The following is a 140142-nucleotide window of genomic DNA, read 5'->3' as shown; positions in this document are numbered from 1 at the left end:
GTTTCCTGCATGAACCAACGACGTTGTTTTCGACTGAGGTTTAATGTTAGCATAATATTCCACGCATCCGTCAAGGGCAAAACGATTATAGATGCAGAAGACGTTTCCAGAACGCACACATTGAACCTTGCCCAAGCCTAAGTGCTGTTTGTTTTCCTGGTGTCATACGCTTTGTTTTTATTCAGTTTTACTCACTAATACAGTTGCTTATATGACGATAGACTGAATAGCTTTATAATATCTTTTCAGATTAGGAAAGAGGGGCTATTTTTAGATTCCAAATAGTGTGCTTTGGCGCTTCTCCTGTACGTTAATGTGTTTTACACGGTTTTTAAAAATATTGTTGATGCGACATGGTAACATTGAGTGGATACTTTACGTACATTATTTTACGGCGAATACGACAAATCTTATCCAGGATTCCTCGTAAATTCAAAGCAACATATGAGTTTTGAGGTTTCATTATTTTGCCTCTTTTTGGCATTTTTGATGTGGGAAAGACTAAACAAACCAGTACAATTATCTCGCACCTAATAAATTGCTAGAAATGCAAAATCTTTCACAGAAGTTATATCTATCAACTGGGAATATAACAGATGTATGAGAAAATTCGAGAAATTGTTGATGTTTCTTTGATGGGACGGATTCTTGAATATTTCATGTTTTTTTCTGTTACACATTTTTTCCAAATTTGATTAAATTTTAAGGAGGAAATTAACAATATTTTTGCATTAAAGTTTTTAGATATTTCAAGGATTGTCTAAAACGCATTCAAATCACTTGTCAGTTCAACCATTAAATATCAAATTTATCTTACGGGGCATGAAGAGTTATAATACTCAAGTAAACTCAAACACTTTTTATGCGAAGGATAAAATAAAAAAGTCGCGATAGTTTAAAAATTCAAAAAACGCACAACGCACAATATATATATATATATATATATATATATATATATATATATATATATATATATATATATATATATATATATATATATATATATATATATATATATATATATATATATATATATATATATATATATATATATATATATATATATATATATATATATATATATATATATATATATATATATATATATATATATATATATATATATATATATATATATATATATATATATATATATATATATATATATATATATATATATATATATATATATATATATATATATATATATATATATATATATATATATATATATATATATATATATATATATATATATATATATATATACCTAGGGAAATAACAAACAAAACATATTACGGCTATACCAGAGCTAAGAGAAGAGAGAAGACAATCACGTAGCTAACCTCAATATTGGGTAGTTTATGTCCTTTCTGGTTTCGTTATATGAAAGGGTCCATATTTTGAACATCTTGAGGCAATATATACATGAAACTAGAGCTTCTTTACGACGACACATAGATGTCCGTACCATCAAATATCCTCATCCCAGTAAATTACAACCGGGAGATTCGGAATATGTTCTCATTTATGATGGAATTCCAACCGAAGGTAACAATCCCAACCCAACCCATTATTATCTCGCTCTTACATATGCTAGGTCCATTAGTTTGACACATATTGCCCCGGGTACATACATGTCAAAGTAATGGGATACAATATGCTAGAACGAGACCCCATGTTTCAGTTCGTGAATACATGGAAACAGTAGCGCTTTGCTCCCTCTAGTAGTTATAATCTCTTTCGTGGAAACCAACAAGTAAAATATATGGTCGCAAACAGTTTTTGTTAGATTTTATTTGAAAATTTTCAAGTAAGTATCTGAATAAACTTCTATAAACTGTCTGCATCAAATGTGTATCCATTTTACAACTACAATGTTATAGTTTCTTCTAAAATCTCAACTTTTAATATATTTCCCATACATTTAAAAGAAGTTTAGGCTAGAACAAAATTTCTTCAAAAACCTGTGTAAACTTTCAAATTGATAAACGTTGGAAATCCGTGTTTCACTATTGCCATCTGCGCAACTGTTTGCTATACGTGTTTGACAGCTGCACTCTAACTGCATTGCATCGATCATTGCGCCATCTACAAACGTTTGCCAAACGTGTTTCAGACGTCTGATTTATTCGGAATCTCAGTAGCGGGTATTTACACACGATTCAAATCGAGCCTAAACGTCTGTTATCTGTGGTATTACCTAATTGAACCAGCTTCTGATTGGTCGTTTTTCCAGTCAAGAGTGTTCATTAAATTTACAAACGTGATGAAAAAAAGTGCTGCTGAATCTATTCTGGCTACTTTTAACACATTTTAACATTTCATGCATATTGAATAAAAGTCCTTCTTGACGATATAGTCACAGAGAACAGACATCCATGATCGAACAAATATATTAATAAAACGTGTGTAAACATTTGAATTAATATACGATAAAACACTAGCGCTGCCAAACCAACTTATCCCAACTATCCGCCAGATCTATTCCGGAACCGGTGAGAAAACCTGAGTGGATTCAGTATGGAATCTTTCTCAAAGAAAACAACGGATTCCGACTCAGTCGGTTTATGCATTTCAGCTGGAATTCATACTGTATCCACTCAGAAGTCCGAACCGGTTCCGGACTGGTTTGACTGGGTAGAGGTATAACCGCTGTCAATTCAGTCGAACTCAGCCACTAAAAAACATATCCCAACTACCTTCGAAACCGTTAGGGATTTTTACACAAGTTGAATGATGAAGATGAACGTCTGTTCTCTGTGATATAGCTACGTGTATTGGAGCGATCGGGCATCAAAATAAAATTTTATTGTTAAATGCAGTTAGTATTGTGAATTCTTAGTTGAGGTGCGATTATTTAGGTACAATTATTTTCAGCAGTTGTTGTCTCTTCTCGAGTTACGCAAAAAACGCCAAACATCTAAAAGTGAAAATCAAAACTGCACTACAACAGGGACACAATGACGAGCGAGGCAGAGAGAAGACGTTTCTTTCTACTTTTATGAATAGTGAATTCTCCATGATTATATCTTTCAAAGTTACTTAGGTACCTTACTTACCAATCTGTCTGAGGCTGTATTGTCTTTTGCTGTATCAAGAAGCCGTCACCAGTTCATTCGGTCCATGGATCACAGTAATCACTTCCCATACAAAAGTCGAACAAAACCTGAAAAATGGCTCGACTTTGTAAAGTTTTTCACATTCAGGTAATTTTGTGGCGCTGAATTGATATTTGATGTCAATTTTTTAATGTTTTACCTTAAATTAAACTTCCTTAAGTTAGGGTTACCAACCGTCCTTATTTTAAAGGACATGTCCTTAATTTTGACGAGTTTGGGACGTGTCCTTTATTTTACCTCAAAGGTCCTTAATTTTAGTCTCAAATCCAAACATATTTCAAAATTATTCGACCGAGCGCGCTGGCGTTGTTAACACGTATATTTCATGGTCCAGAAGAAAAAATCATCAGTTTGCTTTATGACGCCGTATCAGCTGCAGCATGATTGCAATTGTCCGTAAACCGCAGATCGCTCGTTGGTTAGCTAGAGCCTTCAATATTTGGGATGTGTCACCTGAGAGACTACATCAAATACATGAAGTTACAAATAGAAGTACCGCTTGTCCGTTTGAATCATTCGTCGCTCGTCTTCCAAACGAACAACCTAATGTCTCTAACGTCCGGACGGTACAATAAGCGGATGAACACTGTTAACCGTGTTCGAATTTGTTCTCGGTTATTTGCTGTGTGCAAAGCGATTTGAAACGAACTTGTATAGATATGCTATGGCATGGTTCGAGTTGTGTACACTCGATGATTTGTAAAATGGGTTGGTAGGGTGGGTTTGGCCTTTTTTACAATGGAGAATGCAGGTATCCGATTACATATTTCTGTAAGAATTTCCAAAGCACGGGCGCACTTAACTGGGTTCGTGCTTTCTTAAAGGCGCGGGTTAGTTGGAATTTTTTTTTTGGGTAATGTTTTTTTGGGCATATTCAACAGCGTTTGGATTTATTATTTCAAAGTTTTCTTTCGAACTTTGAAGCTGTTTGTTGCTTCATTTGAAACACATTTAGAACTATGTTTAAATAAAGAGTATTCAACACACTCCTTTCAGGTTAGATCTATTGGGAAAAATAATTTCGAGTCATCTAATGATCGAAGGGCATGTTCAAGAGTGGCTCAGTTCTAGATTTTTTATAGAAAATAATATTTCTATTGAAATAGGTACAGTTCATGCAAATAGCGTCCTGGAGAAAATGTTTATTGATTTAAAGAGCTTGCATATTTAAGAACACTAAATGCGATGGTTTTTTTCGAATTTGTTAAATAACTGAGATTATTTACCAAATTTGAAAAAAAAATCATTCCAATCAACTTGAAGTTTCTCTGACACTGCCCACTGATCTTTTTGTTCTCGTCTTATATCAAGACGAAACTCTTCCCACTGTAACACGTGTATTTTACGAACAAATCGCAGTTAGAACTTTCCAAATATGACCACTGCCACAGAATTAATAAATTGTCAGAATACTAAGTGCATACTTTACCATTTGATTTATTGTGTCCTTAATTTGCTCTAGGCCAATTTGCAACCAGATTATCTATTTAAACCTTTTCAAAACTCTAAAAGAAGAATATCAGCCGATTTATTAGATCATAACGATTCAAATCATACAAAATAGCTGCTGGAAAAACTATCGGTTTCGCTAAATGGTGCTTTTGAAAATGTTTTGTGTGCAAGAAATGTATCTCCGCATGGCGCAAATTATCTCGTTTACGCGGCAACAGAAGGAGACTGTCAATTCTCGTGGAATACGTGTAAATGTCTCTGTTTATGGGTCCGCCCTTCGTTCACAACTACATGCCAGTTTTCTAATATTGGTAAAGTCTGAATCTGAAGATAGTTTCTTACGTCATATTTAAAATATTGTGAAGAGGCTGCGTAGAACAAATATTTTCCTCGTTTCCGTTCCCGCATTTTTGGATGAACCTTAAAAATAAGTTTAGATTAACAAGATAAAATGCTTTATTTTCATAACATTTGTAAATTTGACACCAGTGTCAAAAATTACTATGTACAGTAAAACAAATTGTTAATTTTGATTTCAAACCAACTAACACTACTAGACTATTTAAAATCAATTTGATACGGTCTTTTTCTGTTAAATACACTCAGTGATGTACACGGCTGACCGTTATTTTCGTCGTCGTTATTAACTTGCATCGACATGGTTCCGGATTTACTGTCATCGCACATTTGATCCAATTTTAGCTTTTTCTCATGATTCTTCTCATTTCCTGAGTCGTCGTAACCGGAATCGTTTTCGTTTAACCAGGGAAGTAGGCGCATATCCTCGATGGATATGCGTTGATTAGCCGGTCGTAAAATTTTGACTATAAGATCTCTACAGTCATCACTGACACACCGATCCTTGGGAAATTTTGGCCCAGCTGTCACTTGCTACAATATGTTAGAAATAATTAATGAATTTTTGGCAATTGTCTAGATTAGCGACTTGTCACAAAAGGTCATGTTATCAAAATTCGATTTTTATGAAACATATTTTGGGCTAAAAAACAAATCTGTAAGCAGAAACTCATTATTTTGAATGAGTATCGAAAGACAGGTCAACCGCCGTTGGAAGCAAACACGTTTTTACGCTAACGAATCTACTTCATTTAGCCCAGTTGTTTTGTTAAAAGAATCGAATTTTTTAAAACCTTCTTCACTAAGTCGCCAAACCAAACAATTACCCTTTTCTCATCAGTTACCTTAATAAGAGCGTTTACGTTATTCTCATTAGAAAATGGTAGCCGACCAATTACCATGGTATAGAGTACGATCCCAACAGCCCAAATGTCCGACAGTTGTGGTTGGTATGGAAGAGATTTGAGAATTTCGGGACTAGCATATGCATGACTGCCGCAAAAGGTTTTCGACAGAACTGGTTTAAATTTACCTCCCGCAACTACCGGCAGCATATCTCCCCGGGCAAATCCAAAATCAATCAATTTCAATGTAAAGCTTTCGTCAAAAACAATATTTTCGCATTTGATGTCTCGGTGGACCACTCCCATCTTGTGAATGTACTCAACAGCATTGATTAATTGGTTGAAAAACAATTTGGCTCGAACCTCAGGAAGACACTTTTCCTTGCGAATAAGCTGCAGTAGCGACCCATTTTCGGCGCATTGCATTACGATATAAAACCTAGAACTCAAAATTATTTCACTATGCTTATTTGAATATCACAACCCTTATTTCTTGTCCAAAATTTTAGACAATACCAACCTCATTGTAGTTTCAATACACTCGTAAAATCGGATCAAATTCACGTGCTTTAGTCCTCGCACCAAGTCTATTTCCCGGGGTAAAAACTTGGTCAGTACATCCTTGGTGGCTTTTTGTTTTGAAACTATTTTGATGGCGACTGATCGGTTATGTGTTTTAGAAAAGGCTTTCTATATTGATGAAAGTGAACCAAATAATGTAATGTACTTCAAAGAACTTGACCTACAAACACTCCATTCGATAACTAACCTTGACGACAGAAAATGCTCCAGTTCCAATGGTTTCCTTGACATAGTAGCCATTGCTCTCCAATACGGATTCTCGTCGTTTCAGATGGTCTTCTTCGCTAGGTCGTCTTTCCGACAAGGCGGACTGCAACTCCTTTTGGGTTACTTCGGTCTTGGAACCCATAATATCGTACAAAACTAGCACCGAAAATTTGGGAAAATAATTCCGAAATAAGTACCTATTTATATGATGGATCCGTGTTAGATTTTTATTCAATTTTCGACATTTTTCTTGTTTGACCGAAAACCGTCAACTCGGGCAGTGATGCCTACTGAGATTCGAATCTGATCACTACACGCTCATTGAAAATATCTCAAAAGTGAGTGACCAGCCACTCAATTCAATAAAAAGTTGAAGCAACGACGTTGAAGTTTTCCTCACTTACTCAGTTTTGAGTTCGGATAAAAATGTCAATTTTAAGTACTATTTACGCAAAGACAAAATACGAAATTTAACCGCTCTGTATTTTAAATAATAGTAATAAACGCATTAAGCTGTATATAAAACTCCACTTACCTACATCTCTAGTCGTTAAAACGATGCTTATAAATTTATTCCGAGGTCCTTTCTCCACTTTCCTGCAAATAGGATCTCGTGCTACTGGTTCTGCAAAATAATAAAGTATGTTATTTTAAAAAACGAACCACACTTGTGAAAACTTACCTTTTAGTTTTTCGAATGTCTCCTCGTCGATTCTTTTGCTGTTGAATCAACATTTGAATCTATTTTCAATTTTTTGTTTGCGGGCTTTACTACTTCGTGCGCCAGTAAGTTTTTTTTCACTCAAATAGTTGATAAGGGTTCTCGCTTGTATACAAGTATACTTTGTTTGTCTAGTGCACTTCATTTAGCCAACGAATTGGAAAATTGTGGAATCGTGTGTACACTCAAAATTACCCATACGTTGGTGCTACATGAAACATGACATAAGTTCAAGAAAGTGCCTTCACATTTCAATTTATTTGACAAAGGTAACAATCATCGGACTAACTTCTGTGCAAACCGGGACATCAGTCTCGATCAGTCGTTTACCCTACACATAAGTTATGTGTAATTTTTTTAGATCTTGTGTCTACCTAGCGGCCCAGTCAGCTGTTAGCTACTGACGAGGAGAATCCGAAACACAAAAAAAATATGACTTGAGTTAGGTTATATGCACCTATACATAAATACAACGGATTACCAATTTAGATTCTGCAATTATTGTCTATCTCGAGATAATATAGCATTTCGTCGAGTTATTGCTATATGGGAAACCCCCGAGTGCGATCGAAACAAAAACAAACGTCAAAGAGTTTTCTCACTCGCACTGATGCATATTAGATGGGCGCCTAATTCAACGCACGGCCCGGTTGCGCATGGCTGAAAAGTCGCAATGTGGATTTAAGAAAAGATTCGCAATAGAAATCGGAAAAGGGTGCAGACGCTGCACCAACTATACAAATATGGTGATTTAGGACGGCTGATAATGAAAAACAGCACGAGGAAGAATACACGACACTGTGAACAAAGGAATCCCGAGGGCTTTCAAACCGCTAACAGAAACACAAACTATCGCCTTTTTATGACTAAACACCCCCTTAAATGAAAAATTATCTCAAAAACTCAACTTAGGGGTTAGGTATTTTAACATAGAATATGTATGCAAAGTTTGAAAGAAATCGGTTAAGTAGTTTTTGAATGGCAGGTAACACCGCAAATCATGTTTTTTCAGAGACTTCGTACAAAAAGCTTTGTCATCAAGTCGTTTGTCGATATTTTTGCATAGAAAAATTACAGCATGTTATTGAAATGATACACTATAATGTACAAAAGTTTTGATAACTTTGCTTCACGCAAAGTTCTAAAGAGTGTTTTTTTTCAGGCTGAAGCCTAATTACCCCCCCCCCCCCAACCTTAAGGTACATTCTAATGTAATAGTGTTTTTCGTTAAATGGATTCAAATTTAGTTTTCCCAGTTATTTACGGTGGTCATCAGTGGGAAGTTGATACCTTACATCGGATATATGAATAAAGTAGATCAATTTTAGCTTTTACTCATGTGTTTATTTCAGCAGTGTTTATCGTATGGGGTTTTGCGTGAGATAACAAATTTCATGTGAAGATGTATAATGGATATACTCGGTAAAACTGTCTTGCTAATAAATTACGCTTTCCAAATTACATTGTATTCTTTTTGAGCTGTTTATAGTTGGTAGTAAATTATTGTTGGTTATCTTGTTTCTATCTAAGTAGTCCAGCCTGCAGAGCTTTTATTATAAAATGTTGTATCCTGTACCTTCCTAAAACTGGGAACATCGATAGCAACACGTTAGGTGTTTGTAAATCTATAAGCTATAGTTATATATATATCTAAATATAATATTTCATGGGGTTAATTGCTAACAAGGATATGCGGCTTGCTAAATAATAGCGATATATTATTAGATAATAAATAAGCGCCAATCTATATTTACATTTTTAACATATTATACAAATAGCGCAAATATACACAAGAGTTAAGCAGTGTCCCATAGGAATGGGTAATAAATTATTAATACCGGACGAGTCTTGTGCCAGTTTTATGTTTATACCGTACATACCTGATGTCTAACTAATTGAGAATCTTTCGTTACATAGTATTTTTTAAGGTTTGTTAAGAGAGAAATGAGCGATAGAGAGAGTAGGAGCGTAAGAAAACTAAGTGCGAATAGTTTTAACAACAATGAAGTGATTTAGGTTATCCTAGTTATCGTTATGGATCCGCTTTTATAATATTGAGGGATATTAATTGTCAAATTGGCATGTCTTCCTTTGTGGGGGAGTCGCAGAATGTTGACAACTTTACCTGAAATATTTTGTTGTTACTAATGGGGTTATTTTATCATTGAACTATGCCTCACTTACCAAGCACGTTTAACCTATCAAAGTGCCTATGTTTGAAGTTGATGATCTGTCTTAAATTGGTGTTTTCATTCCATCTCTTTGCAATTTCTGCCGAGTTGATTTGTACCAATTCGGGTGTATCAGAGTGTGGATCAAGCTGTAAAATGATATAGGTTGTAATAATAAGGAATTACCAACGTCGTTTAAGGTACAAATTACCGGATAGTAGTGTACGTCCAGCGGTTCCTCACAGCAAGACTTGATGGTTTCGATCAGCTTTTTGATGTTGCAATCACGCTTCGACATGTACAGCAAATACATCGGTATGCTCATTTTGCTCGTATCGACATTATACTGCTCGGAGAAATATAACCGAAGAACGTCTAGATTCGGCGCTACACCAATGCGAGTCTGAACAATGAATGTTCAATTTGAACGATTTGAATCACAGTAAAACAGATAAAAAAATGATGTTCCTATGGCATTCAGTCACGAATTCATAAAAAAAAATCTACAAACTTACCAGAGCCTCAATGATCGTCAGTTCCCCGCAGTTAAGTGTGTAGATAGTTATCGTGTTTTCAGCGTATATCTACAAAAGACACAATACATTATTTCAAGCAAGGCTCATCAGAACAGGACATAAAAAAAACAAACAACCTCTTGCATAAAATCAATCGCCATGTCCTGATCCCTTCGTTCCGAATCCAGATCGACGTACATATCTTCCATGCTCCGAGACAGACCCACACTGGGTGGAGTGGCCTTCAATTCGTTGATCTTGTTCAAAGCCTGCAGTACAATTTGCTCCGCTCGAATGTTCATAAGATCCGTCTCGGAATTGCTCGCATTGAGAGATTGGCTTAAATCATTGAGATACTCTCCCATCGTCATTCCTTGGCTCTGGTTGCGCGAATGACACGATCGACAAACTCTTTGGACACTCAGATCCTGTTTGGTTTCCATTAAAAATTGTTTTTCCGTGCAATCTAGACAACATCCATTGTCTCTATCACCGTCAGTAGAAAATCGCTGCCGTTCGTAGTACGGATAACTGAAACGATAGTCGAATTCACTTCTACTGCTTGCATCGGTACAAAGTTTCAAATCAAGCTTCAAGTTCTTAGAGTTTCCTTTCATCGAAGACCGACTTGGTCCCGGCAGTTCGTTATCCCGCAATTCCAAGGATGATTGTTGCGAATAGGCAAAAGGCTTTTTGGGAATCGCACCGGTTTTCTTCGTCTCGACTGGAACGTTCACGTCCAAGACAGCAGCGCCGCTTGCTTCATCAGGTGGTTCTTTCTGTTTGTTAGGGGAAGCATCATTTTCATAGTTTGAGCATTTTGCTGAACTTTTCTCATTGTCTTGAAGGGTGAGTCGTTCAACAGTGCGGGCAGGATGGAAGGAATTGACGTCAATATCTTGATGTTCTAGCAGATTTTCCAACTCCGAGCTGGGTTCGGGGTCGAAGTCCATTTCTAAAAAGTCAGTCTCATCATCCGCTGGTTGATCACGATATTCTAGCAACGCAGGAACATGGTCATCACCCCTGTACGCATAGATGCAATCGTCCGATGCGGATTCATTCTCATCATCAGAATAAATGTTATTTGGTAACAAAATAATTTCCTCGATCAGACCATTTTCGCTGATGTAGGAAAGATTACCGAGCGAATTGTTGTCGGAAAAATCCCCATCCAAATCACCTTCGTCGGAGTCAACAGCCGCCCTGGCAGCTAATTCATCACAGGGATACGATTCGTTCAACGTTGCACTGTCAGATTTCCCGTTTAAACGGTTCTCTACAGTTTCCACTTCGAGGCTGTTTGTGGCAACAGCGGGAATGGCACTAAAATCTACAAAAAGAATAACATGTTTTAGAAATCAACCCGGAACTTACAAACATTCTCGATGTCAGTAGTATTCGGAAAGCAGCAAAAATAAACAAAGCTCACCGGCTCCACTGTTCGTTCGGTCACTATTGGTTCGCTCACCATAGTCATGCGCAACCTGCGCTCCGTTTACTTGGGGCATTAGATTTTCCTGTTCGGCAACATTGTTATTGTTGTTGAACTGGTTCTGATACTTGTTAGCGGTAGCTTTCGGGATGGCACCTTTGCTAGCATCCCCTGGCGTCTTCGTGTTTTTCTGGTAGCAATAGTTTTCGTTCTCATTGTTGTCCATCATAGCGAACATACTACCGTCAAACGGGAGTTTCCCTTTCCGATCGTTTTCACTGCATCCGCAAAAGACGTCCGTGATGTAATACGGAGCGATTATTCTCAATCATAAACAACCCTCATACTACATTTGGATTACTCTGTCATATTTTATGGTGTTGGTTCCTGTATAATGAATTGCACGGCAATAGCGTGCGGTAAAAGCCACATGAAGCAATTTTTTTCCAACTCAGAAGCAGGTGGCGAGCTTCCTACTGCCCAACACAATGTAAAATGGAGCGTTTAGCAAGCACCTAACAGAAGACACATTCCTTTCCTTATCCACGTACCACTAAAGAAATGGTTAAAAATATGATATTTTGCGTAAAAATTACATTACGTTCGTTCTTCATGTAAATTTGCTAAAATTTGTTTGCGTTTTTGTTGTTTAGCTGTCAAATGAAGATGTTCTGTGTGAAAGGGCTCACTTCAAACATTTCGATACCAAAACTAGTCGGTATTCTTTCGATATATTTTTGCGCCGGTAAAGTAGGCGTCTAATTTAATTTGACAGTTTTTCTCAATTGTCTTTTCTTAAAAGTTGTGCAATGGAAACTGCAGTTCAAACTAAACCAAACAAATTCGTTTACATCTTGTGTACAGTACTCAGTGTTATCATAAGTATATATTTATACACTTGTTTCCAGTGCAGTCAAAATACGCAGAATATTCTTGATATTCAAAGGAACCTAGGCGCACTAACTGTAAATATTGGTTTATTTCTGTCAAAATTTCCACGTTCATCATAGCACTGAGAACAAACATACAAGTAATGTTTTCAACTTGTGCAAGGGTGCTTACAGAGTGGCGGCGAGAAGCTGAGCTGGCGCTGGAACTGACATTAGAATGCGAGATGCGAGAAACCTGCTTGCTGCAAACCAAATGGGTGATGTCAGAGTGAAAGCCGAGCGGATCGGCGCCGACTGCCCGCTTTCACTCTGACAGGCTCCATTCAATATGCTGCAAGCAGGTTTCTCGCATCTCGCACTCTAATGTCAGTACCAGCCCCAGCTCAGCTTCTCGCCGCCACTCTGTAAGCACCCTAAGGCCGCTTACAGAGTGGCCGCGAGAAGCTGAGCTGGGGCTGAAACTGACATTAGGATGCGAGAAACCTGCTTGCTGCAAACTAAAGGGATAATGTCAGCGTGAAAGCCGAGCGGATCTGCGCTGACTGCCTGCTTTTACTCTGACATGCTCTATTTGATATGCTGCAAGCAGGTTTCTCGCATCTAGCGCTCTAATGTCAGTACCAGCCCCAGCTCAGCTTATCGCCGTCACTCTGTAAGCACCCTAAGAAATTAAACTGTCGCTTTGAAATGACAACAGCAAGTAGCAACTTGCCACTGGTCGGCGCTTCGGATAAAACGGTGACTCACGCATGCGAACCTGCATGCGATGGCGATTTGCAACGTATTTTCATTTAAATGTTTACACAGGTTTTTCGGGAAAAATTCAATATTAATTCCTCAAAAGGGCGAAAGTGTTTTTTTTGTAAACAAACTTGTTTCGCTCATTAGTCTGCTGCAGAGTGGAATTTCATGAAAAATATGCGTTAATGTAAATTTTTACTCTTTGCAAAAGTAATTTCAATTGTTTTCTGCTTCGAAATTATAGTAAATTAAGAGAAACCATCAAAATAAAAGTTTGTTTACAAATCTTATTCGCCCTTTTGGAAATTTAATATCGAATTGTTCTAGCTTACATGTCTGTTCTATATAATCATAGCGTATTGACAAAACTGCTCCAATTTGTCAAACCATTTGAATTCTACAGCATCAACAGTTTCAAGATACCCTTACACCGGCAATTTAGTGATCAATAATTGATTTATTGTTAATTGGCGATTCTACGTTGAAACCGCTCGCAGATAGCGCTGGAAGGAAAGTGTTGCTGATTTTATTCTGTTCTGTCATAGTGCATATATTTTCTGTAAACATTGGTAAAAAATGACTTTTAAACACCAAATTACCGATCAATTTGTTGATAATTGTTTATGAAAATGAAGGAAAACCATCATTTTATAAGATGATGAGTAAACATCTTGCGAAAAGAGTGTAAAACATAGTGGTTTCTAACATTATTCGCAGAGCTATATGCGCGCTGTTTCGAAATGTAATTTGTTGAGCACCGTAGCCGCCGCAACAGCATTTCCCGTTCGTCCTAAGTTAAGCTAAACCTTCATGAGATGGTGTAAATTCATGAAACTCTCCAGATCAGGCGAGGAAAGAATATATCCGGCTAATAGGAAAGTGTCAGCTTTGTATTATGCACAGCCGATCCTTCTCTCCGATAGTCTTCACTGAATCTCCTACGTAGTTCAAAATATGAAGGAGTTTGACATTGGTACTGATTGGGTCTCGGTTTCGAGTTGGAACTTTATTTATGGAACGATTTTTTATAACCACAATAATACCCCGATTACATTTCAAAGAAATGTATGAGTGAAATAGTTGCAAATGGCTGTAATTTCAGAATAATTGCAAATAAAACTAAATTTCTTACTCGTTTCATTCATATTTTGGCAGTGGTAAGCTTTTTCCGAGAAGATAATGAAGATTTTGTTGTAAGCTACGACTCACTTACGGGTGAAAAAGCAAACTGTATCACTTTGCCAGTTCATGAGCTGAATCATAGGTGTCGCATGACTAATTTTGGTTTTGCCGCAAATCGCCAATAGCATGCCCAACAAACAATTTAGCTGGATAATGGCTTAAACAGTTCTTGTTCAGCTTATTCTCTCTGATCAAAGGCTTGCTCAGCTTTTGTCGTTTGTTGGGTGTTCAGCAGCGTTTTATTTTATATTGGAGTTTAAAAGTAGAACTGGAACTGAAACAATCACTCCCCCAGCAGAGTGTTTTTTTGACAATTTCGAAGTTTTGTTTTAAAATTTAAAACTGTTATGCGACGCTGTTCTATTTGTTGCTGATTTTAAAACACTTTTAGAAGTGTGTTTCAAATATATAGAGAGTATTCAGCACATACACTTAGACCCAATAGATTGGGGAACAATAAATTCAGTAACAATGAAAACATGGCGAGACATGAATTTTAATCTAACTAGAACACCGCTAAAATTGCTGAGGGCAGCAAGTTTTAGTTTTGAAAATTTATGTATATGTAAAAATCAAATAGGATTGACGTAGGGAAGAAGTCTTGTCAATATTTTTATTGACAGTGTTGTTGGCTCATGTAGTGTCCGCTTAAGACTAAGGACAGATCACTTGTTATGCATTTTTAAAAATCAACAAAACTAAATGCACGGGCATTTTTTTTGCATTCCTTTAGCAGTACATTCAATTTTTTTGAAATTCTTTTAAAACTTGTTAGCATGTAGTCTAAAAACTGTTCAATATTGGAACTAGCAGCACGTTTTGATGAAAAATAATTACTCGATTTAGTGAGTAAAAGATCAGTTTTCGACACATCGATGTGCAAGCGTATACACCAAAATGCAATAGTAACTGTCCCATCACAGAGAACAGACTTTCATCTTTAAACAAATGAGAATAAAATATTTGAATGCATACCAAAACACAATACCACGAGTGATTTTTTAGTATTCCTAACATGTGCACAAAGCGATATTTTAAGTGCAAATAATTGGTTAATCCAGCATTGGTTAATAATACCAAGCAAGAAATGCACCTCGCAAATTTTGTTGCACCTTGTGGCAACAAAATTTGTTTAGGCGAAACACTTTGATTGAATTAAAATTTAAATGCCTTATCGAAATATTGTAAGTTGTTCTTTCTAAATTTAGAAACATGTGGTTCAGTCGTACGGTATTGCAACGAGAGAAAATGCAGAGAGTTTGCCAACGCTAACCCAACTTTCCAATCGGGACTTCCGAGAGCAGATGATTTTTGAGATCCAGGAAGCCCGTAAAACCATCGAAACGCTTTCGAATCGGGTTGATTATTTGGAAAAAATCAGTTCCGATAAATACGGACGGGCAGATTATGCTGCCGCTATTTGGGGTGGGAAGGTAATTAGCGTACATTCGAACCAGGAAGGATGGTTCACTTTTCTTGAGCGTGCTCTGAAAATCGGAAGGAATAAATTAGCAAATAGCAACTGCTGCATTAATGAAGTATTATTACCCAATTATAAGAATGACAAACATTTGTTTCATTGCCATTTAAATTTCAGAACGAATGTGCCGGGAATTGTCGTGCTTTGTTAGGTTCCTCCGGTTATATCATTATGAAATTAATAGAGCCGGTTTTCCTAGAAGCTGTTACAGTAGAACATCCTCCCAGAAACATACTACCAAATTTGTCAACTAGAAGCGCAATTGGACTTTTTTCTGTTTGGGTATATTTAAATGGTTATTTTCATTATAGGCGGCCCTTACACGTTCAATACTTTGTCAATACTCTCTAGTATTGACAAAAATATTGAACGTGTAAGAGCCGCATAAGGTTAGTTATCCTCTAGCGAGAGATGCGCGGAGACGCCGCGAAATTGTCAAATTCTTGAGCCAGCATATCACTCTCCAGAGGAAAACTACATTAGTTATAAAGGTAAGGCGGGTAGCCTAGAACAAAAATTCAATAGTCCACTGCTAGCCTGTATGAGAATCCACTATACAAGAATAACTTACAAAACTGGAAATTTGTGGTATCATATAATAACGGTTTCTTTTTCTTTTCAGGGTCTCGCGTCAGCTGTCATCGACAGTAGCAATTTTTTATATGGCAATTTCTCATTCGATCCACAAATAGATTTCGTTCAACTGTTTAATTTTACCTTGAAATCATCAAAGTCACACCAATTCGTCAGAATTAATGTTGAATCAAATCATGGAGCTGATTATACATGTTTACACAGGTAACAGGAAAAGTTTTTACGTTACCATTTTTTAAAACAAAAAACGAAATTTTGTTCTAACATGTATATCGCACATTTCTAAACCAAATTCGACTATTTCGAAAGCGTACACATGCTGCATGTTAAAGGAGAATGTTCATGTAGAATGGCCTTCGATCTAGGGGCAGATCGCTTGTGATGCATTTTTAAAAATCAGCTAAATTAAATGCATTTCTTTCCATCAAAATAGAAATTCGTAATGTATTTTGCGTTGCATGTAAGACGTCAAAGCCATACAAAAAATTAGCCCTACATTCAACAAAACGTCGAACAAAGTGAATCAGCGTAGGACGTTTGTTAAACAAACTTTTCTGCGAGGGAGTGCAAAGTTGATGCAAAAATGGAAATTAAATGCATTTTTCCTAATTTTATGCAAATTTGTTGTACATTTCCAGAGTGATCTGCCCCTAGCCTTCGATGCACTCAATAAATTGACGTATTCACGGATCGATGGAATTCCCATCAAACACCTTTTGAATGCACATCGTCAATCCAAAATTTCCTCCGTTACACTTTAAATACTTTTGTCAATACTCTCCAGTGCTGACAAAACTATTGAACGTTTAAGGCCCTTACACGTTTAATATTTTCGCCATTACCAGAGTATGGACAAAAATATTGATGGTACAATGGAAAAAACTTTGATGGACGATGTGCATTTAAATGCGACCGACGTATTGATAGAACTTTCATCAATTCGTCGAGAGTGTGCATTCATGTATTGATAAGACTTTCATCAATCCGTCAATATATTAAACGTGGCCCGCTACAGATAACAAAAAGTAAAAGTAAAAGGTTTCCTTCGAATTTTCCGCTCTTATTTGCAAAAAACGTAACATTGCAAATCTCAAACTCAACTGCCTATTTCTGCTATTGTAAAAACATTTTGTAGTTTTTTGCATTTTAAGACATATCTAAACCCATGAGACTAGTACAGCTTTATAAGTTGCCTCATCAGATTTACCATAGTTTGAAAATGTAACTTGGGATTGCAAGCTGGCAGCTGATTGCAAAAGTACCAGATCATGCTGTGTGGGTGCTTTCCCGGTTAACAATGAGGCGAATGAATATATTTGCGTTTGCTTGGAATTCATTTTTTTGTTTTAAAATCAGAAACGAATAGTTGAGGTTTAAAAACAATATAAGTGTACTCGTAAGGACACAAGCTATCAATGCCAACCAAATCTTTCTGAATTAAAAATCCCTATTTACCGAAACCTACATTCAGATTCAACGCCGAGATCATGCTATACCACCTATACCTATTAGAGTGGGACATGGCTATATGAAAAAAATAAAATTTTGCTCCGAGTAACTTTTTGGATTCCATTTAGCTCCTAGAACAACTCTGCAAATTTTTAGCTCGATCGGTGAAACTATATTTTTGCGCCCACGGTTTAAAGTTTACCTGGGATTTCGTATGGGAAAATTGTCTTTTGCAAATTAATTCTTCCAAGAGTCGCACGTTATCTCCTAAAAATAAACAGATGTCTGATTTTTATAGGAAATTTGTCAAGGAAACAAAGTCTAGAAGACTGCAAAACGATCTGATACTTGTGGAAAAAGTTATTAAGCAAAAACCGATTGAGGCCCTGAAGATTGATGAAAATTTTCACTTTTCATAGCATCACTGCTTTTGACGATCCAATTATATACAAAAATTTAAACTTTTTCTTATTATGTACAAAAGAAGCTTCAATTTATCCTTCAAAACCTTGCGAAGTGGCCAAATAGTATAGATAAACGATTTAGATACGTTAAGAGAGGATTAAAACAAAATTGCGTATAATTGGACAACCAACAGCAGTGATGCTAGAAAAAATGAATATTTTATCAATCGTCAGAACATCAACCGGTTTCTGCTTAATAACTTTTTTCTCAAACATCAGATCGTTTCGTGGTTTTCGAGACTTTTTTTCTTTGTTAAATTTCCTATACAAGCCACATAACGATTTATTTTTAGGAAGTAATGGGCGACTCCTGGAGGAATTATTTTGTAAAAGTTAACTTTCCCATACAAAATCTCATGTAAACTTTAAACAGTGGGCGCAAAAATATAGTTTCACCGATCGAGCTAAGAATTTGCACAGTTGTTCTAGGACCCAAATGGTACCTAAAAGGTTGCTCGGAGCTGGAATCTAATTTTTGTCCCACCCTAATACCTATACCCCGTGGCGTTGCTGTTACTGTCTCCAGATTCTGGACAGAGTTGATGATATGCAGTCTTCGCTTTCAGATTATTCGATGTAAACTTTTTTTTGACATTGAAAATGTCTTACTGCACTATCTGGGGCAGGGTGTCATTCTAAAACCTAAAATCAAACGATATCACGGATTTGCGTCACTATTTTGAACGCTAATAACTTTGTTATTTATGAACGGATTTCCGTCTGGGTATCAATTCTGAATTAACTGAAATTATGTTTTATTGCTATAGTGTTTTTGTATTTCAATAGTACACTAATGAAAAACAAGCAAAAATGAACAGATCTCGAAAACTTGAAAACTCCCATACATCAGTCAATCTATCCCCGGCAGAGCCGTTAATAGGGAGCAGCTTAGTGATTCAAACGAACACGAAAAGTTATAAATAAATGTGCCGCGTGTCTGTTTGGATCAGTTGTTGCTTTTTGCCAGACAAATAACATCGTACCTATAGCGTCTCGTACGACAGATTTGAGCACCCAGAACACTACGCTTCTATGAATGACATCATCTTCGACTATTTAAAGAATATCATTCCTCGACCGACTTCATTCTCCCGTTGAACGTCGGGCCGTAAAGAACAGCAGTAGCAATCAATGCGCTACTTAAAGTACATTTCCAGGCTGAAATTGGTGAAAACCTGTGATTTATTAAAAATAATCTTTCGGAAACATAATCCAAAATTCTGCAATGTTTCAGAAAATTGGAGGATGTGGCAATACTGCCAACTAGCGAAAGCCGTACCAAAAAGAATCCTCAAATATTTTTTCGTTATTCTGCATGAAGGCAGTCCTTTCATCAACAATGCGAAAGTGATAAAAGCCGATGTCACGTTTCAAACTATCAGTATTTCAAATTATCTGTTGAAGGGGAGGGTTGTTTGTTTCTTTCCAATTTTAATTATTTATCCGATGTAAGTAGCGCGCGGCTGGAAGAGACGGCAAACCGTAGTTGCGGCTGACTGATTGTTCCATTTCGCATGTTATTTTTGTAAATTAAAAGCCCTTTTCAGGGCTATAACCAACAATGAAGAACAAATTTGAAAAATTCCTGACAATCACAATGATAACCTAATTCCGCCGTTTATATTAGTTATTTGTTGCTTGCGCGTACATTGACAATCTGAAATTTACAACAATCTGTGATTTGTTTAAAATTATCCTTCCGAAACAATACAAAAATGTACAGCTATTTAAAAGTATATTGCCATGCTGAAATTGGCGAAAACAAAATCCAAAAGTCTGCAATATTATAGAAATCGGAGGATGTGAAAAATCTGCAAATATTTTTTCGTTATTCTGCATGAAGGCAGTCCTTCCATCATCAGTGCAAAAGTGATAAAAGCCGATGTCACGTTTTAAGCTATCAGTATTTCATATTAGATGCTGAAGGGAAAGGTTGTTTCTTTTTATTTCGAAATATTTATCTGATGTAAGTAGCGTGCTGCGACTTTTTTTTGCAACTGACGAATTGTTCCATTCTGCGTTTTATTTTCGTTAAACAAAAGCCCTTAGTTAATTTAGTACTTTTCATTCCATAGCACGCGTGTTTGTGGATCCCACAAACAGTCCTTTTTAGAATTCCACCAACGGACTCCAAATATAGAACATTTTAGAGTTAATGTTAATTAATAAGGTATTTAAAGGTAGATGCTAGGGGCAGATCACTCTAAGAATGTATAACAAATTTGCATCAAATTGAAAAAAAATGCATTTAATTTCCATTTTTTCATCAGCTTTGCACTGCCTCGCAAAAAAGTTTGTTTAACAAACATCCTACGCTGATACACTTTGTTCGACGTTTTGTTAAATGTAGGGCTAGTTTTTCTGTAGGGTTTTGACGTCTTACACGCAACGCAAACAACATTGCACGCAACGCAAAAACATTGCACGCAACGCAAAATACATTATGAATTTCTATTTTGATGGAAATAAATGCATTTAATTTCGCTGATTTTTAAAAATGCATCACAAGTGATCTGCCCCTAGGGTAGATGCAAGTTTTTGTTTGAGAGCATCATTAATTTATGTTCCCATTTCGGGATTTGAATAAAACTTTTTTTAAACTTGAATTGGTCACACTACAGGTTATCGATTTTAATTTAAAAATTCAACAATTATCTCTAGTGAAGAATAGCATGCCTGTATGTAGTTCTGAAACAGTCGATGGCATTAAGGGGTTTTAATTTGGCCACGGATGATATTGCTTGCTCATAAAACTGGCTACATTTTTAATGTCATCGTGGTCGTGTCTTGTACACAACCCTTCAATTTTTTTGATTATAGAGGTTTTAACCTTAGGGTCATTCGCCTTTTTTCGTGTTAGAGAAATCTCTTTTGGAAAAATTTCTAGCCCTATGTGCCGTGTAGGGAATTGAACCCAGCTGAGCTGCGACAAGGCAATCGATTTACCAACTACGCTATGCCCGTCCCCGATTTGATGTAAACGAACACTTTTATCGCACCTTAAGCGATCAATACACCTGTGTAGCAGTCCAATTTGATGTGCAATATTGAAATTTGACTATATTTTCATTCACAGATTTAGAGTTCACGGCACCTCAACGAATCAACCAAAACACTAGTTTCAGAAGCATGTTTTACCCACTATTTTCCTACAGTGTCATTTTTACAAATTATCGTCGGTAATGAAGTTCTTCCTTTTATGAAGCAAGTGAAACACAACTGTTGACACGAATAGTGGAGAAGCTGTCAAACATGCATAAAAACTTTATGTGGTTTTCGTTTGAAGCGAAACTGAGTCAGTTCCTAACCCCAACTGCTGTCAAAATGTATGAACTGACAGCAGTTGGGGTTAGAACCTGACTCAGTTTCAGGTTCAAGCGAAATCGCCATTAGTAATGATTGAAGGGAAGTAAGAGATGCAGTGAAGAAATGGTCGCCAGTTTAGTGTATTTTGGTTGTTTGAGAATAATATTTGCACTGTACTGAAGTTATACGAGAGTTTTAATGTGAATACGACGCGCTGCATACGGAAAAATTATGGTGAACACGATGGAAAACTCGTACGCCACAATGTCCAACATTTCGCAGCACAGCGAAAACTTTCCAATGCCAGGTAAGACTCGGACAAAAGTAGGAATTTTTCATTGCCCTTCCCATCCTTGCTTGAATTAGCTTATAATAATACTTAACTATAGTTGCGAAAATGGCTTGAATTTAAAGAATTAGTTATGTGTTACTAAGCCTATATAAAATTACTAGAAAAAAATTACGTTTACTTCTAACAATTACATGCATAATAAGTTTTGATACTATGTTAGTTTTTTCAGTATGTAGGATTTCCTTAGAGCCAAATTAATTCATCACAGGTCCGATTTCATGTTGTTGATAAAACCTTAAAATCAACTTCAATAGCGAATGTTGTGTTTTGTTTTGTTCAATACTGTCCCATGCATCGGGCATTCCATTTTTGGGAGCTTCATAGGACTGCCCAAAATAGAATATTATATTCCGTCATAGCAAGATACAGTTAAGTTATGCATACAAAGCAACAACACCGGACCTCTGAATGGAAGAAGCATCAAAAGCAAAATAAAAAGGTTTCTAATGAACAATGTACCCAAATAACATTACGCGGTTGCAATTTGACTTCTCCTTCTACGTTTGCGTTTAGTGGAACGGAAGAAACACCCGCGCACTGTGTTTAAAATTAGTTGTTCCTTCAACTGGCGTTCGATGCACATCCCATAGTCAGGAATATTGTAGATCATATCGGAGCAGATGTTTTGTACGATTCTATTTTAATTTCAACAGTTCACTGGAACAGGCAGTTTACTTAAAAAAATCGTCTATGCTTTGGTTGAATTGACTAATATTTTTCTTAATTTCAGAGCTCACACCAGATCAACAAAAACTACTAATAGAGCTTAGGCGGAAAAAACAAGAGATATTACTGGAAATACAGGTACGTTTTTTTTGCTCTGTCAATTCTTTCTGGAGCCATTTGGTGAATCAGTTTGGTTTAAGAAATTAAATCATTGTATAAGTTTGTTTAGAAATTTTGAAAGAACGATCAGGGAAGTATGGTTTTTCTTATTTGGTGTTTCGGATTCTCCTCGTCAGTAACTAGCACCAACTGGGTGTCTTGTTGGACGATGTATCCAAACTAGTACCCAAATTAGCACTACAGTAATGTTTCGATTATATCACGGTATTTTAGCGTGATATATTTGAAGCGTGATAAATTCAAAGCGAAACAAAAAATTACATTCAAGCATTAATCGATGTATTTCTATAAACAAATAGTAATATAAAGGTAAAGTTAGCCAAAAAGAATAAATTATAGTAGGGTAATGAGCCTATTTTTGCCATTTTTCTATTGTCACACTACCCATTTGAAGCCGTTGGTTAGAGCAGCGTCTGCCATCTTTGTTCAACGCATTGGGTCAAACGGTATGGCATCAGCGGATAATTTTTCCCCACCCAGCTTCATTTTACGTATCCCGTAAAGTTTCTTGAAATTGTTGACTCACCCAAAACTCAAGGCTCATTACCCTATACGTAAATAAGCAAACCAATTGTAAAAAATCCTAAAAGTGACAGGACACAACATGTGGCTTAATTGAATCAAAGCGTAATGTGCCTTGTCTGTTTTTCAAAAAGCGTTATATAATCGAGACAAAACCGTGATATAAACGATTGCTCTGTCGGTGATGCAGTGCGATGTCCCATTTTAAGCGTTTCAAAATTGTGATAACTTTGCTTCGGTCGTTATAAGAAGTATTTCATGGTTTGGCAGACTTTGCAAACCAACCTTTTATGCTCTGTCAATCACCGAATAGTCTGACACTGAGGACCCACGGTACGGAAGGGTTTGGCTTGTTCTAACTATCCTGTCATATGTTTGTTAGGCTCGTACTGTACACATAAAACAGCCATATTAAACTAAGCTAGCGAGTAAAATGTTTTAAGCAAACGTTTGTAAGTGACGTTCGTCGGATGCTATTCGCTGTTCGTGGGACGAAGGACCTACCTGTGAATTGTCAAACTAACGTCTCATGAAGGGCTAATACAGATTGATTTCCCAAAGTTTGGACGCAACAATCGTTAGAATCGGTTGTCGCATTCGAAATAAATTTCGTTAAGAAACCGATCTGAATTCAAATAAAACTCTTGGTGATTTATGTAAGGCCCGTTGCATAAGAATTGTTGAAAGGCTTCTGACTTTTAAGAGTTCCATGAGACCACAGCAATTAGATAGTATTTTCGCAGCCTTAGGACCATCAGTACGTATCGCAGGAGGGCTCGGAAATCCATTAGCAATGTCACTGTCTCCAGCCTTGGACTGACAGGAAACATAAACTGGAGACTGACAGGAAAAATAAACTGGAGAGTGTGCGTGGATACCCACAGCGACCATGGAGCAATGCGGTACAACGCTGGGGAGAGGGCACAGTTTGAATCACGTGACAGCCAGATCAACAAGCGGAAGTATAAAACGGCGACCTTTGACGAGAACGTGTTCGTCGAAGATCTTAGCCCAGGTGTAAACGAGTTGACGGCATCATTAACAAGGGCGTGCAAGGCGACCATACCGAGGAATGGGAAATCTAGAAACGGTCGCCGCTCATCATCATCATACTGGAGAAGAAGTCAGAGAACTCGCAATAATACCGAAAGAGAAGAACAAAAATTGAGGTTTAGTGCTGCAAGAACCATTCTCAAAAAGCAAAAAAGCTAAGCTAGAAAACCTGCCTTGAGGTGCTTCACGACAACGTGAACCCTTGGGACGACACCTACAGAGTTGCCATGGTGAGGGTGAAAGACCCAGTTGAAGGTCATCATCGAATAGCCGCTTCCATCATACAGTGAGGAGAATGATTATGAAGAAAAGGCTAGAATAACCAACGACGAGCTGGTTGAAAAACATGAAAGTGTAGAAGGCCCCAGAAGCAGACGGAATCCCAAACCTGATTCTGAAAATAGCGATACAAGAGAATCCGGATATGTTCAGGATTGTGCTGCAGAAATGCATCGATGAAGATAGCTATCAAGAAGAATTGGATGCGGGAGAAACAGCCGGTAATAGCCCATAAAATAGAGGTGGTGTAGATTAGCAACGAAAAGGCATTGCAACAGGTGAAATCATGTTATAACTTATTACCCAAGTAACAATTGAAGTTTCATGAGCGGCTATAAAACCATTATAAAACCCTTATTGTTACTAGGGTATTGACTCGACAATGGTGGTGTTTAGCAATGGGGTGTGATAATCGAATTTTAGTAGTCACGTCATATATGCTTGTGAGCGACTTCAGCTTTGGTCAGATTAATGCAGATTAATTAAGCGATAAGCAGTAGCAAAAGGAGACTCCTGGCGAGCATATCAACCTCAACTCTCCTCTAGCAATAGAAACGAGAAGAAACAAGTCGTACTGTGTAGCTAGCGCCCACCAGACCATATCGTTGAAAGCAGTTTGCGTCATTGCCAGAATGATTTCCATTGTATTCCTACTGGAGGAGGATCAGAAGCGTTGTATGCACAGACACCAGAAGAGTCCGATGAATAACGCAGATTGATACCATAAGTAAGTGGTAAGACCAATGGGACTACGCGGCGAATGGTAGATGGACACACCGATTGATCCCGAGCATGTCTACTTGAATGAACAGGAAGCACGGAGTAGTCAACTTCCATCTGATGCTATTTCTGTCTGAGTGGTGGAGTGAAATAACAGGTTATTGCCCTGTGGAGTAGGTTGGATCCACCGCCAAGGATTGGCTCAAGTAGTTCGCGTTGATGCTCCGGAAGCGGATCGACAAGGCGCTAGTGTATCGGACGCCATGCTCTACCCAGAATCGCCAGACCAACCTCGGCACCCTACCGGAAAGCCAGTAAACAGGCTAGTTTCACCACCAAGGACTAGATCGAGTAGATCGCATGATGCACCAGGGGCGGGCCATTGAGACGCCAGCGAACCGAAAACTGCGTTCCATTCGGAATTGGGGTCCGGAAATAGGAGATAAATAGATCATTGAGGCAGTAGCTGAATGATTCACAGGAATGGGAACCAAATGGCTCACGAAAGTTCACCGCTTGGATGATACGAATAGATGTTCGGAGTTAACTGCGGAAAATTGATGAACAACAGAAAGGTGCGAAAAAAAACATGATGAGCCTTTTCCGACCGGCCGAGTCAAGAACGAACGAGTTTTTGAGTGCTATTTAGGTAGGTTATGATCTTTTGTAGGAACTTTCATCCTAGCGACTGTGGTGGCGAAGCGCAAGACACCGCAGTGTGCTCCCCGGCGTTATCTCTTCTGCTTTACCCTCCTTCTCATATTAGTTGTATAGAAGAGCAATTTCGCTTGGATAATCTTCCAATTTTAGACTGGCTGCATTGGTAACCTTTGCGGTTGGCCAGAGACACAAATTTCTAAACCTAACGAAATCCGCAAAGGACATCACACTCTCCAATTATATATGGATGGCAAAGAATAGTGATGATTCTTTGCCAAAACATAGCTTCAGTTAAAAACTTGAAGGGTTACAGAAGGAATGAAAGAGTATACTTGGCCTATTAAGTATTAAAAAGCGATGAAAGTGTTCCAAAATGTTATCGACCAATCGCTTTAAATCAAAATTCTGCCTAATTTCAGCGCAACTTTACGACTAGGTCGGTAAAAATCTCTGGGTAAAACTCTGTTCATATAATTTTTTCTCAGCTTTGACTATGGTCTACGCCCGGGGACAACTTGACAGCTCCCATATATTGAACTCATAAGCAAATTTTGTGGTGATTTGGTGATGTCATGGCGGCTGAAATGGAGCAAAATTTGAAAAAGGTGCATCCCATTTATTATTTGCATATCTGTAAAAAATGAATAATTTAAGCATTTCTATCATCAAATTTATTTCGCTGTTAAAATTAGAAACTGTCCTCATTCTACCATACCTAAACAGAAACAAAGATTCCATTTTGAATTTTAAAAATCAAAAATAAAATAAATCGCTTTTCGGGAATACAAGAAGATTACTTTCAAAATCAAGCCACTTCCAATTATATTTGATTTTTCCGAAAATCTTCCGGATCGAATCAACATGGGGGGAAGGGGAGGAGTTGCTTCTCTAATCTTCCGGTCATCACATCGCATGCTTTGGTATTCTTAGTATGTATAACAAACATGAAGATGTGACACAAGGCGCCAAGAGCGCGCTAAAATCCTGTCAATCCTATTTTTCGTTCGATTGTCTGCTCTAAATATATCACCAGGGGACCATTCATAAATGATGTTGGATATTGACAATAGGTGAAGAGCTTCACGTAACGAGATAAAAACTAAAAATAAATTTTAGACGTATTAGCGGATCAGGGATAAAAAAAGTACAACATTGTTTATGAATGGCCCCCAAACAAGGAATATTCCATAACGAATATCACGTAACATCGGTGACAGAGCATTGGGATCAAGGCAAAGTCCCCCTGGGTCGTGCAAAACTGAGAAGCAACATCAATTTAGGCACAGATAGCAGACGTCCATTTATTTTCATTTTGTTTTGTTTCGTCTTTTGATTTGTTTCTCCTGCTATGATGTGTGCGGATCGAGCGTGACGGCCAAGGAAACGGAAAGCCAGTAGCCCAAACAGATCAGGAACAGGAGGGAGGACTACGAACAAGGGAACGGACAACAGAGGAGAAATCGTTGATTTATTTATTTTAACTACGATACTAATCACAATTATTTTGCTTTTCTTGTTTCGTTTCAGCAAACCAAAATCTGTACGAACTAGCACATACGAACAGTTAGGCTTTGTAGGTTCTCATCTTGACAGAGTCTAGATGGGCGGATGAACGTCTGCCAGGGGGTGGGCTGAGAAATGACAATGACACTGTACGAGATGGCGCTGGGCCTGTGGCCTTCGACTGGCATGGTCCATTCTCATTGATTCGGAAGTCTTCTTGGCTGGTTGGTAGATATGTGCTTCTACTTGCAAGTTGATCAATTCGCTTGGGTGGGGGACATGTTGATCCTACTAGTTGTCGACTCTTTTGATCGTGAGTATGAGGCTAGTTCAGGAAAGGAGTTCAGGACTGGCACCTAAGAGATAGTTAATTATTCAGGACATGTTCTTATGATTATTAAACTCGATCAAGCACACCGGCTCTCAGAAATGATCGGCAACCCGTTCGGGTCGGTGTGGTCTGTTCGAGTCGAACCAGGCGGACATTCGTTTCGAGCAAACTTTATGTGGATAAATATTGCTTACGCCTTTATTGGCAGAGATTCTTTTTAACGAAATCCTAAAATACCTTCACTGGTAGAGCTACTCAGGATAATAATAATAGAAAAATTAAGGGTTTGCCTGGTCCATAATGTAATGAATATGTATATTGACTAGAACAGGGATAATCGAGTTATGTTATAAGATAGAGAAGAAACAGCACAGTTGTAGGAAAAGTATTCGCGAGTAAGGACTAATAATACTGCTAGTATGTTTACCGTTTCAATTAATAGTCGATTGATCCGCTTCGGACCTAGGAGACAAAAAGGGGATTAGGAAGAGACAGAATCGGATTCAATGCGAAATTTGCCAATATGACGTTGACCTCAAGGCGATGGTAGGATGATTTTCCATAGGATGACAGACTAGATGACACGACGTTACACGCTCTAAACTTGCGCCAAATAGTTTGTATGTATGTATGAATGTAAGCCCGTATGTATGCCTGTATGCATGGATGTGTATAGGACCAATGTATCCCTGAACAACATGGAAGGACACCTCTGAGCCGCCAAAGCACTCATGGGAAGCCGGGTGCGCGGTTGTAGGTGTGACCATAAAGCACTGCACACACTGTCAGGTGCAACGGATAGACGATAGGTGTACAGTTAATGCACATAGGTTGCAGAAATAGGTTGTTGAGACAGCCCGATTGCACACTGATAAATAACAATAACAAATAACAATCTTCCGGATCGAATCAACATCTTCCCAGGCATGAAATCACCGGTAGATGCCTTTCCGTTAGGTTTCTATCAGACTGAAGCCGAGTAAAATGCCAGAATAATTCTGAATGGATCCGTACCAAAACCATCGCAATATCATCCGGAAAGAATTATTGCAAAAGTCGAACAAAACTCTGACAGGAGTCAAACAAAATTGTACATTCCCGGCAGCATTCTTGCTGAAACCGAGCACTACCGTTTTGCTGCCAGTATTCCGATAAAAGCGCACACATTCTATTCAAAACCAATTTTGCTAAATGTGTAGAAATTCCTACATATGGTCACGGCTTCTGTCTGTCACATTACATTTTAACGCATATTTCATAAGATAAATCAGCCAAAACGATAAAATCAGATTCTATTCCAACTGCACATTATTAAGGTCACTAAACCGCACATTTTTTCTATAGAAAGTTATATTCTATCATGAACGATTTTTGTGTTATTGTCATTTTAATACGTCTGTCACGTTACACAATTTTCGCAGTGAGTTTGAAGGTTGCCTGACTAAATTGAAAAAGTCTGTTCTGTTGGCCCCCAAATTTGCATGAACACAGTTTTAAGTTGAAGCTTGGAAAACAAGGAAGAGTTTGAAATATAGTTTTCCTGAAGAACAATTTTATTTTCGATTTTTTAGAGTATTCTCAATGATCTGCCACATTACAACCAGAATCTGTCACGTTACAGTTCTATATTTTTTTTTAAACCAAGCATATCGAGACCGTTGTGCACAAATCATCCTTGATATGGAAACTGAGTATTAACGGGAAATTTCATGTTTATTTTGAAAAACATATTGGTTTTGATGAACAAACGTGAATAACTTATGAAAAGGTCGTAATTTCACGAAGTAATATATTATGTCGAAAAAAATCTAAAATAACTTAAAAACATCTGCATTTTGAAGCACAATTTTTCATGAGAATTTTGTAATGCATTCTATAACTAAATTATTTAAAGTAAAAAATTAAATTAAAATAAAAAAATTAAAATTTAATAATTAAAAAAAATTTGAAATATGCTAAAACCTTTTATTGTCATTTTCTCCACAATGCAATCATATTTTAAACATTTTTTTGATATTAAATTTTAAACGTGTTATGTTTTTGCGATTGGTATCAGTGAGTTATTTATTAAAAGGGCGTATTTTCACTACTAGATATTTTTGTTGAAGAAAAAAATCAAAATATTTCGGAAATTTTTTCTTAAGAGCATTTTGTTTCGAAATTATATTTAGTATTAGTATTGTATAAGAATTGCCTCTTGCTAATAACTTCCTAACAATGTAATTACAGTTTCTTCAGTTTTTAGGTTTTGGTTAACAAAAAAAAATTGTTTTTGTTTGTAATTGTATTTTTTAACATTTTTTTTGTTTTCTTATTGAAAAAATTCACCAAGAAATATTCACACAGAAGTATTATTTCCCTAAAACTCGCTATAATATAGTTTTGCTGCACCAATATGCAATTTTCGAACAATATATTTTAAAAGTATTGCATTCAATCTGATCTGATACGCCCTTTTTAAATATTACTCTTAAATAAAAACTGTTTGTTTAATAATGCTAAATACTTAGTCTCCCATATACATGAAACGTAAAATGTTTCATCAGAATCGATGATAGTCACCATTCTTGACGTAATTGAATCAAACTTGATGGAATTGCTTTATAGCAGAAAACATCTGTCACGTTACATGAGATCAACTGTGTTTTCTCAAAAATGAATAAAACTTTAAGGTTTTCACAATACACTTTCAAAAAGTAGACTCAAAGTAGTAAGAAAAAATGTATGTTAGACATTGTATGCATGCTTTTAGTGTGGTCCATAAAACATTTTCGAATTTTTGATCTGTCATGTTACAAGATATATGGTTTCCATTACTTCACAATTGAAAATAAGCATTTATCCATATTCATCTCAATTTTTCAAGCAATTTCATCAAATTTGAACTAGACTACGATGGAAAAATGCGGTTCTAGGCAAAAAGTTTAAAATGTGGTTTTTGTGTACATTTTTATCTCCTTACGGTCTTTTAGTCCTTTTCAGGCCATGCAAGTAGCATCAACAAACTTTTAAAAATGACAGACAAGGAATGTTTTTCTGGGCTCACCATTCATATTTTTTAATATTAGAGGTTATATACATACGGAAAACAAACAGTTTGACGCAAAATTTGATAAAAAAAATTTCGCCTGTGGTTGCCATTTTCGGAGCCTTGGCCATATATTGTTTATTTCCCGATCCAAATACTAGAATTCTTGACGTTCTTTTGATTGATTGACATTTATTTATCTAGTAGATATTTCACAAAAAATTACATAATTATACTCTTATTCCATTTTTAACAAATAACAAACATTTTCTTTTAAACACATTCACATTAGTCTCGTCCTTAATATCCCTTGGCAGTGTATTGTAAAGCTTTGACCCTTTATAGAACAAAGAATTTTACGTGGATGCTAATAGATAAGAAGCTGGCCTTATGTCGTTTGCAGATCGGGTGTCATACTGGTGAAGGTCTCTACCCCGTACAATTCGTGAATGCAGATATTCTGGCGCTAGCCCTCTTACCACTTTATGAATTAGGAATGAATTAATGAACTTGAACCAAGATGTCGCAGGTTCACGAATTGTTAAGCTTGGTGATTTATTTTCATTAGCCAAAATGTTTTTATTGACATTTCTCGAGAAAAAAGCACAAACGATTTACCGATTACAAACTTCATATAACAAGAAAACCAAAACATTTTAGGAAGAAAGAGATGTGGTTGCTAAAAACGACTTCCAGCTAAATTTATAATAGTATGTAACTTTGCTGACGGTTTCCAGTTAGCGATAAATTTATTCTCTAATAATAGTTTTTTTATCCACATTTTGGAATACGCTTTTTCTAAATGTTGTTCTAGTCGCATTGACGGCGTTCATAATACACGTAACGAAACACGCTTTTCGCTTGAAACTTTTTTGTTTCGTTGTTCGTGGTAGTCGTACAGAGAAGGCATACTAGTGCCACCATCAAATCGGTGGTACATATATGAAACAAGCACTATCTGTCAAGTTGTCCCTGGGGGGTCTAGAGCAAAGTAAAAAAAATTCATGACGATTTGCATCGAAATTCGGCGAACAACTCACTAGCATCAGTCTACTGAACAACAGGCTTCACAAAGTGTGGGTGAACCAAGAATGGCTGACAATCAACGTTCCGAACTTCATTACGATCACACAATGGCTCTCGTACTTACCAGATACGAATCTAATGAATTACAATCCAAACACTCTGGGTAATTTTTGACAGTAATTACCAGGGGGTATTTAGAGGTTTGTGACGAAATGCTACGATGGGGGAGGGGGTGTTAAAAATTACTCAAAAAATTCTGCGTCATTTATGGATGGTCCCTCATGAAATAACCCAAACAAATCTTAAAGACAACACGTTATCGTTTCCATCTTTATCCCTTAATTTTGTATTGAAAAATATTGACAACCTCAATTAGGTACAGAAAATGTTTCCACCTTTTTATTCTGCATCATGGGCAAAATTTTAACCATCGAGCTGTCAAATTTAACTATCGCTCTGTCAATTTTAACCATGCTCCAGAGTCAAGACGGATACAGGTGTGCACATTTTTTTTCTGTGTGTGAGTGCGGTTGTCATTTTTCATTGTTGAAGCCGAAAAATCAAGAGGATATGAAGAAGAAAAGCTCAAACAAGTGACGTAGTGGGCCTTTCTGTTGCCATAAGTTTTGTTTCGGTTCGGTCAACGTTAATTTTATCGGTTTTTTTACGAGGTTAAAGGTGTTCCTAAGTATTCTAATTTGTAGATCCGAGGTGAAGCTCGGCCTTTTCTCACTTTTCATTGTGCGCCAAAGAATCAGGATGCTCGTTCGGATGTTTATGTTCACTTCAAGGGCCCCGGCCGCCATGCTTAATTTTGCAAGTATAGAACTAATACACTCAAAAGTGTCAAATGTTCCCACCTTTCTCTCATCTTGCTCCAGAGTAGGGTTATTTTGCAAATAACTTTCGAAGTGTCAGATTTTAACTAAAAGTTAAAAATTTCACCAAATGGTTCACAGCCTTAACAGTTGCTCAAAAATAGTGCGATATTCTCCGTAATAGAGCCAAAATAGGCACATTACCCTATGTGGTTAACTAAGTACTCACCCAAATTCACGTATTTCGTAGATGTATGTCGTTTCTTTCACAAGTTGCATGTACAGTTATACACACAGGGGGAGAATTCAAACGATAGCGAAAAAATGAATGCGATTAGGGTTACCGGTTTAAACGTTTCACCTTATTTAGATAATTAAAGGATAACACATCGGTACAACAGTTTTATTGGTCGCTTTTTTGTTTGAAATAGGCAGACTTGCACTGTGCTTCGATGTACGTTGTAGGTGTTGGATATCCCGAAAAAAGTTTTCCAAACGCTCCACGACAAGTTAGGCGCTCGACTAGGAGTTGCATGGCATCGATTTGTATTCCGAATGGTTGCAAGTTTAGGGCAGCTCTTTTTGAAACTAGCAATAGCACGGCATGACATTGAAAGGGAAAATCCGCTATTTTTGTCGTATCATAGTTTGATTTTCATTTGTACCGGTACCCGCATAGAGGTGTAAATTGAAGGACGCAACTGATCCAAATCTACTAATATTGCTATGTACTTGTACCTAATGTAATTTATTTCATTTTGTTTGTTTCGTGACTCACGTAATCAAAATATCCGATCATTTTTCGAAGTTTTTAGGCACATTGTATCATATGACGATTATATTGAAACCGGAATCATATTTATTATTGTTTGTTTCCGTTTGCTCTATTTATCGGCGTATTAGCCTTTTTAGGTGTACCTATGGTTTTCGACAGCCTCGAAACCGAAGGACACTATTGTTGAATAAGCACCGTTTATCAGTTGGGTCAACTATCGATGTCTACAGTGTAGGTAGCTTGTGCATCAAGCGATGATTGTCAGTACTGGCATGTTTAAGTGTGAAGTAGACGTTCAGGTATTGCTGGTGATATTCTGATAGGGTTGCTGAATTATACAAAAAGGATCGACCCTTCACTTCACCTCATTTAACTAATTGTTGTCACCAACGAAATCTGACTACTTGGCATACAAATTGTAGGAAAAAGAGCTATGAAGCAATATGTGACCCTAGCGAACACACACAAACTGAGAAACATTAAATTCGACACAGATTTTTCATTAGGGCCTAAGTCGCAATGTACTCAAATGGAGAAAAATCAGTTTCAATATTCGGCGATGCTTTTCTAAATGTAGTTTTTATTGTAGGTATAAATTACTTTATGATCATGTTTTCCCTGAAGCATCTTTGGTTAAACCTTATGACAATATAACAAAGAATTTAATTCCTATGTGCTTTTAGTGGGTAGAAACTAAAAAAATGCTTACGCCCAATTTGCATTCCAGTCGTGATTTCGCCCTTCAGCAACCACCATTTGCGAAAGGGCTAAACCGTGAACACAATTTTCAGAAGGGCGCGGTAAATGGGCTAAACTGACTTTGTCTTGCTGGGTATGGCTGGGTAAATGGGCGAGCTTGACAATATACTTTTTAATAGGGCTCAGCATATGGGCGCATATAAACCAAATGCAAATGAAAGGGCGCCTGCATCTTTTCTCCGAATTTCATGAAAATATCGAAATATTCGAACGTTTATGTACAATAACTATAGAGTAGACATGATCATAGTAGATATTGCTTATCATTTATATAATAGAACTGCCGTTTAAAGAATAATTTTGTGAATAATAACCATACGCCCCGGTTCTGTCTAAAAATGTAAGTTTAGCCTGATCGATCGTAGCGGTAGGACCCGTTTCTTTCTAAGAGCGAACAATCAACCGCCAGCGACGGTGGCTGGACTGGACTGCTCGATCTTTATTCACATTCAATTTGGTAACTACACTATCACAGATAATGGAATGACGAGGGTATATGCACAGATTGTGCTCTGCTGCAACATACTCCCCCACCAAAACGAATGTTTTCAATAATACTTCGTAAGCACTTATGATTTTTCTCCAAATGACGATCTTGCTATTAAACAATTTCAGGACACTGGTTGGAAATTAGCGACGTTTCCGAACCTCGCAGAAAGTAGGGACCTTTCTGAGTACATATCAGATACACTGGCTAGAAACTGGGGACGTTTCTAAGCCTCGCAGAAAGTAGGGATCTTTCTGAGCGCTAAACACGGTACACTGACTGGAAACTGGGAACGTTTCCGAGCCTTGCGGAAAGTAGGGATCTTTCCGAAACGTAATAACTCTTAATTCATGAACCGGAACGATGATGCGTAATCCACATAAGATTGACTAAATTGTTGCGGTTAGAGGATTTTGTTCTGATGAATACAGCCCTGCGCTCCGATGGATGGAGAACTGGGCTCCGGCTGCTGGAGGACCGTGCTCCTACATTGCTACCGTTGGCAATGAACAAAATAGCTTCGACTCAAAAATTGTCGAATGGTTAACTGATGACCAAATTGAAGCAACCATTTTGGAACGGTGGCAGGAACGCTTAACTCACATTATCCCGATCCAGATACTTTTATCCTGGTCACGGCACCATTATGATCGATCGTAGCGGTAGGACCCGTTTCTTTCTAAGAGCGAACAACCAACCGCCAGCGACGGTGGCTGGACTGGACTGCTCGATCTTTATTCACATTCAATTTAGTAACTACACTATCACAGATAATGCAATGGCGAGGGTATATGGACAGATTGTGCTCTGCTGCAACATAGCCTTTATATTCCATATGAGAAGAAGGGCCTAAGTCGAAATCTCGAAGAAAATGCATGTTTAGCCGTTTTGTTTTCTTTAATTATAAATCGAATAAAAACCATTTAAACTAATTTTCACCTCAATCTTGTAGTATTTTTGTCGCATAATGTCATAATAGCAAAAACGCTGTTTGTTTACATTTGCGATTTAAGCCCTAATGAAAGATCTATGTCGAATTACACTGCTGGTCATTAAAATAGGTGTGCGACAGCAACTTATCGATTTACGTGAACAACGCACACTATTGCATTCATAGCGTCACCACACCTCTCTATTCGTTGCAACATCTTATCTCGTGTACATTACACGCTCATTGAAAATAACTCAAAAGTGAGTGACCAGCCACTCAATTCCATAAAAAGTGCATATGGTCAAAAATTGAGTTTTCCTCACTTACTCAGTTTTGAGTTCGGGTACAAAATTTCAATTTTGAGTACTTTTTACGCAAAGACAAAATATGAAATTTAACCGATCTGTATTTTTAATAATACTAACAAACGCATTAATCTGTATATACAATTCCACTTACCTGCATCTCTAGTTGTTAATACGATGCTTATAAATTTATTCCGAGGTTCTTTCTCCTTTTTCCTGTAAATAGGATCTCGTGCTACTGGATCTGCAAAATAATAAAGTATGTTATTTTAAAAAAGAAACCATACTTGTGAAGACTTACCTTTTAGTTTTCCGAATGTCTCCTCGTTGATTCTTTTGTTGTTGAATCAATATTTGAATCTATTTTCAATTTTTTTGTGCGGGCTGTTCCACTTCGTGCGCCAGTAAGTTTTTTTTTCACTCAAATAGTTGATAATCTCATGGTTACTCAAAAGTTCAGTCAATTCTACTCAAATCGATACTCATTTTTAGACAGTTTGCCCCGGTTTTTAAAATTGAGTAGTGGAAACTCAAATTTTGAGTAGTTTTGAATGAGCGTGTACTGTACTGTGGCAGCTTTCTCTGTTTGTTTTCGTTGATTGAAGGCAACTTCTGATTTTTCAGTCGGACAAAAGAATAGGTATGTTGAACATATCACTTGGCTTTTATTCAAATTTTTGTGTTCACGCGTAATATTGTGAAATGTTTGCATTCAGTCGCTAGTATCAAATAATTTAGATGTTTAATAGAAAAGTTTTTCTCTCAGAATGGGTCAATCGCACCATTGCACACCACAATCAAGTAGCAATTCTATTTTTATAGCACTCTAAGTTTTAAGAAGTTCTTCAAGAGTACCATAAAACCTCAATTTTTACAAGGACATCAAAGATTTCTGGTTCACAAATTGCGCAAAGAAGATAAAACTGATAAGTTCATCGCAAACACTCTTCGAAGATCAGAAAATTTTATAACTAATGTCCTCAATCCGTTCTTCAACAGACCAGCTAGGTATTGATCGAGTTGATTTACGATGTCTAAGTCTACACCTTGCGTGTGGTCGAACAGAACGGTGTAAGTTGATCGCATTCATTTGCATTCGCATGACCAACATTACAAAGTTAGAATCCCAAATCACAAGTTGCCCACGTTATTAAATGCTGCTGTGCTTCAAACCATATACGTAAACATAGGCTTGAGCTGCTGGAAATTATCGCGAATTGGTGTCGAGCGTGTCACAGTACAATCGAAGTTCTCACCTTCAACTAATGCGGCTCCGGTGAAACAGGGGTGCATGCGGGTTATACTTGGTGTCTATTTTTAGCACACCAATGAAAGTCAATGTAATGGCAGAGGAGAATGGTATCTACTGATAAAAGTCTCTCCGTGTGCGTCTTTAATCGTACGATAAATATGATAAACTGGCAGTCGCTTTGACGTAATTTCAGGTTTAGTTTAGTTCAGACCTCGAACTAATACATCCGAGTTGTTATTTAATGAGATAAAATGTGATTCACCCTATTGCATTGAATTAGTCTGTCATGTTGCGATGATTATTTTCGCATTAATATGTTTTACTTAGTATTGTCGTTTACTCAACTGTGCATGTCTACTAGTGCCACGCTAACACATGTCCCAGTTCATACTCTTCAAATTATGTTTTAGACAGTACGTGTGTGCTATGGAAATATTAGGGAATATGTTTGCTATGTTTCCGACTTCTTTCTGAATGCGGAAGGCTGCGACATGCCACTAGAGCACGTTCGAGTCCAGCCGGAAATGCAGTAGCGAGGAAAAGTGAAACCTTTTGACTTTTCCTTTTGCCTGCTTTTATTGGTAAGCGAAACTTTCGCACATCCGAGCTTTTAGCACTTCCCTATCGAGAAGATTGTAGGTACGACTAGCTGGTTGTTTTCATCGTATCAGTATCATGGAACCAGTCATATTTGCTTACTATCTTTTCCTCGATTTTTCTACGGGTTGGATTTCAGTTTTGTTGCGATGGAATTCTCAACAACGCGTTATGCAAGGCAGTTTATACAGGCGTTCAACATTTGATACTTTCGAGTCGGTGCAGATTTTCACACCATCACACGGTTCTCAGTTTCTTCACCTTAGATCCGAGGTCTATGTCTATTTGTGCACCCTTTCCGGGACGCAGAGCTCGGTGGGGGCAATCATGAGATTGAGTTAAAATATTGGAAATTAAGTCTGCAAACTTCACTGAAGCAAATTAGTTATTACAGCTGACTGAGCTAAATTTACTGGTTAAGAAGAAAAGTGGCGTGGAATTGTTATAAATCGATTTTTTTGCTATTAAGATGCTTTAGGGTCGCAGAATGATATGTCAAAATATGGAAAGCGTTAAAAATAAATAAATTCAAATTTTCAATGTTGCCACAACGCCTCTTATGAATACCCTGAGTCTACTGAAAACTTGACTGACACGTTTTTCTCGAGCCGCTTTTTTAAGCTGGCCGGAAACCTAGCACGCAAAAATGATTTTGATCGTTCTGAAATTTTTGCAGTGTATTCTAAATTGCTTCATCTAGCGATCTACGTACGTTTTTTTTATTTTCTTTCCAAGAGCTGGAAAATTAATGGGATCGTGGAATATGCTCAGTAATTATTGAAATGTTTTTATTTGTAAAAAAAAATGTTTTATTAAATGTATCCTTACCATTTTGCAACCCTGTAAAGTAAGTTAAAGCTTGGCTACTTTTGTTAAAGATTATTATTCTAAATTTCTGTGAGGGAAAAAAAATCTTGACACTACAAATCTTTTTGGCGAATTTCCTCCTTGTCTAACAGACGTTGACTTTCAGCGTAAAGAACAAATGCAGGATAAATAATCACTCCTTAGCACAATGTTTTGTTTGCCATTTATATGTCAGTATCATTTTAATCGAGCGCAATCACTTTGACTCCCTTTGGAACGGTAGCATTAATAGTTGTCGTGTCTGAGACGGAAAACCACCGTCATATGAATCACAACAAAGTCCGTGTCCGGTTTTGCAGCCATTCGGTATTTACCGCTTTTCGTGTATCAATATTCATCTGCCGTTTTTTGTTTTCTGATGGCAAAATTTGCGTGGCGCGCAGCCGTACTTTCTAGATAATCTAGGTACATGTTGGTAAGATCAACAACCTTCTTGCTAAATAACGCGACAAGCTTTAAGCACCCGACAACACACTTTCGGATAGATGAGGTGCAATTTTGTGGGTGGTGGGCTAGAACGTGTAGTCGGGAAGAATCGCACATAAAAGCTTAAAAACAAACGACCGTTTCGGTCTGCTTTCGGGTGTTATCTTCCTACCTTCCTTTAGCCGCTGTTGTTTCATTTCATTAGACGCATATTGCACTACCTGTTTTACACCGCGTGGTAGCCAGGCTTTTTTGTGATTAGCACATGTGTTTTTTGATTAATTACTGTGTTGGCAACAAGATAATATGTTATATTAGTGACACAGGATATATTCTCAAATTTCCTTATCTATCTTCAACTCCTTGATACAATTCTAAGTTCAGTGTTCATTTGGACATGTGAAAGATTTTTGCAAATATTCTATATATGTTTCACCTCTTTTAAATAATTTTAATCAAGGTGTACCAAAGAGTATGAGCGAGGGCCTGACACACTGTATGCTCGTAGCTGACACGCTTCGCACAGAATGGAAAGGGTTACTAGGGTGGTTAGGATTTATCATATTGGGTTTGAAATTCTAAAAGCTAATTGCCCAGAACGCAGAAACTTTTTTAAATTTTGAATATAGAAATTTTAACCTTAAGGTCATTCGCCTTTTTTTTGGGTTAGAGAAATCTTTTTTGGAAAAATCTGTGGTTGGGAACCGAACCCAGATGAGCTGCGTTCAAGGCAATCGATTTACGAACTACGCTATGCCCGTCGGCTAGCGTTGCAACTTGTACGTGTTACTAAAAATCAAGTCGTTTTCTATCCAGAGGCTCTTCACAATTTACCAGATTTCAGTTGGTTTTTATTCTGGATTCCACTTCTTGGAGACAACAAAGCGACCACCGCCAGATTGACTCAATTATGTTGAAAGTTGTTGCTTCGATCATCCATGATGACATACCAGGATGAAATTCTAACAGAATGCAATTGTCGTTAATGGTGAATATGGCATGGCATTTAGACGAGTTAAAGTAGTTTGATTGCAACGTACATGTGTTCTTCTCTTATACTTCATAAGTGTGTTGTTGTTGTAGTTCTATTAGTTTGCTATTCCACTGCTCATGTATACCAAAATAGTATTGGTCAATTTGTATATTTCTAACCAATATCTTTGCATCTTTTTTTCTTTATTCGGCATGTTATGATTGCTTTTATTACTATATTTTAAATTAGATTCATACTAACACTAACACAATTAATTGAATTTTCGCTCATATACGTACAAACGCACGTGATTTTCGCGATAACACAAACTTGGTCACAAACGCGAACATGCAGTTGCAATCACCCACACATACTCATGCCCGCGATTTCTCCAACATAGAAACACCCCGGTAATTAAGTGAACGTTGTGGCACCTATAAACTTACAAACGCGGCTTCAAGCATTAACCCATGCACCACTCGCGCGATCATGAATCGGCCACGTCCGGAAGTCTCTACCCTCGGTCCTAGCAGCCTAGACTCATGCCTCAGTTGGACCAATAAAAAATTACGTTCATATTCACTAGACGCGCGATCATTCAAGAATACACGCGAATATGCGAATGGCCACATGATTATAAAATCGAAATTTAAAAATACACCTCTAAGGGACCATTCATAAATTACGTAACGCTTTTAGGGGGGGGGAGGGGGTACGACAAGTTGTGACAAGTTTTGACATAGGGGGGAGGGGGTGTTAACTAGATCGTAACGTAATATGTTTTCATCGAAGAAAAATTTTTTTTCTTGGGATTAGTTACGTAACAGGGCAGGGGGGATGGAAAAATTTGTGACAATTTGTTACATAGGGGGAGGGGGGAGTCAATTTTGGGCAATTTTTGCGTTACGTAATTTATGAATGGTCCCTAATCTAAAAAATATGCTTTATATCGTTATTTGCAAGGCTTCATTGGAAAGCTGAGAAAATTTCCTTTCGCTGTATGTACAAATATCCTTTAGTTAAGTGTACTGAATGACTTTTTACTAACTCAAAATTAGCGTTTTTTGGAGGGTTTTTAGTAATTATTCTAAATATTATTCAACTAAATTTATCGTTACTATTGTTCATTTGGTGTCCCTTAATATTCTCTTTAACTTGTTGTTTGACACTTTATCCCTATTGCTTTTCATTTCGCTGCAATTTAATAGTTGCCACAGCATGACCTCACCACAAATGTAGTGGGTTCGAAATCGTTGTTTTTGCATATGAAGTGAGGTGATAAAAATGATTTTGCTTCGAAACTAAAAGAGATAATTGAATGGAGCCAAAGAAAGAATTGTAAAACTTGTCGAGATGCGTTATTTCGATGATAATAATGGTGATGTTTGTTATTTACTTTTTTAAGTAAATTAACGTAAATGCTAAAAATAACATTAACTTTAAACTAATTTACTTCTAATAGAATACTAAATACACTTAACTGAAAGGTATTAATACATTTTTCTCTGCAAAATTTTTCTGGATTTCGAAAAAAAATAAGAAAAGGTGCTATAAGTGCCATACTTTTTCAATAAGAGCTAGTATTATTGAAAATGAGATAAAAATATCAAAGTTCAATAGCCCAAACACATGAAAACAAGAAAAGATAGGTGTATCATGTTGAAGAACAAATTATGCAGCTCTTCAAGACTAACAATCTGAATTAAAATAGCGATGTTAACTATTAGGATTTTCGCGAAATGAACAAAAAATCGATAAAAATTGTTAAATTTTAAGTATATTATTGTGAAAAGGTTACTTAAGGTTCAAGTTACCTTTTTTAAGCATGTGTTAGAATTGAACGCTTGGTAGTGTGCGTAGTAAAATTTGTGTTCAGCTTTGCCCCCGGATTATCCATTTAAACCTTTTTAAAACTCTAAAAAAAGAATATCAGTCGATTTATTAGATCATCACGATTCAATTCATGCAAAATACCTGCTGGAAAAACCATCGGCTTAGCTAAATGGTGCTTTTGAAAAAGTGGCTGTGGTTTTTTCATTGCGCAGTTGTGATGCGTACCCCAGCTCGGTGTGGTAGTGTGATAAAAAATCACAGCCACTTTTTCAAAAGCACCATCCAGCTAAGCCGATGGTTTTTCCAGCAGGTTTTTTGCATGAATTGAATCGTGAAGATCTAATAAATCGACTGATATTCTTCTTTTAGAGTTTTGAAAAGGTTTAAATGGATAATCTGGTGGCAAAGCTGAACACAATTTTTCTTACGCATACCACCAAGCCTTGAGGTAACTTGAGCCTTAACCTCATTAGCCGAAACATTTGAGGACATCATTCAATGGTAAATTTTCTCACCTATTCAATGGATCTAAAAGATTTGAAATACAAACTATACTTTTTGAGTTAGAGCTATTTTAAGACAACTAAGTTTTTAACACAAAAACTTCAATAACTTAGTAACGGTTGAGATTTGATGGTATGTGTAGAACGATTTTTTTTCTCCAAATATGACAGTCAATCTCCCGTCGAAAGGTTCTTAATCATGAACCAAACACCCTGTATTTATTTTTTGCAGTGAAATTTCCATATTTTCTGTTTTATGTGGCTTCGAATTGAGTAATTTCTTATTTGCTTTTACTAAAATTTAAATAGTAGAAAACAAAATCGTTAAACAATTTTACGGGGTATTAAGGATACATTATTGACAAAGTCTGATCCCTAAAATGATACTTACTACATTTACAACATATCGTTACATCTTGATGTGAAATCCATGTTTTTATGCATAGCGATTTGTGTTTTTATTTGAGAAAAATATTTTTCGGTAAAAACTGGATCACTAGGCAATGTCATTGATCTCCTGTAATGTGGTAAACATTTCATCAAAATCGGTTGAATCGTTTTCGCGGCATCATGTGTACCATTTTAAATACATGCATTTACGGAGAAACGCCTTTAAAGTTTTGCCAAGTCATTCAAAACTCCGAAATTCAATATAAAATTTTGCAGACATACTTGTTAGTATAAATGCAATCAATAAGTTTTTTTTGAAAATTGAATATGATACAAAGCAAAGAAAGTGAATCTTTCTTAATATACGTAATATATATATTGAAAATTTTCTCCAGATCTTAACCAATCACTGGGGAAACCAATCAGGAGAGAATTGCAGTACTGACGGTTTATAATTGTCGTTTACACTGTTTTCTATTTGATTGGCTGTAATTGGTATAGTTATGTATCTAGTTCTACTACTTTAGTTGTTATAAATCCAACGCGTCCGTACGAATCTGAACAATACCCAAAATAAATTTTAAAATGGCGTTATAAGTTTACGAATAACAACTCAACGTACCTACATTCTCAGGTTTTACTATGACGACAATTTTTAATAAAAGTTAACCACCAAAAATTATAATAGAAATGGGTAACAGCAAGTAATTTGAAGACGTTGCACTGAAATTTAAAAAAAATCGTCTCAATTTCGACTAAAAAATTCTTCAGAAACACCCTAGCAGTCACGGTCTATCGGGATGTTAGAGGAACTTGAAGAGAGAAACCATCGTATCCGTATATATTTAGTATGTAGAGCCGCACGCCAAGTTCAATGTATTTTGTTATTTTTTTCTACTCCCCGGTGTTAACTTGGGTCTGTGTTGTGCTTTTATTTTTCTTCTCGCACTCCGATTGCCTCTCGCTCTCCGGGTGTCCGGTCTATGGGTGCGAGCCGGGGAAGTCACAACAAAAGTGCACACAGCGTAAAGTAGCACCATCGTCGTCATCGTAGTCGTCCATCGTTGGTTGTTGGTCGGTGGTGGGTTTCCTTGTATTGTGTTGTACATTTGTCGCGTTAGTCGCACGTACGTTAGGCTACCCGCCTAGACGTTCTCAGTTTTTAGACGATTCGCGAGATAGAAGGTCGTATTAGCCATCCCGCGCTATTCTCAACGCTTACTGTGGGAGCTATTCTTCTAGCAAGGTGTCGGTGAAGAATAGGCCTCCGTGAGCACAACGCCAGAGCCGGTGAACAACATCCGGAGGGTGGCAGGTAGCACGTCTTTCGCGAATTCGGTGCAATTGTGCCTTACTGCAGGATTTGTCACACGTGTCAAGCTTACGCGAACGCCCACGTGCGCTAGTTCACTATTTTATATACACCCGGTAGAGAGTGGAAGCTGCAGCTATGTAACGAAGGAATTGCGATGTGTTGTGGAAATGAGAAAAAATTTCGCGGTATTATCGGATGCCGATGTTTATTCACATGATGTGATATTTAGGTGATGAAAATGAAATGGTTCAGTGCGCAGTTTTAATCAACAAATGTATTGTGCCTTCGTGATCCAATGGGGCAAATATCGTTGCTTTGGTGCTAAGAAAGTGGACGCATTTCAGAGTAAAACGGAATGTAAAATGGGGTGATCTAAGACAAGAACGACGAAGATTGATTCAATTACCAGCAGCAAAGTGTCATCCGTTGTGTCCATTGATGGGTTCAATTGAGTTATGTGATGTTCCCTTGAAACGCAGGAAGTGCAAAATATTTCAGTTTGCAGTAAAAGTCTGCTAAAATTACTCACCCAAAGGCAGTGAGTCACGCGCTTCCTTGGTTTGAAGATAAAAGCTATCAACTTGCGTTGACAGTGAGGCAGTGATCGGAACGGGCGCTGTATTGGTGTGTGAAATCAGTGTGCAGTGCTGTATTTCTCAACTTGTTTCGTTGTTTATACGAAATCGTAACATCACGTCATCAGTGGTTGCTGTTGTTGGGATGCTGGATGTATGAAGACGATGCCGCTCTGGGCGAATATGTCGATAGCGAAGAAGATATCTAAACAAACAATATTTGAACAACTCGTAAAAAATAACTCGAACGATATCCAATGCGAAAATGTCGGCTCTCTTGTCAGAAACGATATATCATTCGGCAAACGGGGTGGTAATAGTAGAACAATATACTATTTAGATAAGTATATTTGGGTGTGTCGAACATTCAATATTATGAGTTTGACGATTACCCCTCGTCATCTCATATCAAGGTTTGGATTGTCTTCGCACTCTTTGTATGATGATGTATGATGTGTCGTGGGTTGCGACCGATGTGATTTAAGCAAACCAAAGCTTGCTAAAATACACAATACATTTTTACTGATTGAGTTGTATTTGTGTATGTTGTGAAATAATTAAAACAAAAAAACGTTAGAGCGTACGGGTTTTGTTTGGGTAATCAAAGTAAATTGAACTGTTTCTGTTGAAATAATTTATCGTGTAGATCGTACTAATTGACTTCCTAGTGTAGGAGAGCAACGATAACGGCCAAATTGGAATGCTTGTGGAGTCTTATCATGTAGACATTTCAATTGAAATCTCAACGGTCTTCAAGATGTATAAAGGCTCTCAATCAAAAATGATGAATCATGAACCACTTCTTTGGGTATATTTTTAACTTCCTTTAACGCATAATGCTAATAGAAATGCATGAAACTTTTTCTTTTCTTCTATAGAAAGGCTATGCAATTACCTTGAAAATCGCCTTCTTAACCGAAGCCTGGAGGACTTAGTTTCTTATATCATCCGGCTCAGTTCGTCGAGTTCGGCAAATGTCTGCGTGTGTGTGACCAACAATTGCACATTGGTTAGTCGGAGATGGTCGAACAAATTTTAATAAACTTAGTTTCAAATAAAAGGGGTGGGGTTGATGAAAATCGTAAATTTTGCGAAAATGCTTAAATTCCTTGTAAGTTTGATAAATTGTTGAAAGTTCAGAAAGAAAATTAGTCTAACAGAAGCCTTTTAATAATTGTTTTTATAATATGTCAATTAAGTCAAAGTATGAAAATACCGAGTGCACTGTTAAAGGTGAATAAATGTTCGGAAACTTTTCTGACGGTCAAGATAACATCATTTCGAAAGGGTCAAATTTGAGTTTTAACAACTTCGAAGAAGCTTTCCAACGAAAAAGGGCATCTTTCATGTAATGATTTTGGTGATTAAATCTCCTAAAAGTAATTATGGAGAATTATCTTTTCAAAAATAGTAAGAGACTTGATGTCTTCAGCAAAGTTATCGATACTGTCATTTTAAACATCTTTATTGAAAATATTAAGGCTACATGAATGCAGTATATCGAGATATATAACGATATTTAAGAAATTTTCTTAAAGCCAGTTCTTTTCAATATTTTTTATTGTATGCTTCATAGACTACCTTGAATAGAATGTGAATTATATTGTTTATATACGATGAGACGCTTTTTTCACATATAGTCTCATGTATTTCGATATTCTGAATACACGGAGTATTCATGTCTTCAACAAAGTTTTTTTTTAATTTATATTATAGGGACTTGAAACTTAGGGTCTTCGGCTCTTTTTTCAGGTTAGAAAAATTTCTACCCTGACGTACAGGGGTTGGGAATCGAACTCAGGTGTGAATTTATCCTCTCAGATAAATTCAACGACAAGCTGTTGATTTTGCAAGGCATCTGCAGTTACGGAGGCAAAAATCAAGATTTTTATCCTTGGAGCGCCTATGAATGAACAGCACCAGGACAAACATTGATTTTTTCGGAACACCACTGAATCGAAAGCCTTATACAAAATATGAACTTGCTCGGTTACTTCTAGTTCACTTACAAGAGTTTTTTTGAGTTTTTATGTGAAAATATATTAAAAAATCGGCGATGGAAACAATATATCCATTAAAAAATGCCAGTATTATTTTTTGCATCAAAGAATTCTCGGGATATATTTTGAAAGTTCACCTAAAAAAGATTGACGCGTAGTGTACACCTGAACAGCCATCTTTGAAAACGGAAAAAGCAGTTTTTTTACTATCCTCTTTACACAATCGTTATGAAAATCAATCAATGTACTCGATGTATTGTTTAAATATTGTCGATTAATTTTCATGAAAATTTTGCAAACGGGGCGAAAAAAACTGCGAAAGTTTTCAAAAATGGCAGCTGTTCGAATATTTCTTAGTTGAACCTTAAGGTGTAAAGATCAACAGTTAGTTATGTGTTTTCACTCTTTCTAGTACATGCTAGAATAAAATATTTTCAATAATATTTTTGACCTTCGAAGTTAAATATTTTTTCCGGTAACCTCCTATTTATATGCAACCTTCAGCAAAGTTCTTTGTCATAAATTAAGCTACGCGGCCTTATGCTTTGAGGTATACAGGGGTAACTGTGGAATCTTTTATTGGATTTTAAAAGTTTGTTATCGATTTTCCCTGTATATTACTATAGGAACCTGAGAAGTCTTGTGAGTGAAGTGAGCTATCAGGAAAAGCACATATTTAGCATATGGGCATATTTGATTTCCCGAGCAAATTTTTATGGGTTCAAACACCATTCAACCCCATACAAATACCGTGAAAATGGTCCGCGCTAAATTTTACAACCATCAAAACGCCATGGTCTCAAAAACCCATAAATACACCAGAAAATGGTTTTTGAATCAGATCTTCCGGACCATAATGATAATGGTTTCATGGGTTGAACCCATTCCGAATACTATCAAAACACTATTCAGTGGTGGTGAATTTGTATCATGATCATGGGAGCATTCGTTTTCGTTTGCTGGGATAGCAGTGTTCCGAAAATAAATTAAAATTGGTACTAGTCTAATGGTCAGCTTTACAAGAAGTAATGCTTTCAAAAGAGAAATTTGCAATCATGAAAGCACACAAATGTCCCGTGAAGTTAAGGCTCGGCTTAGCCAGCTGCAATTGTCATAAAAAGATGTAAACAGAATATTGTCGTATTTTTTGGAAAAAGTTCTAATTAAATTGTCCATATTTTCGTCATTTTGAGCATCAATCGTAAATTGATGAAATGTAACAATGGAGGGGGGGGGGGGGGGTCTCAACGTGAGTGTGCTATTTTTTCACGTCTAACACGTACTATCTTCAATAACTTTTGAAGGTGGTAATGAATCTTATTAAAATCTTAACCTCTGAATAACAAAAATCCCGTTGTCATTAGATTCTTGTTACGGTAATTAGTGACGTTACAGTAATTAAAAAGAAACGACCAAATTCCAAATGGACCGGATCTTAAAGCATAAAATTGAAGAAACATATGGAGATAGGACTATGTCATGGCATATAGGATCTAGAGTTTCGGGGATCAAAGTTTAGTTTGACGTTTATTGTGCACCTATGTGTGTCTTAAAAGGGGTAAAGACAGTGTAGTAGAAAATTAGCAAATGTTGGTTTGCGAAGATCTACGCACTCGTTTCATTTTGTTCTGATGCATATCCTATCCTAAAAGGAAGGACAAAAACAAAAAAGAGTGATTTCATCCTTCCATTTTATGAAGACCAGTAAAATATAAAGGACTGTCGTCATTGTTGTCTTGCTCCAAATTTACATTGTAACAATAATTTAAATCCTATGCTTCGTTCCTATACTCCGTGTTGGTTATGTATTCTTAACCACAATAAAAATTACACCAGTTGAAGGCCAGCCGTGGTTCGATTCAGTTTATCATCGACTTGCCGGTTTTGCCTGTGAAGTATTGTGGAGTAAACAACATGAACATAACAAATGGATATAGAATATCGGGGTATCGAGGAATTAAATCAACATCCTATGATATTTTTTATCTAGTAATACATACTAATGAAATTATTTTGATATTAGAGTAAAGCGGGGTAGGGTACGGTAGGCTTCACATATTGTGCATTTCATCAAAAAAAATCAAGTCAATTCGTTGAGTAGTTTTTGAGTTATCGTGTTCGCCAATTTAAAAATGCGGTTTCGAGAAAAACGCTATTGAAGGGTGTCCCACATTAAAATGCATCACAGAAAAAACGCTTTAGAAAATAAACCATTAGGTATTTTCTCTTGATAATTTGGGTAGAAGTAGTTTAAAGTGTATTGTTTACACTGTATTTTTACTGCCGGCACACGAGGAATGCATGGCTGTTTGAAACAAAAGAGGTTCGGCGTGGCCACAGAAATAGCGGGAGACCCTTCTAGATGTTCAATAACAATTAAGCGGATAAAAAGTCGATTTATTGGCCCACTACATCAGACGCACCCCCCCCCCCCCCCCCTAAATTATATTTTTCTGATGATAAATTCGACTGATTATATTGAAAACGTTGGATACGAATGTAGTTTCAGACAATAAAGCTTTTTTTGTTGCTCCGTTTCTCTCCAGATTGCTAATATAATTTTCATCCTTGATCGCATTTTTCTCTGTTGTCAGTTTTGCAATATGGGACAATTAAGCGTAGAACGGTTAGGTTTGTTCGTAATACTGTTCATAAGTTGAGTTTGTGAAGAACCGCATCATTAGTGAAAAACTACTTCTTGATGAAATCTTTTCGTAAGTAGCATGCATGTTTGGGTTGTCCAATACAGTAGCATGTTGTACTAAATACGATGAGGTTGATGTTTAAAATCTTTAAAATTTTTGTTTTGTGAGGTTTTTGTGGAAAAAATTCGCTAGGGTGTCGAGACAAACGATAATGTTGAGTGTGATGATCAATGTCAATTTTTTGGTATTATTAGTTTACGCTGCACGTAACCAAAAGTAAGGAAGATAAAGAAGACAAAAAATTGTTCTCATTTTTTTAAATTTTATATGATTTACCATAGAGTTCGATGAAAACTAAGGGGATGCAATATATAAATAGATTTGCTAACGGCATAATTGAGCAGACAATATGTGTTCAATCAAGTTCTTTGAAAGTAGAAATGTGTCATCTTGACTGCCTCACTCCGTTCTACTCTATTGTGAACAGGTATATATTTATTTCCGCGCAACAATAGCGCCACTTTTATCATACAGTCACAAACCCATTTAGAACGATAAAAGGTTAATTACTATACCCTTGTGCATACCATGTTCTTATCAGATCTAGTACACAATATGGAGAGAAAGGAACAGGAGTAAAAGTGGTTAGGTTAGGTTATATACTTATATACATATCACATTGGATTGTTGAAATATATGTAAAATATTTTGGTCCCTAATTTTAACTTGGAACGGGACCAGCGAAGTGAATAAAAATACATGCCTGTGAACCGACAACGGCCTGTCATCACGGACCGGATCTTTCTTGGCGATTTTTATTTTCTTGAGATGAATACCTATATGCAAAACGCAAGGATAACACGTTTCATTATTCTGATGAATAGTTATGGTCAATGTTGTTTGTTATTTTATTTTTATTCGGTACAAATCTGTACCTCATCGGCAGAAATGTGTACCGCATCGCCGCATCATCGATATGCGGATTTTTCTCTGCGAAATAACAACTAAATCGGGAGAAGAAGACCGTCTTTGTATGTTTCTTCAAAGTTTTCACAGTCACGAGATTCTTTGCAAAACAACACCGTTTTGGGGCTGGCAACATTACTTTTGTTTTATTTATAAATCGTGCTCACAAACCCTTCGATACACGTGTCGACTTTGTTTTATGAGAATTTGACAACGCTTAAGCACGGAATCAAATTGTATCACAAGAACAGGTTCGTCAATATTCACCCATTCAAGCGTCCGTTTTCAAGCTTTCAGGGAATAAAATAAAACATATTAATATTAAACATTTTACGTGTTGGTTTTATTCATTTCCATGGTCACATCCAATTGGACGTATCTTCCTCTTAACACTACTCTTAAGGTCTTGTTTGTGTGTGGAAATTAATTTTCCTCACTTCTGCTTCCGATTTCACTTCCTCGTGTGTTTCCGGAATGCTCGCTTCACAATGGCCCAGAGTTTTTCAATTGATCGCAATTCCGGTGCATTCGGGGAATTAAGATCTTTTGGTACAAAATTGACCCCGCAGCCTTGTACCACTCCAGAACATCTTTCGAGTAATTGTACGAGGTTAAATTCGGTCAGAAAAGGGTAGTGCCATGGTGAGACCTCAGAAGTGGAGGTAGACGTCTTTGTGCCCCCAAAGACGCTCAAGTACGAACGGGGTGCTTCGCTTTCAACACGAACAAATAATGCATTTTTTGGCAAACTTAGACATCTGCTTTATAGCTTCCTCAGGGATGTCGAATTTATCACGAGCAGTGAAGAAAAGTAGTTCAGAAAGCTGCCGGAAATCTGCTTCTACACAGGTCTCGTCATTTATGATGAGACAATGCGGCTGAGTATAGGATTTCAGCGCATGTGATTTCTCACGGTGCCGTTCATTGCGATTCGGTGCCATTTTGGACTTTGTAAGTGTGTAGTCACGTTTTTTGTAACCTGCGCAAAAGTTTTGCTTAAATACAGTTTTTTCACCTCATCACTCACTGAACTATTGGGATTCCTCTTGAAAACCTCGACTGCCCGCGTGGTATTATTCAAACTATACGGAGATCCAATTTGGCAACTATTGCCTTCCTATCGACGATCAAACGTTCGTTGTACTGTTTCAAAACATCACCTACTGTTGATTGATCCATTTTCAGTTTCTTGCTAATGTAACGGTGAAAGAGAGCAATATTTTATAGGTACGTGCCTAAAATTTGTCCACACCGCTGATGTTTTTCCGATTCTTTTTTCGCAACGCTAGCAGAATTTTACACAAGCTAAACAATACACATTGAACTTGTTTCACCAAAAATTTCAATAGAAAATACCTAAGGGAATATAGTTACAGCTATTTGAAAGTGATATTTGATTCTGTACACACTTTCATCTAAAAGTAAAACACTGACTCTGGACAAAATAATGACTAGGGCATATAGACCAACTGTCAAAATTCACTCTGAATGGGAATTCCGGGCAAACCAAACCCAGTTCACAGTGGCAATCGAAAGAGAAAACTACAACTAAACCCCTAACCACAAGTGGTGTCCTGAAATAAAAGAAGTTTTGTTCGCTGTCGAGGAACAATGAAATCAGAACGTGATTTCGGCTGGCGAACCAATCCGTAGCATATTATATTTTTCCAAAAGAGAAATTGGATTTTCAGGGAATTTATATGAACTTGAGCAAAGTTCTGCAAATTTCAGGGTACCATGAAGTTCTGTAATGTTTTACTAAATTTTGGGAATTATTATTAAATTAAACCATTCCCAGATTTTTGAGGGAAAGTCTAGGATCTTCCGAAAAGTCCTGTTACAAAGACTGAGACAATCTTTTATCTCGCCGTTTTCACCCTTATTTGATGGTGGAAGCGACCATTTTCTAAAATTAACTGATTTCATGTATAGATACGTGTACCATTTCTAAAGCTTAAGAGGATCTATTATTTTTTTTACTGATATTGACCTTTTGGACTTAATTGATTTAGCACATTTTGGCCTATCTCATATAGAAAGGTTATGCCATCACTCTGAAAATCTACAACCTGATCCTAACCTAATTTTTTTTTACTAAAATATGTTTCCTAAATTTTAACGGGTAGTCTCTTCACATGTCACACCATAAATTGTATATAAAAATTAAGATGTATCTTCAGTTACCAAACATCTTCAAACAGTTCCGACCAAACGAATCTCTATCACTGTATATAACATAAATGATTCGAGTATACTGAAATGCATCGAAATGTTTTTGGAAGTATATTTTTCGCCAATACACCCTTTCTAAACGGTAATCTCACGAAGTCGCTTGTTTATACATTAGACAGTTGGAAGCGTTTGCATGTTCCGTAATAATAACAATAACAACAATTAATATTTCGAGCAACATTTCCTGTCTGCCTTCAATGACGCAGTGAGGAGGTAGATTGAAATTATATTTAGTTGCAATCGATTTGTGGAGCGTCGTTCGGGAAAGGATGTTATAGGGTAAAGTGCCTATTTTGGCGCTATTAGGAAAGGTGCTTCATTGTTTTATTAATTACTCGGTCTACAATCGCTGGATTGCGTATAAATTGGTATCAACATCTTTGTTTCGTTCTTAAGAACCAATATAACAACACCAATAGCCTGAAAACGGAGAAATGCTCGTGTTTGATAGCAACAAAAACTCGAAGCGAGTGCCCCAATTATCACCCTACCATTTGAGCCAATGCGTTGAACAAAGATGGCAGACACTTCTCTTACCAGCGGCTTAGAATGGGGCAGGTGATAATAGAAAAAGAGCAAAAATAGGTTCATTACTCTAGGTTCCATAGAGTTTCAATGTGGTGTATACTGTACGTCATGGTGCTGTATTTGATCAACGGTTTGGATAGCATAGAAAGAAGGCTTCACTGATAAGCTGCAAGTTGAATGAGGCGACCATTTCCTGTAGGCTTGACTTGCTCTTTTTTGTGTTACGTCTTATCTGGGATATTGCGAACTTCTTATCTGCGTCGTAAAAACAGTAAGAAAGACATATATCGACACAATTTGTACAGAGGCGTTTCTTTCATAGATTGCTATCAGCGATGCGGTTAGACTGTTGAATAGTAAAAATGCGTGATCTAACAAGAAGTTACATTATACAGAGCGGGATGGGAATTTTTTCCAGAGCTTTAGAGATTCTCAAAGTCAAGGACACTCATGCATTTATCAGAATCTCTGCGTGTATTGAAATGTACTTATTGAATTCACAAAAAATAATTAAAAAAGAAAAATAAAGTAATAACATTGAGTTTATCGACTGTCGGAAAAACAGCAAAGGTACACTACCGGTATTCGCATAACCATCCTTTGTTTATAGGTAATTCAATGGAACAACGAATAACGGCAGTACAATACACTGATAAAATAAATTCGTAAATAGATCGAAAATGATAATTTTTTTGTTAGGGGAAACTTTGCCACTGTGACCACTATTCAGGTTATCTTTTGTGGCTGCCCCTGCTTGCCCTTTTTTTATAATGAAACTAGATGTGTCGTTCTTTTACTAATTTACGAATTTTTGTTTATCGAACAAAAGTTATCGTATTTTTAAATTTAGGATAGGTGTTTGATAACATCGATTTTTTAACTAAAAAATATCGATCTGGCAAAATCGATTTTGTTTCACGGTGCTCACCATTAAACTTAGAAAGCAAATTCTTTTTGGCTATGAACAAGCCTTCAATCTAATAAAACAGTCTTATAGCACACTACAAGTGTTCTTGAACAAGAAAATCATAAAACTATCAACACTTGTTTTAGTCTTATCATAGTTTTAAGCAGGTCTTGAAAACCATTATAAGAATTACTTTTCTATAAAGCTTAAAAGTTTTAAGAGAACCTTGGAAAATACTCTTGAGAACCTTCTTAAGTATGGGTCTCTTTCGTAGTAAGAGGGGTTATGGTTGTCTTGAAGCAGTTCTTCAAGTGTATAATAAAATTAAATTTGTTACTTGTGGAACTTGATCGATCTACAGAATTCTTTGTTGATTTTGAGTTTGTTCCAGTACTTGCAGTACTTTTCCATTGATTTGGAAAATAATGCTGAAAACGAAATATATCCTATTTATTATTCACTTTTCCTCTTCCTTACGACGACTTCGACTAATCATTCCACAAGCAATTTGCACTTAATGTTAGTGTAGATTTCTTGCCAGATCTATAAATTCTACATTCAACATATTGCGACTGTAGGTAACGTCTTTCAAGTGGATAAGCCTATCGAGTGACAGCGAACGAGGAAAAGCGAAAACAATTTCGTTGCGTTCATTAAACCTTCCAATCACCTGTATGAGAGGTCTGTGAAAGCGGAAAGGCTCCTTTTGTCACTAGTGTCTACACAATCGAACAATGTGTCAGCGATCATGTATGCAGGGGAGAATGAGGTATAGGTTTAGGTGAAAAAAAAATATAGAGCATTCATGACATTTAAAAAAATATTCCATTAGCTGTTATAGACTCACCTAATGTTTGAGCATAGTAAACACTCTTACATATCGTACGCTGAGAAACAAAAATATGCAGAGTTAGGGATCATCCATAAATGACGTAGCATTATATGGGGGAGGAGGGAGTTTTGTATATATGTGATGATGTGTGACGACAGGGGGGTAGGGGGTCATGTCATGCTACGTAACTTTTTAAAGGAGAACAACTAACACCGTTTTTAATTTTTTTTAAAATTTTACAGGTCAAGGGGGGGGGGAGAATTATCGTCAAGCTACATAAATACCAGGGGGTATTTAGAGGTTTGTGACGAAATGCTACGATGGGGGAGGGTGGTGTTAAAAATCACTCAAAAAATGCTACGTCATTTATGGATCGTCCCTTAGCATACTTTATATTTCCGTCTCTTTTATTCTGTATTTTTTATGCATTTTCTAGCATATACTTCTAGTAAGCATTAAATGAGTGGATAGACCGAATATTTCCAATGCAAATTTACAGCAGAAGAAACAGGCAGATAGAAAAGTATGCTAACGACCACTAAATAAAGTTGTGCATGTACCTGACATTTTTCATTATCCTAAATTTAGATTTTTTTTAATCGTATGATACAGAAAATTCTACCTTTACAGCAACCGTATTATGTTAAGTTAATTGTTGTACTGAACTGCTGTGTTTTTCTAGTAATAGTTTGGCATGAACGGTTCCAACGCCTCAATTTTAGATTGATATGTTATAAACAGCTTTTACAGTAAAAAAAACCTTTTTGTAGAGAGAAAATGTTGTTTGATATTTGAAGTTATGAGAAAAATTGATCGAGTGTATTCACCCTTCCCCTATCGGGTTTAAGCTTTCTCTCGGGCTATGTTTCATGTGTAACATATTGCCTTCAGTTGCGGAAGAGCCAAGCATTCTACACAGTGTGGAACATTATTCAAAAGAGATCTGTTTAGGATTCCTAAAGCGTGCCGGGTGATTGTTTGGAAGGAGGAATTCTCTCTATCGATATATTTCGACCCTTCTTTGTTCCACGCTTGTAGCACGACGACGTCGAACGAAGGATGCCAGAACAAGATACTTATCTATGGATAATCCTATTTGAATAGGCTCAAGTACGGCCAGCATATTTATTTACTTGAGACTGATTCCTGATGGATTGACTGCAGACTGCCTTGTGACTATTGATGAACACATTATTCGATGGGTTCGTCTGGGTGTCACATAATAAGCGGTTTGTACACACATGTCATTCAGCTGGGAAGGAATTCTTTGTCCTGCCATTTCCAGTAAAATGCCACCAGTTACTTCATATGACCTAATCTGTTGAACGTTTGGCTTTGTATTGCATTGATGCGACAAAGGGAATACTGTTTCTGGTGACACAGTGTTTGAATGTAATATTGGGACAGCGGTGTTAAAATTTAGAGCAAATGTGCTTTGTGTCAGTGAAGTCATCACCCAATTGGCCTCAGAGTGGATTTCGGATATCCACCCACAACGTATCTACATTTGAAATGAGGTGTCTGCATTTGACATCATCTTTATGCAAATGTTTCAAGCGAATCAAATCTGTTTGAAAGCGTCTTTAAATATAGCAAATGATTGTATGGAATTATCACCCCACTCTTGAAATAGAATATGATTTCTTTCTCGCGAGTATAATCTGGATTCTGCGAAGTGTTTATCTTTTGTGCTCTCAATTGGATACAATATCAAATCGCCGCTACAGCTATTGTTGTGCTCGAGAATAGTGCTACTTATGAAAGCTTGTTTAGTTTAGTAAGTGAATGGGACTTTAATTTGACTCAATCTAGTGCGGCATTCATCGTTTGAGCACAACCGATAAATGACAGTTATGCTGATTTGCTTATATGAAGATCTTGCTCCTTTTGAATTTATCATCTCGACATTGCGCATTCAGCAACTGCTCAAAGTTCCACGGAATCAAGCTTCAAAGGTTGGAATCCATGATCACTTGTCCAGAATGTAGGGTAACCAATCTATTTCGACCTTAGTGAGATATTTTATCAATTTCTCGACCTTCAATCGATGGAATGACTCCTCTAAATTGGTTTCAATATCATTGATTCGTTCCTTAGAACCAGTAATATAATGAAAATGGTGAATCTTGTGTTCGACTGCAATGGAAGCTTGAATCAAGTGATCCAATTTTAACCCTACCATTTACTCTAACCTTCAAACGGGGATGGATTTATAGGAATAGCCTGAAAATAGATCTATTAGCCCAATCGCGTTTTTGATTAATTCAAATAATTTCCATTGTATACAATGTAGTGTAAAAATTATGTGACAAACTAAGAATCTCAATTATAATTGAGCGAAATTTCTATGCCTTCTTTTCTTCCGATACGAAATGTTATTTAGCATATTACACTTAATTCATGGAACCAAATTTACTGCCGCAGCATGATTTGCCCTTTTTTACGATCGAACTTTTTACGAGGGTCTACAATGATTATCGTTGCATCAAGATTTAGCAGTTTTTGGCATTACACAGTGCTTGTTTCCTTTCCTCAGTGGACCCTTTGTACACTCCTCGGAAGGCTTGGGAAGTAGGAAACTGTGTCAATTGTGCAATAAAACGTGCGGAAATTGAGTAAGTTTTCCAGTGTTTTAGGGTTCGTCTATGTCATTCGAAAACAGACAGCGTGGCATATGGAAAGACATTGTAAAGCAGCTTCAAGGATGTTTCTATTTCTCTATTATACGTGTTACTCAAAGGCGTGCCGTGGTATGCTACGTATATAGCCTAAATCAATGTACGTCGTATTGCTGGGGGGTTCAATTTGGAAATAGTTAAGTTCGCCAAAAATGTAGTTTATTTTTTTTTCTCTAAAATGAATTCGACTAGATAGACTTTGCTCACAGTGGCAATTTAAATGACAATTTAACGCATAATGTAATTTATATCTTCGGAATCGGAATTTAAGTAGCAGTTCATGGAAAGATTACACCGCTTATAAGAAATAATATTCTCGATTGCTCTCAAAATCATTTGAAAATGAGGTAAAGGTAAATTCGGTTAATTTAAAGATTCGCTCTTAACATATGAGTTTCCATAGTTACAGAAACGCTGAGGTTCTTGTGCTAGGACCCTTCAAAAATAGTTAACACATTTTCAGATTTTCTGATTCGTTGTAATGGAATGAAATTATATTGAGAACGAAAAATATAATAAATAATTAACTGAGACTGGAAGATAACAATCTGGATCCTTATATTCGGTATCTAGTAAAGAAGTACAGGTATACAATTTTGAGCATCCCTTTCAGTACGAATCAGAATCGCGAGTATCGTTGATTTTATTTCGGATATCTAACCCGAACCAGTGATTCTATCAATTTGACTAAATCCGTGACTGTTTAATATGATTTAAAAATGACATGGCACTAGCTTAAAGGACCATTGGGTTTTCCACCAGATCTCACGTGAGATCTTATACTGACGTATCTCGATTGTTAACTCGCTGTCGTATGTGTCAATATTCTTGTTGCAGATACTAGCTGTATCCTCTGCAGGAAGCCTTCATCAAAGGCTTGGGGAGACTTGAATTTTGAAAAGGCAGAACAAAAAATAACCGCTTAAAACATTTTTTTCATATTGTTGAGGTCCTCGGGTACCATTAAAAATGCAAAATTGTTCAAAAATTTTAGTTTTTCAATGCACTTCCTATTAGGGATAAAATGAAATGCTTACATTGCATGTTCACACGTCACGAAATTAGCCATATAACTGGTAACCTAGTTCACTAGTATTATAAAGATAGAAACTGGTGTTTAAGATAGTTCTTGCGTTCAATGTCGTGCAAATTTTAGTAAACTAGTTCAATATTCGAAATAATGTAAAATCATTTCAATACTTCACAGGAAATAACATAATATATCAGTACTTAAAACTAAATCATTTAAGTAGATATATCCATACAAAGCTTGATAAAAAATTACATAAATAAACGAAAATTTATTAATTGCGGATATTTTCTATGATGAGAGCATTTATCATTCTATTGAATACTCAATCTAATACGCAAAATTCGGAAGCCTAAAGTCGCCGTATTTGACTGGAGCTCAACTTTTTGCTTCTGCAACTCACTCATCTCTTTAGATCAGCACAGCAAGAATAAACGTAACGGTTTTCTTTGTTCTTCACCCAGTACTCACAAGTTTGAAGGATCTGTATTTTGTCGTTTGCTTTGTGTTGGCTGAGTATCGTGACCAATGTTGTGGTGGAAAATGGCTCATAGTTACGGTCCGTAATTATCGTGTTTTATGCCAAATTCCTTATTCAATTGATCATTTGGTCGGTGTTAAGTTTTACCGGACTAAGTGGCAATGCATTGATTTGGAGAAAAACGTGTTTAAAGCTGGAATCGCAGAATTCTTTATGTTGTAATTAGAAATTAACTATATTAGAAATTAATAATTGTCATCACTCTTGTTACATATTCCAAATCAGGCAAAAGTCGAATGTAGTTGATGAAAATTTAATTTACATATTGTCTTCGAAATAATAATTTTCGTACAGACTGAAATACTATACTAACTTAAATCTTTATCCAGAGCTTATCTCATGATGTTTTGCGACTTAGTCCGTTCTAACTTAACACCGACCATTTAATCCAAATATTAGTTTTTAGGTGCAATGGAATATAAATACCGTTTGTATTTCCGTTTGTATTTTTATTATTTTTTTTCTGTTCATGTAAATAGCGAGTACCCAATAAGTCAAGGTTTCGACTATCTTATCGTCGGACCTTGATCCATGGTTGAGGCACCAGATTGAAGATAATCAAGCAATTAAAAATATCAATTTTAGCTCTTGTAAAGCAATGCCTTTAATGAGCGCCTTGTGTAAAAACAACGAACGATATAATGGGCTTTGTTAAATATATTCGAAACACCCACATTCCTATGCAGAGCTCATACAAGAATATCTTCCGGAGCTACTGTTTTTCACGAAATACGATTTACCGTATTGTGTAAATCGGCAATAAAATTAAACCGTATGTACCTATGTTAATTTCAGTATTGTACATTCTGAATTACAACAACAATGAATATTCAACGAGTTATTGACGTTACTAATTTTATACAGGGTGTTATCGTTCAATCACTCAAAATGATGGATAGAAAATTAGCCAACACTCATAACTTGCTCGTTTATTCTGAACGATTTTTCTGGTCTCCTTTCGCTCGTATCTTTGGCAACTGTTGTTCTCTTCTTATTTGTTGACTATTTCAAGCTAAATTTTAGCTATCCCACAAACTTGTTCCCATAAAATTATCAGGTTGCTTTTATTTTCAAATTAAATTAATAGAATGATTAGGTTCATATTCGATGAGTCATTGAATTGAGCTAGCAATGATTTAGGACTCATTTAGCTAACTGATGCAACCTCCGTCTACGACCGTGATCTTGAGAACCGACTTTTTTATAATTTTTTAATCGCGAAATTCTCCGAACGACTATCATATGCCGGAAGCGTCACACTTTTTCTTTGTCAGATACAGTGAACCTCCCATTAATCCGTAGAAATTGTACCCGCATTCCGCTCGTTACCTCCTTCGCAATCCGAGTATCAAATGAAAAAATAGCACATCTTCAACATCTGGATTAACGAGCGGTAAGATTTAGAAGTTACGGGTTCACGGCTTGGTACTCTCATTATCTGGTAATTATGGTTCAAATTTTCGCCGTCTGTCTTAAGTATGTGAAAGTTGGCGATTCTGGCGACTGTAGGCGAAACAGAAAATTCTTACTCATCTTTCGGCAACTCAGTTATAGTTACAGTTCGACCGTTCGTTGTCTTTTACACGTTGTCGAAACAAGTGGCCGGGACTGTCTTTCTCGTGTCTTTCGAGCTGAAATTAGCCAAGATGAGTGGCAGAATTGCTACATCGTCAGGTATTAACCGCCAGACGAGAATTAGTATGCTTTTTCGTGGGAAAGACGCATTATTTTTAGCGGACCACTGGTTTGCGTGTTTGTTTGTTCTCAAAGTTTTAAATGAAAGCAATGACTCTTACAATTTTCAACTATGCATTAATTTTTTAATTAGGTAATACTTTGTTTTATAATTAGAAATCAGTGTCTGTTGAAACAGTAATAAAATAAAATTGTAATAAGTTAAAATTGTTTCGATATTTGGTTGGGAAAATTAGTGACAATATTTTGCGGTTTATGGCTCGACGGATAAATCATCAAACTAAGCAAAATTTCATGAAATTAATTTCATTCTAAAGATCGTCACACACTTCACAACACATGAGGATTTCTGTTTGCTTTAACCTGGTCACTTTACCAGCTGTGCCTCTTTTTTCTTTTTACACATGCATTCATTTGAAAATCGATTTTCAATGGTTTTTTGTCCGGCATTATGACGACAGGTTAGCCTGCCGTAACTGACCAATTTTCGCTGCGCGTACATTGGTTGGATTTGCTAGTAATTGTTAAAATTCGCCATACATGATTCGTAGATCCTTCCTTCTGTTTGAAGATCGAAATAGTTTACCGAATTTTCTGGTTGTAGCTCGAGTTCTCTGTAAGCATAGTCCAGAATTTGCACACGTAATGTTGCATTATTGTATTGGTAGTTAGTAAATTTTGTTCTACGCGCGTATTTTGCATATGCATTTAATGTGCGCAAATTGTTTGATAAATGTTTTATCTTTACGAAACGAATTTAATTGTGATATACATAAGTTGCAGAAACATTTATTTAAAGTGCGATAGACTATGTTTATATGTTTATATTATATTAAAACTGTTACTATCGTCTGTTCAAAACTTGGTTTATCCGGAAGATCGAAACGTTGATCCTGTGATGCGAAATAAATATGCCTGCCGGCTATCCGTGACCACAAGGCCAACTTGCAGTTGAAAAACAAATTGAACAGTCCAGTTTGTTGACAATGAATTAATATCCTTTGATCACGTTTAAACTGCAAAGGAACTTTAGCAATGCCATTAATAATAGAACAATAAAAAAATAATAGAATGGAAGCACAATGCACAATGCAACGAGCAACTTTATTTATCCAATTTTCCAGATGCTTGTAAACCTACTTTCAAAATCAACATTTCACTCGCATTTCAGAGTTTTTTTTAAAAAAAAAGAAGTATCTCAAATGGGTTTATTCTCTCTGCTTATGATTCGGATAAAATTATAGCGAGATCGAAACATGGTTCGGCTAGCAATGAAATGTGAAGGCGCTTTGCTATATCTCTCCCTCTAAGGAACAAACAATTCATTTTAATAAATTTTTTTATCCTTGATTTTTTAAATTTTCATAATTTATTTTCTAATGCATTTGTAGCTTTTTCATTGGATTGTTATTGTTATTCAATTTATCAATATTGTTAATTTAGTTTATTTTATTCTTATATTAATTCTATTCCTTTTATTCATCCTATTGTTTTTATTCATTTCGCACATTGTTTTCATTTCGGTGATTTTACATGACTTCTTTTTGTCGGTTCTCATGGTAAAGAAGTCTCAAGTCTGTCCTTGCCGCGTGACATGTTAGTAGACTTGAGCGATTCGTAGTAACATTGGGTAACTTCGACTCCTGCCAGCAGAAAACAAAAGATTAGTCCGTAAGATTTTAGGCCTGGTTCTTATGACCCTGCTATTTCTAGTTTTTTTTTCTCTATATTTGATATCCTTGATCTAAATTTTCATACCTTTTTCTACTTAGTAATCTGTAGCTAATTGAATGTCGTAAAAGGTATGTATAGAAAATGTGACTACATACTAGTCGAAAAAAAAAGAAAATGGAATTGATGAGAATTCTTTTTCTTTTTTATTTTGACTAGTATTAAAGTGGATTAATCTATCGGCAGCGGCGAGTAGATCGCTGTTGGCGCTCCACTGCAAGGTTAATCGTAATAGCCTAGTATGAATCCGGAATTCGAAAGAAAAAAAATAGAGACGAAAAACGATTTTATTTTATTCATTTTTGCATTACATAGTTTGTTTTAGAGTTGTCCTTCACTTAGAGTTGGTATTATGGATCAATATATTATGACAGAGATCTTTAGAGATTTCATACTTTCATATGCTGAGTGATAAATGTCTGTGAAAAGTTAGTTTATGCAAGATAATGATCCGCAGAATTTCGCTCGCACCGGTAATAATTTGTTACACATCCACGTAATAAAGTGACTAACCCAATTTCTTGTAATAGATCGTTAAAAAATCAATTTACCCTGAAAAACCAAGAAATAAAGAATAGTTGAGAGGTACCCAAAAAGTATGGTCCGCCATCCTAATGTCGTACTGTAGCTCGTCAAAGTTGAGCAGAGCTCGACAATTAATAGGAACCCGAGGAAATTCTCATGGACTCAAACACCATAAACCCTTTAAAAAGATCATGAATGGGGGCCATTTCAAATTTCACAACCTTCAAAACACCATAAAATGGTCTCAGTAGTCCATAGATGCACCAAAATATGGTTTTTACATGGAATTTACCGGACCATGGTGTTGGTGTTTTCATGGTTCCCATTACAAACACTATCCAAATACCATATCGTGGGAGTGAATCTGGACCATGACCATGGAGGTATTATGGCCTTCTCGTTTGCTGGGGAAGTTTACTATCAAATACTAATGATAAACTGGGTCATTAAAACATTTAATTCTTTTTTTAAAAGTAGCGCTGTAAAATGGTCTTATTGTTTCGTGGCCAATGTTTCAAAGTTTAAATATTATTCAACTGTAAAGGCAATTTATATGTTCTATACTCATGTTATGAATAAAAAGCAATAATAAATTTATTGATTTGTGTAAAAATAAATTAATATTCAGCGAAAAAATAGAAAGTGACTAATTTTGTATTTTGTATAAGTTGGTCTCATAGTTTTATCCGACACTGAATCTACAACTTTTTCGGACACACCATTGTGATCAAGCAACCCGTTTTTGCGAAATGTTTTATTATTTTCGTTGGTACTCAATATGAAGCTATAACATCGAGAAATTTCGTCTTATATCAAATCGAATAACTGTGCAAAGATTGAGCCAAATCAGCCGATATAGATTGGTATCCCTTCATGGGATCGCTCTACTTAAACAAATTGAATATCGATCCTGCTACCATTCCAAAATGTTTCCCATAACAAGATCCACGTCGTGTATTCCAAACCATTTTGATTCACGCGCATTGTTACAGAACGAAAATTGATTAGAACAAAGTAAAAGAGTATGCTGTAAAAGTCGACTCTCAAGACGCTTCTCCTTGGTTTCCGATTGAATTCAGTGAACCTACTTCGCTTTTCATTGACTACGTAATCTTTTTCGAAAGTGCACGCCTTCGCTTAAAGTACACTTCAACGATACTAAAATTAAGTCCAAACTAATTCTGTGACACTTGTATAAATCCATTTTTCTCTTCTCTCTCTCAACTGCGACCACCATCATTGGACAACCCACACTGGTGGTCGGAAGGGATTGGGAACTTCTCGTAAAGTGTCGGCGCAGAAACAATGAAGTGAGGAAAAAATCAGAGTGCACATTAATCCATTCAGAGCAAGGTCGTATCAGTAATTATGTATATAATGTGTAATGTAATAAAAAAAACGGAAACCTTCTATAAATAACCGTCGTGCAAGCCTCGGTGCCTACTCACAATCAGAAGCGACAGCGAGCCCCCTTACGATGGGGATACACAGTATTGCAAGTAGAGCGGGTGTGAGGTAGCCAAGCAGAAATAAGAAACAAAACGAAACCAAAGAAATATAATGCTAATGAAGCTTTATGTATGCATTCACATCGAAAGGTTGAAAGCTTTTAGGGAAGCGTCCGTTCGTAGATGTATATAAGGAAGCATTATATATTTGTAAACGGAAAAAGTTCCTTGATCCTACTAACCCATTATAACCCAGGGTTTTCATAAAGTGAGCCAAATGCAATGATATCTTCAATTCCATTAAAAAATGTATCAAAGATTATGGGAAAAATAAAATCATCACTTAAAATGGTTTTGTGAATGAAAATATCTCGTGCAAAAAAATTCGTACGCTTCAATAAAAACAACAAATTTTAAGTTGTTTGACATATTTCTTCGGATTTTCTGATAAACAACATTTCTTTTACACCTGTTGGAACGTTTTGTCACATAATGGAATTATTAGCACGAATTACAATAATAAAATTCAATTAAATGTATTGCTTACTTTTCAGCCGCCATTTGCTTCAACTATACACGGTTCAAAAATGTAAACAAAATTATAAAAAATGGCAGTTATCTTGTTGCACAATGAAATATGAGGTGCAACGATCCCATTAGTGCAATAATAAAGCAATTAGATGCCAAAATTCTGCAGTGAATACGCGTTAAACGATGGATAGTTCTGCGTATGAAATTTCATACGCTAGGATATAATGGGCTAAAGGGATATGATACAATGCAATAAAGATTATTTTTGCGGATTTCGTATGAGTCTTGCTCAGGAAACCATTTTTTCGCCTTGCATAAAACATACGAAAGACATGAACAGAGATTGTTAAGGATACTGACCGGAGTTTTTATGAGAAGCGTGATAGCAAACACGTACATATTTTATTATGTTCGATCAGTGGATTGGTTCTGTTCCGCAGTTCTATGTTGATTCCGCGCTTTACTCGTTTTTTTAAATTTAGAATTTTTTATAGTAGAATAGTCGATATGTTTTCATTTGTTGTAGCTTTCAGCACACACTATTGAAATTGTTAATGCAGACTGTTATGATATTCAAGTGAGATAATACATAAATCGTGCTACATCAATGTTATTGTTATTGTTGTTCTTATGTTTAAATAATGTTTTTTTAGGTTCGACATATTCTTTAAATATTTTCATAGCAACAAAAAGTTTTTGTGGCCAGAGTAATATGTGGTAATTGCGTACAATATTAGTTGACACCCAACGAGGTCATTTTAATCTAAATTTCTATAATAATTTATTATTTTTTTTCCTTTTTATTAACGACTTATAGTAAGTCAATCTTTTTAAATTTTTATAGCATAGCACTAAATATGTATTATATAGATGTTTGGGAAATAGCTCAAAGTACGCATGGTTTAGATAATATTGTTTCAGTGCGGCACTTTCTCCAATAGGGCCGAAATAGTCTCATTACCCTAGTTGCTTTGGAAATGTTTCTTGTCTATACAGTTTACTACGACTTTGCCAGAAACGCAAAGTCTTTGTCTCTACTAACTTGGAAATAAATCGCAATTCTCATTCTTAGGAAGACTAATCATTGAACTCCGTACATAGATTTTGTTATCATCGACAGCGATTATATTTGATAAATTTTAGATCAATCTGAAAGTGGTTCGTAGCACTATTGTTTTCGTTGCTTGATTTGAAATTTTTCATAGATCTCCTATAGCGTTATATCTTATATTTGTAATTCATTGTCAAGGGTTGTTAATCAGCGATTGACCCTCCATTCTAGTGGTAATTGCGCTCACTATCTGTCAGCAAACAAGATTATTCTGTTGGCGTGTTTGACAATCAATACCCTTTTCAATTAGTGCTCGACCAAAGCCACAGTGTTTGTCAAACCGCAGAGTAGTAATTAAAATCATGATATTATCAATTCTGCCACATACATGTTGCTGCCGGGCGGTGACGGTTTTTAGTTGACCAGCTATCAACTTTCTGATCTGTCGACTGTGGTTCAGACGGTTTGTTTTTAACCCTAGCTTGTGTAAATCCTGCGAGATTAGCTCCCAAATTGTTCCCGAGCGGTGCAAATATTGTACGACGTAGGAAAGGAGACGGAATGAAACGCGCCACTGTCATAGTTCCGCAATTATGCAAATGCAAAGCGCGAGTGAAAAGCTCCATATTCGTACAATCCGATTGTCACCCGTATCAGCAACGTTGTGTATACAACAATGTGTGAAAATACACTTTAATGTACTTTTGATGCAAATTCAGCGCTCAGAGGTTCACTGTTCTGCAATTTGTAACTGAAGCAGTTTTTGCATCATTTTTCAGAATATACAGCTGTTGATGTATTATTTTTTGTACGAGTTTGTTTTAATTATTCTTTATTTACATACTTTGACCATATTGAAAACATGTTTCTGAAAAGCTGAAGGTATGATTAGATATAAAGTAGACTTGTTACAAGTTAGTTTCTTTCTAATATCCAAGCATGGCTGTATCTGTGATTACGTTTGTAGTTAATTTGTTAGGGCTTCGTCAAAAATGTTTCGCATGACCTCGATATTAGGGTAACTTGTTTCCATTAAACATAAGTCATTATTTAATTCATCGAAGTAGAATGCGACTCGAGGCTCCCTTTGACATTTGTTATGAAATGGATACCTCAGGAACGCACCATTCTAATATGCAATAAGCTTCGGTTTTTCGGCATCATCCCAAATGTTCAGGTTGCGGTGTGAATTATCAATTTTCGTTATAATTTTATGTTAAATGAATCGTGAAAATGTAAATTACTCATCACAAGCGGGACAGGGTATTCGAGAAGTGTGCGTCCGCGGGAATTATATGCTCATAACAGTGCTGGCCGTCAGTATATATAATGGTGAGGAGTAGGCGATGTATTCCCAACCGGACGCGGTGCGATGATGGATCTTGACCACTGCTACTGGTTGACCGTGTTTTCCGCGCCTGAAATTGCTAGGCTACATTTATCGGATTAATAATTCATAACTCGCCAAATTAATTTTTACTGCTCATAATTTATTCAATTAGCTCTATTGCGGGAGAATTGTTTATTGAATTAAGAACGAACAAAAATCGATCGCGATGGTATAATTTAATATCAATATAGGAATACGACTTTGACTGTTAAAGCTGTGATACAGAGCTACCGAAGCTCGTCCAGCTCACAGTGCTGTTTTCTCTTATTTTTGATTAAAAAATGTTGGGCACCATTTTTTCGCACTTATTGGAAGCCTACTCCAGCTGCGATATCCACCCCCGCTTGGCCTATATCTCTATCTCAATTCTCTTTTTAGTATCAGTTCCTTTTCATTGCACACTTAGCCTACATTTTCTTCTCTGTTAGTAGATAGCTGGTATCTTCTTGCCCTCGTTTTTTGAATTAGCAAACTTCAGTGCCTCTATAAAGCTATATAGGGGAGCCGGGACTAGTTGCCGATGTTTTCAGTTTTTATTTTTTAGCACTGTGAACACGTTTCATTAAAGGGCACAATGTTGGCAACATCTATACATTTCATCATAAGTGTTAAATATAAGTGTTTATGTTATTGGCTGGCTCCGCACTATTGAAAAATATAATAATTCAGAAAAAGATTATTAATAACCTTAAATAACACAAAATGTTTGAAAATTATTATTAAGTTTGCTCGAGAACATAATATTACCCACAACATCTACAAAACCAAATGGTATGCAACAAAAGCACATTGGAAAATGTATTTCACATTACTTGAGGTATACACAGGGAGACAGCACTGTACGGCTAATGGAAACGGAGTAAAGGGGACTCCGCCAACTAGCTCCTGGCTCCCCTATCTATGTGTAACTTCGACACCCTCAACTGTTTTTTGCTTATTTCACGCTTCGTTTCGTGTTCTATTTAAAGGGTCGGTGGCGTTGGGGATCATCAATGGTGCGTTCCTGCCCCAGCGAAAGTTTTATTTCCAAAGGCTATCGTTTTGTTGTTTCTAGGTTGAAAAAGATTTTTGCCCGCATAGAACCGTTCGCTGGCGTATTTTACATACACTATATATACCTATCGAACCTTCCTTTCGGTATTGTTTGAATTTTTGCGAGGTTAAAATGGCTTTCTGAATATCGATGGCCTTGACAATGTATTGTTTTGTGGAATTGGTATGCTTTCACCGCAAGGACGTAGTCTATTATTGAGTTCGAGCATTTGCTAACCATATTGAAGCTTCCGGTACCGTTTATCACGATATTGGTCTAAAAACTAAAAAGAACCGAAAAAGTGCCCCAGCTACTGGTGGCCCTTCGCAACCAACTACCGATCAGGAACTGTCGCCCTGCAAGAATTTCGCCCCAACTAAAGGGCAACAGAGCAACTAATCTGTAGGCCATCGTTCCAGCGTCTGGCTCGTTAGATTGTACAGGACTGCAAAGGAGAGCTACGCTTACAAAGCTCAGTCGTAATGATGCCCCGAGAAGCCAATGATGCCTAGGGGAACTGGGGGTAAGACGGACATGTTAAGGACATACTCAAATTTAACATAGTAAAAACATGTTTTTATCAACATGTAATACTCTATCTTGTAGTTCCACATGTTGGTTTTCAAGTGTTCAAAGGGGATAAGTTACAAAAATCAAGAAATAACTTTTTTAAAAGAAATAGAAAACGAAGAAATATTTGCACTTTTTCCAGACTACGGGTGAAACGGACATATTGTGGGGGTAAGACGGACATGTTGGCGATATGATGATCACAACAAAAAATATCCTAATTTTCTGTTTCTAACGCATGTTTTGAGGACTTTGTGGTTCTTCTATATGTGTTCAATTTGAGGCGAAAAAAATACGTTTGGGGTCCAATTTAGAGTTGGAGCAAATGTTGTATTTTCTAATATCATTTTTCCGTTGCTCAAAAGAGAGCTATACAATTACTTCCATTAATCACTTATTATACAAAGCTCGTAAGTTATACATTAAATGTACCATTGGCAATATCAGTTCCTCAATTGCACATAGCCAGAACGCGGGATCTGCACGAAGTCGTCTACCTTTTCCAGGTTCTAGGAATCCGGTGTTTAGCCTCGGTCGCATTAACATGCATTCTGCAAACTACTGTGTGTGAGACTTCAACTAGCTTGACAGTTTGGTCACTAGATTTTCGTTTCTATACGCCAGACATGCCTAAAAGGATGAATCAATGGTATTAGTCAAGACTGTTCGTCTTTCCCCACCAGTACACATATTTTTTAAACGTTTGCCCTTATTTACTCATATATCAACTTACCTGTTATTGCCCACGAAGATGACATTAAAGAGTTACATTAACGAAATAAAAGAAAAAATCTGCGAAAAAAATGATTTTTTCCTCGATAAACCTTAAAATCAGAGACTTAAAAATTACATCCGAACGAAGATGCACTACTGATTATCATTGTTTGCTTAAATTGTACGCGTTTAACACTATTCAAGGCCTACTTAGTGTCTCATATTTCAAGGATATCCATAATGAGAGGATACACATATAATACAATTGAATTTTATATGGTATATGCTTAAAATAACAATGTGTCCGTCTTACCCTACCTGTCCGTCTTACCCACAGTTCCCCTACTTGGTCGGTTTGTTCGAGGATGCAAAATAGTGCGCCAAGCGCATAACTTTCAGGCCAAATACATTAAACTAGCTCACCGCGTCCGCGGGGAGTGCGTCTGAATTATGCTCCCGCAATAAAACAATATACGGTTCTTTACAGGACCAGTTAATGGTGTTCTAATAGGAGTTAAACTGAAATTTACATTTTATATTGCTTAACAAATAATTTTCAGAAAGCTATATAAGAAATACGATGTGTGGAAAGAAAGAAAGAGAATTTAAATTATCCTCTCTCGCTCGTTTTCGTGCACTGCTTTTCCATTCCTTTCTGCTGCTAATACCATCATAACTAAAACGAATGTACGTGTTTGTGTTTCGAATTCATCTCGTCAGTAACTAGCACCATCTGGGTGTCTAGTTAGACGATGTATCTAAACTAGTACCCAAATTAGCAAATATAGCTCTGGTTTGCTGACTAGAAAGCAAAGACGAACTCTTGTCTTTTGATTTAAACGCCTCCTGGTATTAAGCAATAAAATTGGACTAAACCGTTTTGAGCGTTAAGGGCACAAGACCTAATTTTAATTAAGTTTTGTTTTTTTTTTGTGTTTCGAATTCATCTCGTCAGTATTTGCTATATTTGTTTCCCGGGACATCATTCGGGACATGTGGCTTTAGGCGTTCACATATGTCGTGTGAACTGTTTGGAATTTTTGTGTCTAACTAGTGCTAATTTGGGTACTAGTTTAGATACATCGTCCAACTAGACACCCAGATGGTGCTAGTTACTGACGAGATGAATTCGAAACACAAAAAAAACAAAACTTAATTAAAATTAGGTCTTGTGCCTTTAACGCGCAAAACGGTTTAGTCCAATTTTTATTGCACAATGTTATTTTCGATTTTACAAGATTTTGGTTAAATGCGTTGGTTTTGCTCAGAAACAAAATTAGTGTCAGTTCGGCACTAGCTTTGTCCTGTCACTAAGTTAGTGCCGGATTTCAACGAGACGATTTTTTTTAATTGAAACGCAGACTCTATAGCTAATCTTGTTATAAGTTTTGTGCCCTTTACACGCAAATGTCATTTTAAACAAATTTCTCCTTAATGGAGCAAAAATAGTTTTTATCCAAATTTTTCTCCACTAAGGAGAAATATAGTTTATTGTATTATATAGATGTTTATGAAACAGTACACCGATACTATATTCTGAAAAAGGTTACAGATAATATAGCTTCATTTAGAAGTAGTTCAAAAAATAGTGCGTGCTCTCTCCATAATAGGGCCAAAATAGACTCATTACCTTATCTCTGCGTCAACTTACCAGAGCAGTGAAATTTTGTTTCATTTCAAATTCAGGCAATTTGTAAATTCAGGCTTATTATACTTCGGTGTCGGCGACAATGTTCCATACAAGTGGTGACAGCACACCAGCTTCAGGATATCCGCAGACATCTCTACTTGTCTTAACGATGATCACACTTGTCGGTAGCAAAGCAATGCGTATATCCAGTTCGTGATATGTAAAGGTACTCCATGACCTTGTACTGCCTCTAAAACCTTTCGAAGACACGTTGTCAAAAGCACATTTAATGTCAAGAAAAATTGCTTCGAACACTACTTGAAATTTTGAAGATTTCAATTGGAAACTAAAAGCCCGTTTATTCCTCTACTAGTTTGCGGAACATCATTCTATCTTTCGTCGTTTCGGAGATGAGTTTACCCTAACTTTTCCCTACCCTTACTTGTGTTTACATACATGAGATAAGCGGAGAACACCCTCTGCGAGTGTTAAGTAGTAGTATCCAACTTTAAACGTTAATAACTCTTCAACGGTTGACAAACGTGTTCGGCATATCTCCAGAAGCTTTACTCCTTCCGAGGTCCGTGTTCGGATGTTTACAGCGACCTCTAGCGGTGATTTTGTGAACCTCTTAAGCTCTTTGGGAGAGGGGTTGGGGTTGCCTGATTTTGCCCAAATTTGGACAGTATCATTTTTTCATGATTTAGAACGAAGTTGAGGGATGTAGGTCTCGAGATTTTCTTCCATATATGAATTATTGTCATCGTAGTATTCATGCAAGCTATGCTAAGATTGTAGTGGTCGATTAAGGGTTTTGATATGTATCCTCAATAGTTTTTACATTGGGGTAAGGTGCCGTTCACTGAAAAACCTGTTTCAAATTCAATTTCAACCACCATTACAAAGCCTATTGGCAAAAACCATATGAAAAGCTCTCAAAAATCGAACTTTTAGCGAAAATCGTCAACTTCCTCGAAAAAAAATATGTGGGAAACCTTCGTTCAATTACTGAAAATTTCTATAAACTAATGATTTTTTGTAATTCTCTGTTGATAACGACAAAACTTTTTTAGGTTTTTTTTCATGTGAGAAATTTTATTATGAAAACCTTTTTTTTATATGTACCTATCACCACTTCGCTCAGAGGATCGAGAGGGCAGTTCCGTCTTACATGCCTCTGACCCGTCTCTACGTCTGTTATTCTAAACTTTTCTACATAACAAGTATTGTAAAGCCGGCATTCCACCCAGGCATTCCTCTAGAACACACGAATAACACGAAGCGGACAAGACCTTGGAATGTTGCTACTACGAGTGAGTTTGTTTCATTCACGGCCTTATCCAAATCACTTGGAGGTCCAATCGTTGGAAAGTTTAAACCTTGTCGTTAAACGCTCTTCATAGAGGACCCAGTTAGTAGATTTGAAATAACGATGTGTGATGATACCTAGCGAGATGTTTAAATGTTCAAAGACTTGTGATTAGATAAAAGGTTCGAGCTGTATCAGCACGAGCCAGTTTGCAAACTCATGCGTAATACTGCCGGGGTAGGGAGTTTCATCTAACACCTTTTTCCTGCCATATCGTGCAAATGTGGGACGATTTCCTACATTAAGTATATGCAGATGCAGATGCAGATCAATTATTTACAATTTATTTACAACACAAACATATGATTTCATATCGTGATATCGTGCTTCTATTAAAAATATTTGTGTTAAAATAAAAATGAGCTATCGTTGTTTAGTGTAACACACTCCCTCTTAATATTCGCGATGTCTCTCTTACATATTGTCTTTTTCTAATTCTAATTTATGTCATTCAATCGGTTTTGAACAAGGATTACGAGCTGCATTTCTCATTAATTATCAAATGCTTGTTCCAAAAAAATTAAAGGGTTGTGTACAGGACACGACCACGGTGACATTAAAAATGTAGCTTTTTTCAAGAGCGTGCAAATGATTTTTATCTATCACACATATCGACTCACGTTCTTGTTCACTCGCCTGTTTTCATATGTTACAATTTGCTATATACCCTCCCCATCAAAACATAATGTATTGAAGGTCTTTTAACGGTAATCTATTAATTAATCAAGTATCTCACTAGGTGATTGGCATTATTTGGCTGATCCATCTAGTAAAAATAGGCTGGTCTATCCAGAAAATATATTCAAAAGAAAAGTTCCATATTGAGAGCTGTGATGAGGAAGCCCACGCCCGCCAACGGAAATATACAGATTCTCCATGAAATATGAAATTTCATTTTCCATTTAAATTTTCAATAATGTACCAATGAACTTAAGTAAACAATCTTAAGTTTAAGTATTTCTTGATCGATTAGTGGTGGCAAAAAATGAAATTATTTGATAAATTACATTGTTATACAACGTTCGCACTACCAGTTAAAACGGGTTTTATGCTATCTTGGTGACATTTTCTCTTGTTGCTAATTATTAAAACGTGTTATAACTCTGTAGTGTAAACATTGTATTATTATACCAATTCTGCAGCGTTTTATGTTATATAGGTGGTTTATGTGGTAATAGGACTGAAATAATTATATCTTCAGTACAGCGGTTTGTTTCATAATTTAAAACAGATTTATTTTAAAATTTAAATTGGTATACCCAACCGTTCTATTTGTTGTATACTTTAAAACGCAATTAGAACTGTGTTTTAAATATATAGGGTAGGACAGATATTCTGACTGGATAAACTGGGAAAACAATTTTAAGTCCAGTAACGCTTAGGACATGGCTTGAATTTGAATCGAAAAAGAACACCCGCTTCAACTGCTGCTGGGACGGTAAGTTTGTTTTAAAATTTTCCGTTGTGTGCAGTACGAAACAAAAGTGTTTGAAATTAGAAAACAAAAAGTTCTGCTGGGAATGTGATTGTTTCCGATGCAATTACACTCAGATTTTTCACGCAGGGGATACAGGCCGTGTAAATGAAAACCGCGTAAATTAAAAAAAAACGCGTTAATGAAAACCGCGTAAATTTCAAAATCCGCGTAAAGAAAGCGGAGTGTACTCTCCTATATAAAATACTACGCTGCTGAACAGTGCAATAACTACAAGAAGCACGTTGTCAGATGCCTTACTGATAAAAAAACATATAACCGAAATATGAAACATGAAAACCAATAGGCTTCTTACCCTACGCAGCTACAAAGCGCCGTAAACATGGATTAACAAGTTACAACGCACAACGCACACGCATGCATAAAAATAAATATATTTTTTTCAAACGCAACACTCTTAAGGTTGCACAGAGAATGCGCAAAATTCGCAAACGAAAAAAGCAGCTTTTTTCCACACCGTATGTCAGATCTTCATAAAAATCAATCAGCAGTACTGTAACAACATTCTACATACGCTGATTGATTTTTATGAAGATCTGACATACGGTGTGGAAAAAAACTGCTTTTTTGGTTTGCGAATTTTGCGCATTCTCTGTGCAACCTTAAGCAGCACACACCGTATTGAATTAAATCCAAACCGCCCCGTCCACCCACTTTGCAAATCATTCTGTGACACCGTGCTGGTACCCGAAAAATCCGCACACGGCCACCGCTGCCGAAAATGCATAGCGTCTACCGCTTATTATAGTGCCCAGACGCTGCAGCCATGATCTTACCCGTTCGACATAAGAACAAAAACTGATTTAAAACGGGTACGCGTCACCTCTATTTATAAACTAACAGTATATGGTTTAGTCACTTAGATGCGAGTGTGTGCAAATGCCAACGTTACCGAAAATCGATAGCGCTTACTGCATCGCCCGGAGACGATGTTGTTCGTATGGGATAAGAGCAACAACTGATTTAAACGGACATGCGTTGCTTCTATTTATGACTTTTCGTGTTTCATTGAGCAACTAAGCTGCCCTCTCTTGACGGCTGTGTCTGAGAAATCTGCCTCACGAATGGTAATTTTCCCGTTTTTCGTGAACTTTTTAATTTTACCAATTTCCAAAAAAATCCTTTTATTGGGGAGATATTGAATTATTACCAATATTTAAGTTAGGTGTTTCTGAATCGGTTGGTGTATGAATGATTAAAATCCATCTAGTAATATCGGAGTTATAATCGTGCAAACCTTACATAGTTTCGTTACATGGGAGATAGTTTAGATTTTAGAATGACACCTAGCCCCAGATAGTGGAGTAAGACATTTTTAATGTCAAAATAGGCTACTGTTTGTCCTTTACTACAATCATCGATTACCGACATTACGCTGCAGAATATATTCGATATACACGCATTTCGAATAGCACTTTCAACTTCTGAGGTTTATTCATCGCGAATTCTCAATTAAATGCTGTTTTATTTGTATTTTATAATTCATGCTTTTTTGCAGCACGTATTTTCTGTATATTGAAACGCACTGAAACAGCTGCGCGGAAGCGATTCCCTTCCAATCCCTGTGATATCATGTTTTGCAGTAGTGACATGGCGGTAGTAGTCTCCCAAAACGAAAGTGATTTTGTTTATTTCTATGGACTATTTCCATGGCTGCCATTGAATTTTGAACAGTCAGACACGCAGGCACAATTGGAAGCAAGCGGGAAAATATAGTTTCCCAATATTTGGACACGAATGTAATTTACCAACTTTAGCTGCTCGTGGAAGGGCCCGCCTCAGCCGAACAGAAATTTTGTTTATATTTATACTAGGTACCATTGCAGTATTGCATGGGAATGCTTTTATGATTTGATTGGGATACAGCCTCGGATCGATCAGCTGCTGGTAATGAAATCAGTTAATCAATCAAGTTGAAGAATAATAAACAACGATATGTGTGGGATATTATTGTCTCGTTCACAGTTGGTTGGCATTTAAAAATTGTTATGAAAGAATCACTAAGTAAAACGGAGAGTAAAAAAGTGTAATCAATCCTACCAAATAAACGATTCCGTGAGAGCGCAGAGGAAAATACCCAGGATAACGTAGACGATGCAGATTCTCATCGTCGTACGGCATGAGTGTTTGTGTGCCAAAAATAACAGTGCATATAGATTGGAAAGTGAACAGATCGCATATCCCGAAATGTGATCAAGCATGTTGTGATGTACAGTGTATATAGAGATCCCAAAAATAAACAAAAAACTAAATCGTTTTGTCATTTGTTACGCGACTGTGAATGTTCTGGCCCTTGCAGGGCGTTCTTTAATTAATTAAAATAAGGCAAACCAAACCAGCGAAAATGTTCCTCACATCGGGTGCTGATGCGAAGAAATCAAATTGGTTCTCGTCGTTACGACGACAACCGAAAACCAAGAAGATAGCGCTGGCCGCTGAAAAACCAACTCAGAAGAGCTGTGTCGACTTGACATCGAGTAGTTTGTACGACAGCAATCCCCCTAGTGAACCACCTGATCGGCCCGAGGAAAGTAGTGTCGTACTAACGCCTTTGACTAACCCTGCCGCTGAAAGAGCGATATGCACTTGTGAGTGGGTAAAATTGACTCCATCTCCATCATTTGCATCGGATTCACCGGAATCTTCCGCCAGTCTTGCTTCAACAACGACCGCCTCGATAACGACGACGGTTTCGAGGAGTCAGTTAGAGAACAAACATCATCCGATTTCAAGTGCCTCCTCAGTCGATAACCTTACTAGTGATAGTGCTAATGATCTCAAGGATCTCGTTTCTTTGTCCGCGTTGAGTAACACCAGCAGCCTGAGGAGGAGGCCAAGGCGTAAGGAGCAAATTTACACCTCCACAACGGTAACCACTGTCACGAAAACGACGGTTGTGAACAAACAGAAAACATACCGCGTGGGACTAATCTTCAGCGACAATGGTGAACTGTTGAATAGCACTCTCGACCTGCGACAGCTGCTCGAGGAAAGCAAACAGGCTCAACAACTAATTCCTAGTAGCAGTGGGAACAGTAGTGTTAGCAAAGAAGAAGTCAACAACAACACCGGGAAAGATCTGGAATTGCAGGGACAGTTTAGCATACTGCAAGATAGCAATTTTGACTTCATCGACGATAGTGCGGACTTATTCAACCGCAACTATTCGGGCAACATGTCCGCTGTTCATGCCAACTCGGCCAGTTCGACACCAAAAGTTCTGCGAAAATGCAACAACTGTAAGAACAAATCTAATCTAGTCCACAAAAGAAGCATCAGCTCAACTCATCGAAAGAAGGTAATTGAGATAATTGAATGGCTCCAGATTGTGTTTCTTTTTCGCTATAGAATATTTGATCGTTTTTATCAGTTAAAGTGTTATATACCTTTCAACTCGGTTGAATTTCGTGATTTTTTTTTCGCATTTTCAGTGTATTGTTAAAACCTCTTACAAATCAAAACATATTTCGTATGCTTTTACATAAATATAATGTGAAAATAGTAAATATTACCAGAGCTACAGCCGTTGCCGCGAGCGGCTCTTGTCAATTTCCACTAGTTTTTGTAAAAAACTATAATTATACACTTTAAAAATCACGAATATGCACTACATTTTGCCGAAGTCCAAGATATATAACTCCAACGTTATGAAAATTTTATTTACATTTTTTTATCTTTATCATTTGCACAGCAAATAAATGATGAACTGAATGAGGTAGAGTCCGAGATGAGGGCACACGAAAACAAGGAGGAGAACAAACATTCCAATAAAGATAAGCAGATGGCGCTAGGTCGTAAGAAATTCAACATGGATCCAAAGAAAGGTATGTTTACCACTTTTAAAACCATTAGACTATATAGGATTTCTTTTAACGGCTTTGTCAGTCTTTCGATAAATAATGGAACGAATTTTAATATTTGTCCGACGTTTCGATACTTTTTGGCATCATCTTCAGGGGAAACTAGTTTGTAATGTCATGATTAGTCTGGTTTTGGGTTGATACATAGTTCTTGTACTTACAATATAGTTCGTTCTTTGTCTAAATGCTTTGATAAGCTGAATGTCTGAGATATTGTTTGTTGTTCGTACATCTGTGCGTATCTGGATGGACAATGATATTTGAAATATTTTTATAGCACATCGAAGTCAAAATTTTCTCCCGAAAAAATACATTTTCTCTAGTCTCTAATAAATATTTCAATTTCTTGTTTTTTATGTTCACATAGAAAAAAAACCTGTTTAAATATATGTATGCAAATATACTTAAAATATTGCATAGTTTTTTCTTTGCGTTAAAAGAGTGGAATATTAACCACATAGATAACAGGCATGTGTAAACATAAAAATTGATAAACGTTGGAAGTCAGTGTTTCACTATTACCGACTACGTAACTGTTTGCTACACAGCCAAACTCTAATCGCTATCGATGTAAATGAAACGATGATTACCAGAGCTTGTTTTCGGTTAAAATCGTCTTTCACTCCAGGACCCGATGGCTTCCCTTCAATACTTTTGAAAAGGCACATCGACGTTTAAACGACTCCACTTCTTCGCATCTTTAGAGCATCTATTGCCAGTGGCATCTTTCCATCCTGCTGGAAGTCCGCGAATATGTTCCCAGTCCATAAAAAAGGTAATAAGCGAGACGTCAATAATTACCGGGGAATTACTTCATTGAGTGCTGTCTCGAAGTTGTTCGAGCTGGTGATTATGGAACCTCTTCAGGCTCAGTGCAAACAGTACCTAAGTGACGATCAATATGATTTCACGTCTGGGCGTTCGACAACGACTACCCTGCTTTGCCTAACATGCTACATAACAGAGAGTATGGAACGTCGCGCTCAAACCGATGTTATCTATACAGACCTATCGGCCGCGTTTGACAAAGTGAACCATGACATGCGAATCGCTAAAATGGAGAGATTTGGAATTAACGGTAGTCTGTTCCAGTTGTTTCGATCCTACCTTTCAGGTCAAGAAATAGTGGTTGTCATTGGAGATTATCAGGCACCCACATTTACTTCTACGTCAGGAGTACCCCAGGAAAGTCACTTGGGACCGCTGATGTTTCTGCTTTACTTCAACGACGTTCATCTAGTTCTGAAGATTCCACGCCTGTCCTTCGCAGACGATCTCAAGATGTTTCTTCTCATCTGTTCCATTGAAGATTGTAGATTACTCCAACGACAGTTTGAAAACTTCGATATCGTTCTCACGAAAAAAAGAGCCGGTTTGTTTTAACTACCGTCTACTGAATACTGAAATTGAACGCGTTAGTCAGGTGAAGGATCTAGGAGTGATACTAGACTCGCAACATACGTTTAAACAACACGTCTCCTATACAGTTAGCAAAGCATCTCGAATGCTGGGATGCATCTTCAGGATAGTGAAAAATTTTACGGACATTTATTGTCTCAAAGCGCTGTACTGCTCTTTGTCGCGGTCAATCCTGGAGTACTGCTGCGAAGTTGGCAGCCCAAACTATAGCAACGGTGTTGAGACAATCGAGTCCGTGCAACGACGCTTTTTACGTTTTGCGCTTCGTAGGTTGCCGTGGAGAGATCCCGTTCGTCTGCCAAGTTACGAAAGCTGGTGCCAGCTGATTAATTTGGAGCCCTTGCTTGTTCGAAAGAATACAGCAAGGGCTTTGTTCGTTGCTGATACTTTGCGAGGTCATCTGGATTGCCCAGCCATCTTGGAGCAAATTAACATGAATGTCACACCTCGAACAACGCATAACAACCTCATGCTCCGATTGCCATTTCGGCGCACTAATTATAGCATGCACGGGGCTATTACTGGCCTACAAAGGATCTTCAACCGAGTCGCATCAGCTTTCGACTTTAATTTGTCTCGCCCAACTCTACGTCTACGATTTTACAGAACCTTCAACGGACCCGCTAATTTCGGCTGATTCCTTTATTGTTGTTTTTTTCACTGTATTGTTATTATTTTTATCATTTTTTTTAACGATTTGACTGTTAGCAATAAGTTTAGCATTAAGACATCATTGGGGCTTTGAAATTGATAAATACAAATACCTGCAAACGTTTGTCAAACATGTTTCAGATGTTCCATTTATTCGAAATTTCAATTGCAGATGAGGTATTTCGCTTGGAATCTGACAAATGAATGGCTGCCGTCCAAAAGGGGGTATAATCCACATTTTTCCAAAATCGACATTTTTTTCATTTTTTGATAGTTCTAAGTAATCAGTGTACTGCTATTTAAGAATTTTCAACTAATTTTTAGATTTTTTGCTATTAGCAGTCAAAGTTGACCTTGGAGGTAACCCTAGTACTAGTTGGTGTCCAAAAGGGGCTAACCCCACACTGAGTCTTATGGAAATTCAAGTTTTCTCGTTTGTTTTCCTAGGTTTTAAGGAAAAGTAGTCTATTGATTCGAAATCAGTAAATTTTAGGTTGTAGCTCACATGTCGGTGCACTTGATATAATACTGTTTTTAGTTGGATTGCATTGTACGTTGACGTTTCGGCCCAAACAGTCGTTCCTGAAGGTGAGGGCCGCTCACACACGTGCTATGTATGCCTATTTTCTATCTAATATATATTTCTTGCACAAATGTATATTATTGAGAATATTTATTCGAAAAATCCAGTGAAAGTGTCATGTTTCTATATTGAAAGTTGACCGAGCAATAAGGGATTAAGAGAAAAACGGTACATTGTGGTCGGAAAGTTAAAAAACGTGGAATCAATTATTATCTTTCGTTATAGAGTTATGGTGTCTTCGGAAAAGTTGCTGTGTGGCACTTAGCGCTTTACTTGGTTGAATCACACTAGCTCGGAATTCAGTCGCTAGGGCGCCGCTGTTATCAACTTTTTAATGAAGCTAGATAGAAATGTGGTGTCTTCGAGAAAGTTGTAGGTCCTATCATTTTAAACATATCTTCTGAAGTTGCAAACTTTGTAGGTTCTGTATGTTTCAAGATAGAGAAATTTTTAGTTAAAACATTTACTGACAGATTATGTTTTCAAAAATGCGGCATATTTCAAAACCTACATCTTCAGGTATCTTCAGAAGATATATTTTTGTAATTACTGGACATACAACTTTGCCGTAGACCCCATTTTTCTATCTCGTTCTATTAAAAAGTTGATAACGGCGCCTCCCCAGCGACTGAATTCTGAACTAATATGAAATGATCAAATAAAGCGTTAGATGGCATGTAACAATTTTGCTAAAGACATCATAACTCTAAAACAAAAGATAAGGAAAGGACGTGTGAATTGTGGGTGCTCCTTTTGAACGCTAGGTATCCCCGGGGTTACCCCCTCGAGCTACGAAAATGCTCGTGAATTGAAAAGTAGTACATATAATAATTTTATTTTTTATAGATAACATGAGTCAATGAACTACTAATAAAAACGTGTATTTTTACAATAAAAACAATACTTATTTGGAAATGCGGAATTTTTTTCCATTTTCTGCAAAAAATGTAAAATGTGGGTCAGCCCCTTTTGGACGCCGGACATTCAAATATTCCGTCATTCGCAGCTGTGTTGCAAACTGATTGCCATAGTCCCGACATATACTACACGCAGAAAAATGGATTGCACATTTAACAAAATATTGGGTCGAACTCAACCAACATGTTTGTTATCTGAGGGCTAACAAACATTTTTGTTGACTTCAACCCGGAATGTTTGTTGATTCTACAATCGTGATAGCTATTACCGTGATTTGACATATTTGTTACCTCAACAATAATTTTGGTTGGATCAACAATATTGTTTGTTGAATCAACTACCAGTTTTGTTGAACTGACAGAACATTAAATATTAAGTTTTAAAATAAAATAAAAAGTCATTAAAAACAATTAAACAGATTTAATTTATTATCAATTGATTGATATGATATAAGTACCTCAATTCGACCCTAATTATCCATCCCGGGGATGAATTCGGCGCGTTCCGCCTAGAACGGAGGATCAGTTCTTCCACGTTCTTGCTGTCGATGCTCAGGAATGTAGGTTGTGGTTATTTGCTGAAAATAAAGAGACGTCATTTATAGTTTCAAAATAATTTTCAGAAATACTTACTGATGAATGCTCCAACTACCCGCAAGCCCACAATAAATTCTTAAACTATTTTAGCCACATGCACGCAGAAGAATCAGGCCTTTTTGAATCTAAAACGTGGCGAATGACTGTTTCAAACTGAAATGGGCGTTTTTCAAAAGCATGTATTTGGTTTAGTTCAACAAATACTTCTGTTTACATTTTAAATAGAAACATTGTTGAATCAAAATAAAATTTGTTAGATCTAACTGATCCCTTTGTTAAAAACCAACAGAATCTTTGTTTAATTTCAACTAAATTTGAGTTGTTTTTTTCTTTGGTTGATACAAAAGATTTGTTTTTGTTCCTTCAAACTTGTTTGTTCGGTTAAACTTAACATGATTTTGTTGTTTCAAACGAAATATTTGTTGAAACTACTGAAAAGCCAACAAATGAATTAGTTGGTAATTTCAACCAACAGTATTGATTGAATCAAACCTGAATCTTGTTTGTCACTATATCAAACGGGAAAATTGTTATTTAAAACCAAAATTTGTTTATTTTTACTAAAATTTTTTCTGCGTGTGAAAAATTAAAACAATTTTACACTGTGAATTACTTTTACACGTTTAATAAAATTTACACACTATCAACAAAATAATTTGTTGAATCCAACAACATCATGGACGATTCAATCAAACATGATTATTAATAAAACAAATATGATTGTTGGTTCAACAAACTACAAAAGTTGAATTCAACAAACAATTTTGTTAATTCAACCTAGCTAAATTTCTGTGCGTGTACTTGAAGAACAACTTTTGCAGCCATTTAACAGATTCATTTCTTCCAGATACATATTGAAGTTTCATGCTAGTTTTTAATGCATGGAAATCATACCCAATCGATGGTAAATCCAGGGGGTTTGCAATAATCTGGTATGTTTTTGTAGAGGTTCTTTGTATGGAAACGTTAAAAATAGCTATATAGTTATAGCTACGATCCATTGTTTTTGCGTAGCCTTTGAACAATCCACACTATCGAACTTGGTGTCAAAAGTTACAGAGAATTTTTGTTAAAAGAATTTTTATTTAACACGACATTTAGAATCATATTAAAAAAACCGGAGAACTCGTATTTAAAATTTTACTAAATTGTCCAGTTGAATTTTCCGCGCCCTTTTTCAAATACAGTTTTTGCGTTATTTAGGGTCATATATAACCCTTAATCGCAATTCAGCCCAATATTCCACGGGATTCCGACAGAGAAGTTTTTGTTTGAACGCAAGTTTGCAAGCTACGGTTGAACTGGTTCGATATTACCCGGTACCTATAGAAGGAAGATAGCATTTGAAATGCTAAGTTCTTTGATTTGAGTTCAACATGTGAAAAATTAGTAATAATTTCGATCTCGAATCTGCCGAATAAAGTGCTTTCAGGGCAGCCTGTCAATGCAAAAATAGATTTTTTGTCGGAAATTCCCACCGCACAGAACCGCAAAGATTTCTGCTTCGAATACGGTACAGTATCCACCAAGCGAATGACATTGGTGTACTCTCATTTCACGACAATAAACACCAGCTCGGCCATCGATCAAAAACCCGTCAGTATAACAAACTACGCATTCTTCAAGTTGTCACTCCATCCAGCCAGACAGCTACTCCCCGCGAAGAGGAATTCTTACATTGAAAGTTCTAAAAGGAAAACTACATGTGAGTGTAAGGTCTCTGGGAGCAAGTGTATACTCATCCCAAGTAACCATTTGAGGCCACAATCTTGTGTGGCTAGATGCACGATCTATTGGGTTACCGTTTCAGAGCCCACTAATCTTATGACTACAGTGGTATTATATTCAACATTATATTGCCTCTAGAGCAGCAGTAGGTGTTGTCTTGAACGCACCATTCATCGCCATTAAGACCATCCTCTGAAGATGGCTTTTATTATGAAGTGAGAAGTTCTGCCCCCAAACAAGGCACCCTTATGCCAGTATTGGCCTTACAATTGTTGTGTAGATCTGCTGTACGCACTTGTGTTTGAAACTCCAAGATTTGCCGAAAGCTCGTCTACATTGGCCGAAGGCCATGCAAGCTTTCTTGATTCTGAAATCGATGTGAGCTGTCCAATTAGGTTTGGAGTCAATAACGTACTTAACTTGATCTGTGACAATAATTTCAGAGTCAAAGAACTGCAACGAGCGAGCTCCGATTATAATCCTTCGTTGCTTGAAACGCACCGTTGATGTTTTGTTTGGATTAACTGATAGTCCCGCATTGCTTAACAACATATAAGGCTTTCTGCATCATATCAAAAAGTGTGTTGATGCAAATACCGGTGAGAATTATATGCTAATCATCGGCGACACGGAAACCCAAGCTCATTCAATTTCCTCAACAAGCTGTCGGTGGAAAGATTCCATAAAAGTGGTGACAGCACACCACCTTGAAAACATCCGCAGGCACTCAGTTTCCTCATCTGTATTTGTTATAACGATAAGCACAGTTGTCGGTTGCTAAGCATTGTGTGTATCCGGTTCATGATATATGAAGGTACTCTTTGACCTAGTGCTGTTTACAAAATGGACGATAGCAGTATTCGCAAGTATACATGCACCAGGTATTTCACCTGGATTTATCATGCCATTTTTGTTGAAAGCTACGAAGACAGGGTAAGTAGCTAGAAGTTTCTTTTATGGAAATACGTTTCTTGAACCAAAGCTATAGAAGCTTTTCCTACTTGTTTAAGGTGGGATAGATTCATAGTTGCTGTACGTTTATACTGAAGATTAATTTGTGCCTCTAACCATACTTGACTACAGCACTACACATTTCATCATCAACTCTTGTTGTACAGGAAATAGAAGATGCCAAACACGTTGGCTTCCAATCACCTCTAGCGAACCGCGAAGTGTGTATTAGAGACATGAGCATTATTTGAATCCCACGATTCGCGAAGAAACAAACGTCCATTTTGTCTGAGATTCGCGTAACACAGCTAGGGAAACTCTGTGCGTGACTGGCATATTTTAGTCCTGCCAGCCATTCAGTCCCCGGCACGGAGAAACACATAGACTTGAGGATTTCTATTTTCGGTAGCCTCTTACGACCTGGGAGCAGGAAGGAACCCAGTGGATCAATTCTTGGTTCTCATACTCGCCGGATGTCACACGGCCTCTAGGCTGTTTTTTTCAGAGAAAGGTAATAGACTGTTATCAACCTCCCAGTGGACCACAATCACAGCTGTTGTTAGTCGCCTCTTACGACATGGGAACAGAAACCCAGTAGGTCAATGCATTACTAAAATACTGTGAGAGATACTGGATATCATACGGCATTTGATCTTTTAACCGTAAACGACCAAAACGATGACAAACTGAGCAATCATTATTTACTACATCACAACATAGAATTTAGTTTTAAATTTGATATCAGACTTTGCTCGGGAATAATTCCTTTCGTCTCGAGAGCCGATTGAGTTCTGAGAAGTTTTTTAATTGTAGTATCAGTTATCAGTAGACAGAAGTCAATTCGACTCCGGAAATTAGACAGACTTATGTAGCTTTTATTAGACATCAAGTTAAACAGTTGTTAGTGTACAAAATACGATAAATTTAATTCACGTCTTTTAAACGTATTTAGATATTTTATTAGTTGCATTCTTACATTGTTATACATTGTCCGAATCTTATAGTCCCAAAACATTCAAAGAAAGTATTTTTCTGAGTGAAACACGTTTGTTGTGGCACTACTATGCATGACTCATTTAGTATTTTTACTAAAGGATTGGCTATTTGCTATCATAAAAGTGTTTCCACGAATTGGAATAACTCACGACCAGGCAACGTCAAAACATTGTGTAAGGCTGAATTATTACCTTCGGAACGCATGCCGCTTGTACTTACATACCTACTTCCTGCCAGCCGCAAAATTTGTAAGTTCGCATTTTAATTGTACCCAGTTCGGCAAAGTTAATGGCCCAGAACCACGATGAGAAGAGTTTATCAAGCAGAAACAATTTAATCCACACATATTTCTACCGTATGTGTCACCTATATGTATATGTATATGTAGCGGTGATCGGTTGTGTACGATCCCGCAGTGGTATGCCATGATGATTAAAGGCACTCGTTCGATAAAATCGAATTAACCCTATTGAGAATGTAGACATGAGTGAGCATAAAGTTCACTCTTTTAGCAGATAAAAGCTGCCTACTCCTCCAAAAAGGGCGGGTGGTGAGGTGAAATGAATGACAAATATGGCCTGTAGGCAGCCGTATCCAACTTCATTGCAAGCCGTCGTCGGTTGGCCAGATCTATCCCTAAACGACCGGATTCAATGAACAGCAGCATTGCTCTCGTTTGTCACAACTTGTTTGTCTAGCTGGAAGGTTTTTCGCTCTTCTTAGCCCAATGATGGTGCTGCTATTCTTCTCGCCTCGTTTGATCGGAGCGTGTGCCTCCAACCAACTGCATAATTGCATATGCTGCACAGGAAACGTTCGATACGTTATAGAAAACCTTCAAAGCACAGGATACTGCTAGCAAATGAGGCCTTTTTGTGTTCTACTGAGAGCAGATGTATGTATTGCTTAATGGAATGTTCATTGTTTTATGTGGCATTCTTCCCCGTTGTCTGTTTGTAGTTGTGGGTGGGGCTCTGTGTTTCATCTATTAAAAGATTGTTAAAAGATTTCACTTTTTCTCCTCGCAGGCATTGAATTTTTGTATGAAAACCAGCTCCTCAGGATGGACCCACAGGACGTAGCACAGTTTTTGTATAAAGGAGAGGGTCTGAACAAGACAGCGATAGGTAAGTAATAGATTTCAATATTTCTTTTTTAGTTTTTTATCGAGTTTACATGATATAACTGTATTAACCATAACATTTAGTCGGGCAAATAAGAAAAAATGCCCATATGAGCACTTATAACCTACCAATAGTATTGCATATGTGGCGAGTTTCAGAACAAATTTCACAGGAAATTTATCTTTTGAATTAGCCTATTTGCGTTAGCTTAACATTATGTAGCTTTGAACATGATAAAATGAAGTGATTTTGTTGATTTTCAGCTACTTAATTAGAACATTACACAAAGCTGTTAGATCATGTTTTAAAATCGTTTGAAAAAAATAGTAGAATTTAGTTCATATTTACGATATGGCAGAAACTCTGAATGTAGCCTCGATGAAATTTTTGAGTAATGTCCGTTTTTGAGAAGCAACATTATATACTATTATAATCTCAAAATTTTTACGATCCAGTTAGGTTTGCGTAGGTTTATTGGTAACTATATTATTAGCAGACTCTTTCATCTCTGGCGTATACATGTTAGAGATGGAATAGTAACATGCTTGACGAAATTATAGGCAATTTTATTCCCTTTCAACGTATGCGCTAATTCAGTGCTGAAATGACACCAAAGATCAATGCATGCTAATTGATCGCTCACATGAGCGACATTCGGAATCTGCTTCGTAAATCCCGCTTTAAATATATTAGAATGTAGAAATCGGATATAAACATTAAGCGCAAAAATCTGACTAAGACTTTCGATGTAGCTTTCTTTTCGTAAAAAAGCAGGCGAAAACAAAACTACTCTTCAACAGACCGAGCTGCTGTACGATACCGCCCGGGATTGCGCTTTTTGTGAGTATTTCAACCGTGTACAAAATATGAAAGATAATAATATCTGCACCGACTTTTTGATTCTTCGGAATTACGTAGTAATTGTAGATATTCCTATCTATCACGGCACGGTAAGTTTGACGTGCTCTCACAAACCATCAGGCAGGGCCTTAACGAGTATTGCGAATGCCGCTATTCAAACGACTGAATTGTATCGTTGGAAGGAGATTCTTTATGCCTGTGCGCATAACAACTTCTGCTTATGGATCCAACTCTTTTTGGCACTTCATACAGCAATAAATTGAAAGTCCTTTCAATCCTACCCTGCAACGTTTTGAAACTTTGTTAATAGCAAAAAACAATCGGGTAGTTCTCACGCTGACGTTTTTATTGGAAACTCAAATGCGCAATCTCCCTGAAGTCGTGATCCTATTTGCTAATTTCTTTCGCAGAGTTTTTAGTAGTGACACTACGGGTCAATCAGATGAGTATTTGTATTACATAAGTATTCCTAGCCGCATTGTAAGTGAAAAGGACGTTTTGTTGCTGCTGATCCATCGAAAGGACCTGACCTCGTTTTAAGGTCACGATTGTTGGTGGCCAGAACATGTTTGTAAAGCATAAATACGTAAATACAACTTATTGAAAAATATTTGGTCTAATGGCGTTGCACGCGGCCTCTCAATTGAACTGACACCTAATGTACGAAAAGATTGGTTTTTCAACAGTATGTTAATTCAAATAACTCGAACAGTTAGTCCTCTTTAGGTCTTTTACGCCTGAAACGTAAAAGGGATAAAAGTAAACGAAATTTTGTAGAACTAATAGTGAACGTCACTATTAGTTCTACAAAATTTGAAAAAGATCATATGTGAGTATGTATATTTAAAGGAAAATCGATCAACACCAAAACAACAGCAAAGAGTTATGCAATATCCTAAAGAATAACGTTGAAATAAATGGTGAGATTATTTATCTTGCAATAATCATTGATAACAAGGTAACATTCAAGTCTCACGTCGACAATGTCATCAAAAAGATTGCTAAAAAGTATGGTATATTGTGTCGTATGAAAAATGATTTAACAATCAGTTGTAAGACTTTACTGTATAAATATATATTTTATTTTGATTATAGCGATTTTAACCTTTGGGTTATTCGCCTCTTTTCGTGTTAGAAAAATCTCTTTTGGGAAAATCTCCAACCCTATGTGTGGGGTTGGGAATCGAACCCAGGTGAGCTGCGTACAAGGCAATCGATTTACACTATGCCCGTCCCCATATAAATATATTATTTCACATATTGACTTCTGCTATCCATTTTGTTTCCAGTCAATCAAATACAAAAATTGAGGTTACAGCGAATGCAAAATAGAATCATGCGGAATTAGTCCAGATGTTTGCGTTTCGACTTCGTCTCTTCAGAACCACGGCACTTGACTAATGCACCGGGCTGACGCTAAGTCCATGATTAAAAACAAATATATTAGAATATGAAAATCGGAAATAAACTTCAAGCCTAAAAATCGAACGGAGATCCTTCAGCATAAGAATCGCTTAAAAATCTTAACCCGTAAAACTCAGCAAGACTGAACCACCACTATAAAAATCGGTTAAAAATAAACAATTCGTTCATAGGAGCATCCATATATCGTCATGTTTAAGATTAAAAATCGGCTGACAAAAACTACTTTGTCAGCATCGGAAATAAAAATCTCAGCATAAAAACCGGAAAAAAAATCTGGTTGTCATACTGAAGGTTTTTTTATCCGACTCTTACAGAGGAAAATACCGGTGCGATTTTTATGCTTGTAGTTTATATCCTTATAAATTTTTATACTGCAATATATTTGAAACGGGTTTTACGAAGCATGTTCTGTCCTTGCGACTTTTATTTTCGGTCGCTCAATTACATAAGAAAAATAGAATTTTTTGGAAAGGTTTGGATAATATCGCCCCCTTAATCGAAAAAAGCAAATTAGATTATCTAATTATCTTAGGAATATTGAAATTTGTGCACGAAAAGTGAAATTTGGGTGCATGTTTGGTTTCATATACCAGTCTAGATTTAATACTAAACATCTGCAGCATAATTTCAAATTGTTTAATAAAATTGGTAAAAGGCTCCACTAAAAAAGCTTGCTAATTTAGTAATTCTACGTTGTTGGTGTATTGATATTTCGGCTAAATCTGAATTAGTTATAGCACTATATCTTTTGAAATATTCTCGAGAGACTTATACTACGTTCACACTACGAGTTAAAACGTGTTTTAACGCTATCTTGATGACGTTTTTCTTGTTACCAATTATTATAACATGTTTTAACTCTGTAGTGTGAACATAGTATTACTTTGAAAAGAAGTATTCCGCTATACAAATATTTTAAAGAACTTTTAAATTTACACTCCAACTGATAGTATAGGGAAATTCAAATGGAAACCTTTCCCAAAGCTGTACACCCAAAACGTACCCGGTAAGAATCGCATTAATTACATTAATGCAATAAATACGAGCAAAAATTGCAAGCGCTCTGGTAATGTGCAAAATTTGCAAGAAGCTTCCTTGTATGTATTGCAAGAAACAGAAAAAACGAATATATATATATATATATATGTGTATTGTTGATCAATATGCGTTGGACAAAAAAGACTGCTGGCGTTGAAAAACGAGCCCGTACGAGCAGATCACTAACCAATACTTTATCCATTCACCCATGACACTATAGAATTATGAGTGGATAAAAGTCATATATAAACACTTGGACGATTTCACGATTAATGAAAATGTAACGGACTCACTCAAATTTGACCTTATGCTCTTGCGCATCGTAGCACTGACTAATAGCACTATTCTGTTCTTGTATATGAGAACAGAGCGTTAAAGCTCGTACAATCAGCACATCCGCAATTCGAAGCGGTCTCGTGTGTAATGAATGAGCCACTATATTGCGTTTAATGATGTTGGTGAGGAATTAATAAAAAGTAGGCGGTAAATAAAAACTGGCTGTGCATTATTATAACAACCATAGGCCCGTGATTGTGGTGGCAATGCTTTGACAGTTGTGTTGAAGAAACGTATTGGTCATTCTACGTCAGATTTACAACCAAAATTTTTATTCCTTAGAATTTTCTCTTGCATTCTTTAGCTAAAGCTTATCGACATTTTTAGTTTTGGCTAAATATGATTTTTTTAAGTTATTAGTTTTTCAACTCTTCAAGTTTAAAAAATAGAACATTTTTCAATCACTGATAGCTCGGAAACGATAGGGGAGACCGGGGCTAGTTGGCGGTGTTTTCAGTTTTCAATTTTTATCGCTTTGATGTAGGTAGATCTTACAAAATAGAATACGCGGCATGAAAGAGAAGACTGTTGGAAACAAGTGTTTGAAGCATTGACTCCATTTTAGAGACAAAAATATGTGACGCGGAAAATCCGCCAAATTACCCCGGCCTCGGGGTAAGTTGGCGGTATGTGAGTATACGCCAAAAACTAAGCAATCAAGATTCAATTACTTCAAGGGTCCTTTTGGAACGTACTGAATGTCTTTTCGAGAAAACTGTGTATTAACCGACATTTGCTATTATATTTCAGTTTCAATACCCCGGAATTGACTTTGATGCGTACACCCTATTCAAAAGCAAATTCTTCATAAAATTGGCCGGATTAAATGTCTCCTACATTGGCGAGATACACAAGAAAAAGATTTTCTTACTTTGGAGTGAATTCCAGAAATAAATTTTTTTGATGATTTTTTTTGCACTAATACCGCCAACTTGCCCCGTGTACGGCACCGCCAACTTACCCCAACCGCATATTTTATTAAAAACTTTTTAAAAAATAACTTTTGTTTGTGGATAGATGTAATATCTATACGGATACTGAAAGCTCTTTTCACGCGCTATCGTAAAATATAATCATTCGGGAAATTCGGCACCCTAAATAACGCAAAGTATTTAAAATTTAGAAAATTTATTTGGTATGCTCGAAAACACAATATCGCCCACAACTTCCACCAAACAAATCGTTTTGCAACAAAACCACATTGGATAACGGGTTTCACATAACTTGAGGTACACAAGAAGAGGCAGCGATATATGTCTAATAGAAACAGAGAAAAAGGGATTCCCCCAACTTACTCCAACCGCCAGCTAGTCTCGGACTCAAAAAAAAAAATAAATAAAAAAGTTGCATTTTTAAATGAGTTTACCGAAGAATATTGACCAATTAAGGGAAATAAAATTTTAGTTGTAAATCTGACGTGGAATGAGACTAATTCTGCAAATGTTAGAAGCAAATCATTTTTAAAGTAGCCTCGCAAAGCATTTTTTTGATAACATAATTATATTAAGAAGATTGTGTGAAAATTTCAGAATGTAACTCGAAGTATTTTACGAGATATTTCAATTATAACTGGCCTATCACTGGACGGTGTAAAATTGCCATGTTTTAAGTTTATAATTGCAATATCTAGCAAAGTATTTTGATATCCACTCCCAAATTTTTACGCAATTTTTTTTAACATGATCCTTAATACTTAAAAAAATTTGGACCAACTTTAAAAAATCGATTTGTTTCTAATAACTGTAGATTTAATAAGTTATTAAACAAAAAAAAGTAATTTTTTTCGGGAGGCTCATACGAAAACGAAATTTTTTTTTTCGATTTATCGATTCGTTTCCAAGTTATCAGTGATTGACAAATGTTCAATTTTATAAACTTAAAAAACTCAAAAACTAATAACTTGAAAGAAATATCATATTCTCTCAAAACAAAAAATATGTGTCGATTATTTTTAGCTAAAAAATGGAAGAAAATTTTTGAAAGGAATAAACATTTTGGTTGTAAATCTGACGTGGAAAGACCCGTTTGTAGCATTGTATAGCAAGAGATGAAGTGATTTTATATAACTGCAAAATTGCAAGCGATGCTAACATTATTTGCAAGTGGTTGTCGCATGAAATTATTGCAAGAGATTTGTGTTTTGGGGGCAAGTAATTTATCAAATTTGAAATACCAGTATTTCGGAGAACAAAAGTATTTTGATTATAAATTCCCTCGAATCGATACTAATTGATTTGACCAATCGTGTTAAAAAAACTAATGGAATCCTTGTTTGTTTTTGTCCTTAATATTTGAAAAACCTGAAATAAATTTGAACGCCCAGCGTTTAATTGTTATTTGGATATTAGAATGTACTTCTTGCTAATTTCACAAATAAAAAAATCAAAAGGCTACGTAGACTTTTAGAGAGGGGGGCGGGTTTGGTAAAAGTCTACCAAAGTCTACTATGGGGAAGGGGTGGGAGGTCAAAAATCTCAAATTTCGGTCTACATTCCTTGTTTTGACGTGAGTCTTTGTTTTTTCCTTTCTTAACCCATTCATGCCCATGTTGTTAAACAGCTATAACTTTTGATTGAGGCGAGATATGCTCACAAAAACAAGTAAGGCTCATTAATGTAATTGTTGTCTTTAATTTGAGTATTAACGCTTACAAGGATCAGCTTTAGAACTGAAGTTATTGCAATTAGTCTGATTGGATTCCGATGGAGCAGCGCTGCCAGGGACAGTTTACGTTGACGTCCGAAAATGATTTTTTTCATATATCTTCGTTATGGTGCAATATTATTGAAAACTGATAAAACTTATCAATTTAGACCGTCGTTGGCCACGTTTTCCACGTAATTGGACTATTGTAATTATTCTAGGAGAATTGTATTGAGCATTACAAGGTAAAAATTGACCAGCTTCTAGCACTGCCATAGAAGTACCTATCTTTATGAAAATAGGCTTTTCGTGTTTCTTGACCCCACCGTTTTCAAGGAAAAATAGAAACCCTACATGCACTAGAAAAAAGTTGGGCATGAAAGGGTTAAGGATTTTTATGAACGTGTCCACTGGAAAACAGACAGAGAAAGAATGATCGGACGGTGAGAATGATGAAACGGTGAAAATTCACCTTTTTATTGGAAACACCGAGAAAAGATATGTCCTCAAGCAGGAATTGAACCTGCGATCTCCCAGTCTCTAGTTGGGTGCGTTAACCACTCCGCCATCGAGAAACTAAGATGATGTCATCACAAATTCTCAATAGTATCGTGATTACCGCGGCAGCCTCAATTCCTCCAAATTGACCTATCGACCCCCAATGTCTCCTATAAGCAGATCGTCACCTCTCCCTTTCATCGATCGGGCCAAATCTTTCTCGTTATCTATTTTTAGGTGCAGTGGATAGCGCTCAAGGCTTGAGATATTTATTATCTACGTAGTTTATGAACAGTCCCTTAGCAATTCAACAAGAACACAGTTAGGAAGACCTGGAAAGTAGTTTCTTCAAGTATCAGGTGTAACAGATTCTACTTCTGCGTATTGCTACATGTACATGTTCTGAAAAAAGATTCGTTCGCCTTGGGCTAACGTGTTGAATGATATCAACACTGCATTGCGGAGATAATGATTCTGAAGATAGGCGACTTCCTTAAGTCTAAGCTGTATTTTCACCTTCAGAATGTATTCTACGTAACGAAAACTTGGTCGTATTGAACATAATTAAATATCAATGAGCGGTGTTTGGTATAAGCAGCGCTTTCTCGTCAACTTTACTCATAATGGCAACAATGCAATGTTTGCACCCTATATCAAGAGGCTGCCAATTTTCGTCCTCGATTGTACGTCTGACTCAGGCCGAAGTAGAAAGTAGATTGCGTTTTGTGTCCTTATGCACAAAGTAGTTTTTACCATATTCCTTAGGTAAAACTACACTTGCACTGGCTTGCTACGCTAAATCAAAGTTTCGCTTCCATTATAAGCTCTCAGAATGAGAATCTCTGCTCTAACGGGACGACAACCGTTACTTTGTTGGACTTCACGTCTGCATGGCGGTCATGACGGCTGTCATGTGCTGAAGAGCGGAATGCGATACATACTTGTATTTTCGGATAATATTGCAGTATAAAATGTGGTAATCGAACTTTTTTTAAAGCAGCGCATGCACACTCTTTTGAAAAATTGCTCTTGAGGCAAATTGTTATAAGGGGTTCATTTTTTGAGTGATTTTTAACACCCCCCTCCCCATCATAGCATTTCGTCACAAAACTCTAAATACCCCCTGGTAATTGACGTAGCTCTTCCCCCGTAAAAAAACGATGTTAGATGAAACGGTAAGGTTGTCGTGACATCAGGTCAACCCGTATTCCCCGTTAAAAAAGCTACGTAGCATGACATAACCCCCTACCCTCTGTCGTCACACATCATCACAAAATACAAAACTCTCCCTCTCCCATATAAGGCTACGTCATTTATGGAACGTCCCTAATTGCAAGAGCAAACCATACAGATTCTTGAACCAAACGCAACTGCTTTTTGTTTCTAATCGGCAAATGGTCGGCTGCTTTCTCATGGAAACTCTCTTAAACTTAAACTCGACCATATCAGCACGGCAAGTGCTAAGGTTTTCGGAAGGCAGGGCTTTTGTAAAACGAAATATCTTGGGCTTCGATGAAGTTTGGGAAATACACACATTTCTGAAGATCTGGTATCGCTACTAACATTTGATTGAGACACATTTTATGTTTTGTCAGACTTCTTTCTGAGAGTCTCCACTATGTGGTATAGCATCAATGCAAAAACGAAACGAATTTTCACCACTACTTCACTCTAACCCTCATCTAATAAAGGACTGTTACCATACCGCCGCCTATTAATTGCTTTTCAGGGCTATTTACTGTCTAAACAATAGAAGAATGACTGCTAAAAAATCTTAGTTCTCTTTCTGTGTAGACTTTTTGTCGATTTCAGAATCTATCAGCTTGATAAACCAAATGATTCCAGATATGACTTTGGTCTATTAGTATACCAAATTAATTGTTGACGTGCTACTCTTGAAACTCTGTTGATATCTACACCGCACAACCACTACTACACGGAAATGGCTCCAGAAGTGCATTTACTGGTCACGCTTGGCTCTGCTATTGACCGATCAATATTGTGAGTCGTTACAGTAATGTCTGTGGTCAACACAGGAAAGATGAATATATTAATCCGATGCGAGTGCTGTGTCCTATCATCGCTGATGTTCTCACACCTTTTTGAACTCACTGGAACGCTACGGCCGTCGTATAAACGCTGCCGTATGATTATTGCATTGCACAGAGGAGTAACTGGGGTTGAATCCTGGCCAAAATTGTTTATTGCTATTATTATGCCTTAATATTAACTAAAAATAGACAATAACTAGTTTTTGTAACAATTTGGCATCCATCCATCTACCAGTGCGGAGGTCTATTTTCTATATCCTTTCGAATACTAGTTATTTCAAGGTGATATTTGTGAATATATTTGTTTTTCCAGTCACATAAACAGTTGATCAGTGGAAAAGGGTGAAGAAAAGGGACGCCTGTGCATATTTGCATAGAGATACATTTTGGCAAATAAATTATTTGGCCCAACAGCATTTCGGTGTACCCCAAATTAGTAAAAAAATTAATATTTTCAAATCGCTTGAAATTTGTGGAACGTACAAGATCAGAAGAGTTTGATTGTTTTTTGGATATCCGAAATCTTGTTTTGTAATACTGATTCAGCAGCTTTGCCGGATCTCGCCGTATAATGAAACTTTTTTATCAATCCAATCTGAAATGAAATGTTTACATAAGGTATTTTTAAATCTGGTGCAATAGACAGTAACACTACTATATACAGTTATTTTTAAGCTGAGGTTATGCAAATAGTTGTGTTCAACTACGTTTGTTATAATATTGTCTTATTTGATGCAGTCATCGTCACTAGAAAGCGATATCGCTGGATATAATGAATGAACAACGATTTAAACCCTCTTAAAATATCACCATTTTGCATCCATGAAAAAATTCTTTAGCAATTTTTGACATACTCTTTATTTTGTAATTTGTAATTTATTTGTAAGCAGAACGAAAACTTGTCAGTTACAGAAACTTTGTATCAAGTCAAGGAAAATGCACATTATGCAGTCTGCTTTTAGTATGTAAAAGAAATAAAAGTAAATAAAAAATTGGAAAGCAAATATTTTGGTTATTGGCCAGAAATTTGTTCTAGTATTCCTCTGTGCATTGTAGTGATAAAGTATTTTCGATGCAGTCGTCATGTGGAGCGAGTAATTAATAATAACCGCGACGCACAATACACAACAATGGAAATTCCCAAACACGATATGGTGTATTCGCAAACGGACGTTCCCCCGCGGTATAGCGATAAACAAAAATAATTAATACTCGGTTGATAAAAAGTAATTAAAAATTTTCAAATTATTTTATGCTTTTCAATTTGTTTGCGGTTCGCAGTGGTACATCGGGACTATCCATTCCACAACAATTGTACCATTTGTTTGAAAACCCGCCAAACTCGAAAGTGGCAATTGTGGATGGATGAAGTTCTGCGAAACTTACCGTCAAACCACTTGTTTTTTGTATTTCTCTGATAAAAAACCTTCGATAAGTTCGCTGAGTAATATCATTGTGGGCATCAATCAGATACTTTACGGTGTTTTATTGAGCAGAATTCTCAATTTATAAAATCAATCTCCACAACATTAGCTCAAAAGAAGTCAATCTTTGAAGTTTCGCAATTAAACAATGTTGTTGAGTTTGACTTGGCATGCAAGTGTCCTATAAAGAATGTGAAATGAACGACGTAGGAAGAATGGCAACCTGTTCATCATGTAAATTTAAATCCAATTTTATTGTATATCCTGTTCCGATCAGAATTAAAGACAGTTTAAGACACAATTTACAAAACTGTTTATTTCTGGAAGAATGTTTGTTTCTATAAAAAGCTGATTTTTAAAGCAATTTAATGATATGGGACAAAAATCTATCGATCCGTATATGAGATTTACTTAACTTGTGAATTTGTTAAAACATTTTGACAGTTAAGCGGAAATTTTAAGAAATAAACGAAATGGTATTTCATATTTATCCGCGTCAAATATTGTTACCAATAATAAGCCTTTATCTTTTCTTATTTATTTTTTTCAGGTGATTATCTGGGCGAGAAAAATGACTTCAACGAACAAGTGCTGAAGGCGTTTGTGGACCTACATGATTTTACCAATCTAATATTGGTGCAAGCTTTAAGGTAATTGAATTAATCGAATAGAAAGAAATCGAACAAACACACAGTTTTTTTTTCTATTCGCAGACAATTTCTCTGGTCATTCAGATTGCCCGGAGAAGCGCAAAAGATTGATCGGATGATGGAATGTTTCGCACAGCGCTACTGTCAGCTTAATCCGGACATTTTCACCAACACCGATACGTGCTATGTGTTAAGCTTTGCCATTATCATGCTAAACACGTCGTTGCATAATCCATCGGTAAGTTTCTGGCGTTAAGTACATGAAGTAATCAAATGGCTATTTACCCATTCACCGGATTCTTTTAATGAGTTGAGCTATTTTCCCATGTTGTTAGTGGGAATGAAAAATCATTTCAAGGGCTTTGTTTTATGTTACAGTTCAAACGACAATACCAATTAACACGATCATTATTTCAATCATGGCGAATTTGTATTTGGACATAAATGCATGTTTACATTACATATAGTCACAATTTATTCCAAGCTCCAGGAAACTCCTTAGCTATACACCGTTGACGCGAGTATTACTAGTCCGTATGAGCCCATCAATCAATAAACCAATTCCCAGCTGCAACCGCAACTGATTGAAATTAATACACCGTATCAGGCTTATTTTAGATCGGCAATATATATTTATTACAACTCGTACGCAGCTACGAGGTGCGTCCGTATGTTTCTTACGTGTACTCAATGCTTTGCCTTTGCTATTTTGCAGGTGAAAGAGAAGCCCACTGTTGAGCAATTTATATCAATGAATAGAGGCATCAACAATGGAGGAGACTTGCCGAGAGAACTACTGGAGGTAGGTACAAACAAGTAGTGTGATATGATTAGAACAAAGCGTTTAATTACCGGTTCGGTGGAACCTTCGTCTTGTCCAATATGACATGCAGCTGAAAGGCTATTGTAGGCAATCCGGGTTCTGGTATGTCAATTATTTAGTTCACTGCTTGCTGGTGGTGAAATAGACACCATATATCGCTTCATGGCACAATGCAGGGATATCAATATCTTCATTACAACATTTAACCAGTAATGGGGAAATGTCATGAAGGGAGTCGATTGATTTTTGAGTTGGTATTTTGTTTATTCTCTGAAATTATCTATCTATGCGCCGCTTGATTTTATTCGTTGTCTTATTGTTTATTTGTTTACTTGTATATACACCAACAGGCCCATTGGCCTCAACAACATTGTTAAAAATTCACGGAAGTTCGGGCAACAGCGCTCTGGAGATTTTAGTTGGTATTTTGAAAGGTTGTCGCAGAAGAGAGTTATTACGTAAAGCTCGAATGGGAGCCTCAAAATTCAGGCGTTTAAGGGGGTTTTCTACTCGTGAGGCCTAAAATTGAATACTTTTTGGGAAAATATTGTAAAGCGTCTACTCAATGGATTTTGAATCTTTTTTTTTATTTTGAAAATACATGTTTTGAGTTTTCAATTTTACTTTTAAAGAGGAAAAGAAAAATCTCTCGCGACCTTGAAACTTCATTGATACATTGATGTTGAATCAGAAAACTCATATTCTTCATAATCAGTCACGTTGGCTATGTTTTCCCTAGAGGGATTTTTTTTATTTCATAATTTGTGAATGTTGTTTAACGATTTGTAGAAATCTCCAATATTTACGTTATTTTTTAGCCTATGGGGGGATATAAAAATTAAATAAATTGACATTTTGCAAACGCCTTTCTGGAAAACATAGCGTTACTTTTTCTGAACAATTGGAGAAAAGTATTGAAATCGGATTAGTACTTCTATGAAAGTTCTTACTCGACCGCTTAAAAAACACTATTTGCGGGAAAACGCGTTTAAAGATAAAGTACGGTGTATAATTCGATTGTAGTACCTTACTACTTAATCTGCTATACCGAGGCCGTAGAGCTCACCTTACCCATCACGAAAATGTTCATGGTTGTCCACATTTTGCTCTCTCTCTGTTGAATTCGAGCCTGTTTTGCCGTGACACCCTCTTTGCGTTCAGAACGAGTTATATGAGTTATATGAGTAGAGTAGTACATCTTTCAGCTTCAGTCCCCAAGGTAATTCCCGTTACCTCCATAGCTTGCAATATCGATGAAAATCCTTGGTTGAAGATGCAGACTGCCAAATAAGTCGCAACATTGACCACCTACCTGCCATAGTTTGTGCAAGTGTTTTGGTGCTAATACCCAGATTCCACTTTTCAGAGACTCATTGTTGTTTTGTGAGTGAGTTCCTAAGCATCTTTCTAATAAATCATAAGATGATAGACTTTCGTAGATGGGTTTAAATAATTTTAGGATGGGGGTCCTGACATGTTGAAAAGTTCCGTTTGCTTCGGCCTAACGCCACTTGCACCAACTGTCCTCGCCGGGTGGACACTTTGAGTGTGTGGGATTTTCGTTCGATGACGAGCAGTGTTCGAGGGAAGCCCAGATTGCATTTCGCATATGTTCTACAGAATTTGAGTTTCTCCGAATCGCCTGCCCATACAATTTTGTTAGCTCGCCGATTGATTTGTCCGTCAACTTTCCCTTTCCTTTCTCAACGATACCTTTGTTTTCTTTCTTCAGTTTTCGTAATCTCGTTCCGATACGCTTTTCAACATATCCGAAGCATACTTTCTTCCGTACCATTATCTCGTCCCAAAAAAAAAAAACAAAAAACCACTCATAGACGCTCACATATACATAAACAGTCAAGAATGGACCGGTGAATTATTTAAACAATGATTTTGCCATAGACAAGCGCCATCATGGTGCGCCGCGCTTAATATCTCAGACACTGCCGGATATGGGTGGTACCTTGCGATTCCCAGATACATGCCAAGGAATATGAATAGCCAAGGAATAGTTTGAAATTATACAAAAAATCGATTTTTTGAAACTGTGAGAGTAGAAGACCCCCTTTAGAGCAGTCCACTTTGGTGACAGTAGGTTGAAATCTTTTTCACCAAGAGAGATGTCGCAGTGCAATGTGTATGAATAGGCGTTGGTAGGTCTCAATTCTATCAACCCTGTTCTGGTAGTACGGATTCTACATAGCAGAACAATATTCTCGTGTTGAGCGAACCAACGCACAACAAAGCGATTTGTGATAGAACTCGTCCCATAATTTTTTAACTATCCGGAGGATGAACCCCAGCTGTCTTAATGCCATGAGTCCATGATGACTAAGAGATCCATGACATGAGAAGAATGCTCGGAATTTTCGTAACATGCCTTTCCCATCGTATTCGTTCTGACTTCATCACCATATAAATGCTGGGCTTGCCAGAGATTTGCGTGAGCTCGTGGTTCATATTCTGCCTTAAGTCTTCATCCCCTTCTGCACTCCGCCATAGATGGTTCTTAACATCTGTCGTTTAAAAATCCCGAATGCCCGCTAGTTTTCCTCAAAGATTGTGCACGTCTTATGCCCGTAGAGATCAATCAGGCTTATTAGTTTTTGTGAAAAATGCCCTTTTTATGGAAACTAAGTCTGTTAGTTGTGGAGCCCGGTATGGGTAAGACAGGGATTCACAAATTCGTCGACTACTTCGAACTCATTGTCGGCAGGCTGTGGCTCGCTTCCACATACCAGCAGATTCTTCGTTTTGGACATATTTCTCTTCAACCCAATCTTCACTGTTTCATGGTTTATTTTGGTGTCTGCCTATGCCTCGAGTGTTCTGCCGACAATGCCCACGTCATCAGCAAAGCATATACATTGACCGGATCTTAAAAATCGTATCTGTATGATGAACGCAAACCGTTTCATAACAGCTTCAAGAGTAATTTGGGATTCGAATGAGCCCGATAATCTACCCAATATTCTCACTCTAGGTTCCATCAATCGTAACGTTCATAAGTTGGGTCAGGTTTTCCGGAGATCCGTTCTCGTATATGATTTTTCACATGTCTAATAGCGGTTTTTAAAATAGATGATACTATATTGTATCTATATTCTATATTATTTATATCTATACTCACGGCACTTTTGAATGATCTTCCACAACCTGGTCCGTTGTAGACCGTCCTTCGATGAAGCCGGCCTGATAACTTTCCTATTTGCTGCTTATCACATTAGGGCATTAGGAGGTGTATAATACTGGCAAAACTAATATGATAAAGATTACAATGCAATGATGTTTTAAAAGATTACTTTTGAATATCCATTCCATTATATAAATATATAAATCAAGCGTTGCACATTATTTATCATAACATAACGCATACACTATGCGATGAAACTATAAAAAATATAATGTTGAAGACGGCAATGTAACCATATCCACGAATTGCCTGGCAGTTTTATTAAGGATACACATATAACACCCATGTGTTTGTTCAGTGATAACTTGTTAGCAAATTTCGGGTATTCAACGAACAGATTTATAATTTGTTTTAAATCATTTGACATGAGGTGATGATAATTTGGCATAATTCAGAGAAGTACTTTTGGTATAATGAATATCTCGCATAATTGTTATCTTCAAGTAAATGGTCATTTGTCATAAAGATCAATATAAATCTGTAATGTAGATTTATGTACATGTACATATGTACAATTTGATTGGAATTTCTCCGATTTGAATTTTAAAATCAAGAAACCGAACAATCTTGACTGTATTGTTTAGGGTAAACTTACTTAAAGGATTTTTTCATCATTTTCCAGTCTCTGTATGAATCCATCCGAACAGAGCCTTTCAAGATACCACAGGATGATGGCAACGATCTGATGCACACCTTCTTCAACCCGGACAAGGAAGGTTGGCTCTGGAAGCAAGGTGGACGGTACGTATTCTTAATTAAATCATGCAATCTCTGATCTTACACTTAATGCTTGTCTTTATTTGTAGATACAAATCGTGGAAACGACGATGGTTTATCCTGAATGACAATTGCTTGTACTACTTCGAATACACCACCGATAAGGAACCCAGAGGAATCATTCCGCTAGAAAATATTGCGGTAGGTTATAGTTTTAACAAGTGCTAAATACATACTAAGATATTTTTTTTAATCCGTGTACGAATACAGGTTCGTGAAGTGCATGATCGCAGTAAACAGTTCTGTTTCGAGCTGCATGCCAGTGGTGGCGCGGAAATCATCAAAGCATGCAAAACTGACTCCGAAGGTAAAGTGGTCGAGGGTAAACACACGGTTTATCGTATGTCGGCCGCTAGCGAGGAGGAACAGCAAGAGTGGATCAAGTGTCTCAACCAGTCCATCAGCCACAATCCGTTCCACGATATTCTAGTGCAAAGGAAGAAGAAAGCTCTGGCAAAAAGTTAGTTAGCGCTGTCTTGTTTGAAAAATTAATTCACCTTTAGTTTTTCAACTCTCACGTCGAACTCTACTACTACTGCTACTACTCACACTCACTGTTTGTTGCTGCTATACCATGTTGGACAGATATAGAGCGATAGCGAACCGATTGGGCGGATGAATCTCAGCTGTGTTTAGTGTAGACAAAATTGTGTGTGTTTTGTGCAACCCTGTGCGCGTGTGATATAATGCATCAAACTAAAGAAAGACCTTTTAATATTCATCCCTTATCAGAAAACAAAAGCGCAATCACTAGCTAATTGTCGTCTAAACAAATCAAAACATTAAAACTAATTTTTATGCACACATCTTTCATATCATAGACGTCATTATTGATTAACGGTAAGCAGCCACGTGCATCTATGTATATCTATGTACACATCATTGTTTTTTGTTAATTTATATTTTTCACTCAAATCCATTAAAGCCTAGTGTAATTGGTAGTAATTTGAAATTAATGGACACTTTTGTTTTATTTATAAAATTATATTCTGGAAAGAAATAATTGTTTGCTACTCGTGGCTCGTTTGATTCATAATAAGTGATTTGGAATGCATTGGTTGGCAATCCCTGTATATAATAGGTAATTTACCTACACTCGATAGAAGAAACAGTTCGTATTCTGTACTAAAGTTCGAATTGGCAGCTCTTTATGTGACACTAAGTGATAAACGAAATCTCATTTCGGGCATGCAGTTGAAGCGTATCACTTTATTCCGATGATTTAATCACATATCATCCAATGCGGCAGTTCCAGATAATGATGATTGAGATTCGATGGGAAAAATAAAACAAATTTGTGAAAATCGGCAAATGACAAAAAATTACGTCCAATGAAATGCAAGTATGGGCGTTTGCTATAGCTTACGTATGATGCAATTTGCAATCGGAAGAGCATGCAATGGAAATGGATTGAAAAAAAAATACAATTAAAGCGATATTTAAAACTCCTCCCGTATAGCCATATTAATTCAATTTAAATTGGTTCCCGTTCACTTATCGGCGATTCTCCCGCCTGGTTGTTGGGCATCAGTTCAATGGTATAATGAAGCGAGAAGTACTTGTGGTTTGTTTGATACTTTTCTAAATATTAAAGCATCCTACATGTACATCTCAATGTAATGTGAGTCATTTTTGTTTCTAGCAAATTTTCGGCAAAAAAGTTTTTGCTGCATATAAAGCGTAACATACTATCGAATAGAACGACCTTGGTGTGGTGAGTGTGTCTATTAACATATTGTTGGTCGTTCCCCATTTACATGTTGGCCGTGTTCTATTTACAACAGCAGTGGTTTTCAACAGGGGGTGAATTCAAGCCTAGCGGTAAATTTAGTTGTTCAAGTAGAGGAAATTTTCTTACACAAATATAAATATGGAATATATTCCCCGCGTTACTCTTGAAAATCTTTATCTCGATGTTCACATTGATAGGGTTCATTGATTTCTACTAAACGCGTTTTAAGCTAGCTCCAAATAGCAAATACCAAGAACAATTTAAATAACAGTTCTCAATAACTGAAAAAGGCATTAAAAAATTACCATTCGAATTCTTCTTAACAAATATTTCGCCTAGAATAGAAAGCCAGATCTGGATTTGGTACATAACCATTTTTACTTGGTAAAATAGAATAATTATACTGTAATGTTCATTGTTATGTAGATGTTTCTGGACGATTTTCAGAGTTAATTTCACAGATGTCCTCATCTCTTCTGTACGAAACGTTTATGTAACTTAAAAATCCCCTCGCCTCAAATAAAAGTCGCGTTATGGCATTTCAAAATTGCCATCTTATGTCGCGGATATGTAATTGAAAATTAACCCGCTATAGAACCAGAGTTTAAAATTAAAGTGCTATGCTGCCGTTATAAGCTTAATTGTCCGATGTTCTATGGGATTCCCTATATACATGGGACAATTATGCTTAGAACGGCAGTATGGGTGGTATATAATTTAGTATATACTATTATCTGGTTTCCTTCTAGTTGGGTTACGATAACGAAGTCTTTCAAAAAGGGCATGAAGAGTAGTCTGCTTCATATCAGCCCCTGTAGTACAGTGGTTGAAAACCACTGTACTACAGGGGCTGATATGAAGGGTAACAAGCTTTGACTCGTCGCATCTCCCAAACTGCTCATGTGAAACTACTTCAAGTTTGCACTGATGATAGCTAAGCAATCACTCTAAAGATTAGAAAATGTCTGTGTGTATGTATGTTCTGTAAGCACTCGCGTTTTTAGATATCATTAAAAAACTTTCAAGAAAGCCCTGAGACGGAAAAAATGTACAAAAACCTTAATGTCTCAGGGAACGGGTTTGGGCTGCCATCACCCGACCCGATAAAAACCACTGCTCTTGCCCAGAACCTAACTCCTCCCCGCCACTACCTTACGGCATTACTTCAAGGCGGGGTTTTATGTGCATAGCACCCACTCTTATTCAACTACTTGGTAGTTCGTTCCTTCAGCAGGATTACAGAACCACTCCTCAACACACCACCATCCACACAGATTTGCAATTTCTGCATGGCAGTCGGAAAGCTGGCTGTGAGTCGAGACTTAGTGCTCCTCCCCTACGAAGGTAATCTGGATGGCAAACTTCAGAGCCCTTCGGCTCCCTTGTGTCATTCAGCACCACGACACGGCTCCAGTTGTGCCAGTTAACACCGCAACTCCCTTCTCGCACCATTCAGTGCCATTTATTCGTTGAGCTCCCGACTTGTTCGCGAACTACTCGGTCTAGTCCCCGACGGTGGACCTAGCCTACTCCGACGGAGAATTCCCCGGTGAGAGAAGTTCTCCCGAAACCGGGCCAACCAGTCAGGTGTCGAGCGCAGTTCGGCGATTGCAGTGGAATAGGGCGTCCGGTTCGCTGGTGCCCCGACGACCCGCGACGGCGGTGAATCTAGCTTATGCCGACGGAGAGTTCGCTGGCGAAGAAAGTTCCCCCGATACCGATTCTTCTTTGATTTTAGCACCATAATTTCTTGAGCCGTTTGGCTCCCTCTCGTTCCATTTCGCTCAATTTCCCGATGAGCCATTCAGCTCCCGCTCTTATTTGTTTGCGAACTACTCGGTCTAGTCCTCGGCGATGGATCTAGCCTACTTCGACGGAGAATTCCCCGGCGAGAGAGGCTCTCCCGATGCCGAGCGGTAGTTTTCTCCCGATACCGATGTTCATTTCCGTGAGCCATTTAGCTGCCTGCTTCGTCCCGATCTACTCGATTTAGTCCCTGGTGGTAGATCTAAGCCTACTCCACGGGCCAACCAGTAGGTGCTGAGGTCCATCCAGCGATTCCGAGTGGAGCGTAGCTTCCGGTTCATTGGCGCCCCAGCGACCTGCGGTCTACTCGGTCGAGCTAGGGTCGGTGTCGGTAGGGTGTTCACTGGTGCACCGACGACCCGAACCCGGTGCTACGTCGCGTACTACTCAACTGGTTCCCAGCGGTGGGTCTAGTCTACACCTTTGGAGAGTTCCCGGTGGCAGAACTTCTCAAATCTCGATTTGTGGTTTCACGGTGGTTTTCTAGCTAATGGCGCTACTTTATTGGTCCCTTCGTCACTTCCTCTGCAGCTCGGAGAGTATACTCGTAACCACTCTGTTGACAGCATCCCAGGTATGCTCGTCGTGTCACATCTTTTCAATGATATTGTCCATTGTCGCATTCAAATACCACGAGCTCCGTTGTCTCTTGCACGTCCACACACTCCGAGCAAAGGGGTGAAGAAGCATGTCCAAACCGATGCAAGTACTTCCGGAAGCATCCATGCCCGGACAAAAACTGTGTCAAATGAAAGTTCACCTCTCCACCTCCTGTGTGTATGTATGTTTTTTTTTCAATGGAGAATGCAATTTACGCACTAACCCAGTACACGTACATTAGTAGATGCCAAGCTACCACACGGGGTGTACTGGAGTGTCGGGCTCTCATGGTGACACCATGACTAGGTAATACCGACTAAACTCCATTGGGTGCCGCCATTGTTCCCCCCAGGGACTACCTACCTCTCGGTATTACTTCTGGGGGATGGCTGTACTTGATATACTCACTTAATCTCGCTCACGCGTTCATACATCCTGTATGAGGCTTACTTGGGTGCTCGCTCTGTCACACCCTGATTCATTCTCTAACACTCCACATGAGGCTTACTTTTGTGCTCACCTCTATCACGCCATGCGAGGCTTACTTGTGTGCTCACCTTTTTCGTACCTTGCGAGGCTTACTTTTGTGCTCACCTCTAACATACAATGTGAGGCTGACTTGTATGCTCACCCTTCATTCCTATGCCACGCCACGAGGTATCAATAGTCCCAACATACTACGCTACGAGCCTCCCATCTTGGCATGAGGCAGTCCACATATACGCCTATACACTCACTCTTCTGCTTCGCTTCGGGGTGGCTGAGTTTACCCCTTACGCGGTTGCCAGTCGTTGCGCCAAACCTACCTCAGCATGAACAGACCATTCACTCACTTTTTTTGCGCTCGGCCCTTTCCGCTCCAACTAACCAATCACTAGTTAGTCGTGCTCGTCGTATGTATGTGTGTGTATGGGTGTGTATATGTGTGTGTCATTTAAACTCACAATTTTCTCAGGGATGGCTAAACCTATTTACACAAATTATCAATTCATGTTTTCTTCTTCAAAATTCACAAAATTACGTTTCGGCCATTTGCCACTGGACCGTGCCCATGTACCGAACCACGCGCGTTCTCGATTTGTACAAATGAAAAATACGTTTTTACGATTTATTTTGATTTCGATCCTATTCGAGTATTACCACAGCTCGACGAAATGCCAAATAATTTCGGAATTGTAATAAAAACAATCTTAGCTCTTGAGTGTTGCTTTTTGAGACCAAAAGGGGGTACTTTGGGTACTCGAGTCTCTGGGTCGTGAAAGCGTTGGTTAGCTTTACACGTTGTATTACTCACTCTCAAGCAGATAATGGCGCAGACTTTGAAGGTGAAGAGAATACGTGCGTATTGTTCAAGTGACGAATATGGAATGAGATTTATTCATTTTAGTTTCATGTGTGTGTAACCAGAGTGTATTTAAGAAGAGTGAAGACAACTGTCATAATTATCTGTCAGTAATATTCCAAACGAACAAACGTCCTCTCAAAATACATGGTTTTGACTCGTTTGGAATGACACTAATAAATAATCATTAGGTTTGTTCCAGTACATGGAAGTTACTCCCTGTTGCTCCGGAGCAAAAAATTCTTGCTCCTTTTCACTCCGGTTTGCCACCAGAAGAAGAAAAAAGAGAAGAAGATAGTACAGGAACGATTTTCTCCGTGTTTGCTCCGGAGTACTTCCAGTTTCTCCTGGTACTGGAACAAACCTATTGTTCTAATTTAGACAGTGTCGTCACTCTCCTTATATGCACTCAGTGTGTAACATACATTAGGAGGATAGAAATAACACTTGCATAAAGGGCGGATGAATAATAATATGCATTGAGTAAAATCCTCCGTTGGATCACTTGTCGTATCATTTTTGACGAACTGGGCATCTCGGCTTACGTAGACTTTTCGTGTGGATTTGTCCAGGAAGCGATAAGTTTTATGCTCCGATGAATGACCCACAAATGACCTTTCGAATGTGAACCCAAGTATGGTAGCCGTGTATCTTCAAGTGATCGGTTTAACCCCAGTCCGACGCTTGAACGGCGTAACATTTATGGGTTTTGTTGTCAACACGTTCTGGAGCTATACTTCCGTGTTTAGAGCTTCTGTCCAATAACGTTAATCTAGCTGCGCATCAAAAAGCAGGCACCGCACCATTTTGACAAGGTATCTGCTGTGGTTTGAATCCCGCTGCATATTGAGCCGAAATCCCCTCTCGCTTGTGGAACATACGCAGTTGCTTTCCGCTACATTCACCAGCCTGATCAGAGCGCATTGCCTTCGGCTTTCGCCCGAAAAGAGTTTTGACGTACTGAACATACTCTTCCGCGGTAACTTCCGACTTCTCTTTCAAGAGGCATGTCACACAATATCGGCAATGCTCGTCGATCATAGTCATGAAGAATCGGTAACCACTGACCGGCGACATCTCTACCGGACCGCATATATATATATATATATATATATATATATATATATATATATATATATATATATATATATATATGCACCAGATCCATAGGAAGAATGCCTAGATCCTTCACTGTGTTTATACGATTGATAATGATTGTTGATATTCTATAATCAAACGTCATTAAGTGCCTGTTACAACAGAACGAGATCACATTACACTTTTGTGCGTTTACTTCCATCCCGTTTAGTGTGCACCAATTTAGCAGCGAATCGACATCGGCTTGAATGGCACAGCAATAGACTGCCGAAGCAATACACGAAAGAATTTCAGATCATCCGCAAACATGTACTTTGGGGAATAATATAAACAGTAGCGGGTCTAGATGACGTCACTGGGGAATACCCGACTCGATCACAAACGGAGATGATCTCATTTTATCGATGCGATCGTACGCACAGCGTTCGGTGGGGTACTACAATATACACCGTGTCAACCATTCAGGAAGTCCCATTCGTTCGAGTTTGGCCACCATTAGCAAATGAGGCACTCTATCGAACGCTTTAGCAAAATCCACATAAACGGCATCAATTCGTTGACGTTCGCCAAGCGAAATAGCGCGCTTGACGAAACGTACGTCATAACATTTATACTTGTGATAGTTTTTTTTTAACAAATCCAGACTGCTAGACTGCTATTCGGAAATAATATGGTGCACCTTCAGGTACAGCAAATCGTGAACGAGGCTTTCAAAAACTTTCGGTAAGCAACTCAAAATTGAGATGGCACGATAATTCTCAACATCATTCACGCTACCTGCCTTGTGGATCGGTGTAATAACTGCTGTCTTCCAGACACTCGGGAAAATTCCTTCGAACTTGTTGAAAATTATACTCGCAGGAACAGCACACTTTTTTAAAAAAAATAGGCGATAGACAATCCGGACCAGCTTCTTTGGCACCATCTAGTGACTGTAGTTTCAGCTACACATCGCGTACCGAAAAATTGAAAAGCGACATGTTCAAATGGAACATCGGCAGGCTATTCAAATACGCTTCAGACAAAGGTGGTCGTTGTTTACCATCCGCCAGGTTGACAAAACTAATTTTGTTTGCGCGCAGCTCTCGGATATGCATTTGGTCTGCCATCGTGTGCTTGGTAGCACCGGAATCGACGACCGATGGCTTTGCTGTGCAACCATCCGTTGCTCCTCCGGATGGGAGTGCGAATTAAACTGTCTCCTTCTTGTTGGTAGGGGCGGCGAAACCCTTCACGCCCGAGTGGGTAGAAAGCATAGGGTGAGGGGTCCATTAGTAAGGATTGTTTCCCTTTTCGCAATGCACACGCTTACATTACATTCACATTAAATCACGTTCGTTTATGCAAATGGAATTGTGGTACATCGATGATTTCAAATGTGTGTAGTGCGAGATACATGCGTTTTGAAATGGTTCAAAATTTCGAGTGGGCAATTACCCACTCGGTTATTTTCGAGTGGGTAGTACTACCCATACTACCCACGCTTTCCGCCGGCCCTGCTTGTTGGTACTTTCCTCGAGATTTCGTTTCCTTCTCAGAATCGCGGATCATCTTACGGCATTCCTTTTACTTATACCCTGTCTTTTTACAGTAATGGCTGAGAATTGGCTTTTTATTGTTATTGTTGATGCCGAGTTTCATACAGTACCCTGCCGTTCTGACGTTTCATCCAACAGTTTTCTTTTGACGAGCTCCAGTGTGAGGTCATCGTCCGATCGGCTTTCGAGTGCTGTGATAAGGGTGTCGTACGATTCTCCTCGAACTCCTGAGCGGCGTTGGCGAAACGAGAAAACAGCTCCTCCATCTCAAATAAATGTTCCGCCATATCGTCGCCGTTTGCGAAACGTTTATCGCAAATCCGTTTTAGCAATGACACTTTCGACGTGAGGCTTCTGGTGATGAGTTTACGGCGCTGTCCAGCCTTCTTTGGCCGATCGTGATGTACGAATCAGTCTGTGCTGATTGTTTTCGATCTCTTGAACGAGCAGTAACTCGACCTTAAAACGTCACGTTGTATAATGGTTACTCAGCTTCTGCAGGGAGAAACAATTTCCTTCCATGGCGCGCGCGATATGGTTGATTGAAAATAAGACGTACACTACGATTTCGCGACGAATGTATCACGATTTATAAAAAAAAATGTTTTTGCAAGATGGCGTCACTTTTATCATCGCTGGGCCCATGCATAACATGACGTAGAGTAGCGGTTAGGGCAGAGTAAAAATGGGATACGTGCTTCTTGTTCAAGTAACGAATATGGAATGAGATTTATGCATTTTAGTTACATTGCACTGTTAAAATAAAGTACCCATTTGTTGTTTCTAGAAGTACCCAATTTATAGTTGTATCCAAGCTGTCACTTAATGTGTACTTTTTCAAATAATAATATGAGTAAATTGCAACCCATCTCAAAATTGCTATTCACCAAGGAAAATGGGTACAAAATTATTCAAAATTGGTTGAAAAATACTTAGAAAATTTTAGAGTTCCAGATAGTCGACAAGCGTCCTACAATGTTCCAAAGACGTGACCGGTCCGTGATTATAAAAAATCTGTCTAGTCTTCAATTGGTAAGTGTTGGTAAATCTTTCCTCATTATAAAAAAACACTTTTTTGAGCGACTTAGTCTGGTTTGAATCTGAATGTTATATTAAACACTTTTTATATCTGCTGTCGTTCAGTCCTTTTGCTAGAATCAAAATATCTCAATCTGTAATGATATAATTAATTCTATATTTTTGTTCAACAGACTAAAACCACACCTTAAAAACTAGTAGCAGTAGAATGGTATCGATAGCTGTTGTCAGTATGGATTGCACCCTATTGTCGATTATCCAGTCTAGCTGAGCCAAACCACAGATAACAGACGTTTAGGCTCGATTTCAATCGTGTGTAAATACCCGCTACTGAAATTCCGAATAAACCAGACATCTGAAACACGTTTGGCAAACGTTTGTAGATGGCGCAGTGATCGATACAATGCAATTAGAGTACAGCTGTCTAACACGTGTAGCAAACAGTTGCGCAGATGGCAATAGTGAAACACGGATTTCCAAAGTTTATCGATTTGAAAGTTTACATAGGTTTTTGAAGAAATTTTGTACTAACCTAAACGTCTGTTATCTGTGGCCAAACTCTTATAAGAAGTGATAACATCAGGCGTATTTACACTCTACAGTTGTCGATAAATCTGTGTTACTTGCCAGGAATGAAACATTACTACTCAATTGATTGATTAAACAAATAATTAAAAGTTTATGCTTTGTCTTTTTATTCGATCCAAAAGAATTCTTTGGATTACTCAAAAATGGCAGTATTTCTACCCATTTTCAGTGCCGTACAATATTGAAACTGGGTAAAATAGTACCTATACAGGCAATATACACTATTAAGTATGTGATGTTAACTCAATAAATGAGTTTTCCCAGTTCTGTCGGAGATGGTCGTTATAATACCCATTAATGGGTACTTTTATTTTAACCGTGTTATATGCACGACAAAAAACTACACATTTTATGAATTCAAGCTGCCCATTTTAGGAAGTTATTCGAGCTGTCATAAAAACGGGTATTTTTTTAGTTCTTAACAATGGGTACTTTTAATACATTTCCCAACCACTCGATGAGCCAATGCCAATGGGTATATTATATTAATCCCAATAATGGGGTAAAAAATTCTTTAAAAATAATTTTAAGCGAGTTAACTTGCAAACTGTGGATCGTAGCGGAACCTGAAAATTATCGGCTCGTAGCGGAACCCGTGACGGAATCGGAACATATTGGTAATGCTCCGACAACAACGGCAGTTTAAACCACTGATGATGTTGCAAATTTGCGCCAGTTCCGCAATTCCGACTGTTTTGGAAGCCAACAAAAATATTCTAACCAGAGATAGGTTTTATAGTGGCTTTAGAACAGAAACCCTATCGAGATTCGTATACTTTGTGAAATCGTTGTTGTTTTATGTTTTACATTTCTTATGAAAGAAATGTATAGAATTCGCTCAAACTTTCAAGACTTTTTCCGAGGCCCGGAGGTCCGAGTCTTATATACCAATCGACTCAGCTCGACGATTTGGGACAATGTCTGTGTGTGTATGTAACGGGCAAACTCTCATTCGTGTTTCTCAGCAATGGCTGAACCGATCTTATCCAAACCAAATTTTAATGAAAGGCCTATCACCCAGACAGAATGCTATTAAATAGTTTTTGATTCTGATGTTTAGTTTCCAAGATATGAATGTTTGAATGTGAAATTTACTGCCGAAATTGACGACGTAACTAAGCAATTTTATTTTTATATATTTTTCGAAAGCTTATACGATTACCTTTCGAACGAGCTACAGATTGCTGAAATCGGACTTTTATCAAAAGAGGTATATTACATTAAAAACGGACGAAAGATTTTTATCATTTCCCATAGCCAAAAATAAGACCAAAAACATTCACCGTATTATTAACGCCAAAACGGCTAATTTTAAGTCAGTAGTATCTTCGGAGAATTTGAAGAATACAATATGCCCTTTCTTTTGGTATTGCAATCTTCCTGATTAATCCCCCTACGAGTGAGATAGCTTCATAAATTTTCTTGGAAGTGATTGTATTGAGATGATGCTTTCAGCTAATTTGTAGCTCTTACTTTTGCGAATAACTTTACTGACGACATCAAATACATATTTCGAATACTTTAAAAGTTATGACTTGCTGTTCGTGGATTACCCTTTGTCGCCTATTTATTGTTAAATATAGTAATAATCCATTTAAATAAGCCAAATATTATTTCGATATATCGAATTTCTTATTTCATTTTTTCTATCTACAACTACTAGAATAACCACCGAACAATTTCAAGTTGTCTAGATGGAACTTGATCACTTATCGGTGTAAAAATTTTCATTTGCTCGAATCTTCTGACTTATAACCATCGGATTGATCTGAAACATATATCCGAAAATGAAAAGCGAAATAAATAACTCCAAGCAGCGGTGTATCCAAGAGGAGGCTTTGGGATTTAAAATGTTTTTATTTTGGGAATGCGGCGAGTTGAAACGAAAGCGTAATAGAATTAATAACGTTCTGATCGATTTTTGTTTACATTTGATTTTTGTTGTATAACCAATTATATGAATAGGTAAAATAAATGTTCGAAAACAGTAATTTAAGGTCAAGATCACATCATTTTGAAACCGCCAATTTCGCAGGTTTAGTATCTTCGATGAATTTTACAAACATTAAGCAGCATATCATCTGATAAAATAATTTTGGCGTTATATCCTCCAAGAAGTATTTATGGAGAATGTGTTCCATGTGTTCAGGGTATTAACATATTTTAGGCTATTTGTATTTAATTTTAAAATAAATTATTATGATTTTTTTGTTTATGATAAATCGCTTCTATTGTTTATAAACAATAAAATTTACAAAGCTTGAGCTTGTGAAGTTCACAATAGAAGTTATTTTAGAAAAAACTAGATTAAGGAACACTTCGTAAATATCATTTTTTAATTTGTTATTCTCCATATACGTAGTATTCATGCCTACAATAAAGTTGTTTTAAATGACAGTTTCAACAAATTCGCTAAAGACAGGAACTCTGTTACATCTTTTTGAAAAACTGATTCTCCAAAGTTTTAAAACTTCCAAGATGGCGGTTTCGTAATGATGCTATGCTAAGGGTTTATATGTTGCAGATAGAGAAAATTCTTAAATTTTCAGCTTCTTTACTACACAATATTACAAAAGCTTTGCAAACAACTTTCCGTAATAAGATTGTGAGAATTAAAAAAGTATTTGAAAATTTTTGATAGAAGTGACGGAAGGTTACAAAAACCTTCGCCGTTGTTACAGTGATGTAGCGAAAGGAAGTGGATGAACAAAATCCTTTTGCGAAAGGTTTACTAATTGTCTTCCACCTCGTCCGGAATTTCGCTAACAACTGCACAACTTCGCGGACGTATGCAATACGCTGTAAAGAGAAACTGGTGAAAATTTTGGTTGATTTCAGTCAAATGTGCAAAAAGAAAAGCAAGTTTGAAAGGGTCGCAATAATTATTGAATCACCCTTTATTAACAGGTTGGATCTTTTGCTGCCGCGGATTAAATTCTTATTCTTACGTTAATATTTATTCCAAGATTCTGGAATATCATCGTAGCCTATGTTTCGTAGAGAATATGTTTGAATGGCAGCATTGTAACATTCTAATGTTTGTAGATTTGAAGAGTTGTTCCAAGTACCAACAGTAAATGAATTTTAATACTTAAAAAAATCGGCCCATATTTTGACACTACGTTTGCGAACGTTATTGCTTGTTCCGTAGAATTGCTGATTTTTTTAAACCACTTTGGTCGTATCTTGCACTCAACATTTTTTTAGAGTTACAAGCATCTCGTACTCATTATACAGGGATTTGGAATCGAACCCAGGTCGGCTGTGTAAAATATTGTCAAATATCTTTCCTACTAATTTCAATTTGATTAACATCAACATCTGGAATTGCAAATAATATCGAAATTCATTCCGGCAAACAACCTCGCAAACAACTGCGTCACATGGTAAGGACACAACCGCAAAACACCAGTCCAAAAGAGCTCACAGTCAGCATTGGATGCTAGTGATTATCTAAGAGTTCTACCCGTACATTTGCTCCACAGAGTAGGATTTTTTTAATTTTTGGACAAGTTCTTCCATCGATTTATGATGGTCTGAAAAAATGGGGTTTTCAAACTGGAAAAGTTAAAGTTCCCAAAAAAACCCTCACCTCATCCCGAGAACCAAAGGGGGTAATTGAAAATCCTATAATTAACCGGGTGTAACGTATCGAATTTACATCACACTCGCACGAAATTGTTTTTCCCCATCGTGTCAGATGCACATCAGACCGAATATAATTCACGCACCAGTGCGGAGCAGTATTCAGTTTGCAGCGGATATAACGCGGTTTACCTCGCTTTATTTATGATTTTTTTCAATTGTCAGAAACCGAATGAAGGCACTGAGTAGCAAATGATTTAATTTTAATGATATCCTCACCAGGTCTGTGTGGTATATAAGTTGCAGAATATGTATCACTGTAATCTTTTATTTAAATTGCACAAGGTGTGCCATTCCCGCAACGATTTCAGCAGAAGTTGTGAAGTAAAGTTTACTTTCATTGATTTGATATTTCTGTAATTGGAGGCAGATCACAAAAACGATTGGGTTGAAGTTAATTAAAATTTAAATACTGTTTTGTGAAAACAGAGCAACGTCTTGTTTTATAATAACAAATACATCAGTAAAACCAAATTTGCTAAAAATGTTTTTATGTCAGTACACAAAAATCTATGTGAAGGAATATACCAAGCAAGTATAAATGTCTCAGAATACTGAAAACTAAATATGCCCCCTAAAACAGGTTGCTTCCGGTAACTGCAAAGTGAATCATCAAAAAACACGAATATTCAGCGTAACATCAATACATACCGTAGTGTAAAACTTAAACTAGTGTGCAAAAAACCCTAATTCTTCCTGTAGAGATTCAATTTTTTATTTATTAAAATCAATTATCTTGAAAATTCTGAAAGCGTTTCTGTTGGTCTCTTTTTTGCAAATCTGAGTCATTCTATCTTTCCGTTTAGCCTTAGTAGGTATGTTGATATGAATTGGAATGGAAGTCACTATAAGACGTAAAAAAATTGCTGCAACGAAAAAAGAAAGGATACGGGATTTTAGTTAGATACGATATTAGAATTTGTTGTAAAATTCGCCAGCTATAAATAGAATAGTTTGCCTTTTTCCGAAGGATGTTTTTGTTGAGATTTTTTATGGATATTACAGAAAAAATATGTTGCTAATCAACTTGAAGGAAAATATTGGCTTCAAACTATTTAACACATTTATACTGATAAAAAGCATTCGTTTACCACAATTATTCATATTACATAGTTCGAGCGAAGAGTAAGCAAAATAAGTAAGGCTTTTAGATGAAAAGAACGTATTACGAGTGAAGCGAATAACAATTAGCTGAAATGTATTGTTTAAGTATATTGGTAACTAGTGTAACATGATAAACATAGACGATAAAATCATTTTTTACCAAAAACAAATCATCTGCATCTGTGTTTTGCTTTTGTCCCTTTTATATCCCATCATCTATAGATTAGACTAATGCGCTTCTTGTGGATTTGATGAATTAGTGTAGAAAATCATGTTCTATGCTATTGCTCTGGGAATTTAACTAATGCATGGTCACCGAAACGACTGTGAAGGTCCATTGTAGGTAGCCGGTGCTACTCATCTCCAATACGTATTCCACCGTTCGGCTTAAAGTGGCCAAGAGTCTCGAATTAAGCGGAAAAGTCCTGGATTTCCAGGTCTTGTCATGCATGATAAAGCGTCGTGGAATGTTTCTAAAATGCCGTTTTTTATTCCAAAATACCCAGATTGTTCAATCATATTGTGCAAAACATCCATAAAAGTTTTGAGTCGTGCTACTTAATCTCCGAACTACGTACAGTGGTCGTAAATTGAAAAAAAGTGGAATAAATTAATAACTCCTCGTTGTTACGTTTTAGAAGTATAGTGTCTTCAGCAAAGTTGGCAGAATAATACAGATTTTGAATCAAGTACCTTCCAGAGCTGTTTGTGCTTTTAACTGTTTCGCTATATTCAACTTTCATACGCCACATATACTCAAGTCCTGGTACACTAAGCATATTCTTTAACTTTACATCGTGTAAATGTGTGCTGAGATGTACGAAAGGCAAACAATGCTCGTGGTTCTAAAAGGATGTTTATTTGCACTTTAGTTTTTTTCTGTTATGATGATTTTTAATGACAAATTGAAATTATTTTTCAAAAATGGCGCATTGTCTCAAAAACTTTAGGTCTTGTATTGTTAGTACCTTTGGAGGAGTTGCTCAGATTAGCAATGCCTAAGACTTCTTCGAAGACACCATCCTTCTGCGCTGCCCAAGCGACCGAGTTCCAACCTACTTTGATGCAACCACAAGATGGCCTATATACTATGCATCCACTTCGCCGAAGACACTATAATTCTAAAACGTAACCACGAGAAGTTATTAAATTATTCCACATTTTTTCAACTTTCGACCACTGTGCTACATGAGAATGTGCCAGTTGAGGTAATTTATTCTGATTGTCACGGTGTCCTTTCCCACTTCTAATATGAGCCAAGTCATGAAACGAAAAGTTTCTAAGTTTTACACAAGTTGTGCAAATATATGTGAAATGTATATCGTTAATTGGTTTCTTGAGCTGTTTTGGGAAGATTTCTTGACGCAATGTGGAGATGAATCGCGATCCTTTATAATGAAGTTTATAATACTAATTATGATGTACAATTTCAAGTAATTTCATCACAGTATTGCGGCTGTGTAACATTTTACTTCAAGGTATTACTTCGTGGGAGGGGAAGTTGTGCTTTCGTCGCACCTCTTTCTTCTGCTCTATCTCGGAGCCTCACTTGGTTCATGAAACGGCTCGACCTTTGAGCTTTGGTGTAACTCTCAACTCTTCTCTTGCTTCTTGTCTCTATCTATTATGCCGCAGTTTAGCTCTCGTCTCCGTAAACCGTTTAGGTGCTGATTATTTGAGCCATTTAGCTCCTGTTTTCGTGAGTCATTCAGCTCCCGGCCTTATCACGATCTACTTGAATAGTCCTCGACAAGAATTCACTCTACTCCGACCGATAGTTTCTCGACGGAGGAATTTCTCCCGACACCGCTACCCGTTTCTTTGAGCCATTTATCTCCAAGCTTTATCGAGATCAACTTAGATATTATCCCACTCCGACTGAAAGTTCCCCGGCAACGGAATTTCTCTCGCTACCAGTGCTTGTTTCGTCTGCCAATTAGCTCTCCTTTTCGCCACGGTTCTGTCGGGTAGGCGATTCTACCCTACTGTGAATTCTACGGCAATATATTGATCCCGATACCGATGTTCGTTTCCATGAGCCATTTAGCTCCCCGCGTCGTCCCGATTTACTCGATCTAGTCCCCGGCAGTTGACCTAGCATACTCAACGGCCTAGCCAGTAGGTGCTGAGGTCCATCCAGCGATTCCGGGTGGATCGTTGCTTCTGGTTCACTGGCGCCTCAACGACTCACTGTTAGCTGTTCGACGCGGTCTACTCAGTCAATTCACCGGCGGTGGATTTAGTCTACTCACGAGCTACCCGGTAGGGTGTCGAGGTCGGTCCGGCGATTCCGGTAAAGCATAACGTCTGGTTCGCTGGCGCCTCGACGACCCGAACCCGGTGCTACGTCGCGTACTACTCAACTGGAAGTGTGTCCAAACCGATGGAGGTACTTTCGAAAGCATCCGTTCCTGGACAAAAAGACGTCAAATGGCACTTCACCTCTCCATGTTTCCTATGTACCCAAGCAGACACATTTGGGATGAGTCGTTGGGTCCACCTTCCTTTCTCCGCGTTGTCTCACTCTTACTGCCACTTACCCAACGAGTCCACTCATACCAGTTTCTTGCATTACGTGCATTTCTCCGCTTGCAACATTCCATGTCCTCACCCAGAGTGATGCAGATGGGAATCATCCCGGCTATTACGCATACCGCCTCCGACGATATCGTTCTGCACGTACTCACGACACGAACAGCCATTAGGCGAAACGTGCTTGTTAACTTTGTTCGGTTCGAGTTTAGCGCAGAAGCCCACGCTGGAACGCCATAATTCAGTATTGAGGATGAGACGCCCGCCAAGAGACGTCTCGTGCTGCCTCTTGCTCCTCCGTTATTCGGCATGAGCCTTACCAATGCGTTGGTTGTCATCGCAGCATTCTCACATACATAGTCGACATGGTTGTTGTAATTTGGCCGAGCGTCGACCATCACACCCAGATGCTTCAGCGCATACATCGATGGCTGTTGTCTCTGCCATAAATATTTCCACCTATGCATCCCTGAGGTACTCCCGCGGTGACCCTAATCGGAAGTGACTTTTCAGAACCTCTCACAGATAGTCGGGAATCCGCATTCTGTGCAGCGCTACGGCGATCGCCTCCCAGCTGTTGACCGCGATTACCCCTTCGCTTTTGCTTCGATGCTTTCTCCGCTCGCGATGACTTTGTGGATGACGTCCACCGTCGATATCGCTTTGCGGAATCCGAATCGTCTCTGCGATAGTCCGTTCTCACATTCAGCGTAGGTCGTCTGCCTGTTGATGACCCTTTCCAGGTGGTTTCCCTGGTTTTGGCAGCATCACGAACTTTCGGATCCTCCATCGGGAAGTAGCCATCATCCAGGCATTTCTGTAGGACTATCCTAAACATGTCCGGAAACGTCAGGATCGCAGTCTTGTGTGCCACGTTGAGGATACCTTCCAGTCCGGGAGTTTTCTTTGCATTCAGCCCTTCTGCCACTACAAGGAGCTCGTCGTTGGAGACTCGAATGTCACCAGCGTTTCCACCGTTGCATCAACGTACGGTGTAGGCGGCCATGCGGTTGGGTAGTGCATCGGGAAAAGACCCTCCACGATAATTTTCAGGTTGTCAACGCACATTTCGACTAGCGTCATTGAATCCTTGATCCTAGCCATAATGACGCGGTAAGCGTTGCTCCAAGGGTTAGCGCTATTTCTCTGCACAGTTCTTTGTAGCAGGTGGATTTATTTAGCACTATCTCGCGTTTGAAAGCGGCCCTGGCCGCCAGGAATGTTACCTTACACTCTTCTCTGAACGCTTCTTCTGGCTTTTAGCGAAGACTGCATATCAAGAAGACCTGCTACTCTGGCCACAATCTGGAGACAGTAACAGCAACGCCACTTGCGAGTAAAGGTGATACTTCCCATAGTGATGCACACACACATATTCATTTTTACATTAAGCTTCCTACCTTCCTCCGATAGAGGCGCTGTAACCTCTGTCGCTTCTCGTTTTTATGGGGGAAGAAAAGATATATCAGTCTTCTTAATATGTAGGCTTCGCTTGTAGGCAGGCAGCCCAGAGGATGCTGAGCCTTCCGTTTTACCAGTACGCCGGACGCCGGTAGGTTCTCGGCTCGATTTTTCTCGGCATTGTTACATCACATGCCCTCGCTACTGTTACCGACAGCTCATCGGCGCTCGGAATTGGAGTGACGCTGTCAACATGAAGTTCCACGAAAAGGTCCTTGTCGTTTATTTTTCACTTTCGCTCGTCCTCACTCTCCGCGTTACAGTACAATTCCGCCGACTAAAGGTGTAGTGGATCGCCTGGTGGTCGCTATGTGTGTACTGCTCACTAACTTGCCAATTCGTTTTATCCGGCAGCGAAGGACTGCAGAATGTTATGTCGATGATGGACTCCCGGTCGTCTTTCCTGAATATGCTAGCGGAACCTTCGTTGCACAATCTTACGTACAACTTCGCCATGACTTCCAATAATGTTTTTTTTTTTTTTTTTTTTTTACAATGGAGAAGACCTTTATGTCCTAGCCCAGTACACGTGCTATAGGTAGGGTCCAATCTACCGCACGGGGTGCACTGGGGGCGTGTCGGACTCGAATGGTGACCAGCCATTAATACCGACTAAACTCCATTGGGCTCCGCCATCATTCCTCCCAGGAACTACCTCTCGGTATTACTTCTGGGGGGGATGGCTGTACTGAATGTACTCATTCACTCTCACTCACGCGTTCATACATCCTGTATGAGGCTTATTTGGGTGCTCTCTCAATCGCACTTTGATTCACTCTCAAACACTCCCACATGAGGCTGACTTTTGTGCTCACCTTTTACGTTCCATGCGAGGCTGACTTGTGTGCTCACCTTACTCATTCCTTGCTAGGCTTACTTTTGTGCTCGCCCTACCCATACCATGTGAGGCTGACATGGGTGCTCACCCTATCACCTGATTCACTCTCAATCGTGCCACTCTATTGTACCTTTGTCACTCCCCCTGGCATCCCATGTGGGACATTTTTCTTAGGCCCCACTTCTGACATACCATGCGAGGCTGACTTGTGTGCTAACCTTTTTCATTCCTTGCTAGGTTGACTTTTGTGCTAGTCTCTACCAACCTGTGAGGCTGACTTTTATGCTCACCCTTAACATGCAGTGTGAGACTGACTTGGATGCTCACCCTTTCACTCCTCTGCCACGCCATGAGGTATCGATAGCTAAGTTCCAACATACTACGCTACGACCCTCCCGTCTTGGCATGAGGCAGTCCTTTTATACGCCTATACACTCACTCTTCTGTCTTGCTTCGGGGCGGCTGGGTTTACCCCTTACGCGGTTGCCATTCGCTGCGCCAACCTGCCTCGGCATGAACAGACCATTCACTCTCTTTTTTTGCGCTTGGCCTTTTTCGCTCCAGCTAACCAATCCCTAGTTAGCCGTGCCCGTTGTCTGTTGCTCGGTTCGCCAGATTACCTGTAGCCTACTGGCAATCTGGATGGTAGCAGCCGAGACTGCGTCCCACTTCTCCACCGATTGACACATCCGCTGAGTAAGGGTATCAGGGGTTGTGTCCCAGCCACAGACGTCGAGCATTGCTCTTCTTTCGACGTCGAACCGATGACATACAGTATGTGTTCGGCAGTTTCATCTACACCTGGGCAGTCCGGGCAGACTGGGACCTCCGCGTGCCCGAACCTGTGGAGGTACTGACGGAAACAGCCATGGCCTGACAGGAATTGTGTCAGGTGGAAGTGAACTTCCCCATGGGGTCTTCCCACCCAGCTCGATATGCTAGGTATCAGCCGGTGGGTCCACCTACCTTTCGAGGAGTTGTCCCACTCACGCTGCCATCTGGCTACCGAGGTCACCCTGGTGCGCTCGCGGGCTCCCCTATTTCCACGTAGCTCAAAGCACTCCTCATTTTCCCGAATGACCAGCCCGACTGGCATCATGCTCGCTATCACGCAGGATGCATCGTGCGATACCGTGCGGTAGGCAGATATCACTCTAAGGCACATCACGCGGTAGGTGCTCTCCAGTTTCTGTAGGTAACTGGTTACCCTCAGTGCTCTTGACCATGACGGGCCGCCGTACCTGAGGATAGATACGGCAACGCCTGCCAGTAACCTACGTCTACTGGCGCACACCTTTGAGCTGTTGGACATCATTCTCGATAGAGCCGCAACAGCAGTCGACGCTCTCTTGCACGTATAGTCGACATGGCTGCCGAAGGTCAGCTTGTCGTCTATAATGACTCCGAGAGACTTCAGACTTCGCTGTGAAGTGATCGCGACTTCTCCCACATGGATAACTGCATGTTGTGCCGACTTGCGGTTGTTGACGATAACTACCTCCGTCTTATGATGAGCGAGCTCCAGGCCTCTCGCGCTCATCCATTCCTCCACCGTGCTAATCGCGTGTTCTGCGGTTAGTTCTACCTCAGGAATTGACTCCCCGTAGACCTCCAAGGTTACGTCGTCGGCAAAGCCGACGATCTTGACCCCAGGAGGGAACTTCAGTCTCAGAACCCCGTCATACATGAGGTTCCATAGCACCGGGCCTAGGATCGAGCCCTGCGGGACTCCGGCGGTAATCGGAACCCTTTTCTGACCGGCATCGGTCTCGTATAGCAGTACGCGGTTTTGGAAGTAACTTTCCAGGATCCGGTACAGACCCACCGGTAGGCTAAGCCGGTGTAACGAGAGCGCGATGGCATCCCAGCTTGCGCTGTTGAATGCGTTCTTCACGTCAAGTGTCACTAACGCACAGTATCGAATACCTCGCCTTTTTCGTTGGATCGCTATCTCGGCAGTATTTATCACTGAGTTGAGAGCGTCCACTGTGGACTTACCCTTCCGAAAGCCAAACTGGTTGCTTGACAGACCGTCCGTACCTTCCGCGTACGGGGTGAGCCTGTTGAGGATGATCCTCTCAAGCAGTTTGCCAGTAGTGTCTATCAGACAGATTGGTCTGTATGCCGATGGGTCGCCTGGCGGCTTCCCGGGCTTCGGCAACAGCACCAGTTTCTACCTTTTCCATCTATCGGGGAAACGGCACTCGTCAAGGCATCTCTGCATAGCTAGCCTGAACATGTTCGGGTTCGCTATGATCGCTGCCTTGAGAGCGTTGTTTGGAATTCCATCCGGCCCTGGAGCTTTGTTCATTGCTAGGGATTTAGCCACTACGAGTAGTTCTTCATTCGTCACTGGAGCCACCATTTCGACCGTGCCCGCACTGTCTCGTAGTGCAGGTGGCCAGGGGCTTGTGGCTCGAGACGGGAAGAGTACTTCGATAATCGTTGCCAACCGGTCCGGAGACCGTTCTGGGGGTGAGGAGCCCCCTTTGGTCTTGGCCATCACAATCCGGTAGGCGTCACCCCACGGATTCGCGTTGGCACTCTCACACAGGTTGTCGAAACACGCTCTCTTGCTGCTTTTAATAGCCTTGTTAAGGGCGAATTTCGCAGCTCGAAACACTTCACGGCGGTTCTCTCTTGCATCCTCGGTGCGAGCTCTTTGCATCCTACGTCTAGCTCTGAGGCAGGCTGACCGTAGAGCTGCAATCTCGGCACTCCACCAGTATACCGGGCATCTACCGTTTCTTGGCAGTGTTTTTCTCGGCATAGTGGCGTCGCACGCGCGTGATAGAACAGCTATCAGCGCATCCCCGCTTAGACTGTCGGTGTTGGCCTCCAGTCCCAGGGCCGCGGTGAAAGCTTCGCTGTCGAAGTGATTGGACTTCCACCCACGTACCTGGCAGGGATCTCCCGCCCTCGGATGCTGCACACCATAGTTGATCTCAAAGCGGATTGCTAAATGATCGCTATGGGTGTAGCCTTCGTCTACCCTCCATTCCATGCCTGGAGCCAGACTCGGGCTGGCAAATGTTAGGTCAATCTACGCCTCCACTCCGTTTCTACGGAATGTACTAGCGGAACCATTATTATTATATTCTATTGGCCACCTTGGTGGGGCGTAGCAGCTGCAATAGAACACACCATTGATCTTGGCAATCGCCACACCCTCGGCGGAGGGGTGTATTACCTCTTGAACCGGGAACCAGATTGCCACCATTCCAGACCCGTCCGACACCCAATTGCCGTTGCCGGCAGGGATGCTGTACGGGTCTGATAAGAGGGCGACATCTGTCCTCGACTCCGAGACCGACTGCCACAGCAGCTGTTGGGCTGCTGCACAATGGTTAAGATTTAGCTGTGTGACTTTCACGGCTTCTTCTTATTTAACTCGCCGAAGGGACACGAAGGTCCGCCCATAGCATGTTTGTGGGCTTGCTTCTTAGCGGTGCAGATAAGGCATTTGTGTGCCTTAGTGCACCCCCGCTCTTTATGTCCCTCGTCGCCGCAGCGACGACATAGTTTGCTCCTATCTATGCCTTTGCATTCGTATGCTTTATGGCCGGACTCAAGGCACCGATAGCACCTATCCACTGAAGGCGGCTGGGGTATACTAATAGGGCATACCGACCAGCCGATCTTCAGCTTCCCTTTCTCGGTTACCTTTTTGGCATCCGCCTTCAGTAGCCTGAGGTAGGCTACTTGGGTGCCAGAGGGTCCATCTCTCAATCGCACCGAGGCCCGCTCGATTGTGACGTCGCAGTGCTCCTTAACGGCTGCGACGACGTTTTCTGCGGTCGTGAACTCGTCCAAGTGCTTGCACTGGAGAGTCGTTTCCGCACCTAGCGACCTGATTTGGGCGCCCTCACCAAGGACCTCTTGGGCCAAGGCCTTGTATACTGCACTTGATTGTGCGCCTCGCTTCAGCACCAGGAGCATCTCTCCCGTGTTAGTGCGTCTTACGCTACGCACATCCTGCCCAAGGACTGAGAGGCTTTCGGCCGCCTTCATCGATTTTAGGACATCGGCGTATTTGTCCTTGTCGGTTTTTAACCACAAGGCTTCGCCTCTGTCCTTGGCCTTCTTCGCAGGCCGCGGTACCTCCGGTTTTGGTGCCGGCTTTTTCTTGGTGACCAGCGTCCAGGGGTTTGAGCCCCCCTGCCCCAGTCGTGCCGGGTTGATGGTACCATCGCTCTCCACAGCGAGGTCACTCTCGCCCTCGCTTACCTCGCGCAAACGGCGTTTGACCTTAACGGTTGCACGCCGAGTGGTGTCGGTTTTGGAACCCTCGCCTGGCGACTTCCTAGGGCGCTTCGCGTTCGATGCCGTCTTGCGATTGCCCTTGCCTTTTCCCTTCGAGGGGAACTCGGTCGCCGCTCCGATCGACGTGGCTGCTCCGTAGAAGGTAAAGGCCACTGTCTGTGAACCTCTATCGACCTTCTCTCTTTCCTCCCTATTGGAGGCCACTGTCTGGGTTTCTCTGTCGGGCCTCTCCCGACATTCCACCCTCTTAACATAGGCCTGCTGTTCCTGTCTTGCGACACGAACAGCTTTCCGGAGCTCCATGAGGCTCAACTTCAACTCCTTGGCTATATTCTGCTTTGCGCTAGCGAAGTCGATTATTGAATCGAGTTGCTTCGCTACTTTGCGCATCGCAGATATTGGCCCCTCCGATGCATTGGTAGGGCTATTGCCTACCGCTGCTGAGGGGTCACTGGTGCTTTCAGATGCAGCACTCATCGCTCCACTACTCTCCTCACGAGGGGGAGACCTCGCCAAACCACCTCTAGCGAAGGGGTTTGGCACCTCCGTCTGTTTGTTTTTATTTTTTGTTATCTCCATGTATAGTCCCACGAGTCGCGCGAGAAATAAATGTCCGCCACGCCAGAGCTCCGCATTAGCGTGGTAAGGGACGCTTACTGTGGGGGTTGCCCAGGTACCCCACAGGCTCCGTTAACGATCGAGCATCTTTTTCACCCCCTCGATCACTCATCCCTCGGCACGGGTCGCTTCACGCCTTGGAATTGGGGTTATGCCCTACCTTGCTTTACGTGATGATCTCGGCCCAGATCATCACAACCATCCTCCTTTACCAGGGCTTTGGACCTGTAGCTCTGTTTCTCAATAGTTCCATGTACGTATGTTATTACAGACATGCTACTATTGAGATCCGTCATTCGCTAGCGGAGTTAATGTGTAACCTCTTGCGTTGGTAAGCCTGCTACCCCATCCACAATCCAAGCGTTAAAGTCTCCTCCTATAACAACCGACTGTGTGTATGTATGTGTGTGTCAAAAAATATCACTCAATTTTCTCGAAGATGGCTGAACCGATTTGCACAAACTTAGTTTCAAATGAACGGTATAACGCTCTCAATGAATGGCGTAATGCTCCCATAAGACGCTATTGAATTTTTAGTCGATTTGACTTCCGGTTCCAGAGTAGCGTTTACATAGTAAATTCCTATGTAAACTGGTAACCCTATGATATCCGAATGATGTAATACATATTAAAATGTGTTCATTATTACTAGAATTTGCGAGTCTAGATTACTAATTACCATTCAAAGCAGTTGCCTCCGGAACTAGCGAAATGACCCACTGAACGATCAGCCGCTGGTGCGCTAAGATGATTTCGCTAGATTTTCAATAGGTTGGTTATAACGGTCATATAGGAGTTTATCATACATACCGGTACAAGCGTCATACCTCACAGATTAAAAATCTATCGAAATGAGCATCAAATTACTTCGATTCGCAGTTCTAGAGGACTGATAGCGAATTAAAGATTCATGGAGTATATTATCCACTATCGATAATTCCGGAAGTCCCGGATTCCGAGCAAATTCCAGAACTAAAGCCACTTCGGCGATGACTAAACCAATTTTCTCTAACCTAGTCTCAAATGGAAGGTAAAATATACTGTTCGGTGTTGGACTGCCCCATCTACCCCTCCTCTTCCTTCCTTTCATCCCACCTCTCACAGACAAACCAGACACCTGCATTATTCCCTTTATCCACCTCTTATAGCAAAATATGTTAGGAGGTTCCTGATGCATCCTTCCCTCCCACTAATTATACCCCTCCACATTCCCACATTTCAAAATATGTTAATATGAAGACAACATTGAACTCACGCTGATTAAGCCAATTGAATATTATATTGTTGTTTGTTTGAAATGTGTCAGGTTCGTGACAGTCGTGCACTTGTATATGCTTACTAAGTGTAATAAGAATGTAATAGACATTTCCACAATGTTATATTGAACGAAACCAGATATTAAATCATAATAAGGATAAATGAGAAAGGCACAATTGCACCACTAGATGGATTAAAACAGGTTTTCAACCTTAGGGTCATTCGCGTTATGTATCGGGTTAGAAAAGTCTCTTTAGAAAAATCTCTAATCCTATGTGCGGGGTTGGGAATTGAGCATGGGTGAGCTGCGTACAAATTAATCGATTTACCAACTACGCTGTACCCGTTCCCTCAAATAATGTTTCTGAAAATTTGTTTTTTATCAACATTAGCATGAGCAGCGAGCAAAGATAAGCTGTCAAGAAAACCAAACAAACACTTGAAAAGTAGAAGGATATCATCGATTTTAATTTGTATTGCAATCCTGGCAATGAAGGCCTACTTTATCTTTTTAATAAGTCTGAAGCGCAAAAAAAAATAATGGTATTTTTTCAAAATATTTTATTTTTTTATCAAAATAGTTCTAAATGCAACCTTTCTCAAAGCTTATAAACCGTGTTTTCTTCAGATTTCAATGATATAAAAAATTACCAAGAAAAGGTACATTTCGGAAAATGGCATTCCGGGAAATTGCACTCTGGGAAATTTTTGACCACCTATACGGCGTCTTCAAAGATTATTAAATTGCCTTTTGAACAAGCAGTAAATTATTCAAAAACCGGTCAAAGTGTGTTTATTCCGATGCTTTTTTGAACACCAAATGCCAATACAAACGGCAAATACAGCAATATGCAGTAATGGAGATAAAACAGGAAGGCGTAGTAGAAGTAGAGCCAGTGCATTGTACGTGGCTACAGAAGATGACGAACCGAGTGGTGCGTGGTGCATATTATATACAAATCATATTCATGAATGTATTTGCCTCTTTTATCCGCAAAAGCAAGAAGAAAATAACTTCGATGAAAATTCTTACGTGATATTTTTTGCAGGGATGCCCGTTTGGAAATAAACACATAAGCGAGTGTGGGCAACTGGCTTAAATTCGTTAAAAACTGCATCAGAAAGGATCAATATCCATTTAGCATAGTTTTTTGTTTCGAATACCTGTTCATTTCGTTGCAATTAACATGACTGGTGGCTTCCTAATGCTACATTTCCGATATGTTACTCGAAGACTTAGCACTATACCACAGTCGATTTATAGATTCAACCTTACCTATATTACAGGAATATTAATTTTACTCTTCAACTGGTTCACCTGTTTTGCGTACGCTGGAACGGATAACGACGAGTACAGGCCGACATTGACCGATGATGCTATTATCAATAGTGCTAGTGTTGGTCGCACCGCTGCTGCTGCAGGAACTTGGAATACGTGACATCACATAGCCTGGTGGTTTATTATCCAACAGAACGCCAGAGAATTCCAGTTATGTCCCGCCATAGCAATAATGATCTCACTAGGAGCATTGAATAAAGCCAACTGTTAATTAGGTTATTTATCTCATTAAACGATACTGTATGTCCACGTGCTCTAGTGTTTTATTGTCTGTCGCCAAAGTATTTATAGAGTATAATACTATCCAGGACCACCGCTATTTAGCTATACAAATATTAGCAGATTGCTATCATTTAGAGTACATTCTCTTCAATTCATCTCTGATAAATTACTCTGTGAATCCAAATTCCAACACAAGAAAAATAGGAGAGGTCATCCGTGGGACATAAAACTATCCTTTTTCAATAAACGTGGAATAGCCCACTTAATGGGTGAAAATCCTATCAGTTAGTACACTGCCCATAAAAGCATAAGAGTCCCATATTGACAAACAGCAAGCCGAGAAAAAAGCTGTCAGGATTTGCATTTTCATTGAGCCTTATGGATGGGACAACCATGTTTTGGTATTTTTTCGATATTTTCTGAACAAACCTGGTAATCTTATTTGTGCATTGTGATTCAGTGGTGATACAGAATGTAATCCAAAAGATCACTCATTTTCAGATAATTTCATTTCTCCTTAAAAATAAAAAATACGTTCAATAAAATCCAAATATCTTCGAATACAGTGCACTGATAAGAAATATTATTATGTTAAATTTAAGGTAAATGAATGTACTTGTAGAGCGACTAATTTGGTGTACATAGTAAGGTAAATGCTTAGTATTCAACAGGGAAATTTTCCCATTTTCACACGTAACGTTTCGGCTTACTGTTTCTCAGCCATCATTGGACGCATAAACTTATATCACGCATCTTCCATTCACTTGTACTATCGTTCACTCTCCACCGCTAGGGGGGGGGGGGCGGATCACTCTTCGACTGTCTGCGAAGAGTTGTCGGCCGCCTAGAGGTGGAGAGTGAACGATATTGCGAGTACATGGAACATGCGACGTTCAGAAAATCCTTTTTCGTTGTTTGAATGTTGAAGGTACTACTGATATTGTTCGTTTTGTCCCAAATGATAAAGACCCGACAAATTTGTCATTCGTGTCGTTTAAGATTGGCCTTGATCCAGTACTGAAACAGATAGCACTTACTCCGTCTACTTGGTCCGAGGGACTGCTGTTTCGAGAATTCATCGACATGTCAATAATCATACTGAGAACTCGGAAAGCCCAATGGTGGCTAAGTAGCTGATTGAAAATAGGACACGTTACATCGCCGACTTCCGAATTCCTTTCTTGCACAACTTGCAACCGTTACGAAGCATTGTTTCGCCGCCATCGCCGAGACTGCGCAAGTAAATTCACGCTGCGCTGCCATCACCGGGACGCCTGTTATGTCGCACTACGGAAGCCCCCGAGCGATCCGATGCAGTCGTGTTACCAGCCAGCGACCAGCTCAGTCGTGAGGGGGTCTTCCAAACTCCCTTCTCAGGCGAGTATTTTGCTTTAAATGACGATCCGCTTCCTGAGAACCTTCTGGTTTCCAGCATGCCATCGGGTACATCACGTCCTTGCAATTTGTCGGGACGCATGAAACGTGGCGCCGATGGTTTGCGGTTGTACTACCACAACGTCAGAGGGCTAAGGACGAAAGTCGAGGAGTTGTACTTGGCTGCTCTTGACGGCGACTGCGATATTTACGTTCTGACGGAAACTTGGCTTGATGATCGTATTACATCGATGCAGCTATTCGGAGATTTTTACGCGGTTTATCGTGTCGATCGAGGTGGTCGTAACAGTATCCATGGTCGCGGTGGGGGAGTTTTAATTGCTGTTTCTTCCGCACTTGCCTCCTGTGAATTTGGTGTGGAAGGTTCATCAAGCATTGAAGCAGTTTGGACGAAGATTACTACGCAGACGAAGAACTACTTTATTGGAGCTGTTCACATTCCTCCGGAAAAAACGAGTTGATTGCTCTATTATGCAGCTCCATCTAGACTCCATAGAGCGCGCTTCTTCTCAGACAGATGAAAACGATGTGATGATAGCTCAACCAACTAGGACTCGTGTTGGTTTCTTCTGGACGTGGGTACGCTTACCCTAAGCCGTTATCCTCGTTAACAATGCTGCCAGCCGCTTACTTCTGGATTGGATGACTTTTCACGGACTACGTCAAGTAAGGACAATTTCCAACCATCAATATCGTTTTCTTGACCTTGTCATCGTTAATGAGAATGCTTTGCCTGAGTGTTCTGTGAGTGAAGCTTCAAGTGTGATCGTTCCTTTGGATAATTATCATCCCGCTTTAGAAATATCCATTTCCATCATTAGTTCACCACTACATGAAGAAGGTTTAGCTGCGAATCGTCGCAATTTTCGCAAAACTGATCTAGTAGCTCTACGCCGCTCACTATTACTGATCGACTGGAGTGTACTACTTGATCAAGTGGATGTAGACGCTGCGGTTGATCTCTACAATCGATTACTCCTTGACTGTGTTGAAAAATCCGTTCCACATCATCAACCTCCCAGAAAGCCTCCCTGGTCGAACGCAATGCTTCGGAATTTGAAACGCAACCGCTTTATGTGCGTACACAAATCGACGATTCCCTATTCTCAAGCGCTTTTTCGCAATAGCCAGTAATGAGTACCGCTGTTACAATAAATTGCTGTACAAATGATATGCGAACTGCATCCAACAAAACTTACGACGAAATCCGAAGGGCTTCTAGACTTTTGTTAATACGAAGAGAAATGAATCGGGTCATCCGTCTAGGATGGCCTACAATGGCGAACTAGCGAGTACAACGGCGACAAAATGCTCCCTATTTGCTAGCTACTTCTCGAGTGTCTTCACGACTGATGCGCCATCTGCCATCGAGCTTGACAACGCGTCCTGTGATGGTCCCGTTGGTGCGGTGGATATGGATGTACTCACCATTTCAGAATAATCGGTTCACTCTGAAATACGGAAAACGAAATCGTCTTATGCTGCAGGACTAAGTGCTATGCCTTCAGCTGTTCTGAAAAAATGTTTCGATATAATGAAAAAATGTTCCGATATAATCGATTCGCTGAGAGTCGAGTCAAAAATTTTCGAATCGCTTATCAACGAGGTGCTGTTTTCTGCTAGTAAACATTACATTAGCACTTGTCAGCACGGATTCTTCCCTGGTCGATCGGTTGAAACGAATCTAGTTAGCTACACATCGTTGAGCATAGAAAAAATATCCAAGAAACTCCAGATGCACACGGGCTACACTGATCTTAAGGCCGCTGTCGACACAGTTAACCACGAGACTCTGCTAGCACAGCTTGATAAACTAGGATGTACCATGAAATTCTGTCACTGGCTGTGATCCTACCTTGTATACCGCGAGGTCGTCGTGCAAATTGGTGACAACGTGTCTGAATCCTTTTCTAATAGTTCCGGAGTTCCTCAAGGTAGTACACTAGGTCCGTTACTATTTTCATTATTCGTAAATGATGTGGTTTTCGTTCTAATGCGTGGAGGGAAACTGTTTTTCGCTGATGACTTGTAAAGATTTCTCGTCATAAGAAATGATTGCCGTGAGTTACAGTGTCTCATCGATACATTTTACAACTGGAGTCAAAGATCTATGTTGATTCTTAATGTTTCGTCATCAATTTTCATCGTACATGTTTAATTTCAACTACATTATTGCTGGAATTCAGCTGCAACGCGTTGACCACGTAAAGGACCTAGGCGTTATTCTTGATGAAAGGCTTCCTTATACGAATCACTTCACAGCGACTATTGACAAAGCGAATCGTTTGCTGAGGTTTATGTTTAAAATTTCCAGCGAATTCCGAGATCCTTTGTGTTTCACGGCGTTATATTGTTCACTGGGGCGCTCGCAGTTAGAATTTGCAAAAAAATATACGACATGCTTTACGTCAATTGGCTTGGAATAACCCGCTGAACCTACCACCATACGAGAAACGTTGCAGGCTATTAGGATTACATATTTTGCAAGAACGTAGACACGCTTCGCAGGCCATCTTCATATCAAAGCTTATGTTGGCTGAGTACGATGTACCCGATCTTCTTGGACAAATCAACCTCTACGCTCCAACCCGAGTTCTTCGTACTCGGACATTGCTACGCATCGAAACGCGTAACACTAACTATGCTGCCAATAGTCCGATTATAGCGATGGTTCGTTGCTTCAACGAGTTTGTCGAGCACTTCGACTTCGATACCAATTCATCACAATTTCGTCACCGTTTGCTGTTAGGTTAATTATTTTTAGTTTAGTTCATTAAGACTTATTGTCAGTTGAACACATTTTTTTAAAATATAAATACAAATATAAGCTTATGCATCTGACGATGACTGAAGAATAGTTAACCGAAACGTGTAATAATAGGAAAATTTGCTGTTTCATGTTCACCGAGAAAAATCAACAAGTCCACGAAATAAATTGACCACCTTTACCGAATTTTTTTTCACTTCTCGAACAGGTGATTTTAAGGGACATCTCAAAAAGTAAAGAGGAATACAGTTTGACCACAATAGGTCCGCTTTCTGCTTGTCACTCATTTTTGTGTGCGTTCAAACTGTAGATTGGAGCACGATATTTTTCTTCTACGGAGTAGCCAAAGCGATACACGAGTAGATTTAATTGCTGGTAGTGGGGGAGCAGTTTTTAGCTTTCGTTGTAAGCAAGATGAGAAGCTAACAGATGCAGCTCGCAATTCTGGTTTTAAAATAGAAAATGAGAAAAATCACGTAAGTTTAGCTTATATTAAATCCAAGAAATACCGAGAAAACTTTCTAAACGAAACTTTCATGCAGGTTTTTTGGGAAAACGATGTGGTGCGTCTAACAGAGAAGTCGGATTTGATACGCTGTAAAAATACGCAAAACTCAGGCGCAAATAAAACAACTGCGAGTACAGCGGGCAACCGACTGCTGGTGCTGGTGGCTGAATTGAACTGATTTGATTTCTTTATTGCACGCATAGCAATTGGATTCTTATAGATATAACAAACCTTTTTGGCGAGGCCCAAATTCACCGTTTTATCTCAAGACAATATATTTTTAAGGGAAACATTACTTTAACGAGCTGTAAAAATACAAAAAATTTAAACATATCCATTTAAATTACCAGTTAATTGAAATCAGTCTACCTTCTCATCCCGCCCGCAGTAGAAGCTGAAATTCGTTCCACTATAGATATATGGCGACAAAGTCCAGGACATTAGGACACTGGACGTTATGTCCTCGGACTTTCCGACACGGTGTATTTTTTTTTTATTTTTAGATTGAAAACCATTTTTATCCATTGAATTCTCAAATACCTAGGGCTAGGACTTTATATAACAAAAGCCGATATGATGCTAATTTACAACAGTATGCATTTAAGGGTTAAGGATAGCATGGACAGTTATACAAGATGGCAACTAAAGTAGGTGCTCTCGTTTATTCTTCTCTTGGTTTTATCGTCGAAATCGAAACATAGTACAAGAAAATCACCTTAATCTTGCACGTCTTATCCCAGAGTGCCAATGTATCATAGAAAGTATTTTTCAGTATTTAATAACAGAAAATGCAGTAGATATTGAGTTCGTCGTAAAAGTGATAGGTTGGCCCGCGAAATTAACAGGAATGCTAGATTTTCCAAACAAAGTACATGGTAAAGAGTGCACCAATGCAATGCACATAGAGTTTTATTAGTGCCAAAAATGACGTATACTTTTGAGCATGAGCATGATGACCGTAAAATTTGTAGTTGCTACTCCGTGATTGACCAGAACAAGCGAAATTACACAGGGAATCAACGAATGGGACATGGGAGCAGCTATCTATCCTCAATGTGCACGTTTCGAGAGTTCTATAGTTTCAAATGTCAACAACGGCGCCGGCCACGTCCTTACAGTCATCGGGAAAGGAAAGGAATGTTAGTGTAGCAAACGTTGTTATGGAGACCGTGTATACCTCTGCATCTCCACGTTTGCCACGGGAAGGAGTTTTTGTTAGTAGGATGGGGTAAAGAGTTACGAAAACCTGGGTTCACCTTGATAAGTGATACGATGCAACTATGCAACTCTCCGATAAGTTTCATGTGTGTATTGCTCTGGGCAGCCGGCTGCCGAGTATTTGACAGAGTTATCGTTTGTTGAATTAATTTGGAAACGCCCGGTTTGCAAAAAAAGCAACTTAAACTCCGGACTACCGACAGTCGGGAGTGTTGCTTATGTTTAATACAACGGTATGTGAACAATGTTATTAATCCTTGTTTCTTTATCCCGGCGAAACACGATATTCCAAAAAGAATTCAATATTATGAAAAGCGATTACCTTCAGCGTCTCAAGAGATCTTTCGAAATAGATACGGTAATACCTATGTAATTGAAGACTTCGCAATACAAGCACTATTTATCGTATATAAAATTTGGTACTCATATAGCAAATAAAAGGACACTTTCTTTCTCCGCGAATAATTAAATAAGGTACCGAGTGTTATTCGCGCGCGTTGTTTCTCCTCCGGAGATCGCGTAAACGTCTCACTGAACTAACGGCCGCTAGTGCTTGAAGACGGTGTAAAATAAGCACTACCGAAATACCTGAAACGACCAGCCTTTTATGTCGAATATATAATTGATGACGCTTATTTTTACAATAAGTACTAGACTGCCGTTCTACGCATAATTGTCCCATGTATATAGGGAATCCCATAGAATATAAGACAATTAAGCTTATTACGGCAGTAGAGTAAGATTGGAAACAATAAGAACGAAAAGAAACTAACCTGTCACCACAGAGAACAGACGTCCATCTTCAGCATTCAACTTGTGTAAAATCTCTAACGGTTTCGAAGGTAGTTGGGATATCCAAACCTGGTGCGCTACTGTCGTCATGTTTTTTGTGGCTAAGTTCGACAGAATTGACAGCGGTTATTCCTCGACCCAGTCAAACTAGTCCGGAACCGGTTCGGACTTCCAGCATGAATTCCAGCTCAAATGCATCAACCGAGAGTCGGAATCGGTTGTTTTCTTTGAGCAAGGTTCCATACTGAATCCATTCAGGATTTCGAACGGGTTCCGGAATGGATATTACGGATAGTTGAGATAGGTTGGTGTGGCGGCGCTAGTGTTTATCGTATATTAATTCAAATGTTTACACACGTTTTTGTTCGATCATGGATGTCTGTTCTCTGTGCTGTCGCCTTTTACGTCAATAATCAAGCTAAAATATTGTTATACTCATGAAAAATAGGGTTAACATGACAATCAATAATATAGTGCATGCACTACTTCAAAGCAAATGAAAGTATTCAATATAATGAGAACAATTTATTTGATTTAATTTACTTGATTTATTGGACTAAAAGTAAGCCAATGAATATGACAATGAAGCATATGTTCTTCGTGTTGATATGACTGCTGCAAATTGGAAACTGGCTTCTGATTCACTGTCAATTTTCAACCCTCATAATATTATATGATTCAACAGTCATCATTTCACTCAAGCAAGATCATGCGTATTCCTCACACACAATGCCCAGTGGATTAGTTTCCTGATTGGTCAAATAAACACTGAACAAAGAAATTAGTTTGATCAGTCCAAAGAAATGTCAGCTCGATTGGCATCAACCGGCGGATACGTGTTCCCTTACAATGCCATCAAATATAAGAACATTTAAAATTACATACGACAGACTATGTGCAATTCTGAATATAACAAAATGAAGACTACTTAATTATTTACAATAATATAAGATCGGAAAAATTAGTTGCATAACCAAGGTGATTCATTTTCAAAGATGGCACAGTTGATGAACCACCTTATAAAATAGGCGATAAGAGACTCGGATAAAAATATCTGACCACCGCCAGTACCAAAAATGACGTATACTTTTACTGAATAATTTTAATGATAGCTATATTGACGACGGCGCCGGTGGTTGAGTGGTAAGCGTGACCACCACTCATTCCAGTTGGCCTGGGTTCAATTCCAGCCGAGGTCGTTGAGATTTTTCTGAGGTGAAAGAATCTGTGGTCACGTCTTCCTTCGGAAGGGAAGTAAAGCCGTTGGTCCCCGGTCCATGAAATTGGTGGATCGATATCTAGTCAAGGTAGTGGAATCACCTCTCTGGCGTCGGTAAAGAAGAATTATATCCAACTTCTATACTCTACTAACAAAAATATCCTCCTCCCGTGATACTTGTGGAGTGCGCAGTAGTATATACGGCCTCTAGCAAAAGCAAGTATCGGACTAACATTTCCTTCCCTTTCCTTCCGCGATCTACGTTCGGGCCTGGCCGGCACCGGTATTGATCAGAAACACTTTAGGATTACCAGGAGCTGCACATTGAAAGATGTTTCGCTAATCCCAAGCATAATTATCTACTGATTCCCTGTGCAACTTCAGCTAGTCCCGATCAATAACGGAGCCCGGGGGGGGGGGGGGGGGGTCGCACAAGCTCACGTTCAATTTTAATGATAGCTATATTTCTTTTCTTTTTTTTGAGGTCGCTAGTCGTGCATTGAAGAATGCCTAAAACTCTGAAGTAGGCCCCGTCAAGTCCAGTCCGTCATCTGTCCGTCTCGTCTTGTTGTGTCTGGGGCTTCCAGGTTACATGCATTCACCAGACGAGACTAGCTTATGTCAGCTTAATTGTGCACTGGTTTCGTAGAATCAAGGCGATCATCGAAATGATAGATTCTACGAGTGAATGCACTTGGCCCAGTTACCTGTCGAGCTTTTTTATATTTGCGTGTGTGAATGTTTACGTGTGTATGGGAAGTGTTGCGTGTTGAGATATGTGTGTTCCCTGTAAATAATATGTTAATACAAATATGCACGATGTTAAAATAAGACATGTGTAATATGCTACTTGCAGTTTGTTGTTCGTTCCTACTTAGCTGATTCAATTGAGTATGAAAGTACATCTCAATTTTTCTAAAACCTGGTTACGTCTGATGGCAGCGAATAGTCATTGTTGCCCTTTTATGTTAAATTAACTCGGAGAAGTCATCAGAGGAATATGACGCATGAGACCGAAAACAAATAAAATAAAATAAAGAGTAGAGTTAGTACTGTTATTGAATATTAATTGAACAACACATGTACCATGCAATAAAACTACTTGGAATCGTCTAAATGCCAGAAAATAATATATATATATATATATATATATATATATATATATATATATATATATATATATATATATATATATATATATATATATATATATATATATATATATATATATATATATATATATATATATATATATATATATATATATATATATATATATATATATATATATATATATATATATATATATATATATATATATATATATATATATATATATATATATATATATATATATATATATATATATATATATATATATATATATATATATATATATATATATATTTACCATTAATGACAATTAATTCCGTTAGAAGTTTCTCATGCTATGCTGGACGGGAATGGATGATTGACGTGGGTCGGTAAATTAATCGTACCTTCATTTATCCAATCCGAATGAATCGAATCGAATGCACGAATTGAACACCAGTAAAAAGTGACCAACGAATCCCAAGAAGGATCACCCACTATTCCATCATATAAGCCAGTTCTGTATCCATTCCCTGGTCCATGTTACAAATACTCAGACGCCCACATACACAGATAGACACACGGCTAGCATACAATTGTACACTAGTACCAAAAACTACAATTATTACAACACAACACAACTAATAGGGTTCTACTGTTATTTTTTTTTTAATGCACCTGTGCACGTTGACGAGGTCGACCGATAAATCGACACACAATGACTTCCACTGCCAGCCGTGCTCACAAAGACTGCCGTTAAGCTGTTAAACAATGTCTGCAAACACAGCCCACAGAAAAAGTCAATCCACGGCGACCCGCCAATCGGCCACGCCAGTGTGCACAGGCTCTTAGTTGACTGTTAGTTTGGGCTGGTACAGAGTATGAAAAAACACAAAACATAAAAAGGCCCATAAGCCCTCTCGGTCTCTTCGATGCACCACTATCGAGGCGTAATGCAATAACCATCTTAAAGCAGTTGTCTGCCAGAGCTTCTTTAAAACTGACTCTGAAATATGCTTGAAGATGTTTGCAATACCGTCAACCTATGGGAGGGAATTTTAATGATAGCTATATTGACGTTTTAACCCTTTATAAGGCAGTGGCAACTATATTGCCACCAACAAGTCTTATTTTTCTCTCCTCAATAACTACGCGACAATAATTTATTTTTCCTCTGCTGCAATCATATAGGTACTTATCGAAAGGACTTCATAAATTTTTGGAGCTTATCAAACCCAAAATGACGACTTGGGAACATGTTTGTATCTCTAAAGATGGCCAATATTGATCAGTTTTCAAAATATAAGATCATGTTTTTTAAACCTACGATTTACCAAAAATTTTAAGATAAATATGACTGTTAGGATCATTTGGACTAGAATATGAAGCTTTTTTGATGGATTTA

The 140142-nt window shown here is 38.2% G+C and overlaps 3 protein-coding genes across 9 annotated transcripts; 1 reads left to right on the top strand and 2 right to left on the bottom strand.

Annotated features, from left to right (window-relative positions):
- Window positions 1-5049: 5049 nt before the first annotated feature.
- LOC131678678 (testis-specific serine/threonine-protein kinase 3-like) lies at window positions 5050-6875 on the bottom strand. The gene is made up of 4 exons (XM_058958922.1): window positions 6546-6875; window positions 6297-6466; window positions 5777-6215; window positions 5050-5465 (listed from the first exon to the last, which is right to left on the bottom strand). Exons 1-4 carry the CDS (start codon window positions 6705-6707, stop codon window positions 5133-5135), a joined length of 1104 nt encoding a protein of 367 aa, XP_058814905.1. The 5' UTR covers window positions 6708-6875; the 3' UTR covers window positions 5050-5132.
- A 1733-nt stretch (window positions 6876-8608) lies between these two features.
- LOC131682571 (uncharacterized) lies at window positions 8609-12097 on the bottom strand. Of its 2 annotated transcripts, none has more exons than XM_058964151.1 (6): window positions 11444-12097; window positions 10110-11305; window positions 9973-10041; window positions 9669-9860; window positions 9471-9606; window positions 8609-9411 (listed from the first exon to the last, which is right to left on the bottom strand). In XM_058964151.1, exons 1-6 carry the CDS (start codon window positions 11643-11645, stop codon window positions 9299-9301), a joined length of 1908 nt encoding a protein of 635 aa, XP_058820134.1. In that variant the 5' UTR covers window positions 11646-12097; the 3' UTR covers window positions 8609-9298. The 2 variants fall into 2 exon arrangements, with proteins under 2 accessions (XP_058820134.1, XP_058820132.1); XM_058964149.1 differs by having other exon boundaries at window positions 11405-12095.
- Window positions 12098-21592: 9495 nt separating this feature from the next.
- On the top strand, window positions 21593-129761 carry LOC131682570 (cytohesin-1). 6 transcript variants are annotated; one of them, XM_058964148.1, is made up of 11 exons: window positions 21593-21820; window positions 22596-22669; window positions 77872-78004; window positions 86911-87009; window positions 97833-97932; window positions 97996-98170; window positions 98648-98734; window positions 102571-102689; window positions 102755-102866; window positions 102936-103185; window positions 129473-129758. In XM_058964148.1, exons 1-11 carry the CDS (start codon window positions 21745-21747, stop codon window positions 129622-129624), a joined length of 1377 nt encoding a protein of 458 aa, XP_058820131.1. In that variant the 5' UTR covers window positions 21593-21744; the 3' UTR covers window positions 129625-129758. The 6 variants fall into 6 exon arrangements, with proteins under 6 accessions (XP_058820131.1, XP_058820129.1, XP_058820126.1 ...); XM_058964146.1 differs by lacking the exons at window positions 21593-21820; window positions 22596-22669 and adding exons at window positions 43794-43830; window positions 76146-77478 and having other exon boundaries at window positions 129473-129761; XM_058964143.1 differs by lacking the exons at window positions 21593-21820; window positions 22596-22669 and adding exons at window positions 43878-44293; window positions 76146-77478 and having other exon boundaries at window positions 129473-129761.
- The last annotated feature ends 10381 nt before the right edge of the window (window positions 129762-140142 follow it).

Source organism: Topomyia yanbarensis, chromosome 2, assembly GCF_030247195.1.
Source record: "Topomyia yanbarensis strain Yona2022 chromosome 2, ASM3024719v1, whole genome shotgun sequence".
In the NCBI taxonomy this organism is placed as follows: domain Eukaryota; kingdom Metazoa; phylum Arthropoda; class Insecta; order Diptera; family Culicidae; genus Topomyia; species Topomyia yanbarensis.
The sequence above is the reverse complement of the archived record's forward strand: the minus strand, read 5'-3'. Positions and strand labels throughout refer to the sequence as shown.

What these genes read in the sequence shown, in the direction of transcription:
- LOC131678678 (XM_058958922.1), bottom strand. Translation starts at nt 6,707, where the DNA reads ATGGGTTCCAAGACCGAAGTAACCCAAAAGGAGTTGCAGTCCGCCTTG. An exon ending in GAGCATTTTCTGTCGTCAAG is followed by an intron (nt 6,467 to 6,545) that starts GTTAGTTATCGA and finishes TCATCAATATAG; the next exon opens with AAAGCCTTTTCTAAAACACA. An exon ending in ACGTAAACGCTCTTATTAAG is followed by an intron (nt 5,466 to 5,776) that starts GTAACTGATGAG and finishes AACATATTGTAG; the next exon opens with CAAGTGACAGCTGGGCCAAA.
- LOC131682571 (XM_058964149.1), bottom strand. Translation starts at nt 11,645, where the DNA reads ATGTTCGCTATGATGGACAACAATGAGAACGAAAACTATTGCTACCAG. An exon ending in CCGAACGAACAGTGGAGCCG is followed by an intron (nt 11,306 to 11,404) that starts GTGAGCTTTGTT and finishes TTCTTTTTGTAG; the next exon opens with ATTTTAGTGCCATTCCCGCT. An exon ending in TGATAGGTTAAACGTGCTTG is followed by an intron (nt 9,412 to 9,470) that starts GTAAGTGAGGCA and finishes AAAATATTTCAG; the next exon opens with GTAAAGTTGTCAACATTCTG.
- LOC131682570 (XM_058964146.1), top strand. Translation starts at nt 76,525, where the DNA reads ATGTTCCTCACATCGGGTGCTGATGCGAAGAAATCAAATTGGTTCTCG. An exon ending in GCTCAACTCATCGAAAGAAG is followed by an intron (nt 77,479 to 77,871) that starts GTAATTGAGATA and finishes TCATTTGCACAG; the next exon opens with CAAATAAATGATGAACTGAA. An exon ending in CTCTGGAAGCAAGGTGGACG is followed by an intron (nt 102,690 to 102,754) that starts GTACGTATTCTT and finishes CTTTATTTGTAG; the next exon opens with ATACAAATCGTGGAAACGAC.